Source organism: Rhinolophus sinicus, chromosome 15, assembly GCF_057876585.1.
Source record: "Rhinolophus sinicus isolate RSI-liver-muscle chromosome 15, RSI-T2T, whole genome shotgun sequence".
NCBI lineage: Eukaryota > Metazoa > Chordata > Mammalia > Chiroptera > Rhinolophidae > Rhinolophus > Rhinolophus sinicus.
The window spans coordinates 59,876,486-60,020,664 of record NC_142515.1 but is presented as its reverse complement, the minus strand read 5'-3'; the positions used below and the strand labels follow the sequence as shown (position 1 = coordinate 60,020,664).

General features: G+C 38.2%; 1 long non-coding RNA gene across 1 annotated transcript; it reads left to right on the top strand.

The window, feature by feature from the left end:
• The first annotated feature begins 43,923 nt into the window (after positions 1 to 43,923).
• LOC141572951 (uncharacterized) lies at positions 43,924 to 117,440 on the top strand. The gene is made up of 3 exons (XR_012498540.2): positions 43,924 to 44,193; positions 103,357 to 103,455; positions 104,727 to 117,440. It is a non-coding gene; the product is annotated as an uncharacterized LOC141572951 (long non-coding RNA).
• The last annotated feature ends 26,739 nt before the right edge of the window (positions 117,441 to 144,179 follow it).

The window sequence follows — 144,179 nt, the reverse complement described above, 5'->3', positions numbered from 1 at the left end:
TTCAAATTAGAAATTATTTGTTCATTCTCCTTCACCAAGAGTCTTGGTCACACAGCAGATCCCCAGACCCATTTGATTCTAGGACCCCTGGTTAAATGTGTGGCCAAACATCACCATTTTGCTACTAGCCCCTCTCTCACCCTGGTACTGCTGGCTCCAAAATCCTAGGTTCAGATAAGATCTTACCAGCTCAGAATAAAATTAGATCCTTTCCTCTCTAGCTCTATATCCTTTATTCTATTTTTGCTGCTTGCAATCAAATCAGTTATTAAGGATCTCCTCCAAACTTTTAACGTGTGATAAACTGTGATCAGCTTCAAGGTACTTCCCATAAAGAGCTGACAAGCAAGTTCTCTCACATTCTGTACTTGAACAATTGCCTGTTGTTGACATTTAACACTATAAAAATATTTACTGGATTTTTTTCAATTTGATTAACATTCAACCTCATTTAGTATCTTGCGTGAGAGGTACTCAAGTAGGCACTATTTTTTTCTGTGTATATATATATATTTTTTCACTCGAAACACTTTGAATTAAGTAATATACTTGTGACACAAACACGAAAATCAATTATAGTCATCTTTCTGCCATATCACTCTATAGCTTTTTCTATAGTCATGTAAGCGTGAACTCAACTCTCTGAAAACAGCACTGTACAAAGCAGCATATCATTGTTTCACTGGAAAATTCAGAGTTCCACAGAGGGCACTGAGCCTATATCCTTCAATCATATTTCCCGTATAACTGTGTGATGATTTTTTTTTTTAAGAATTTTTTTTAAATATAGCTAACATACAATACTATATTAGTTTCAGATATATACAATAGTTATTCAACATTTATACACCTAAAGAAGTGATCACCATGACAAATGCAGCAACCATCTGACACGGTACTATGCTATCACAATATTATTGACTATTAAGTTCTGACAATTAAGTTTGTGAACTTGTTGCAATGATGCTGTTAACATTTTTTGACAGATGGATTATTCATTATGAATTTGTACCAACTGGACAAACAGTTAACCAAGTTCACTATTTGGAAGTGCTGAAAAGGCTACATGAAAAAGGTAGATGACCTGAATTTTAAGTCAACAATTCATGGCTCTTGCATCATAACAATGCACCAGCTCACATGGCACTGTCTGTGAGGGAGTTTTTAGCCAGTAAACAAATAACTGTATTTGAACATCCTCCCTACTCACCTTATCTGGCCCCTAATGACTTCCTTCTTCGCCCAAAGATAAAGGAAACATTTAAAGGAAGACATTTTGATGACATTCAGGACATCAAGGGTAATGCGACAACAGCTCTGATGGCCATTCCAGAAAAAGAGTTCCAAAATTGCTTTGAAGGGTGGACTAGATGCTGGCATCAGTGCATAGCTTCCTAAGGGGAGTACTTCGAAGGTGACTGTAGTGATATTCAGCAACGAGGTATTAGCGCTTCTTCTAGAATGTGTTTGCAACCTTAATTGCCCGACCTTGTATATGGTCAAATAGTTTTCAACAAGAGTTCCAAAACCACTGAATAGGGAAAAGACAGTTTTTCAATAAATGGTCGTGAGAAAACTGTATATTTGCATGCAAAAAAATAAAGTTGGCTCCTTACCTTACCTCATACATAAAAATTAACTCACAATCAAAGACCTAAGCAAAAGAGTTAAAACTACAAAACTGTTAGAAGAAAATATAGGAGGAAAGTTTCATGACATTGGATTTGGCAATGATTGCTTAGATATTACACCAAAACCACAAGTAAGAAGAGAAAAAGTAAATTAATTGGACTTTATCAAAATTAAAAACTACTACACATCAAGACACTATCTATAGTTTGAAAAGGCAACCCATGGAATGGGAGAAATATTTGCAAATTCTATATCTAATAAGGGCTTGATATCCAGAATATATAAAGAAGTACTATAGCTCAACAACTGAAAACAAACAACTTAGTTTAAAAAAGGGCAAAGGACTTGATAAGCCATTTCTCCAAAGATATATAGATGGTGAATAAAAAGATATTTAACATCACTAATCATTAGGGAAATGCAAATCAAACCACAGTTATAGCATACATACTTAACATCCATTAGAATGGGTATTATTTTAAAAAAAAAAAAAACAGGAAATAACAAATGTTAGTGAGGATGTGTATAAATTGGAACCCTTGTGCACCGTGCAGAAATGGAAAATGGTATAGCCACTGTGGAAAACAATATGGCAGTTCCTCAAAAAATTAAATATAGAATTACCATATGACCCAGCAATTCTACTTCTAGGTATATACTCAAAAGAATTAAAGCAAGGACTTGGACAAATACTTGTACACTAATGTTCATATCAGCATTATTTACAATAGTCAAAAGGTGGAAACAACCTGAGTGTTCACTGACAAGTAAATGGATATAAAAAATGTAGTATATACATACAATGTAATATTATTCAGCCTTATAAAGGAAAAAACTGCTGACATATGTTACAACATTGATGAACTTTGAAGATATTATACTAAGTAAAATAAGCCAGTCACAAAAAGACAAATACTGCATGATTCCACTTATATGAGAAATCTGGAGTAATAAAAGTCATAGAAACAGACAGTAGAATGGTGGTTGCCAGGGACTAGAGAAAGGGGAACCAGGAAGCTTCTATTTAATGGGTATGGAGTTTCGATTTTGCAAGATCTGGAGATCAGTTGTATAACAGTGTGAATATACTTAACATTTCTAAACTATACACTTAAAATGGTTATGAAGGTAAATTTTATATTATGTGTATTAAAAAATATAAATGATTTCTTAAAATAACAAAATTCTGACACATGCTACAGCAAGGATGATGGAAAACATTGTACTAAGAGAAGTAAGTCAGACACAAAAGGACAAATATTGTATGATTCCACTTATATGAGGTTTGTAGAGCAGTCAAATTTAGAGAGGCAAAAAGTAGAATAGTGTATACCAGGGGCTATAGCGAAGGTGTAAATGGGGAGTTATTGTTTACTGGGTAGAGTTTCAAGTGGAGAATGAAACAGTTCTGGACATGGAAGGTGGTGATCATTGAACAATACTATGTATGTAATTAATGTCACTGAAGTGTACACTTGGAAATAGTTAAAATGGTAAATTTTATGTTAGATATATTTACCATAATAAAAAAAAGGGAAAAACGAAAAGAAAATTGAAAATATTCTTAACATTTAATAATCAAGAGATTTAACTTAAACCAAAGGAAGAGATTATCTGATAATAGTATGCCCATGTACAAATATGGTGACAATTGGAAATGTGTAATAGTTGCCAAACTTGGACAAGGATTATTAATTCTTCCACATCTTTAGCTCACTAGTGTTCTCATCTTCCCAACCCCTTCCATCACTCAGCATGTTGCTTGCTTGGACTCTGGAGCTATTTGACTTTATGGTCCCTAATATAGCAAGCAGTGAGGAGGAGGCAATAATTTTTGACTCTTAAGCCACATGGAGTCAGCCTCCTACAGGAAATCGAGAGTGACTAAGATGTTTTCAAGTTTTGTCAAACCCAGGATAAGAGTGCGAAGACAGACAGTGGAGGCACTATTAAAGAATCTTCTTATCTTTTTACCAAGCAGTCACATCCTGAGGCCAAAATTGAATAGGAGTTTTTAAAAATAGTTTTTGCTTTGGGGCTAGTGGAAATTCCCTTCAGATCCTGCCTTTCTGTTGGAAGTTGTCTTTGTGTGTATATATCTGTGAGTTTGTGTGCCTGCAATTGATATATTGAAAGTATTTTTTCTCACAAGTTTCAGTCTATTATTATTATCAATTGAGTCCATCTACATTCTACTTTTGTCACCCAAATATTTTATGGCACTCATAGTTTTATCCATAGGTAATATTTATAACTAGTTCTGTTAAATCTTTACTCAATTTTATTATAAAATATTGAATAGGACAGGATAGAGAGAGAAACCTTGGGCCAGTTTCTCAGAAGCTTCCCTCCATATTGATGTATATTATTTAATGAAGAGCCTTTGGATAGCACTGGGTCACCTGTTATAATGCAACTAACTATAGTCCTAACCCAGTTTCATTTCTCCAAATTGTCCATAAAGACCACGTCAGATGGTCCCATTTGTCTACTCTATGAGCATTTCTCTGATTTACCAGTATAGCATTCCTATCAAAGAAAGAGCTTTAAAAAAAGTAATATCTCACAGCACTCCTTGTGTACGCATGCCACAGGAATGGGAAGAAGTTGTGCATGGCTGCAGTACATGGAATTTAGAGAGAAGTATATAGAGTTTGGACAAAAGTTACAGGAAAGTCAGACAGAGTGTCAAGCCGGAGAATGCAGATGGTATCATTTATTCTCTTTCAGAGGTTAGAATTATGTCTAAGTAGTAATAAAGAAAATATTTTAAAAGCTTCTTTAACATTTTTTTTAAGTGTTAAAAAATCAGCAATTTTGAATGTATAAGCAACTATGAATAATGCTCTTAGCGGAAGCATTAGAGCCCCATCTGGGTGGGTGCAGATTTATTAAATAATAGCATCCTGTGGACCTCACAACCGCATATCTGGCCTCATTAGATACCACCATCTATTCAAGAGGCCAGGCTGAGAACCCCATGCTGACCGCTGCCATTCACTCACTGCTGCTGCCGGACAGCCCCAGGGGCTCTGCAGGCCTGACAACTGTGCAAGCAGCCAGCAAGTGAACAAAGCCCTTGCTCCCCATCCTGGCAGAGGAGCACAAAGAAAGGAAGTGCCGCTGGGGGGAGTGTGTCAGCTCAGAAAATGGCTGACATCTTATTCCTCATGTGTCAGAGACCCGCAGCGTATGTGTTGTCCCCAGGCCAAGGAAGCTGAAAGTACCAGCTCAGATTAGGACCTTGTGTCAAATAACAAAGTGAAGACGTAACTGGAAAGCAGAGTCACAGCTGTGCATGGAAGTGTCAAAGGCAGAGAGCCTCCTGGACCACAGTCAGGATGGCTGTTGGCTACAATGGACCACATGGGTACAAGTCAGTGGGGCAGTAGAGGACTCAGTGCTTCCCTCAGGGGAAATGGCAAAATCAAGCACCTCTCTCTCTCTCTCTCTCTCTCTCTCTCTCTCTCTCTCTCTCTCTTCAGAACAGAGTGTGGAATCAAATCTGAGACCATACTATTGGCTATTTAGAGAGACTGCAGCAGCGCATTCCTGGCAGAAACAGGTGGCACAAAACAATAATCTACAAAACAACAGAGGAGCTATTGACAAGGGTGTATGCAGGATCCAGGGAAATAATTAAAGAAAACACAGTATCTTGAGTGAGTGGATTTACTCCCATTAGGCCCGAAGCAGCAAGGGGAAGAAGGAGTTATAACAACACAAAGACAGAACAGACAGCATTTGGAGGTCCCATTGTCAGAGCTAAGATGTGTGGATGAGAGAGCAGGCCCAGCTGGCAGCCCTTCAGGGAGGGAGCTGAGGCATACATGCCCGCTGCACTCTGCCAGTGCTCCGTGTGGGCCCCAAGAGGGGACAAGGGGCCCAGTGGTGTGGCCCAGACACCATCCCTGGTCAAGAGCAAGATGGACAAGGGCAAAGAGAGCATCATGGGAAGCAAATATAGGTTAGTCAGCACAGAGGAGAACTTTTCCTTCCCAGTGAATACAAAGAAAAGCAAGCAAGTGGGGTAGTGTTGACAGAGTACTCCGAGACTCTAAACACTGTGAGATTAGTTTTACATAATTCCAAGAATTTTAACTCTATTTTTGCACCAGCCACTCTTTTAGATACTTTGCACATTTTATTTCTTTTAATCTTCACAATCCTGATATAAATATTTCTACTAGCATTTTACAAATGAGGAAACTGGAACTCAGAGGTGCCAAGAAAGCGAGTAGGGAAAACTGGACTTAAATCCAACTCTGTTGAATTCTGAGGTTTCTCTGCAAAACCATGTGGTAGGCCACCACAGGTAAAGAATAGAAATAATCAATATCAGAAATGACCATCAGCAATAGAGTCTATGTATTCTCTTTTAATAGATAAAGACCATGAACTCTATCCAGAGGCAGGGAGGCAACGTGGCTCCAATGAGCTGGTTCTCATCAGCAATTCTGGTTGGAGAAAGTGGCCAGCACAAGTTTGAAGATATAAATGTTTGGGTAGCTGGGAGGCTGGTGGTGGTGTTTTAGGATGCACTAATTATAGAACAACCTTTCTCAGCTACTTTCTAGGCATAAGAGAGATTCTATGCCACCTTTAGTTTATCTTTAGGCAATTGAACACATTGCCATATGTCATGAGATTGCCATCACATCTTGATCTACTTTTTACTAAATTCTCCCTGAACAATGAGCATGGAGATGATTGAAAGCTGGAGAGTGTTCATAGCTTTCGTTAATTCAACATATATTTATTAAACACATACTATTGCTAGACACTGTTACAAATCCTGGAGATACAGTGGTTTAAGGAGAGAGTCACCTCCTACACAAATGTTAGAATTTAGCTATTAAATCAGTCAAAAAAATCTCAAATATAAGAATTAATATGAAAGCAATAAACCGAAGTGAAGACAGTAGCTGGAAGACAAGGTTGCTACTTCACATAAACAATAAAGAAAGAACTCTGTGTAGCAATGATGTTTAAGCTAAGATATGAAAGGTGACCGGGGCCAGCCATGCGTGGAACCCCTGGCAGACCACCCTAAGCCAATGCAGCTAGAAACCAGCAAGCTAGGAAGAGAACCATGTGAAATGAGGGTGGAGAAGTATGGTCCAGGTCATGCAGGTTCTCAGGGGCCTTTTCAGGTCTGTTAATGGAAATCCTTGAAGGATTTTAAGTAGGGGAGTGACATAACATAATTTATATTTTTTAAATATCACTTAGGCTGCAGTATGAGGAGTCAATTAAGGAGGGATGGCCATTGAAAAGCTACCTCTGTGGTCCCTGTGAAAAGCAGTTCATGTCACAGTTGTGGCTGTGCATGTTGAGTGAAGGTCAGGATGTCTAAGTGTATTTTGGAGGTTAAACTTCAAGAATTTTGATGGGTTGGATATGGGGAGGGGGTGATATGAAGGAAGAAAGCAAAAATGATGTCTGGGTTTCTTGCTTAAACAACTGTTTGAATGGTGGGGATATTAACTGGGAAGAGGAGGACTGATGGGAAACAAGTTTGCAACAGCAAGAATTCTGTTTTGCAAGTATTGAATTTGCAATCGCTTTTTGAGCATCCAATTAGAGTTGTCAAATATATAGGTAATATGTGAAAGTCTGGAACTCAAGGGAAAGCTAGAGAAACAAATTTTGCAGTCTGGTTGTATCTGGTTTAGAAAGCATGAGACCAGATTAATATTCCATGTAGAGAGAAAAGCAATGGGCCAAGGACTAAGCTCTGAGGTTCTCTACTACTTGAAACCTAAAGACAGGCAAAGAGTGATAGTCATTAAGCTATGTTCTCACAGCTTCAAATTCGTTGTCTGATAGTCTACTTTGTGATGCTGGAAATAGAAACCAGGAAACAAAATTTCTCCTTGGACAACCAGTTTCCTTTTAGAGTCTGCCAATGGGATACACTAGAAGAAAACTAGGAGACCAGCTGAAAAACGAGACAGAATTGTTCCTTCCTGTTTCCTGTGTGTTTGCTCTTTCTGTCAGTGTTGCCTCAGCTGCAGCCCTTAAGGTTTCAAAGAGCAATAGATGGTTCCAGTCTCCAGGAGTGTTGGTCCTCTCTGTGGTATGAGCAGTAACCAGCAATACTCACTGAGCAGAGTTGGAGCCCAGCTCTGCCGGGCTCTCCTTTGAGCTTCTGATGTAGCATCCATCACCAGCTGGAGGATATCTAAGTTTCAGCCCAGCTCTGCAGGAACCTTCTCTGAGATTGCAGTTCTGGCAACCCCAACATCTCCCATGTGTTTACTAGCTCTTGGGACAGTAACTGCTTCCTGCAGGTCCTATTTCTCTAACACCAGTGTAAACTGTTCTCTATATTAAATTCTCTCTGCTGAAATACCTAATGTGGTTTCTGTTTTCCATGACAGATAAAGGGAGCCAGCAGTTTCCTGAAATGTTAAGGCAACAGAAAAACCAAGCAAGTATGGCTTAGAAGTCACAATAGAAAATGTCTCAGGAAATTAATTAGGAAGGAAAAATTCAGCTGAGAGTTTGGATAAGATGAAAAAAGATACCAATCTATTGGATGTAACTAAATGTAAGTTGTTCAAGGCCTTGACTACAGACGCTTAATGGATTTATGTTCGAGGTGAGGACAAGAACATTAGACTGACTCATTCTAGCTGCCTCAAGAATTAGGGTAACACAAAGTTTTGCCTTAGCTTTGGAGCAGCTGTTTGTGTTTTTTGTCTGTTTGTTTTTTAATACCTAAAAACATATTTGGTTGTCTCATTCGTTTCAAATATTTTATTATCATATATTTGATAATTTGATATATTTAATTAATGTATTATTTGTGAGATATACAATATACCACTTAAATACCTATGAATTCTTCATGCAATTTAAGATATGGAACTTTCCAAATGTTCTGTGTGAAAATCTGAAATTATGTCCTTCTTTCTCCCAACTAAAGGTAACCACATTCCTGAATTTTTGTCATTTCCTTCCTTTTCTATATAGCTCTAACATATGTGCATTTATCCTAATATTCTAATATTTTCTTTGCTCTTATTTATTGTTTTTTTTAATCTACGAAAGTTGTATTATTCAAAATGAGTTATTCTGAACCTCTTTTTTTCGTTTTTTGTGTTTTTGTTTTTGTTTTTTTTTGGAGATTCATCTATGTGATCTATTTACTTCTCACTGCTGTATTGTTATAGTATTGTAATATTTCTTTGTATGATTGTGACACTATCTTTCCATTTTCCTCTTAACTGACATGTGTTTACAGTTTCTGGAGATTATAAATAGCACGGCTATGCAGCATTCTTGTCCATGGCTCCTCTTACATGTGCCTGAGAGTGTCTCTGTGCTATAAAGAATGGCCAGGTCACCAAGAGGTGTTCATCTTCAGCTTCAATAGGTAATTCCAAACTATTTTCCAAAGCGGGTTTACCAAATCAACCTTCCTCCAACAGTTTATAAGAATTAGCATTGCTCCACATTCATACCACATCTTTGCATCATTTGACATTAACTTTTGCCATTCAGGGTGATATAAATTATCTTATATTGTATTTAATATGTATTTCCTTGATGTTAATGAGTTTGTGTATATTTTCATAGGTTTACTGCTGTTTTTATTTCCTCTTCTGTACTATTTGTGTCTCTTGTTCCTTGTTTTACTCTGTGTACTTCTTTGTCTAATTCCTATTGGGTTTAGGGAACTCTTTGTACATTTTGGATGCCAAAAGTTTGTTTGCCAAAGTCATATCAATGGAAAATAATTTCTCACAGTTTATAACTTTTCTCCCTCTTTATGGTCTGATGAGCAGGTCTCAATTTTATTGTAGTCAAGTTTACCTAGTTTACAGTTTGTGCTTCTTATGTGCTTGATTAAGAAATCCTTCTCTACCTCAAAGTCATAGAACTATTTTCTTATATTTCTCACTAAAAATTTTGTAAGTATTTCCTTTCTGATTAAAGTATTTAATCCACCAAAAATTGGTTTTTGTGAATTGTATAAGACATTAACCTAATTTCATTTTTCATATATATAATCGCCTACCCGAAAACAATTGTTCAGTTTTCTTTTATAAAAATCTGCAATGCTGGACTTCTGGAAAAATGGCGGCGTGAGGTGAGCCTCTGTAAAGCTCCTCTGGAATTTACAAAGATTCGAACAACAAAAACTCCACAAAGGACTCCCTGCACAGCAGACAGGCAAGACGAAGAGGCCCACTACTGACTGAAATCACCTACAGGTGGGAGATTCCCGCGAGTGGAGGGAGGAGGAAAGGGAGAAGTGCGCGGAGACGGAGCCGCGCGGGCGCAGGACGCAGACCCAGCTCAGTGCGCCGAGCTCGCTGCTTCCCGGAACTACCGCAGCTGCAGGAGAGGGAAGAACTCGGACTGCTAGGGCTCCGCTTGTGGCCCACAGGGCTGAGGGGACAGCATATAACACGGCTGAACCCAACGCTCACGGCAGAGACCTCGGAGAAAAGACTGAGGGAAAAAGGCTGAAAACGGTGGTTTGAGCCCTCACTGCCGAGCAGAGAACGGAGCCTTAGGCACTGAGACTAGCCGCCCCCTCCCTCCCTTCCCAGAGCTCGCCCCGCCCCCACCTGCCCGGTGCTAGAAGCGAAACAGTAGCAGTGTCAGATCAAAACAACAGAAAATTTGCTGTTTTGAGAATTGTGGACCGCAGACACAAATTCACAGCCCAACTAGTTCCAGCAAAGGGGAGAGAGCTGTGGAAGCAGGACCGGCTGTGGTGGTGGTCGCCGCCATTGCTCTGGGCCACCTCTCACAACTCACCCCGCCCCTGACCCCACCTATCTGGGCGGATCCCTGCAGGAGTAAACAGAACTGCTGAAATATACGGGCTCTGAATCAGCAGCTGGAAGAGCTTTGGAACATCGAAAGCTCTCCGAATACCCACCGGGACACTGCGCCCTGTGACCTAGACGAACTATTAACAGAGGAGAAGCCCGTCTCCCAGGGAATCCCCCCATTGTGTGAGAAGTTGGAATAGTGCAGAGAAAACATAGCACTACTGTGTGGGAGAAGGAAAATAAGTTGCAGTTGGAGAAATAATAAAACATTTTACCAACAAGTACTGGAAAACAAAAGAAAGACCGCTTTCTATCAACCTGTTGCAGAAGCCACTCCTGTAGATGTCTAGGAAGAGAAATAGTAAACCAGTAATCGCCATGAATAACCAAGGCAAGAAGATAGCTCAGAAAGAAAGTGAAAAATCTCCAGAGAAGGCACTTAAAGATACAGAAATATGTGACTTAAATGACAGAGAATTCAAGATTGCAGTTCTGAAAAAACTCAACGAGATACAAGAAAACACAGATAGGCAGTTAAAGGAACTCAGAAACTCAATCAAAGAACAGCATGAGCATTTTACGAAAGAGATTGAAATCTTAAAAAAGAACCAAATAGAATTTCTGGAGATTAAGAACTCAATAGAAGAAATTAAGAATGAAATAACCAGCTTAGGTAGTAGAGTTGACCAGATGGAGCAAAGAATCAGTGACATCGAAGATAGAAACCTGGAAATGACACACATAGAAGAAGAAAGAGACTTGAGACTTAAAAGAAATGAAAAAACTCTACAAGAACTTTCTGACTCCATCAGAAAGAGCAATATAAGAATAATGGGCATACCAGAAGGAGAAGAAAGAGAGAAGGGAACAGAGAATATATTCAAACAAATTGTCGATGAGAACTTCCCAAATTTGTGGACAGAACTGGACCCTCGAATCCAAGAAGCAAATAGAACACCTAGTTACCTCAATCCCAATAGACCTTCTCCAAGGCACATTGTATTGAAGCCCTCTAAAATCAACGACAAAGAAAGAATCCTCAAGGCAGCCAGGGAAAAGAAGACGGTAACTTACAAAGGAAAGCCCATTAGATTATCATCAGATTTTTCAGCAGAAATTCTACAAGCCAGGAGGGAGTGGAACCAAATATTCAAACTATTGAAAGAGAGAAACCATGAGCCAAGAATAATATATCCAGCAAAGATATCCTTTAGATATGAAGGAGGAATAAAGACCTTTCCAGACATACAGAAGCTGAGGGAATTTTCTAATACACGACCTGCACTACAAGAAATACTAAAGGAGGCTATTCGACCACCATCAACAGGGACAATTTGTGGCAATCACAACTCAAAAAGGGGGAGAGTAAAGGCCTGAACCGGAATATGGGAATGGAGAAAGTAAGCGTGCTGAAGAAAATGGAATACTCTAAATATCAAACTTTCTTTTACATAAACTTAAGGGTAACCACTCAAAATAAATCCAGAATTGAAATATATACTGAAATAAAAGAAGAAACAGAGGGAAACATCATAGAATACCACCACACAGAAGTAATAGACAACAACAAAAAGGCAAAGAAACAATGGAGACACAGCCTTACCAGAAAACTAAGGATAGAATGACAGGAAATCCTCACATATCAATAATCACCCTAAATGTAAATGGACTGAACTCACCAATAAAAAGGCACAGAGTAGCAGATTGGATCAAAAAACTAAACCCAACCATATGCTGTCTCCAAGAGACACATCTCAGCTACAAGGACAAGCATAGACTCAAAGTGAAAGGGTGGAAATTGACACTCCAAGCAAATGGTACCCAGAGAAAATCAGGTGTAGCCATAATGATATCAGATGAAACAGACTTCAAGGTGAAAAAGATAACAAGAGACAAAGATGGACATTTCATAATGGTGAACGGGACTATACAACAAGAAGACATAACAGTCATCAATATTTATGCCCCCAATCAGGGAGCGCCGAAATACACCAAGCAACTACTAACAGAACTAAAGGGAGAAATTGACCAAAACACAATTATACTAGGGGACTTAAATACATCATTGACAGCTATGGATAGATCATCCACACAGAAAATAAATAACGAAATAGTAGCCCTAAATGACACATTAGATGAAATGGACATAATTGACATTTATAGAGCACTTCATCCTAAAACATCAGACTATACATTCTTTTCTAGTGTACATGGAACATTCTCAAGGATAGACCATATATTGGGACATAAAATCAGTCTCAACAAATTTAAGAAGATTGAAATCATACCATGCATATTCTCTGATCACAAGGCTTTGAAATTGGATATCAACTATAAAAAGAAAGCGGGAAAAAACACAAATACATGGAGACTAAACAACATAATTTTAAAGAAGGACTCGGTCAAAGAAGAAATTAGAGGCGAGATCAAAAGATACATAGAAACAAATGACAATGAAAATACATCCTACCAAAATTTTTGGGATGCAGCGAAAGCAGTTTTAAGAGGGAAATTTATCTCATTACAGGCCTATCTCAAGAAACAAGAAAACTCCCAAATAAATAACCTCATGTTACACCTAAAAGAACTAGAAAAAGAAGAACAAGTAAAACCCAAGATCAGCAGAAGAAAGGAAATAACAAAAATTAGAGCAGAACTAAATGAAATAGAGAACAAAAAGACAATAGAAAAAATTAATGTGACAAAGAGCTGGTTCTTTGAAAAGATTAACAAAATAGACAAACCCTTGGCTAGACTTACTAAGATAAAAAGAGAGAAGACACTGATTAACAAAATCAGAAACGTAAAAGGGGAAGTTATCACGGACACCACAGAAATACAAAGGATCATCCAAGAATACTATGAAGGACTATATGCCACCAAATTCAACAACCTAGAAGAAATGGACAAGTTCTTAGAAACATATAGCCTTCCAAGGCTGAACCATGAAGAACTGGAAAATCTAAACAGACCGATCACCAGTAACGAAATTGAATCAGTCATCCAAAACCTTCCCAAAAGCAAAAGTCCGGGACCAGATGGCTTCACTAGTGAATTCTACCAAACCTTCAAAGAGGATCTAATACCAATTCTGCACAAACTCTTCCAAAAAATTGAAGAAGAGACAGTACTCCCTAACTCATTTTATGAGGCCAACATTACCCTGATACCAAAACCTGGTAAGGACAGCACAGAAAAAGAAAACTACAGACCAATATCTCTAATGAATACCGATGCAAAAATCCTAAATAAAATTCTTGCAAATCGAATACAACAATGCATTAAAAAGATTATTCATCACAACCAAGTGGGGTTCATCCCCGGGGCACAAGGATGGTTCAACATACGCAAATCCATCAATGTGATACATCACATAAACAAAATAAAGGACAAAAATCATATGATTATATCAATTGATGCAGAAAAAGCATTTGACAAGATACAACATCCATTTATGATTAAAACACTTAATAAAATGGGTATAGAAGGAAAATACCTTAACATAATAAAGGCCATATATGACAAGCCCTCTGCTAATCTCATAATTAATGGAGAAAAACTGAAGCCCTTTGCTCTACGTTCAGGAACATGACAGGGATGTCCCCTATCACCTCTGCTTTTCAACATAGTGTTGGAAGTCCTTGCCAGAGCAATCAGGCAAGAGAAAGAAATAAAAGGCATCCAAATTGGGAATGAAGAAGTTAAATTATCACTCTTTGCAGATGACATGATGCTATATATAGAAAACCCTAAAGACTCCACCAAAAAGCTATTAGAAACCATCAACAAATACAGTAAAGTTGCCAGCTACAAAATCAATGCACAAAAGTCCATTGCCTTCCCATATACTAACAATGAAATCTCAGAAAAAGAAATACAAAAAACAATTCCTTTTGCAATTGCAGCAAAAAGAATAAAATACCTAAGAATAAACTTAACCAAGGATGTGAAAGACCTATATGCTGAAAACTATAAGACATTTTTGAAAGAAATTGAAGAAGACACAAAGAAATGGAAAGACATTCCGTGCTCATGGATTGGAAGAATCAACATAGTTAAAATGGCCATATTACCCAAAGCAATATACAGATTCAATGCAATCCCCATCAAAATCCCAATGGCATATTTTAAAGAAATAGAACAAAAAATCATCAGATTTGTTTGGAACCACAAAAGATCCCGAATAGCCAAAGCAATCTTAAGGAAAAAGAACAATAATGGAGGTATCACACTTCCTGACTTTGGCTTGTACTACAGGGCTACAATAATCAAAACAGCACGGTATTGGCAGAAAAATAGACACATAGACCAATGGAATAGAATTGAGAACCCAGAAATAAAACCACATAAATATGGACAGATAATTTTTGACAAAGAAGCTAAAAACATACAATGGAGCAAAGACAGCCTCTTCAATAAATGGTGCTGGGAGAATTGGATAGCCACGTGCAAAAGAATGAAACTGGACTGCTATTTGTCACCATGTACCAAAGTTAATTCAAAATGGATCAAAGACTTAAGCATAAGACCTGACACAATAAACTGCATAGAAGAAAACATAGGTACTAAACTTATGGACCTAGGGTTCAAAGAGCATTTTATGAACTTGACTCCAAAGGCAATGGAAGTAAAAGCTAAAATAAACGAATGGGACTATATGAAACTTAAAAGCTTCTGCACAGCAAAAGAAACCATTGACAAAATAAAGAGGCCACCAACTGAATGGGAGAAGATTTTTGCAAACAGTGCCTCCGATAAAGGGCTAGTATCCAGAATATACAAGGAACTCATGCAACTCAACAACAAAAAAACAAACAACCCAATTGAAAAATGGGCAGAGGACTCCAAGAGACATTTCTCCAAAGAGGACATACAAATGGCAAATAGACATATGAAAAAATGCTCAACATCACTAATCATCAGAGAAATGCAAATCAAAACCACAATGAGATATCACCTCACCCCAGTCAGAATGGCGATCATCAACCAGACAAATAATAACAAATGTTGGAGAGGCTGTTGAGAAAAAGGAACCCTCATACACTGTTGGTGGGAATGCAGACTGGTACAGCCGTTATGGAAGGCAGTGTGGAGGTTTCTCAAAGAATTACGAATAGAATTGCCATATGACCCAGCAATCCCTCTTCTGGGTATCTACCCAAAAAATCTGAAAACATTTAGAGATAAAGACACGTGTGCTCCAATGTTCATTGCAGCTTTGTTTACGGTAGCCAAGACATGGAAACAACCAAAATGTCCTTCGATAGATGAATGGATAAAGAAGTTGTGGTATATATACACAATGGAATACTATTCGGCGGTAAGAAAAGATGATATAGGAACATTTGTGTCAACATGGATGGATCTTGAGAGAGTAATGCTGAGCAAAACAAGTCAGACAGAAAAAGCAGAGAACCATGTGATTTCACTGATATGTGGTATATAAACCAAAAACAACAAAAGAACAAGACAAACAAATGAGAAACAGAAACTCATAGACACAGACAATAGTTTAGTGGTTGCCAGAGGGTAAGGGGGGCGGGGGGTGGGGGGTGGGAGATGAGAGTAAGGGGGATTGAATATATGGTGATGGAAGGAGAACTGACTCTGTGTGATGAACACACAATGGGATTTATAGATGATGTAATACAGAATTGTACACCTGAAACCTATGTAATTTTACTAACAATTGTCACCCCAATAAATTTAATAAAATAAAATTTTAAAAAAAATGATATTAGGTAAGAGTAAAACTAAAAGGAAATCTGAATGAATCATGGACTTTAGTTAATAATAACCTATTAACATAGGTTTATTCATTCTGACAAATGTACCTTACTGATGTATAGGGTTAGTGATGGTAAACTGGCTGTGGGATATGTGGGAACTCTGTTTTACCTTCACATTTTTTCTGTAAGTCTCAAACTATTTTAACATTAAAAGAATAAAATATAATTGCCTAGAAAAAAAAAATCTGCAATGCTGGCTCCATCATAGTTCAAATTTTTCTGTTAATATTTCTGGACTCTAAGTCCTGTTTTATTATTTTAACTGTCAATCCCTTAACAAATATCCCTTATAGCTTTATAACAAGTTATGATATCCACTAGGGCATTTTTCATCAGCTTTTTGTTTCCTCTTGAAGAGTGTTTTGTTTTTACTTGACATTGTTCTCTTAATAAATTTAATAATCAGCTTATTAGTTTCCAAGAAAAACTCTGGTAGTATTATTATTCAAATAAAAAAGAATCTATGTGTCATTTGGGGGAGAACTGACATTTTAAAATTAATGAGTCTTCCTTTCCATGAACTCAGAATATCTCTCCATCAATTTAAATTTTACTTAAAAAAATAAAATTTTATAATTTTCTCAATAGAGATCTTGTGTACTTTTTGTTAAATATATTCTTTAGTCCATTGCATTTTTGGTTGCTTTTGCTAAATTCACCTTTTAAAATAATGACATTTTCTATTCTTTATTGCTGGTGTATAGAGATATAATTTATTTTTTTAATATAAAATTTACATCACAAAATTCCAAATCATTTTCATTATTTATAAATATTTGCCTATGGGATATTCAAGACTAGCTATATTTGCATTCATATCATACGTGACTTATAACAGTTTTCTTCTACTTTTATAATTTTCTGTTCTTTTCTTGGGCTAGGACCTCCAGAACAAGTCTAAAGCGACTTACATTGTTTCTGATTTTAAAGAGAATGGCTGTAGACTTTCACCACTGAAAACATTATATGCAGTAAATTGTTGATAGATACCCTTTATCAGATTCAGGAAGTTTCTTTATATTATAATATTACTATTACTTTCTACCATGCTAGGAATTTTTATTGTTAATACATATGGAATACTGTGGATGTCTGTATCTACTGATGTGCTTTTCTCCTTTAGTTCTTTAATGTGCTGAAATACAACAATAATGTTCTTTTTAAATATATTTTTAATTCTTCAATTACAGTTGACATATAATATTATCTTTTAGATGTACAAAATAGTGATTAGATATTTACATAACTTATGAGGTGATGATCACGATAAATCTAGTAACCATGTGACACCATACATAGTTATTACAATATTACTATCTTCCTTGTGCTGTACTTTATATCCCATTGTATTTTTGTAACTCCCAATTTGTACTTCTTAATCCCTTCCCCTTTTTCACTTACCCCCCGCCCAACCCCTCTCCCATCTGGCAATCATGAAAATGTTCTCTGTTTCTATGAGTTTGTTTTGTTTTGTTTGTTTATGTTGTTCTTTAGATTCCACATATAATTAAAATCATATGCATTTGTCTTTTTCTGTCTGACTTACTTTACTCAGCATAATACCCTCTAGGTCCATTCATATCGTTGCAGATGGCAAGATTTTATTCTTTTTATGGCTGTGTACTATTCCATTGTGTACCTGTACCACCTCCTCTTCATCCATTCATCCACTGTTGGACACCCAGACTGCCTACATTTCTTGGCTATTGTAAATAATGGTGCAATGAACATATGGATGCACATGTCCATGCAAAGTAGTGTTTTGGGTTTCTTTTGATAAATATCCAGAAGTTAAATTACTGGGTCCTCTTTGTCTCTTATTATAGGCTTTATTTTAAAGTCTATTTTGTCTGGTATAAGTACTGATACCCCAGCTTTTTTGTTTGTTTGTTTCCATTTTCATGAAATGTCTTTTTCCAAACCTTTTTTTTTTAGTACGTATGTGTATTTCAATCTGAAGTGAGTCTCTCGTAGGCAGCATACATAAGAGTTTTGTTTTCTTATACCTTCAGCCACCGTATGTCTTTTCATTGGAGCATGTAATCCATTTACATTTAAAGTAATTGTTGATAGATATGTAGTTATTGTCATTTTATTATTCTTTTTTTTTTTTCTTCTTTATCTTAAAGAAGTCCCTTTTAACATTTCTTGTAATACTGGTTTGGTGGAGATGAACTCCTTTACCTTTTTCTTCTCTGGGAAGATCTTTATCTGTCCTTCATTCCTAAATGATAACTTGGGTAAATCGGTCTTTGTTGTGGTTCCTAACTTTTCATCACTTTGAATATTTTGTGCCAATCCCTTCTGGCCTGAAAAATTTTGTTAAGAAACCAGCTGACAGTCTTATGGAAGCTCCCTTGTAGATAACTAACTGCTTTTCTCTTGATGCTTTAAAGATTCTGCCTTTGTCTTTAAACTTTGCCATTTTAATTATAGTTTGTCTTGATGTGAACCTCTTTGGGTTCATCTTATTTGGGTTTCTATTTCTTTGCCAGGTTAGGGAATTTTTCTGTCATTATTTCTTCAAATAGGTTTTCAATTCCTTGCTATCTTTCTTCTCCTTCTGGTACACCTATAATGTAAATGGTGGTACACTTGATAGTATCACAAAGGCTCCTTAAACTATCCTCATTTTGTTTTTTTGGAGTTTTTTTTCTTTTTCCTGTCCAACTGGGTATTTATTGCTACCTTATCTTCTAAATTGCTGATTTGATCCTCTGCTCTAAACAATCTATTATTGATTCCCTCTAACATAGTCCTCATTTTAGTTACTGTATTCTTCACTTCTGACTGGTCCTTTTTTATGTTTTCTATCTACATTTTTGTTTTCTATCTTTTTGTTGAAGTTCTCCCTGAGATCATTGAACATACTTAAAACCAGTGTTTTGAATCTTGCATCTGGTAGATTGCTTGTCCCCATTTTGTTTAGTTCTTTTTCTAGAGCTTTGTTCTGTTCTTTTATTTGGGACATGTTTCTTTGTCTCCCCATTTGGACTGCCTTCCTGTATTTATTTATATGTCTTAGGTACAGCTGATATGTCTCCCAGTTTTAGTAGAGTGGCCTTATATAATAGGTACCCTGTGGGGCCTAGTGACTGTCTCCCTAGTCACCTGAGCCAGGTGCTACAGGTGTGTCCCCTGTGTGGGTTGTGTGTGCCCTCCTGTCGTAGTTAATCTTTGGTTGCTATTTGCACATCAGTGAGAGGGATTGACCTTCTGGCTGATTGGTTGTGAGGACTGGTTGTGACTACAGTGGAGGAACTATTGTGCAGGAGCTGACCCTATGGAGCAAGATTTGCTTTAGCAGGGCTCTGGTGCTTGCCCAGACTGTACTTTGGCTTTGTTGTCCACAGAGACAGTTGGATGGTGCTCTGGCTTAGTCTGAAGTCAGCCACAGGCATGCCAGCCATGGGGTTTCTTGGGAGGGGCCCTACCTGAGGCCAAGTTTAGCTGCATTCTTTGTCCTTCTCTGGGTCACCTGGAATGAGCCACAAAGCAATCCGTAGATGGCTGCCACCCACACTGGTTACTGGGAGGGGTTGAGCTGTGAACTAAGACCGCTGCCCCTAGTGCCATGCTTGGGGCTGCTTAGCAAAAGTAAAGTGCAAATGATGCTTGCTTGGGTTTTGTTAACCTTTGAGAGATTTTAGGAAATTCTGAAGCATGAGCCAAGATAGGCTATTTGTATGGAAAAGTCACTGGAAGTGACTTGGGTGAGCCTGCATGTTAGATGGCGTAGAATCTCAGGGAATCACCAGGGTGGGGCGAATGGTGTCAACTAAGTTGATGGAGACTTACTTACTGTGGGCACCTGAGTCTGCATGCTTGGGGAAGGGAGGGCTCAATAAAGAAACAATGGCTTCTGCCAGCACTTCTTTCTGGAAGAAAGCTGCCACTTCAGCTCTCCCCCTGAAGCCAAACAACTCAGTTTCTCCCCATATGTCCCTGGCACCTTTCAGCTGCTATGCCAGCACTGGATCTCAGAATGAGTGATTCCATCAGTGAGTAAATCTGTGAGCAGACCCTTTAAGAGGAAAGCCTTTTTCTCACTCAGCCACAATCACTGCTGGTTTCCGTAGCCAGAAGTTGTGAGAGAAATCTCTTCCTGGCACTGGAACCCTGGGATGGGGAGCCTGGTTTGGGCTCCCCATCCTACCAGTCTCAAAGTGGCTTTTTCTGTGTATCCTTAGTTATAGTCTTTGGTTCAGCTGGATTTGAGGCAATTCTCAATGGCAGTTCTATAGTTTAGTTATTTTGATGTAGTCATGAGAAGAGACAAGCAAAGCATTTATCTATACCACCATCTTGACCAGAAATCCTGGTACTAACTTTCTAATGTTAAATTATCCATGCTTTCCTTGGATAATTCACATCAGACATGATATATTATATTTTTATGTACTATGGATTAACTTAACAAATATTTTAAGATTATTACATCTATGTTCATGAGTAACATTGACCTATACTGTTTTTTTCCTGTACTATCCTCATATAGTTTTGCTGTTATTCTTATAAAATAAGACTATATTTCCACCAATGGTGTACGGAGTTTCCTTTTTCTCCACAGCCCCTCCAACACTTGTTATTATTTGTCTTGTTGATGATAGCCATTCTAACCAGTGTTAGGTGATATCTCATTTTGGTTTTTATTTGCATTTCTCTGATGATTAGTGATGTTGAGCATTTTTCCATAGTCTATTGGTCATCTGTATGTCCTGTTTGGAGAAATATCTATTCAGGTCCTCTGCCCATTTTTTGATTGGATTGTTTGTTTCTCTGTTGTTGAATTCTATGGGTTCCTTATATATTTTGGATATTAGGCCTTTATTGGAGGCATTGTTTGCAAATGCATTCTCCCATTCGATTGGTAGCCTCTTTATTTTGTCAATGGTTTCTTTTGATGTACAGAAGCTTTTTAGTTCGATAAAGTCCCATTCATTTATTTTAGCTTTTACTTCCCTTGCCTTTGAGGTCAAAATCATAAAATCCTCTTTGAACCCAAGGTCCATAAGTTTAGTACCTGTTTTCTTATATGCAGTTCATTGTTTCAGGTCTTATATTTAGGCTTTGATCCATTTTGACTTAATTTTGGTACTATGGAATGCAGTGTGGATGTTCCTCAAAAAATTAAAAACAGAATTATCATATGACCCAGCAATCCTTCTCCTGGGTATATACCCAAAAAATCTGAAAACATTTATCCATAAAGATATCTGTACTCCCAAATAAATGGAAAGAAATTGCATATTCATGGATTGGAAGAATCAACATAGTTAAAATGGCCATATCACCCAAAGCGATATACAGATTTAATGCAATCTCCATCAAAATCCCAATGGCATTTTTTAAAGAAATATAACAAAAAATCATCAGAATTGTATGGAACCACAAAAGACCCCAAACAGCCAAAGCAATCCTAAGAAAAAAAAATGCTGTAGGTATCACAATCCCTGACTTCAGATTGTACTTCAGGGAAACAATAATCAAAATAGTATGGTATTGGCAGAAAAACAGACACACAGACCAATGGAATAGAATTGAGAACCCAGAAATAAACCCACATAAATAGGGAGAGATAATTTTCAACAAAGAAGCCAAAAACATACAATGGAGAAAAGACAGCCTCTTCAATAAATGGTGCTTGGAGAATTGGATAGCCACGTGCAAAAGAATGAAACTGGACTGCTGTCTCTGTGTACCAAAATTAACTCTAAATGGATCAAAGACCTAAACATAAGACCTGAAACAATGAACTGCATATAAGAAAACAGGTACTAAACTTATGGACCTTGGGTTCAAAGAGGACTTTATGAATTTGGCTTCAAAGGCAAGGGAAGTAAAAGCTAAAATAAATGAATGGGACTAAATCAAACTATAAAGCTTCTGCACAACAAAAGAAACCACTGACAAACGAAAGAGGCAACCAACCGAATGGGAGAAGATTTTTGCTAATAGTTCAAACCTTTATTTGTTTATGTGTTTGATTTTCACTGAGGCTGAGGCTATAAAAAGCAGAAAGGCAAATACCCCATGTGGTGTCTGTATTTGAAAGGGAAAGAGAAGCAAGTTAACTGATGAAGTTCATGGGTCAAGGAGAAAAATCACTTTTTGAGCCACTTCAGATCTTGGGAGGTGCCTAACCTCCTGGGACCTGATATTAAAGTCCTCCGAGTGTGAAACGTGTTCTAGTTGGCAGGGTAGATCAGCAAATGACCTTTTGGAGACTGGCCTAATCTGAGGAACAATTCACATTCCCCTGAAATTTGCCTTTTCCAAACATTGTTTAAGCTCAACTCAAGATGAAAAGTCCAACTGTGAAAATGTATTCGTTTAGAAATGAAGAGACCTCTAACGCAAACTGAATTAATTCCTCTGTACATTGAGTCACCTTTCTGAAATTCTCAACATGTCATCTAAAACCTCTTTTCCCTTTCAACACCTGCCCTCACATTCACCTACTCTGCTTCCTACCTGGCTTTCTATTGATTGACTCACTAGAATTAGTCACACATTTTGGTGCTATTTCTGCTCCATGGTTACCCACGTTAATATGTATGTAACTCTGGATTGCTTGTAGTTCGTGGGAGTTTGATAAATCAGAGGAAAAGGCAAAAGCCAAGAGGTAAGGGGGCCCTTCAGGAGATAGCAAGGTAATGTGACCACACAGCCAGGAGACTCATTTTACTGGGCAGTGGGCCTAGTTTCCTATGAAAATGGCAAGTTTCATGGAATCAGATTCATGAAGGATCTAAGGTAAAAGTGCTTCAAATTATACTTTTAAAGAAGTAAAAGACCAAGGGGAAAGCTGTGTGCAATCCTGGGTAAGGAAGGGTCATTGAAAGGTATGTGTGAAGGTGTCAGTGGGAGAATTATCACAGCCTAGGTATAAATTCCAATGATAAGCTCTACTGATCCACACTTCAGAAGGTAACCCAGGAAAAAGATTGGATGGTTAGATTTGGATTCAATAATCCCTGAACCAAATATAAAACAAACAAACAAACAAACAGAAACCCCAAATGCAGCTTTACCCCTTTCAAAAAGCAGAAATGAAGCAACCCAACCTTCTCAGAAGAGTATGTAGTCTCTTGAAGGCAAATTATCCTTAAAGGATACATAGTGGAGAGTTGCTATAACTCTATCTATAGTTATAGCCTGTACATCTGCTCCGAGCTAAGCAAACTGGAATGTGTTTCCCAATAAATGGTATAAATTTTATTTTAGAAGACTTTTTAAATTCTGATTCTGGAATATGAAGTAGACATGCATTTCTAAATTCCTCTCACCCTGTACAACTGAATTTTTTGGATATTACATATAAAACAAATTAAGAAGGTTCTGAAAGGTTGAGAGAAGAAGGAAAGCTAGATACAGATTTCAGGATCCATGAAATAACCCAGTGATCATAATAACCTGGTTTTATTATGACCTCATATATTCCAGTCGCTGAAGAAGCCAGCAACTCAGAAATGCCGACAAGTACAGACAAAATAAGCCACAACAGAAGCCTGTCCTCTCTATCCAAGGGACTAGGAAAGATCTGCCTAACAAAACAGAAAACTTTTAGAGAATAACTTTTCCATTCCAACCAAACACCCAGAAAAAAACTGGAATTGCATTCTCACGCATGCAGCAAAGGCCCAGTGGGGAACTGAGACTTCCACCCTGTGATACTGTAATGAGTCACCACAACGTTCCCACCAGGGTGGTATCAGGGAAGGCAAAGTAGGAAACTGAGACTTTCCTCTCCATTAGCCTTTAAAGGTGACCCCCATGATGTATACATGATGTTACTGAATGTACAAACTCAACCATAGCAACTTATTGCAGTAATAAGGCACCTCTACTCCAATCCACTGGGGAACTGTCAGAAGAGATCTAATAAAGCTTTGGGACTTCCACCGTTGCCCATTGATAATGAGGCCACCCTTATTGCAGTGTCAGTGAATACCATGTGAGGAGCCATGTCAGCAGGAATGAGAAGAAGCCTATGAAGCCAAATGGAGAACCTAACCTCTCTTCTCTCTGAACCAAGATAGAAGGATAATAAATCAAGAGTCTCATAAAGATAAAATAATAGTGTATAAGTTTCAATGAAAAATCACTCATATCAAGAACCAAGACGATCTCAAACTGAATGCAAAAAGATAATCAATAGATGACAACACAAGATGATACAGTCATTTGAATTATCTGAAAAAGATTTTTAAGTGGCCAAAATAAAAATTATTCAAGTAGAAATTATGAACATACTTGAATAATATGAATTAACAAAGTCTCTGTAAAAGTAAAAAAAAAAAGAAGTAAATGGAAAATTTAGAACTAAAAATTACAATAACTGAAATTAAAAATAGCAACTGAAAAAACTCAACTGATATAGTCTACATCAGAGTGGAACAGAGAGAGGAAAGATTCAGTGAACTTGAAGATAGAACAATACAGAAAATGCTCAATCCGAACAAGAGAGAGAAAATAACCTGGAAAAAAAAGATGAATCTGTCAGACAATAACAGTCTCTAATATTTGTGTCATTAAAGTCTCAGAAAGAGAAGAGTAAGAGTTAGGATTGAAGAAATATTAGAAGAAACAATGACTGAAAAGCTTCCGAAATTTGGCAAGAGGTGCGTTTTGTACCTCTTGCCAAAACTGACTTAAGAAGCTCTGCAAGCCCCAAATTGGGTAAACTCTCCCCCAAATCCATGCCAAACACATCATAACCAAACTTTTGAAGATTAAAAACAAAGAAAAAAAATCTTGAAAGCAGTCAGAAAAAAACACAACACCTTACTGTGGGGGAAAATACTTCAAATGACAGGATTTCTCATCAAAATTATGGAGGCTAGAAAAAAGAGGTAAGATATTTTTAATGTGTTGAGAGTAAAGAACACTCATCTCAGAATCCTATGCCCCAAAACACATATATTTTTAAGAATTAAAAACAAATAAAAATATTCTCAAATTAAGAAAAACTAAGAGAATTTGCCATTAAGAGATCTAATTTAAAAACAAGGCTAAAGGAAGTTCTTCAAACAGAAAGGAAATATTTTTTTAAAAAGACCTTAGAGAAAAAGGAACACTGTTGATGGGAATGCATATTGGTGTGGGTACTGTGGCAGGCAGAGTGGAGTTTCCTCAAAAAATTAAGAATAGAATTAACATATGATCCAGCAATCTCTCTCCTGGGTATCTACCAAAAAAATATGAAAACATTTATCCGTAAAGATATATGTGCTCTGATGTTCATTGCAGCTTTATTTATGCTGGCCAAGACATGGAAACAACCAAAGTGTCCTTCAATAGATGATTGAATAAAGAAGATACGGTATATATACACAATGGAATAATATTCTGCCATGAGATGAAATAGTACGATTTGCAACAACATGAATGGATCTTGAGATTATTATGCTGAGTGAAGTAAGTCAGACAGAAAAAGTTGAGAACCATATGATTTCACTGATATGTAATTATAAAACTGAAAACAACAAAGGAACAAGACAAACAAATGAAGAAACAAAAACTCATAGACACAGACAGTAGTTTAGTGGTTACCAGAGGGTAAGGGGGGAGGGAGGTGGTAAATGATGGTAAAAGGGATCAAATATATGGTGATGGAAGAAGAACTGACTCTGGGTGGTGAACACACACTGTGATATATAGATGATATATTACAGAATTGTGCACCTGAAACCTATGTAACTTACTAGCAATTGTCACCCCAATAAAGTTTAATTAAAAAAAAAAAAAAGATATATGTGTTCCGATGTTCATTGCAGCTTTATTTACGTGGCCAATATATGAAAACAACCAAAGTGCCTTTCAATAGATGATTGGATAAGGAAGATGTGGTATATATGCATAATGGAATACTACTTTGCCATAAGAAAAGATGAAATAGTGCCATTTGCAACAAAATGGATTGATCTTGAGATCATTATGCCATGAAAAATAAGTCACACAGAAAAAGTCAAGAGCCTAATGATTTCACTGACATGTAGGATATAAAACTGAAAGCAACAAAGGAACAAGACAAACAAATAAAGAAACAAAAACTCAAAGACACAGACAATTCTTTAGTGGTTACCAGAAGGTAAGGGGGGAGGGAGGTGGTAGATGAGGGTAAAAAGGGATCAAATATATAGTGGTAGAAGGAGAACTGACTCTGGGTGATGAACACACAATGTGACATATAGATGATGTATTACAGAATTGTACACTTGAAACCTATGTAATTTTACTAACCCAATAAATTTTAATTTAAAAAGGGGAAAAATGATTATATCATTTAATAGCATATACATACTGTTAGAACTGTCTGTTACTTGAGAGTTAGAATTAAAATGTAAAATGTCTTTGGTCTTTTTCTTGCTGTCATTATTGTTTTTTGTTTTTTCAGTGGAGAAAACTTTTATCAGTTGGTTTAATTTTGTTGACTTTTATTTCTTCTTGGTTCTGTTTATGTCAATTATATTTTCTTTTAATTTTGTTTTGATTTCTCAAATTTATAGATAAATCTCATTTATGTATTGCCTTATTAATTTTTATTTCTGTTCTACATTTGGGGATGACCTTTTTATTTTTAATATTGCCTCTTTTCCTTTCTGACTTTTTGAAGGCTCCTAATATTTTTCAAGTGATTTGTTAAAAGAACCAACTTTGCATTTGCATTATATTTCCTTTTTTCATTCTCTTTAATTTTTATTAAATTTATTGGGGTGATATTGGTTAGTAAAACTGTATGTTTCAAGTGTACATTTCTATAATACCATGTTTCCCCAAAAATAAAACCTAGCCAGACAATCAGCTCTAATGCTTCTTTTGGAGCAAAAATTAATATAAGACCCCGTCTTGTTTTACTATAATGTAAGACCAGGTCATTATATAATATAATAATATAATATAATATAATATAATATAATATAATATAATATAATATAATATAATATAATATAATACAGAGGTACCTCAGTTTTCAAACGTAATCCATTCCAGAAGACTGTTCGAGTTCTGAAACGTTCAAAAACTGAGGCATGGTTTCCCCATAGACAGTAATGCAAAATGGATTAATCCCTTCCAGACCTTCAAAATGAACCCCTAAAACTGCAATGAATTTAGCATGAATTTTATTATCTAATGATACCATAGATCCATAAAATTTACAGTGTTCATAAACAAAAATGTTCATCAAATGGAGACGTTCGAAAACTGAGGTACCACTGTACCCAGTCTTATACTAATTTTTGGTCCAAAAGACGCATTAGAGCTGATTGCCCGTTGAAATCTTATTTGGGGGGAAACACAGTATATCATCTATACATCACACTGTGCACACACCAATCAGAATTTGTTCTTCCATCACCATATATTAGATCCCCTTTTCTTTCTTCTACCCCTCCCCCTTACTCTCTGGTAACCACTAAACTGTTGTCTGTGTCTATGCATTTTTGTTTGTTTACTTGTTTGTCTTGTTCTTTTGTTGCTTTCAGTTTTATAGCCCACATATAGTGAAGTTACATGGTTCTTGATTTTTTCTATCTGACTTATTTCATGTAGGATGATAATCTCAAGATCCACCCATGTTGTCACAAATGGCAGTATTTCATCTTTTCTTATGGCCGAGTAATATTCCATTGTATATATGTACCACATCTTCTTTATCCAATCATCTATCAAAGGACCTTTTCATTGTTTCCATGTCTTGGTCACTGTGAATAATGCTGCAATGAACATAGGGGTACATATATCTTTATGGATAAATGTTTTCAGATTTTTTGGATACTCAGAAAAGGGATTGCTGGGTCATATGGTAATCCTATTCTTAATTTTTTGATACTGTTTTCCATAACGGCTGTACCAATTTACATTCCCACCAGCAGTGTAGGAGGGTTCCTTTTTCTCCGCAGCCTCTCCAACATTTGTTATTACTTATCTTGTTGATAGTCGTCATTCTTATAGGTTTGAGGTGGTACCTCATTGTGGTTTTGATTTGCATTTCCCTAATAACTAGTGAAGTTGAGCCATTTTTCATATATCTGTTGGCTGTTTGTATGTCTTCTTGGGAGAAGTGTCTGTTCAGGTCGCCTGCCTCTTTTATAATTGGATTGTTTGTTTTTTGTTGTTCAGTTGTATGAGTTCTTTATATATTTTGGATATTAACCCCTTATCAAAGGTATTGTTTGCAAATAGCTTCTCCCATTTGGTTGGTTGCCTCTTTGTTTTATTGATGGTTTCTTTTGCTGACCGGAAGCTTTTCAGTTTGATATAATCCTATTCATTTATTTTTGCTTTTACTTCCGTGGACTTTGAAGTCAAAGTCATAAAAATCCTCTCTGAATCCAATGTTATTCACTTTCACATTTCTAAAGTTGGATTCTTAGTTACAGATTTTCAGATTGTTTTCCTAATATGAGCTTGTATTACCAGTTCTCTTTATGTCACAAACTTAAGTATTTAGTGGTTTTATTGTTTTTACAATCTAAGCATTGTCTAATATTTATCATGATTTTATCTTTGACCAATGTATTGTTTGGAAGTGTGTTTTTAATTTCTGAACATGTAACAGGTTTTTCTCTTTTTTAGTAAAAATCGTTTTTGTTGTTAAAACCTAATATAATTATATTGTTCATAGAAAACATGATGTAAATACTAATCACTCTTTTACATTTGTTGAGACTTAATTAATATCCTAGTATATGTACAATTTGGTAGTTATTATATATGTGTTTGAAAAAGAATGTGTATTTTCCCAGCACTGAGTACACAGTTCTACATTTCTGCATTTAGATCAAGGGTGTCCAAACTTTTTTCAACATTTTTCAGGGCCATATGCGGTAAAATACACAAACAGCCAGGCCACTCACTCAAGGTGAAGTACGTATTGCCTCACCTGGTTTATTTAAGTAAACTAAATATATTTTTGGAATTTGCTGCGGGCCAATAAACAATGGGTCACGGGCTGCAGTTACCCGTGGGCCGCAGTTTGTACATCCCTGATTTAGACCAAGTTTGCTAATTGGGTTGTTTGAATCTTCAATATTCTTATTATTTTGTCCATTTTTTGTTTGTCTGGCTTTGTACAAGCAGGTCATAGCACTCTAGGAGAATCATTTGTATGGAGTAGTGTTCTCAAACTGGCTGTGCATTCAAATCACCCATGAAGTTTTTAAAAATACAGATACCTGCTGCCTGTCCTCATTGTGAGTCTTATCTCTGAGGTAAGGCCCAGGAAATTGCATTTTTAAAAGGTCCGTGTGATTATGATTCGCAATCAAGATCATGTAGGACTGTTTTCAGCTTGTTGAATTTTATTGTATTATATTGCTACTTATTTCTTGAAAAATAAATTCACCTATAGATTAAGAGCCAGCCCTTTCCTGGATTTATATAATGGGGAAGAGAGCACTAAAAACTTCAAGAAAAGTTTGAATAACTGTGATTCATGACTCTGAAATTTCCTGAAAAGACCAGAAAAGGGAAATTTGGTCTAGAAATAACCACTATAGACAAAACCTAGTCCTGGTCCTCAGGAGATTAGCAGAAGATTCTCCCCATTTGTGATGCCTTACCACTCCTGTTAGATATGTATGAGGAAACACAGGACACTAGTTTTCCAGGGGATATCAGAAAGGGTTCCTTCAACAAACCCCTTTCAGAAGGAAACTGAGTATAAGTGATCTAGTGTGGTAAGCCCAGAAGCATTGAAATCACTAGAGAGCTTGTTAGAAATGCAGAATCTCAGGCCCCACACCAAAGTTTTGAGACATATTTTCTACTTTTAATAGGATCTTTAGATAATCTCTATGTGTATTCCAGTTTGCGACACACTTTAAAAATGCAGACAGTTTCTGCATTTCTAAAAAGCTCTGCAAGGATGCCAGTATGGCTGGTAGCAGGCACACTTTGAATAGCAAGGGTTTATTTCACAGGGAGTATAAACAAAGGGAAGAAACCCTTAAAGCCATCCAGGGATGCCCGTCCCCTGCTACCGTCATCAAGGACTATGTGGGCTTAGGATCTTTATGAAACTCAAAGGATACATCCCCCATCCATTTTATCATAATATGGAAGGGCACAGAAAACTGTCTCTGTCAAGCAATGGAATCATTCATATTCTCAATGGAAGAGTGCTGAAAACAATTAGAATTTCTCACCTTCTTTACTGTTTCCTCAGTGCAAGACAATCTGGTCCAGTCTGTATGATTCAAATTCATAAATTCTCCTCTGCAGATTTTCATAGGCAGACTGCAGTCTCCTGCCCTTTTTAGCCTTTCATTTCTGTCATTTGGTTGTCTGCTATCTGAAACCACCACAACCGGGGAAGGAATCCATCGAGAACATATTGATATTTTCCTACTGAAATGAGCAATGCATTTTCAGTTTATTTGTTTGTTTGTTTGTTTGTTTGTTTGTTTGTTTTAAGATTTAGCAGGTCACACACAGGCTTCACTCACATAGAAAACATCTCAGTCTGGTTGATCTCGGGTCTGGCCACCGGGCTGCATTTCTGAAAGTCAAGCTAGCATGGAGGGCAGGCAGAGCAGAACCTGGACCTTCCCCAGGCAAGGGCCAAGTGGAAGTGGCTCAGTGGTCACTGTCCTCACTCGCCTTTTGCCAAAGCTCCCCAGTGGACGGGAAGCTCATCTCTCACAGATTCTTCAGGAAGGTCTCTGTGTAAATGGTCTCTGCATTTTTTTAATGTTTTACTTTTTTTTTTATAACTCTGATACATGGAAAACAGTTTGTCTGGGTGTTAAGTCCTTGGCTATCACTTCCTTTCCTTTCATTTCTTGAAAATGACACTCCCTTTGTTCTTGTTTGTAGGTTTCTGGAAAGAAGTTTGATGCCACCTTGATTCTCCTTACTTTTTCAGCTATGTGATCTTTTTCTTGCCTAGAGGCCCTGAGGATTTTTTTTTTTTTTATCTTTAAAGTTTAAAAGTTTCACCAAGATAACTCCCAGAGCTGATTGTTACTGATCAATTTTCCAAACACACAGTGTAACACTTTGATATATACAGATATTTTATATTTACAGATTTTTTTGGATTATAGTTTAAGTATTAGTTTCATTCCATTTTTCATTTTTCTTCTTCAGAGATTCCAATACATAATAGATATTTTGGAACTTCTTTGCATATCTTTTGAACTTTTTTTCCGATTCTTCTAACCTCTTCCTTAATTGTATTTACTTCTTTTTTTTTCTGTTTTATTATTTCAGTCCGTTAAACTTTAGGCAATTTTAATTTAGTCTTCATTTCTTACATTATTTGTCCTTTACCTTCAAATTCTTTCCTGACTTGTCATTTCTTTTTTTTCTTTTTTCTTTTTAAATGTTTTTGGTTCATTTCCTTTATTAGCATTCATTTTGAATAAAAGTTTTAAATATTGAATAAAGGTGTCCTTTAATGTCTGCAAATGTTTGTTTAATAGTACTTAATTCCCATTAGAGAAGGTTGTGTTACTGTTTTCCTGTTTTACTCTCATTTTAGGGAAATATTTTCATTAGCTTAATAATAGTGATTCTTACTTTCTATATTTTATTTAGAAATGTTTTGTATGAATGCTGTTTTTCATTTTCTTTCATTTTAAAATATCATCTATTTTTCTAGATCATCAATTGTCATCCTTCTATGTAGGGAAGTTAATACTTTTGGATAGTCTACTGGGTTTCCTAGATCAAAGAGCATCCTTCTCCCTTAGTGCAAAGAGTAAAATTTCTTTGGGCATAGAATCATAAACAGAGGTTAGAGTGTCTTCCAACTCATCGGTCCTCTCTTGTTTGTGTATGACTGTTTATTCCCTCTGCTTCTTTCCTTCTTCATCATTACTACCAGCCATTCAGAGATGCTGGTCCCTTTCAAGTCACCTGTAGATGCAGAACCTTCCCAGGAATTCTCTTCTGGTTTTGCACATTTTTGAGTCTGTTTTTTCAATTCTTCAGTGACCAGTATTCTAACTTATGAAGACTCAGACCTGTTTGTGTATTTTCTCACTTATGGTAAAACCCTTCTTCTGGAAATAATTTTCTCGGGGCTCACAACTACTGGGACCCACCGCACCCCAATCTTTCTGTTCAGTCTCTCCCTGACTGTCCACACTGACCAGTACTCCATCACAAGCCATACCGTGGGTGCTTATTTCCTCATTTACATTTACATTTAATTCTCTCTTAATTGTATTTCTAAATAATTCATGGGCTTGTCTACCTCCCCCCAAAAAATAATAATAATTCACAGGTCAAAAAAGAAATCAAAATTGAAATTTTGTATTTTTATTTGAATAATGATGAAAACACAGCATATCAAAAGTTGTGGAATGCAACTAAGTCAGTATTGAAGGAAGGTTTATACTCACTAACACTGATATTAAAAAATAAATAAAGAAAAAGAAAGCAAAAAGTTCTCAATTCAATGAACACAGCTTCCATGTTAACAAACTAGAGGGAAAAAAGAACAACTTAAAGACAAAGTAAGCAAAAGAGTAAAAATTAGATTGAAATTGATAATGGAAGAACAATAGAGAAAAATCAGAGAAACCACATCTAGAATATATGAAAAACTTTAAAACAGTAAAAGGAAATAAATAAAAAATTCAAAATGGGCCAAACATTTGACTGCCTATTTCACCAAAAAATGTTGATGGTAAATACGTGCATATATATTAGTCAACAGTTACTATCTCAACATCATTAGTCATTAGGGAATCGCAAATTAAAAACACAATAAGATTCTATTATACACTTATTACAAACTCAAAAATTAAAAGACTAACCATAACAACTGTTGTCAAGGATGTAGTAAAACTGGAACTTTCATTCACTGCTGGTAGGAATATAAAAGAATGCAAACATTTTGTAAAACAGATAGGCAGTTTCATAAAAGGTTAAACATTCATCTACCATACGATGCAGCCATTCCATTCGTAAGTATTTACACAAGAGAAATTAAAGCATATGCCCAAAGACTTGTACATTAATGTTAATAATTGACTTTTTTGTAGTAGTCAATTGGAAACAAATATCTGTCAAGAGGATAAAGAAATTGCTGTATGTCTATATGATGAAATGCTAATCAACAATAAAAATCAGGGGAAAGTTACAAATACACTTTAATTTTTAAAATGCAATGCACACAGCATGGATGAATCTCAAAATAATTATGGTGAATAAAAGAAGCCAGACAAAAAATAGCACATTCTATATCATTCCATTTATATTAAATTCCAGAAAATGCAAACTAATTTACAATAACAGAAAGCAGACCAGTGGTTGCCTGGGATAGGGAGTTTGAGAACTGGAAGGTGGAATTACAAATAGGCACATGGTAACTTTGGGAGGTGATGGATATGTTCATTATCTTGACTGGAAAATGGTTTCTTGATGGTTTCCTGGGTATATACAACTATGTATCATATCAAATTATACACTCTATATATGTGCTGTTTATTGTAAATCAAGTTACTTCAATAAAGCCACTGACGAGTTTGAAAATGTAATACTACTCACACTGATGTTGTAAATATAAATAAAAGAGGGGACTTAAAAGGGAACATAACTCTATGTGGTAGGACAAGTGAATCTGCACCCACAAGCACTTAGAAATATTCAAATATTGAGACAAGTTAGTTAGCATGTCACTAGGTAGACAGGGAGGTCCTTGGTAGAATAAACAAAAAGCAGTCATATCCTGAAACTCCAGGTTCTGGAATGTCTCGTTCACTCCAGGACAAAGATATGAGAACACACCTTGAGGTTAATAAATTATCTCAAATCCCTTCTGGCCGGACAAAGGAGCAGATCTGATAGATAGGAATGGGTTATTTCATTAATCCCTTCAGGACAGGCAAACAGGACAAACGTGATAGATAAATACCATTAGAAGGCTCCAGGCCCCTTTCCCAAGCAGACAAGGGAAGATATAAAAGTAAGTCTTTTGCCTTAGCGAGGGGGCTTCCCAGTTTCGGGTACCCCCTCCTGCTCCAGAGTTGCAACCTCTTCTCCTGCCTTTATTAAACTATCTTCCTTTACAACTCTCTGCCTCTCCCTGGTCTGTGTATCCATTCTTCGGCTTCACAAGACAGGATCCCAGCCCACACCCAGAAACTGCCGGCAGATTCTACATCATTACATCAATATGACCAGAAAATACAATGATAAATATCTGAAATTTGGATTGATTGAACCAAGCACTTTGTTAACTCCTAATCCTTAGTATGTTATTCCATTTCTGGACATAGGTTTTGAATTTGTGGGTAGAGAACACACATATGTACAGCCATACACCTATATAAATTCCTAACTTTTTTGACAAAAGATACAGACATTATCAGAAGCACGGTAGTGGCTCTGGACACAGACACAGCTCATTCTCAAGTCCTAAGTCGCCACTGACACTCACAAGTTGGGTAGGGCCCAGCCAGAAATACAAGGTGGCCAATTCTTGATTTTGTCCTTTTTTTTTTTGGACTTACATTACCACACTGGACAAATATACACTGAGAAACTTTTGAGAAACTGTTCCCCCTTTTTTTGTTTTTTAAAGTATATATTATAAATATGACACTCTCCTGAGCCAAATTAGGCAAAACTTGCAACTGTAAGGCTACATCCTCATTGATGGGTAGAAAGGAATCAGTGCCAGCCATCCCCAGGACTCTCCTTCCTCCAGCTCACAGGGACCCAGAGAAACCACACTGCTGCTGTGAGAAAACCTCAGCTAGTAGCATAACATCATCAGTGCTTGTGGTTTATTTGCAAAGGTGCAATGTCTTCTCTGGAACAATAAAAATAATGCTTAGTGTCCCAAAATTAACTTAGTCATATAAGTCATCTAAGAGACCAAAAGAGGCATTTTTTTAAAAACTCTCTTCCATATAAGGAAAAAAGTTACAAGCTACTTATTGATAAGACTCATGTGATTAACATAGAATTAATAACAAATATTGTATCATTAATTCATAGAGAATCAGAACAGGCTTTTGTTAAATTTTCTACAGCAAATAACACCACGTATAATAGTAGATCTGCTTCTTTACTATTAGATGAAACTGTTGACTTGCAAAGGATAAATTGGTTCTTGGTATATATGGGTAGTATTTATAATAGATAAATGCTTGACAAATATTTGTGCTCTCTTAGGAGAAATAGGTGTTTGAGTAAATGATTATTTTAAGAGATAATATGAAAAGGTGTTTCAGAATTAGTATTGTAGATTTAAAAATATGTCTTCCCTTCCTTAAAAAATAAGGAAATACAATTTAAAATCCCCTCTTTTAATCAAGAAAAATATGAAATAAAAAATAGTGAACTTCAGATGGCCACAGGGTTTTGAAAATCAATTTGGGGAATGTAATCAATAATGTTATAAAGATTTTGTAGGGTATCCGATGGACACTTGTCCCATTTGGGAGACCACCTCAGGGATGATGTAGATGCCTGATCACTGCACTGTACACCTGAAGCTGAAGCCGAACAATAATGAATGTCGACTACAAGTTTATATATATATATACATATATATATATATATATATATATATATATATATATATATACATATATATATATATATATATATATATATGTATGTATATATATATATGTATACATATGTATGTATATACTTACAAGAAGCGGAGTACAGCATTAGGAATAGAGACAGTGGAAATGTAATGGCTCTGTGCGATGTCAGAGGGATAGTGGATGGAGGGAGGGGGGTTCACACAGTGTGAGGGATATTAATGATAAACGTCTGAGTATTACTTTGTCTTGTGCACCTGAAACTAATAAAAAAAAATAGTGAATTTCCCTTTTAAGCAGAAAATTGCTTTTATAGTAAGGAAATTATAAAGACTCTAAAGTACTTTGTTTGTTCAAGCCCCATGTTAAAAATTGCTTTCCTTTGCTGATAAGAAAAGCTAAGAATTCAGAATATTCATGATTCAGGAAGCTAAACAAAAACCTCCTGTGAACTTATCAGGTTGAGACAAATACATAAGACTAAAATGTGATTCTGTTCAATCATAAGTGACAAATTCCCTAAATTGTGTTTTCCTGTCATTCAATATAAAGAGATAAGTATTTTCTTGTCAATTTTACTAATTAAGACTGTTACATCTACAATGCAATCTTTATCATCCAGTCTTTAGAGAACCGCTGGGAATCACAGAAACATTTTCATAGGAAAAAGCAGAATGTGAGTTCAGGAGGGCTTGTTGCTTTTTTACCTCCCCTTTCATTTATATTGCAAAGCCACTGCCAATGTATTTTTGTTTTCCTTTGCTCCAAAAGGGTATAAAAAGATAGAGTGGGTTCTGGTTTAGAGAGTAGCTCTCAGAATCAATCATTTTCCTATGGTCAAAGAGCTAACAATAATTAAAGACAGTCCTGAGAGCGTCAAAAACCTAAATATACTAGAAAGCATTGTGTATGTTTGAAATCCCCACTGGAGTGCCCCCTAGGTGTGCTGGATCATGCAAGAATTTGCACTTAAATATTAATCCTCATTTTGCTATTTGCTTAAAGAGTTGGGGTTAATATTATTTCTTGATCTTGATTCTTTATTGAAGAAAATATGTATTTGATCATTTCAGGCCCTGAGTGCATGACTTTCTAGTGTTCTACATGAAGAAATGAGCAAGATATATCATTCCATTTTCCAAGGAGAAAGATGCAGACATAAGTCTTCAAAATGAAAGGTGTGATAAAAGCAGTTTTTTGTCGCGCTGATAATGCCAGCGAAGATGATTGCTATGACTTCAGGTGGCTTACTCAACTGGCACAGCTGAATGATAAAGCCAGTTATCTCACATACCCTGACCAAGCACGTCAGGGCTGAAATAGCTTATGTTTAATGTGGAGAATAATATACCCAGGAATCCTAAGAAGATCAAAATGTAGTGCAACCCACTTGATTATGAGAAGTCTGACTCTCCCCAAATATTTGAGTATCTCTTTTTCTCAGAGGGGGGAGAAACTGATCATGTCCTTTTTATTACACCTAAATTCTGCAGTGGAATATGATGAAATATATCCCAGAACTGAATAAAAGCAACAAGTGGATTAAGAATCCATTGACCACTTCCTCCCAAGTTAAAACTCTGAATCTTCCAGTATTTGAAAGTGATATACTTATTGAGAAAGCATAGAATTGTTGGATGTATTGATTCAATAAACTTATTGAGTGTTTACCATTTAACAGACCCATTTCAATGCACTTGTGATACAACAGTAAACAAAACAATAAAAAACCCTACCCACATGAATCTTACATTCTAGTGTGGGGGAGGGAGGAGGATGGAGGGAAGATAAACAACATAGTAAATAGGTGAAAAAATAGTACTTTGAAAGGCTATGGCTAAAAAAACAAAAGTCAAGCAAGTTTACTAGGGACCAGGGATTCCTGCCAAAGGATGGTGGTGGGGAAGGGTGATGCAGGTTGCAATTTAAAATAGGGTAATCTGAGCAGGCCATATGGAGAAGGTGACAACTGAATAACAGTAGAAGGAGGTGAGGAAGGCAGATTGGAGGAAGGCAGAGGAGCAGCCCGTGTGCAGATGAGTGGGAGGCTATCTGGGTGCTGGAGGGGCCAGAGGGTTGGAGCGGAGCTACTGAACATAAGGCCTCAGGAGATGAGATCTTAGAAGTCATGGAGGCTGGACCCTGTGGATCCTCATAAGGACACTGGCTTTCACTGGGAATGAAATCAAGTCTTTGCAGTGCTTATAAAGAGTGTCATGATCTCATTTAGATATCATATGAATCATTTTGGCTATTGCATTAAAAATTGATCATGCAGGAGGGGCAGGGCGAGAAGCAGTTAGAAAGTCATTGTTGTCATCCAGGATGTTGATGAGATGTTGATGGCCCACCTCAGAGTAGTAGCAGAGGAGGCAGTGAACCCTGGATGTGTTCTGAAGGTAGAGCCAACGGCATTTCCTGACAGAATGGACGTCATGTGTGAGAGAAAGAGAGAAACCAAGAAAGCTCAAGTTTTCTTTCCCTGAGCAACTGGAAGACCAGGTTTGCCATCAACTGAGCTGTGGAAGATTGCAGAAAAAACATGTGGAAAGAGGAAGTACCGAGTTGGGCATGTTAACTTTGAAAGGCCAAATGGACGTGTTGAGTAAACTGCTGGATGGGTGAAGCTGCACTTTGGACTAGAGACCTCAGCTAGAAATGGGCATTTGAGCATTATTAGGATGTCAGTGCCATTTAATGCCAGGAAACTTGATAAAGAGGTGAGTGTTAATAGAGAGAGGATCAAGCCCTGAAACCAGAGGCATTCCACTACTAAGAGGTCAGGAAAGGAGGAGGAACTGATAGGATAGGTAGATAGATAGAAATGAGCAGGAGAAGGAGAAATTTAGCCCTGGTTAGAAAGCCCCTTGCTGCAGCTCCTACTTGGGTCAAGACCCCTGGCAGCTGCACAGCTGGATTCCAGGCTTACACATGCCTCTAAATCAATGAGATATGTTGTTAGAAGTCAGAGACGGGCGGCACCCATCCTGTTTATCAGGACCTCCAATACCTTACTAGCTCAACAGGATTCCAGGTTTCACTACCCCTAAGGGATGTGTTTACCAGTGCCTGTCTAAATCAAAGCAATACATTGTTAAATGCCAGAGAAGGGAGACCCAGTCACCTCAGGGGGAGAAAGAGAGACAGGAGAAGGAAGAGGGGGAAGCAATCCTACCCATAGAAATAAATAAAAACCTTCATACAGTGGAAGGCGGGGTTGCTTCCCTCTCTTGGGTCAGCCCCCTTCAGGTCTTGGAGTATACTCTCTTTTACTGATAAATTTCTGGCTGTTTTGTTCTGCACAAAAACTGTCTGTTGATTGAATTATTGCTTCAAAAAGATGAAGAGCCTAGGTACAAAATTTCCTGGTAACAGAACTGGTAAAGGGACTGGGAAGAGTAAGCTGTTAGGTAGAAAACAAAACAAAACAAACAAACAAAAAAAGAATTGTTTGATGACCCAGAAGCCAAGTGAATTAAGTATGAAAGAGAATGGAGGTGATTGGTACAATGTGAGAAATGAAACCATGTCTCAACCCTATTTCTGTGGCTAGAACTCTGACAGTCTGCTGAACTCACACTGGCCCTCATTTCAGGAATCAGTGTCTGACTTGCTTCCCCAGCCAGCAGCAAGGGCCATGTCTGCACGGACAAACCATGTAGCTCTAGGTACCCCATCCATACAACTTGGTTAGGCCTGGCCTAGAGTCACATTCCTTCAGATACGAAATACAACATATTGCAGTTGCTTTTTTGCAGTATATTCCAACGCCGGCCACCTGTTTAGAGAGGAAAATTCCAGAGATGGTTCATTTCTATAATCCCAGCCCTGACTCCCTCTCTTTCCCCACTGCCCATGTCACTAAGTCTAGCATGTCCCACATCAAATCCACTCAAATTATGACACCTCACAACCAGTGACTGTCTTATCTCCTCTTCATCTCACTACTCCGGGTACAGCAGACTCTCACTTAGTGTTTTGTCAAATTGCACTGAACTACTGGTACTTTGATTATCATATTTCCCTCTACTACTATGATGGAGGTAAAAAAATAAATAAATAAATAAAGTTGTACAGGAGAAACTACATTCCTTACGTTCCTTACGTGACCTTGAATGAAGAGAGTAAATTCTGCCCTCCTATTCTAGCCTGTGATCAGTGAGGTTTCCAATACAGAGGCAAACAATTCAGCAAAAGCAGAAATGCCCCTGAATCAGGCCAGCATCTTTGCATCCGGTGAGCTCATTCAGTGCCATGGGCTCCTTGACAATGGGGAATGTCAATTTCACCTGGAAACCTAATGGGAGATGGAGCATTTCTGAGAATGATGGCTTTCTCATATCTTGTACTACACTTCTGCTGAGTCACCACACCAGAGCCACAATGGGGCCATGTTCCTTAGGACCCAGGAGCTGGATTTACCCTGAATCCCAAAACTTACTCTCACTTTCATGGAGACAGCACAGGGACACCATGGACTGTGGTTGATCACAGAAGTATTGGCCTCTATAATTTGAGAGACATTTCAGGTCTCTGATTTAAAGACATTGTTGTAAATGTCATTTACATGGAACAGAAGAAAATGCCTTCATTTCATCTCTTGCAAACGTCAAGGAATAAAATTGGCTTATGAAAATTGTTGGTCAGAGGATGGCTGAATTTTGATTTAGTGAAAGGTATGTAATCCCTGAGTTCTAGCCAAGGCAAAGAGGAGACAGGGTCATAGTAAAGAAAAATATTACTCAGGTTACTCCCAGCTAATAGGATAATAGAAACATGAAATGGAGAATAAAAGTACTATGATGTTGATGGATTATGATGAGAATTGAGTTAAAGAAAATAAGTGCCTTAAATCATCCAATTCTCTAAATAACATTGGAAACCAGGGAACTGAATGTGTTCAAGCTTATCTGCACCAAATCTGAAAAATGTTGGCAAGATTACTAACTGCAGTTTCACGATGACAGGATAGGGCCTCAAAAGCAATTCTGAAGACAGTTTGTCTCTTCATAGAGATAGCAGACTCGGACATAATCCATGTTCCTTCAAAGGGTCAATTCAAGGGTCACAGCCAAGATCAAGTTTGTAATTGTTATAATTTTCCCTTCTGCTGGCAGAGAGCATCGCCTCAGAGGAGGTACTGCCCAGAGAGGAACAATTTTCTCTGTAAAATGATTGTCATTAACAGAACTTATAGAGAAGATGACCACCCCTCAGCTCTTTTCAAGGTTCTACTCTTGTGCTACCATCTCAAGTAGTAAACCAAAAAATTTCAGAGAATTGAAGCTACTACCATGCTGCCACATCTTCACAATCCTATGACTATCAACTGAAAGACCCACTCAGAGCAACCTACCTCTTCTTTTCATCTAAGAACACTTAAAGAGGGTGTTGGCGAGCGCCCTACCTGGACAACTTTTGCTGTTGGAGACAGAGAGATATTTAGACTCTTGCTGACGGTATGCAGAAGCAAGACAAACATTCTAGCCCTCAAATGTCCTCATGGTTAAGCTAAAGCAAAAGTCTTGCTTCTGTGGGAATGGGGTCTTCCCTGCCCATCTAGGAGGGAGATATTTGCTTAGTTCCCAAAGGTCACATGGTGGGCTTTGCACTTACAGAATCAAAAAAGGAATGCTGTGCTCAATTAGTTCAACTCTTTGATAATATCAGTGGTAAAACTGATAACCAGATAGGCGGAATGACTTTCCCGAGATTACACAGTGAATTAGTGGTACAGCCCATGTCAAGTCTTATGTCTTCACCATTTGGTCACACTTGCTACTTCACTACATTTAATGTGGGTAATCATTCAGCCAACCACCTATCTGTGGTGTTTGATATTAGAGGAGAGCGCTATGGGGACAGATATCTGACTCAGGCTTGCTGCTTCTATATTAGTACTGCTTCTTGCTGTACTAATTACCACACCAAGAAAGGGTTTCTTAGCGTAATCTTTATCTAGAGCTACATAATATATGTACTTTGGGGATATGTATAATTACTGCCCTCCCAATTCAATCCATGAAGCCAAGCAATATGTGTCTTTCCATATCAATATTGTTAGCCTCTTTGCCACAAGCAGAGATGGGATAATTACCAGAAGCAATCAGATGCAGAGCATAAAGTGCAATTTTCAAATATTGCTGCAAACCAAATGTAGTGAAGTTTGCTACATTCTTATGAAAGAACTTAACTGGAGAACTAACAACACTGGTTCCTGTTGACCTACTTATGATTTGACATTTAAAAGAAGAGTAAAAAGAGTAGGATGCCCTGAACTCAGAAGTCAAGGAGGCACCAGTCATTAATTCTCAAAGTGGGGAATTGGATTTTCAATTGTCATTTGGCTGCCTAATGGATTGAGCGAAGACAGACTTGATTAAATAGGTGCTTTCAGCTCTTTGTATGTGCCTGACATTGGTCATGACCAGCAGGACCTCAGTTCCCAGCCCAATTAAAAAATAAAAATAAATAAAAAAGTGTCTCTATCTTATTATTAGTTATACCCACAATAAGAAGTATAAGTGCTTGTCTGCAAATTGCAACTCAAAAATAGCATGTTTGGGTAAAAATAAGCAAATACACACATTTCATTGAAAACAAATAGTAATAGCCAATCTTGGAACCAGCTCTTCTTCTGACTGCAGCTTGTATACTGACTATTGATTTGCGTTCTCAGAAAGTCAGGTCCTAGGACTTGACCTCAAATGACAAGTCAGTCAAAGCAAAAACCATGATTCCTTCTTCCTCATCATCTGACATTTGAAGAAAATGATGTCTAATGAAGGTTTCTTTTCTGATCTGCCCCCATTAAAAGGACAGTACCTATCAGTCAGTCATTGTGGGTTCACAATACCAAAAGCTCTGGGGACCCAGCCTGAAAGGGGTAAATATGAAGAGGTGGCCCATAGTACCCCACCTCAAATACGATGTAGGACTGAGGAGGCTCCCCTCCAACAGCCTAGAATGAATCACTATAAGAGACTCTCCTAATTGTGTTTCTGCTCAACACTAGAAGGCCTTACTGTTTTCTTTTAATGTAGAGGGAGAGAAAAAAATCTGCCCTGTCAAAGCCACACAAGGGAATTCTCTTAATATAAACAGCTAAACTTAACCGCAGGCTTTTCTTTCCATGGGCAAATTTTAAATGTATATAATGGTAGATGACTACTGGAAAAATGACAAGTGTCTGTTTTTATTAGATTCCCCAAGTGCATGGATCTAATTGACAGCCTTTCCAAGGCATGGAGGAACTTCCAGCTTCAGGGTTTCCATAGCAACCTGTCCCACTGCTAGAGCTGCACTGCTGGAAAGAAGGAACCCACATTTTAGACACCCTGTTAAGTTACCCAGAAATTTCAACATCCCAAAGGTTAACAAATCCAGTTTCCCAAGCAGGTAAAATTTCCTGCTTTGAAGGCTAAGCTTGCACTTCAGATCTCCAAGAATTCTTTGTTCAATTTACATGCTGGTTTTTTTTCTTCCACTCCAGTTCTGTAGCGTACTGATTGTGTATTTTAAGTCTTAAATTGTCCTGGCTATTTCTCTTTCACCTCCCTCCAAAAGAGCAACATTGCACCCTCCTCCTCTTTGGGAAGTAATTCTTGCCATGCTCAGTCATCTAAGATGAGCCTGTCTATATCAATAAAATCCAGGTTCACAAGTCCCCGGTATAGTGGGAGGAGGGGAGAGTCAGGGAAGCCACAAAGGCACGTGGCCCATGCAGGGTCTGATGGGGGCTGCGGTCCAGCCCACTCTCCACTCACCATGCCAGTCTGATGGGCTGCACCACTCCAGAACCGTGTCCTTTTCTAATTCAAACAAAGACTAGGTGTGCAGACCTGACAATATGTAGCACGCTTAGCATACGTTATTTCATTTAATCTTCAGAGCCTGAAGACAGAGTTCTTATTAATCTTAAATTATGTTGAGCAAAACCAAGGTTAAGTACCATGCTCAGGGCTACACAGACTATAAATGGCAAAGCCAGGATTTCAAAGCAAGTCCTCCTACTGCTGCGGCCCTGTTCTCCCCACTGCGCTCGCCTGTCGAGGGAAATAAGCAGACTGTGAATGTCCCGACCTCCTCAAAGGGGAAGGCCTGCTGGACACAGAAAAGGTGCACTCTGTTCTTCAAACCATCCAATTAAAGGAACTGCTCACAAATTGCTACCTGCGCAGGGCCAGGGCCCACTGGCATTTAAAACTCAGACGTTCCTTAAATGTGGATGGCGCCACCTTCTGGACTGTGTCACACACAGAACCCTCATATTTCATCAACAGGAAATGACAGCCACACTGATAGTTATTTGTGCACAATGCTCTGTGTTCAACGAAATGGTTTGGATCCGTGCTAATAGATTCTTATCAGTTAATTGAAACAGTCACTGCTCATTTACCTGGGCACCTCTGACGGGATCTACAAACAGCCCTTCAGAATCAAGATCTTCCAGAAATTACATGGGTAAGTAGATGGCTTCCTTCACACTGTAATCTGCTCGCAGTGGGGAAAAAATGTGCAGTTCTCATATTCCTTTGTGGGGGGAAAAAGGTGTTTATCGAGTATAGGACAAATGTGGGTTTAGGACTTACTAATTTTCATTTCTCTTAATTGAGATACTGTGTCACAAGGGCTTTTTCTTCATCGTTGTTTTAATAAAGGAGGATTTTAATAGATAAGAGAAGTATATGAGTATGAAGGCAGTGAATGAGTGAATTGGTGGAGACTCACCAGTAATAACTGGTACTCAGAAATGATGACGTCTACTTCTGTGGTCCAGCAAATGGCTACTGATCACTATGGTGACAGCGCAGCACCTCCCTTTGTAATTCACACGTTACAGGCAGTGATGAGGTTAAAGGCAAAAGTGCTGTAGACACAGAGGTCAGTGTCCAATGCTTTGAGATCACTCAAATATATAGCAGACGAAAAGTTAGAGGAAGAAATAGGAGAAAAAGAATAAGACCATGAAGAAAAGAAACAAGCCAGAAGATTATTTCCCCTTCCTCATCTGGGAAAATAGCCACTCTTTCAAGAATCCTATATTTTTTTTTCACCTTCCTCACCAAATCAGAAAGTGAATAACATACTCTAAAATGGGCTCTTTCTAGTTGGAAATCCCAACCATCCAACTGCAACCAAACAGGAGGCACAGAAAGAGAAAGTACTGGCAGGCTTAGAGCAGGAAGGCAGATCAAATTTACTCATTTATTCATGTTTTCAACAAATATTTGTTTGGCTCGTCCTATGAGCCAGACACTGGGGAAAAAGTAATAAATAAAACATTCCCATGAAACATACACATTGGTAGAGGAAGATATAGTAAAAAGAAATATTTCGGTCAGATGGCATAAGGAGTGATGGAAAATAAAATAAGGTTATGAGAAAAGGTTTTTTTATTTTATATTAGGGAGGCCACAAAGGCCTGCTCAATGAGGTGGCATTTGACCAGAGGAAGTGAAAGCAAGCCATCAGGATTGAAAAAGGGAAGAGCAATAAGGCAGAAGAAAGAATCCATACAAAAGTCCTGAGGTACACTTGGGCTTGGCATTGTTCAAGCCAAGCAAGAGGATTGAGGATCTTGAAGGAAGTGGTAAACTATTGCAAATTGGGAAGCAGACTCTGAGGATGTGATGATTGTGCAGGAAGTATATTTAAGGACTATGCTTCGGATCAACATGTATACAAAGAAGCGGGAGAAAGCCGGATTGAACAAAGGAAAATGATGCTATCTTGACAGGGGACTAAGGCAGGCACTCAGAGCTCTCTATCTGGAATGGCCCTTCAGAGCTGCCAGACTCTATGTCATTTATCCACCAGTCATCTGCATGCCCCTCAAAAAGGGGCATAGCCTTGGTAAAAACAGCTTTCTCCATCAGTGGGCAATTTCCATGGGGGCCTGGAGGCTGCAGGAAATAATTCTTTCAGTCCTGAAGAGGAGACACATCAAAGCATCCACTACACCAAAGGAGAGGGTGCTCAGCCACAAGGACAAAAATACACCAGGAACAAGATTATTACAAAGCCATAAATAGAATTGGAGCTTACCATGAGTAGTCATTGGAGGATTTGAGGAGACGTATTTCTTTAATAAGTTTTATTAAATTTATTGGGGTGACATTGGCTAATAAAATTATGTAGGCTTAAAGTGTACCATCCTACAATACACATCTGTATATTGCATTGTATGTTTACCACCCAAAGGATCATTTTAGCTGTTGGTATAAGAATAGATTGTGGGGGTGGCAGACACAGGTAGGATGTTAAGAATAACGACATCATTGGTATAGATCTTAAAGGAAACAAAAATTCCAAAGGAGAAAGAAAACAAGTTTTTAGTAAGGGCAGCAAAGTCACTAAAAATCACCAGGTGTCGGTGAGCCCCTGCCAGCGGCGTAAGGTGGAAAGTAAAGCAGAGAGCAGATCTAGACAGATGACACAAGAACCAGGCTTGGCCATTCACATCTGGAAAAACATTGGACATTCTTTCATGTAGTTGAATCAGAGATGCAAACAAACTTTTTAGTATGTTTGGGGCCAGAAAATAAAAAGGATTAGAGTCTTTTTGAGAGTTCTCAGGAGAGCTTAGAAGGCAGGTCATGGTGGCGTTCAGGAAAGGTGAAATTCACCAGAGAGCTGTTAAAAAATGAATGGAGGGTCCCAATTTAGGGCAGTGGTTTTCAGAGTTGGGGTGTATCACAACCATCTAGAGAGCTAATAGAGAGAGTACAGTGGCCCAGGATAGGCTAGGTCCTGGGTCTTTGTATAGCTCCTATGTTTTCCAGGTGATGCTAATATTCACAAAAGTTAAAGAACCACTGATTTGGGCAACTTCTTTACAGTGTGACAGTATTTGGACAGCCTCCTGACCCTGGGAAAAAATAATAAAAGGACATCATTCTCCTTTGGCTCCCATGCAAAATCAGTATCCATTAACGTCCAAATATTATTGCAACATTTCTGTCCTCTGCCAGGAGGCAGATTCCTTACTTATTTGAAAGACTCAGAGCCTCCAAACTGGAGAGTCTCCTTGGTGACAAGAGAAGGTGAGAGCAGAGTTACCAATACTTTGCAGGTAAGTCTCTGTTGGCATAAACCAGGAACCCAGGGATTCCACTCAGAGAGGGGAACTGAGTGAAATACGTTCCAAACCTTTTGTAACACCTTCTTGGAGAAATAAAATAAATAAAATAAGCCACATATGTCCTTCAATCATGAAATTATTGTTGGGCTATGAAGTGAAAATTCCTCCTTTTTCTTTGACAGAAAAACAAAACTCGAGTAATCATGATTTGATTTCTAAGCAGAAGACCTTGGAGCAGACCCCACAGGCTCTCCTCCCATGTTACAATTATAGAAACAGACTTCAGAGAATCTGGCAAGAAACAATCATGATAGCCAACCAATCCATACCATTTCTATGAAAAGGTAACACTTACTGGTGATGTCATAGGTCTCAGGCTACATACTCGTAAAGGGATTTTCCTGAGCGGTTTCCAGTAACTGGAATGAAACTCTGTTTAATCAAAAACTGGTGGGGGAGACACAAAAATTCATGACAGCTGTAATTTCATTTTCAGAAAATTTGAAGGGGAAAGATGTGACCCAATGTTTACACTGCGTCAGTCAAGCTACCATTGATAAGTAAAGCTTGTAGCTAGATAAGCTTCTGCATTAAGACTCAGGAATATGTCAACCAACTGAAAGAAAAAAGCATTATCCAAAGTATTAAAAGCTGAATTAAAGCACTATTTCTTCTGAGACTATTTTGACAAGCAGGTAAAGAAACTATCCAATAGAGAACAAAATCAAGATGAACATAACCAGAGCGCAAGGACTTTTGCTAATAAATGTGCTATATGATACGATAATATACTATATTAATTTTTAAACAAAATCATCAAATAAAAAGTTGAACAACTTAAGTCCCAGATGAAATTAATAAAGAATGGAAAAGGAGAAGGACTTGTGGAAATAAGCTAAAGAGCAAGAACTTCTCATATTCCATAAAGAGTTTTAAATGATTGCATTTCACCACACCTGACTGATTACACAAGAATGTTCCTTTTTGTCTTCAAATAATCACTTTAAGTGTTTAGAAACTAGAATATTTATGTTCCAATCTATACTAAGAACAAAGAAAACATGGCACACACAACCAAAAGAGTAAGAAGAACATTGATCGATTTGCATGTGTTGTTGTGCCCCTGGAATGAACCCCACTTGATCATGATGTGTTATCTTTTTAATGTATTATTGAATTCGATTTGCTAATATTTTGTTTAGGATTTTTGCATCAGTATTCATCAGAGATATTGGGCTGTAGCTTTCTTGTTTTGTGTTATCCTTATCAGGTTTTGGTATCAGGATAAGGTTGGCCTCATAAAATGAGTTAGGACATATTTCCTCTTCTTTAATTTTTTGGAACAGTCTGAAAAGGGTAGGTATTAAATCTTCTTTGAATGTTTGGTAAAATGCACTAGTGAAGCCATCTGGCTCTGGACTTTTAGTTTTGGGGTGTTTTTTATGATTCTTTCAAATTCCTTCCTGTTGATCAGCCCATTTAGATTTTCTAGTTCTTTGTAATCAGTCTAGGAAGGTTATATATTCCTAAGAAAGTGCCCATTTCTTCTAAGTTATTGAATTTGGCGGCATATAGTCTTTCATATTATTCTTTTTTTTTTTTTAATTTAAGGTTATTGGGGTGACAATTGTTAGTAAAGTTACATAGATTTCAGGTGTACAATTATTTAATACATCATCTATATATGACATTGTGTGTTCACCACCCAAAATCAGTTCTCTTTCCATCACTGTATATTTGATCCCCTTTACCCTCATCTACCACCCCTCTCCCCCCTTACCCTCTGGCAACCACTAAACTTTTGCCTGTGTCTATGAGCTTTAAAAAAAAAAAAAAAAAAAAAAATGAAGAAACAAAACTCATTTCATAGTATTCTTGTATGGTCCTTTATATTTGTATGGTATCTGTTGTAAATTCTCTTTCATTTCTGATTTTCTTTGAGTCTTTACAATCTTTAGCAAGCCTAGCCAGAGGTTTCTCAATTTTATTAATTTTTTCAAAGAACCAGTTCTTTGTTGAGTTAATTTTTCTATTGTCTTTTTTGTTTTCTACTTCATTTAATTCTGCTCTAATTTTTATTATTTCCTTCCTTCTGCTGACTTTGGGCTTCATTTGTTCTTTTTCTAGTGCTTTAAGATGTAATATTAGTTTGTTTATTTTTCTTGTTTCTCGAATAGGTCTGTAATGATATAAACTTCCTTCTTATTACCACTTCGCTGTATCCCAAAAGTTTTGATATGTTTTATTGTCATTCTAATATTTCTCTATGTATCTTTTGATCTCTTCTTTTACTTCTTCTTTGACCTAGTTATTCTTTAGTAACATTTTCTTTAATCTCCACATATTTGTGGTTTTTCCCACTTTTTTTTTTCTTTTTTTGCAGTTGATTCCCAATTTCAAAGCATTCTGGTTGCAGAATATGCTCGGCATGATTTCAATCTTATTAAATTTGTTGAGGCTAGTTTTGTGTCCCAATATATGGTCTATCCTTGAGAATGTTCTATGTAAACAAGAGAAGAATGTATAATCTGGTGTTCTGGGATGAATGGTTCTGTAAAGGTCAATTATGTCCATTTCATCTAATGTGTGATATTTCCTTATTGATTTTTCTGTTTAGGTGATCTATCCGTATCTGTCATTGGTGTATTTAGGTACCCTGCTATAATTGTGCTTTGATTAAAACACTCAATAAAATGAGTATAGAAGGAAAGAACCTCAACATAATAAAAGCCATATATGACAAAACCTCAGCTAATATCACACTCAATGGAGAAAAACTGAAAGTTTTTCCTTTAAGATCAGAAATTAAACAAAGATGCCCACTCTCACCAGTGTTATTCAAAATAGTACTAGAAGTTCTAGCCAGAGCAATCAGGCAAGAGAAAGAAATAAAGGCATCCAAATTGGAAATGAAGAAATAAAATTGTTACTTTTTGCAGATGATATGATTCTTTACAGAGAAAAATCTAAAAGACCCCCACCAAAAAACTATTAGAAGCAATAAACAAATACAGTAAAGTTGCTGGCTATAAAATCAATGTACAAAAATCCATTACATTACTACCATGTTTTAGACAATCAGCTCTAATGCATCTTTTGGAGCAAAAATTAATATAAGATTCAGTATTATATTATATTATATCATATCACATCATATCATATCATGTTATATTATATTAAAGACCTGGTCTTATATTATAGCAAAATAATATGGGGTCTTATATTAATTTTTGCTCCAAAAACGAATTAGAGCTGATTGTCTGGCTAGGTCTTATTTTCAGGGAAACCCTGTATAGACTAACAATGAAATTTCAGAAAACAAAAATTTTAAAAAAATTCCTTCTGCAATTGCAACAAAAAGAATAACATACCTAGGAATAAACTTAACAAAGAATGTGAAGGACCTATATGCTGAAAACCACAAGACATATTAAAAGAAATTGAAGATACAAAAAAATAAAAAGACTTTCCATGTTCATAGATTGGATGAGTCAACATAGTTAAAATGTCCATATTACCCAAAGCAATATACAAATTTAATGTAATCCCCATCAAAATCCCAATGGCATTTTTAAAAAGAAATAGAACAAAAAAAATCATTAGATTTGTATGGAACCAACCACAAAAGGCCCTGAATAGCTAAAGCAATCCTGAAAAAAATGAACAAGGCTGGAGTTATCATATTCCTTGACTTCAAATTATACTACAAAATGACAGTAATCAAAATAGCATGGCATTGGCAGAAAAAGACACATAGACCAATGGAATAGAAATGAGAACCCAGAAAAAAACCCACATATATATGGGCAGATAATTTTTGACAAAGGAGCCAAAAACATACAAAGGAGAAAATAAATCCTCTTCAATAAATGGTGCTGGGAAAATTGGAAAGCCACGTCCAAAAAAAAAAAAAGAAAAGAAACTAGACTGCTATCTGTCACCATACACCAAAATTAACTCAAAATGGATCAAAGACCTAAATAAAAGACCTCAAAAAATAAATTGCATAGAAGAAAACATAGGTACTAAACTTATGGACCTTGGGTTCAGAGAGGATGTTATGAATTTGAACTCAAAGGCAAGTAAAGTAGAAGCAAAAATAAATAAGTGGGACTATATCAAACTAAAAAGCTGCTGCACAGCAAAAGAAACCATCAACAAAACAAAGAAGGCAACCAACCGAATGGGAGAAGATATTTCCAAACAATATCAATACCTGCAATGAGAGGCTAATATCCAAAATGTATGAAGAACTCATACAACTAAAAAGAGAGAGAGAGAGAGAGAGAGAGAGAGAGAGAGAGAGAGAGAGAAATGGTAAGAAGATGTGTGCTGCCTTATGAGGTGATTAATCCATACCACGTAAAGAAGAGGAATTGCATAGATTTGGGGAGGGTGGGCTCCATAGAGGAAGGCGTATGAACAAATAGGAAACTCAAAGAAAGAACCCAAGTCAGCAAGAACAGGAGCACACCCTAAATTACTTACAGTATGTAGGGCTGCAGCTACAATACACATCCTGAGATGCCTGCGCCTGTAGGCAATACACTCACTGTCCCAAGGAGTCAGAGATTCTTGAATATGCCTGAAGGAACTTTGCTATGAACACATCTAGAATGGTTAAACAAAACCTTTTATGTGTATTACCCACACAATCCTCACCACATATCTCTGAAGAAGCTCATATGTTGGTTAGGAATTGAGTTTCTAACCCAGCTAATTGTATGAAAAAGCCACAATTTTAACTTTCATGCTATACTGCATAATATAGATGAGGAAAGGAATGCAGAACATAATAACTGTAAAGTTAGAAAATAATTAAAATATTTCTTTTAAAATAGCAAAACTTATGGGATCCTGGAAAAGCTGACCTCATTTGTAAAATTAGAGCTATAGATGATTCTGTTACAATATAAAAGGAAAAATAATAGTGCTAAGCATTCACTTGGAAATCTTAGGGGAAAAGGAGGAAAATAACACAAACAAAAGTAGACATAAACAAATAGAAAAATAGTAAAATTAATATACATAAAACCTGGTTCCCTGGAAATACTAATAAAAGAAACAAACTCATGCTGGAACTAATTGAGAAAAAGAGAAAGGTATAAATTAACAAAATGTAAAGGAGGATGAAGATGTAGCTAACTATATACAAGAGATTATTTTAAATTATAAGTGAATACCCCGCACACTTATAAAATTATGCCATTGAAAAAACTCAGTGAAAGGGATAATTTCCCAGAAGACCATAAAATACAAAAATTGACACAATAAGTAGAAATCTGAGCAGGCTAAAAATGGATAGATAGATAAATAGAATTTTTTAAAAGAAATTACTTAGAGAAAGGCCTGTTTCCCTCTATTTTGCACACTGACTTCTTCTACATTTGACATTCCTCCGAGTGCCAGGCAAACAGGACATTTTCTGTGGAGGGAATACTAGGTCGGCTACACAACTGAAAGCTTATAGAGGTAAATGAGATCACAGGTTTTTCCAGCCCATAAATATACTATTAGCAAGCTAGGTACAGAATAAGGACTAAAGAGACACCGATAAACGGCAATAGGAAACTTGGGCACCCGTAGGAGTCAACCAGCTAATGATTAAAGGCTCATTTGGGAAATTCCTGCGATGGTTTCTCCTCGGCTCAGAGCTGTGATTGGCCCCAAAGCAGATGAAGAAGGTGGGACCAGAGCAAGTGAGTCACAAAAGCACTGTTCTTGTTCAACCTCTTAGAAAGAGATCATGGTAATTAATGTGGCTCAGTGGTCCCAAAAAAGCGAGATGGGGGATCATAGCGGGGTATAATCTGCTATTCTGCTCAGCCCTGGAACTCTAAAGTTTTCTTTGGATTTTGTTAAATATAGGAAACAAACTGCCAGGAAAGAGACACCAGCAGCTGGTGAGATGGCTCTGCCTGGGCTTTTTAGCACAGAGGCTTGAGCGTCACCTGGCTGGGGAGGTAGATACAGGCAAGACTGCTGGGCTCTGCTCCACCCCACAGCCTGCACAGAAGAAAGCCAGTGAAACAGCAGGAGGAGACATGAGCAGCAGATAATAATTTTTCTCAGGTATAACAAATTTTAGATAAATAAAGACCACAGCCCAAACCAGATTCTCAGTTGAGGTTCTGAACTGTTGACTTTGGGGAGTTTGTTCAGGAATTTTAGAAAAATCACATTCTCTGGAAAAGCAGAGGCAAGAGGCCTTACTGAGCTTTCATAAATATTGCCCAGAACCATTATGGTTCCCATTATGAAGTTGCTGCTGCATGAACCCACAACCACGTCGCCTCTGACTTTCGTGCCACTATTAAGTGGGCACCTCATATCCTGTCTGGGTCCCTAGTCTCCCATCTAACTGGTAGAATCTAAGTCACTTGTCTGTACCCTGGCAGCAAGGGAGGCTTGGAAATGTAGGGGTTTGGTGATTATTTTGTTGGAGAGGCAGGATTTACAAAATAGGTAATTGTCAAACTGTGAAGGGAGCACAACGGATTTAGAACATCCGTGAACTACCAATGTCAATCCCTGTGGCTATAAGCAAGTCTCCTCTCCCATGAAATGGAGTATATACTAATAATTTCTCTTTTATGTGATATGAGAATTAAATTAGAAAATGTATGCATGTTGCAGGGACTGACACGTTGTTCTCCATAAGTGTCAGTTCACAAAAGACACCTGCCCTAAATGTATATTTAAAACTGTTACTGGTTCTTCCTGAGTGTGTTCTCAGCATAAACACACTGACTTCAAAACTGCCTTTTCATATTCTGTCCGGATGTAGGACAAAACATTACCCAAAATATTCACAAAGAGTCTAGCTTTAAAGACAAAATATGCAACCAGTGACCCAAGGAAACAACCAGAGTGGAGTGAGAAGTCACATTGTTTCTCCTTTAAAGAACAAGAGCACAGTATACTGAGAAAGATGTTCCACTGTTAGCTTATGTCTGATCAGACCGCTGAACAATGATAAAGATCAAAAGTCGTCCCCAGACACCGAGCATGTCTACAGGCCAAGCACTGTGACGTGCCTTTTTCTTTTTAACATTATTACTTTCACTTACTGCACCATTCTTATGAGCTGGGCATTTGTTTGTTCCTTCTTTTATAAATAAAAAGCTGAGGCTGAGAACATTCAAGATTTACCTACAGTCAAAAAGACCTTAGAGTTTGAATCAACCTGTAGTCAGCCTGACACCAAGCTTTGCTCTATCTCCTTTACCAGAGCCTTCTGGCCCTGGGCCCCTGGCCAACTCCATGGCTTTCTGTGCTTTGGCTGTCCCCACGTCACTTTTGCACATTCTACCAGTGGCTTGACAGGACCTGTATGCCAGGTGATTTCCTCAGCTCCCACTTCTTCAAACCTCCACTGCCACTGTTCTCCCTAGTGTTCTAACTAGTGTTCTGTTCTTCTGTTTTCTAACCTCCGTGCCTGAGTGTGACACAGTGAGCCAGTCCCTTCCTTGCCATTGATCTCCGTGATCCTTTCAGAGTTCTGTCAGGGCTCTGCTGAACACTTTTGGCATGAACCCTGGGAAGCCCACAGCTGGGAGCTGACAATAAAAAGTGGGAGAAATAACCACAAAAGTGGCAAAGTTCACATTTGATCTCTTAATTTCAGGACATCCCTGTGTAAAACAGTTGAGGACACTAAACGGAACCGTTCAGCGCATTTCAAAGTTCAATCACTCTCCCACCAGGCAAATGTTCTATGCTTATTCTCCCTGTGATTTCCAGCTCATTAGGGCTGCTGGGACAGCAGTCTGTGCTTCAGATCACTAGCTACTTGAACCTTAAACGGAATCTACTAGCTAAATATAACCGAGAGCCTTTGGTAGTCTGCACTAATTGCGCTGAGTGGCTTTGTTAAGGTAAATAACAGAAGAAACTATCAGTGTTACATATGAAAGCCATAATTTTCCTGTTTGCCCCAGACAGGAAGCACTTTGGGCACTCTGTAACAGGCCTTTTGAGCTGTCAAATAAAGAGGTGATTGACCGTGAGGTCCTGCTCTAATGAGAATCTCACAGCTGGCAGCATTCAATCACACTTTCCTCTCCTACTGAAGGAAGAGGTGCTGGGATTCCTCAGCACATCAATTTCAAGTTAGGAATCCAGTCACATGTTTCTCTTGGGATGAAGCCATGCAATAGGAGACTCGTCTGCCTGTCACACTCTACCACATGTTTGGACAGCCCAGATATGTAGAGAGGAAAGGGACATATGGCCTCGTCCCTCAGCTACTCTGTGAAGGGAGGACTTCCTGACCCCTCTACAAAGAAGTCCAACAGTTGCCAACCAGACCAACGGTTTTCCAACCTCTTTCAGTGAAATCATGCAGTATCACGGAATCATAAATGGAAAAGGAAAATGTAAAGAGACACATTGTATGGGTTGAATTCTCCTTTATTTTGTCACTAAGTAGGTCCATAAGACTACCAAATTAAAACACTGCATTTGTTCCAATAGTTTGGGCAAAAAGAGAAGAGGCACTGTCAAGCTTGAAGAATGGTTTTCCATCGGTAGAAAATAAGTGAGAAAGACACAGCCCATCAACTGGAGGGCCACACTGTACCTGATTCTAAAATAGGAATTGCTGGGCCTTCGTAAGCTCCTCATTTTTGTCATATGACACCAACACAACATTGGTGTTTCTACCAGGTGTGATAATGATTTGTCATTATGGAAAAAAAGGTTTATGTTTTTTATGGATGTATACCAAAGAAAATAGGAATAAAATGGTATGGTGTCTGGAATATACTTTAAAATATTTCAGAGAGAGAGAGAAGCAAATGTGGTTAAATCTCGACAATTGTTGAACCTTGATGAAAAATTGTAGGGGTTCATTAAAATTTTTTTTAATTTGTTTTTTAAATTCAAAATGTATAAATCTTCTTTCAACCACTATATATTTCTATATATCTATATCTGTATCTATACGTATCAACAATCCTTGGAGAAATTAATCTCTTCTTTAGAAATAAAATGATCTAGAATGCACATGGCCAAAATACCTCCATGAAATGCTTGTGAAAATCTGAACATGCTGAAAACTCAGAGGTTTTTGAGGTGACTTTCATCTCAGGCAACGAATGTGCGGTGAAGAGATTAATGCTGTAAAATGGCATTTCCATAAAGCTCTTCTGCACAACACCAGGCTTGTGACAAACTAAGCAACAAACGGTTCCACTGTCCTGTACACTGAGGAAACAGCTGCACATGGGCTCCAGCTCAAGGAGGAATCACTTACATTAGCATTTTAAAGGCTCTACTGAATCCTACAAGAATAAAAGGAAAAACACCCTGTTGTTACCGTACCCTGTTCTTCTGAGAGAATGAGAGAGGACGCAGAGGTCTACACAGGGGAATGGGAAGGGAATCCATCTATCCATCCCTGAGCGCCTTCTACATAAACCAGGCACATGCTAAGTGACTGTCCTGATGTCTACAATAGGACCTCATAGCATGCGTTCTCACAGCATCCTGTACTTCCCTGACTGTAACATGCATAACATTTTAGAATGACTTCTGGTTCAATAATTTATCGTTCCTGTCATATTGTGAACTGCCCATGGGTAAAGTCTGTATCTGTGTTCATCACGGATAACAATCACTGATATCCTTTTCACTTAACATGATTCTTACCAAATTATGGATGCTCAATAAATATTTACTAGCTAAATAAATGTGCTATTTCGTTTAGTCCTCAGGACAGCACATCAGACATCACTCTCCTAGTTTTACAGAGGAGGGCCAGAGACACATGGAGATGAATTATTTTATTCAACTTTTTAAAAGTAAGAGGTGGTATATCTGGCATTCAAAATCAGCTTTCTTGACTTAAAGTTCCTGCATATGTTCACTAGTGAAGACTGTAAGACGAAATTGCAACAATTCTAAAAAATAGAGTAAAAAGGGGGGAAATTAGTAACTTTACTGTGGAGGGACTTGCAGACACTGTTACCCAAAGTTAATATTGCAATAACAGCACCCCATCACACGCTATCCTCTGATGTGATATGATAAGAAAAGGGTATATCATCTCTGTGGTATTCTTCCCCCAAATCCACACTTCCCACTCATCATGAGAAAACATCAGACAAACCTAAACTGATGGATGTTCTACTATTAATACCTGACAAGTACTTTTCACAAGTGTCAAGGTCATAAAAGCAAGGGACTGAGAAAATGTCACAGATTGGAGTAGACCAAGGAGAAATGACAACTAAATGCAATATGGACGGTATCCTGGATTGAATTATAGAACAGAAAAGAACATTAGTGGAAAATGGGGGAAATATGAATAAAGTCTGAAGTTAATGTATTGTACCAGTGTTTATTTCTTAGTTGTAATAATTGTACTTTGTCTATGTATAATTTTAACATTAGGGAAAGCTGAGTGAAAAATATCATTTTAGTTGCTTATTACTGCTATAACAAATTACCACAAACTTATGACTTAAACACTATAGACTGATTATCTGACAGTTCTAGAGGCCAGAAGTCTGAGCTAAAAATCAAGATTTGGGTGGGGCTGCATTCCTTCTGGAAGCTCTAGGGGATAATCTGTTTCTTTGCCTTTAAAAAATTGTGGTCAAACATACCTAACATAAAATTTACCACTTTACCCACTTTTAGATGCACAGTTCAATGACATTAAGTATATTCTTATTGTTGTACAAGTATCACCACCATCCAGTCCAGAACTTTTTAATCTTCCTAAACTGAAACTATGTGCCCATTACTCAGTATGTCCACTTGCCTTTCCCAGCTTCTAGAGGCTTCCCACATTCTTTGTTTCATGGCCCACTTCTATCTTCAAAGCCAGCAGAGTAACACCTTCAAATCTCTCTTTTTCTCTACAACCACCCTCTTTTCCTAATAAGGACTCCTGTACTTACAGTGGGCCCATCAGGACACTCCAGAATAATCTGCCCCCTCTATAGCTTTCATTATTGACAGGTTCAAAGTCCCTTTTGCCAAGTAAGGTGACAGGTTCACAGATTCAAGGGATTAGAAGATGGATATATTGGGGGAGGGGCATTATTCTTCCTTCACACTTATACAGGAATCCTCTGTTATCGTTAAATTTTTTTCTGTAAGTCTAAAATTATTTTGAAATAAAATATTGTTTAAATATAGCTGTGAATGTATGATAACCTATGATAGACATAGATTGCGTTAAAATCACAGATTTATCTATTCTCAAGGTTGAATAGGAACTTAAAGACATCCCTGTTATTGATAAAATTTTGGAGAAATTAGAAATCATAATCTGTAGAGTAATAGGTTAAGTTTGTCTAAAAACGACCTCTGGAGATCTTTCTAAAAATGCTTGACATTGAGGTAGCTGGGACCAAGAGCCCTTCCAACAATCCGATGGTAGTTAGGTCAGGGTTCTCTCAAAGTAATGGATTTAAAACCTGGATCTTACATTGCTGGAAAGAGAATTCTCTCCCACTACCCCCCTCAAAAACAGCTTCTGGAAGCAGAGGCCTTTGACATCAGGACAAAACTGAAGAAGCACTCTTTAAAAAAAGTATTGATGTCCCGGCATCACCTCTTACAATAAGTGTGGTGAGTTTGAAAAGAGAAGCTGGGCAGAGTGGAACCAACTCCAGAGCTCTCCAATAGACACTGAGAAAAGGGAGAAAAGAAAGGAAAAAACAGCTGAACAGCCACATGGAAGAAAGTTCACCTCCCAAGCAAAGACCCTCTTATCATTCTGGTAGTTGACATGTTATCTCCAGCCTGTCAGCCTACTCTGTTCCCACAAACCCAACAGATTAGCTGGCCTATCCAAATGCCTCTCCCACTTACACCAGAGCCACAACTAACCCTTTCATGAAAAGAAGATGCTTGTTAAAAAACAGACCCATCTTTACTCATAAATACACAACAATTTAGGTGTATGGTAATACAATTTATGAAGGTGAGGAAGATAAGGGGAATATTCATTTGGAAGATAAGGAGAAAACATCAAACATCAACTCTGGAAAAAGAAATGAACTGTTTTAAACACGTCTCTCAAAATCAAACTTTCTCAGATTGAGTCAAAAACAAAATAAAAATATGTGCTGCTTTTATAAGACACAAGCAAAGCCTAATGACACTGACAAATTAAAATGAAAATATTATTCAAGGTTACAGTGGTTGTCTACAAGTGAAAATAACCCAGAGGTAGTCATTTTAGTACTAAAGTAGAATTCAAGGCAAAATGCATTAAGTAGAGAAAAGGTTACTTTATACAGATAGAAAGTATGGCCTATAATGAAGACCCTAACAATCATGAACCTCTGGAAATGAATGAATTACACAGCATGAAAGTGTAGGGCAAAAAACATTCGGAATGCAGGAGAAAACTGACAGAAACTATTACAGTAGAAGGCTTTTAGTGGTACCAAATGTCAAAGACAGATTAAGCAGGCCAGAAATAAGTAAAGGAAGTAAATAAACAAATAATATGGACATGGGGGTTTTAAACTGTATAATGAATATATGTGGAGGATTTTTACAACATGCACTTTAAATAGTAATTTTAACCAAGTTTCTTCTCTTTTCTCCTATCTTGTTCACTCCCTACTGCCTTCTCCTTCTACTTCCATATTTCACTTACTTTTTTTTAAAGAAAGTGAAGAAATTGAAAAAAATATACCGGGGGTGCAAAAAAAATGTATACAAGTGGATACTTTGGTCAATGTTGCCCAAACAGTAGTTCACCGTAATCAGAAGTGTCTGGACGCTGATGGTAACCACTTTGAGCACCTCTTGTAATTGCAGAAGTCAAACGTGACTTGTATTTATCTTTTGTTATTGGTATATATTAAGTATTACAATTTTAATACAGTTTTCCTTTCTTCAAATGTGTATACTCATTTACATATATTTGCAATTATGTATATATATATATATATATAGAGAGAGAGAGATACATATAGATGTAGATATATATCTATATGTAATTTCAAATCACTTTAGAATGATGGAGAACATAAATAAACAAATAAGTAAGGAAAAAGGTGTTCTGAGGCTGTGGAAGAAGTCATTATATTATAGCTACAGATCCCAAGGGGCACCTTTGCCTTGCCAGAGCCAAAGCCAGAGCCCCAAGGTCCTGGATGATAGTTTTAGAACCTCTCTATGACCCCATTATTTCCATTCAAGAGGCACAACCTTGGTCACTACTGGGGCTTTGCAGCTCGACAGCCTTGACTCTAGCATGCAGGATGGGGCATTTATTTACTATTTTCAGCTTGTTTCACATTTCCCCCTCCTATTTGTGAATTTTGTGTATACCTTGTTTCCCCGAAAATAAGACGTAGCTGGACAATCAGCTCTAATGTGTCTTTGGACCAAAAATTAATATAAGACCCGGTATTATATTATATTATATTATATTATATTATATTATATTATATTATATTAGTATATTAGTATATTATATTATATTATATTATATTATATTATATTATATTATATTATACCCGGTCTTATAGTAAAATAAGCCAGGTCTTATATTAATTTGTGCTCCAAAAGACGCATTAGAGCTGATTGTCCGGCTACGTCTTGTTTTCAGGGAAACACGGTAGCTTATAGGGATTCTGGACAGTTCCTTTCAATCTAACATCTTCCAGATGAGACCTGGGAAGGTTTGTTTTTGGCATTTTGAAATTAGGCAACTGTGAAGTTTGAGGGAACAGTCCACAAGATCACCCTCTCTTCTGATACCAGTTGCAAGTTTGAGGGGTTCCCAAATCCACACTTATGTTTGATAACTTTCTAGAGGAACTTAGAGAACTCACTGATAGCTGTTGCAGTCATAGTTTGTTAAAGGAAAAGATACAGATTAAAATCCGCTGAGAAACAAAGCACATAGTACAGAGTCCGGGAGAAGAACCAAACACAGAGTTCCAGGTGTCTTCTCCCTGAAACCAGGACGCTGTTACTCTTCTGGTAATTATGTGTGACAATGTCCACAGAGTACTGCCAACCAGAAAAGCTTCCCCAAGCCTCCGTGTTCAGAGTTTTTACTGGAGTCCCACTGTGCAGACATGATTGATTGATTGCCCACATGGTTGATTTCAGTCCCCAGTTCCTATGGAGGTTGACTGATACTGAATGACCCAAAGCCCCTCACCCTATATTACACTGTTGGTCTTTCTAGCTTGGAAGTCCCCATCCTAAGACCACCTAGTGTAACCATCCCCCCCCCAAAGTCATATTATTGGACTACCTGGCATGACCTGAGGCCTCTAGGTAAACAAAGACACTCATATCTGCTATGAAACTCTCAAGGACAAAGGCCAGGTCTCTTTTGGGACACAGTGCTGGGCCTTCAGCTCAGGTGAAATGAAAAAAGTCAGATGATAATGAAGTGAATCTTAATAGCACTGGCTAGGACTTACTAAGCTTTCCTATGCGCCAGGTACTATGTGCTACACTTTCTACGGAGTCCCTCACTGAAGGGTCAGCCGCCTGATGGACAGGCGCTGACTTTCCCTCCAGGGTACAGAAGAGGGTCATGAGGCCATGTAATTAGTGCTCAGGAGTGCTGAGACTTGGCTCCTCCTTCTGCTGTCTCCAATTTTAAAGGGTGAAGACTGACTATGCTTTGTACCTCAAAGTGACTAAAATCACAGGCCAGCCTGAAATTTCCATTGTGGGTAACTTTGGGCAGCTGCCACTAGAATGAAGAAAATCCATAAAGGCAGAGAGTTCAATCTGTTATTCATTACGGTACCTTCAGCACTGAGAAGACTGCCTGGCACAAAGTAACACTCAATAAATATTTGTTGGATGAATAAAACTTATCTAAGCTAAGCCTCATTCCCTAGTGTTAAAAATAGTAGTGTTACAAGATATCTACCCCTGGCACCTAGCAAGTGTTCCGTAAAGATCATAATTACTGCCAGTACTATTATTATTATTGTTGTTATTATTATTACTATTATTAAGTTCAGCAAGGAAGCAGGCCTAGACACTTGATGAAGGCCCGTTTAAGGATGGAATGTGTATATGCTTGGAGTGGGTCCTTCTTTATGCCCCTCAGTATCTGCACCTGAATTTTGGCAAGGCCTGGGCAGAGTACCGCAGGACTGCAGAGGGGGAAAAAAACAACAACAACAACAAAAACAAAAAAATGCAAAACAGACTGTTCCTCCTTTGCAAACTGTGCTGCAAGAAGCTCCTACCAGTACTTATTTTCTATTTCATTCGTTTCTACAACGTCTTAATATTTCCTCCATTACGTTTTGATTTATCTTGTTCTTTGAATTTTTAAGATGCATAATAAGTTTATTTTTAGCTTTCCTTTTTTTAAAATATGATGCTAGTTAAGGCTATCATATTCTCTCAAAGTATAGCCTTAGCTGTCAAGCATAGGTTTTGTCATGACATGTTCTTATCATTGCTTTCTAGTCAGTTTGTAGCTGTATATTTTATTTCCCATAAAATCCTGTAATTGACTGTTAATTAATTTTTTAACTAAAATTTCGTATTCCTTGATGATGACACATTTGAAAGTATTGGTTGAGCTAGACTCCTGGTTAAAAAAAAAAAAAAAAAAAAAAATTAAGCCTTACAAGATTTAAAGGCCATGAATTAAGTTTAAAAAGAAATGGGACATGCAACATTCAGAGAGCACCATGTGATGAGATTGGCAGGCTATTTGTGTGGGACCCTCCTCTGAGGTCTTTCCTTCAATGGGCAGACAGCAGCCTCAGCACCTCGTCCCTACACTGAGTGTGAACTCCACACTGGGACTCAGAGACCGCTCAGCCCTCTGTGGTGCATCTGGCAGTATTTGCAGAGAACACAATTTGCCACTGGCTGTGAGAGTAGGAGAGACAACTGACAGCTACTCTTACTTCACCTAAAAAGAATTATTACTTTATGACTTTGCCACCATGAATTCACTTTTAAGTTGCAAAAAAAGTTAAATATTTATAGTTACTTATATTTTAAAATTGTAGGAAAGGTTCCACTGTTTCACCTCCTCCAAGATAACATTGCATTTCTAGGTTCATTGTAAAATAATTTATTCCCTCCTTCTCCAAGCTTCAACCGTGGTCCACACCAGTCCTGGGTGGGCATTAGCTGAATCTATTAAATGAAGAGCCAGTATTGCATGCACAAAGTCCAGTGCCCCACTCAGAAATCAGGCTCCAGTAAATGAGTAACACTCATCTCAGCAAGGTCTCTTAGTTTTCAAAGCCAGAGGACCCAGGGATGGAACCACAAATGTATCCCATCTTTCTCTCACGCCGAAACTATCCTTCACCTCCATGAAATCCACATTTACTTGCTGTGTGAACTTGGGCATGTCATTTAACCTCTCCACATCTCAGACTCCTCATCTATAAAAGGGTGTAATTCCAATCCCACTGAATTGCTGTGATGATTACATGAGAGAATGCATATAAAAACACCTAGCATGTTATGTTACATATAGTAAACAATAAATATTAGCTTTATTATTGTTGTTATTGTCGTGCTGGTGGTTAAACTCAGCTGAGGTTCCTAAACACTCCTTAATGCATTCTCAGCTACTAGGTATTTGCAACAGTCCTGATAAACATAATTTAATAGAAAAATGAAAAGCCTTAAGTAGTGTGTCTGGAGGAATAAGAAAAAGAAATATATACTATAATAAATACATATACCTATAATGATAATACAATTAAATTTTTGTTACCATATAGTTAAGATAGATATAAATCTTATTTATTTATCCTTTTCTGGTAAGATCTCTGTAAGGCCCCCAAGCTTAGTCTTAAAGGTGCTACTTCGGCTTCTTATCTATAAGCTCTATATCAGTGTGGTTATCTCAGCATGGGACTGGGAGTGATTTTTGTGTTCTTTAAACTGGCGTCACATGTAAGGTTCTGTCAGACCAGGAATTAATGTAGATGATGTCTGTCCATCTTGTGCCTGATCGTAAGGACACCAGATGTTTGCTGTACCTCTGTGGATGACAGGCCAGGGTCCTGAGAAGTCACACATTTCCTGCTTCAGCAGCGTTCTCTGCCAGACAAGGCTGCTCTGCCAGTGGGAGACGCGAAAACACATTTGGCTCGCAGGTGCATTTCAGCCTCAGAATGTGCTTGAAAAATATTTCACTTATTTGCCAACATAAAAATCAGATTTCATATAATTAGCAAAGCTGTGGTTGTGGTTATGGTGGTGGTTATTTACTGTAATCTACAAAATTTAGGAAAATGGATTCTGAAAATAATTTGGTTTTACGTGCACGCACAGATGCATGCACACACACACACACACACACACACACACACACACACACACCTGTCATCTCAACATTAGTCAGTATATTTATATACTATGACCTAGTAATTACACTTCTAACATTGTGGCCTCAGGAAATATTTTTAAATACAAAATAGCATTTATTTTCAGATGTTTATTATACTCTTACTTATTGATAACAATGAACATTGAAAAAAAAACCTAAATGTTCAATAATAGGTGAACTGCTAAGTAATTTATATAATCCCCACCTGTTGGAATAGTATGTGACCACGGAAGTTTATAATAGTAATAATACACAATGTGAAATAAAACATAGGTAAAACAATAATAACGATGAAAAAGTAACTAGGCAGGTATGAGCTGCAAGAAAACTTGTCTTTGGATAATAAGATTACAGGTAACATTCTTCTCCTTTTTGGTTTATTTTTTTGATAGTTTATAAAATAAAGACTTTTTAAATACAACAATAGCCTTTGTTGAAAGAAAGAAAGAAAGAAAGAAAGAAAGAAAGAAAGAAAGAAAGAAAGAAAGAAAGAAAGAAAGAAAGAAAGAAAGAAAGAAAGAAAGAAAGAAAGAAAGCCTAAGAGGAAAAGGAAGAAAACGCAGAAGAGGATGTTTGTTTTCTCCTCTCCCCTCTTCCTGACCCTTGAAGGGTCCCAACCCAAGGACATATCCTGAGGAAGGGGCGTATGCACTGTTGATTGATTTCCTGCCACCATGCAGAGTGTTCTTTTACATCTGGCTTACTGAACCCCTAGTATCTGGACAGCTGGGGTAGGATTACACCATTTCCCTGCCCCAGTGCTCAGACCAGGGTCTGAGTTCTTAATAAACACTGAATTAAACGGAGTGAGACTAAACCACCCAGGCCCATTCCCAATCATTCTTTCCAAAAGGACATTTAGTTTCAGTCTCCTTTGCACATCCCTGATGCAAGACAGGATTAAAATTTCTTACCCCCTGCCAGGCGTCAGTATTACTTACACAGAAACTCAAATGTTCAGTCTCAAATAGATCAAGACCCCCAAGACTGCAAACTTATCCAGTCAATCATTGCATATTGCCAAAAATACAAAGTATGATTTGAAGAGACTAAAGACAAACTCAGTAATTCCAGAATGGAGCAAATCAATATCTTTCAAGGGGACCCTATTGCTGTGCCACAAGATAATCTTAAGTTCCTTCCCTGCAAATCTAGTATCTATCACACATTCACCTTCAGTCCCTAAGTCAAAAGCATCCCTTGGACAGCTCACATTTCTGCAAATTGGTGTCTATTTGTAGCAATCTGGTTTATTATCATTGGTTCAGGGGTGGTTTAGATCAGACCTTGGCAAGCTCTTGTGATAGCAATCTTCCCCATTGTTCTCCTTGTGGAAGACACCTGCTTTGCCAGGAAAACGCACAAGTTGTGGATGACTGAGTAAGAACACAATTAAGCTGTCAGAGTTTCCAGTGGCTCCTGCTCGGCCTGGGCACAGTAACTCTCAGGGATGCCCATCTCTTGCATTGACCAAAAAACCTGTACAGTCAAAGGACCCTAGTGCTTCTCTTCCCATATTTGGTGTCAGAAAATGTCAATACAGACACGGGACCTTTAGCAAAGAGATCAGGACTCAAGAGCTCCATTGATAGTCTCTGAGATGATTATTTCACCCTCTATCCTTCCAGAATCATATACTTCTAACCCAAGATGACACTAGAATCAGTCTATAGGCCAAAAGAGCTCTCAGAAATCTCAACATTGACAGAACAGGTTGAGATGGCTTCATGGGGACCCAGCCTTGCTCCAACTTGGACCTTCCCCTATGACGGGCTTTCATTTACTGACGGACAAGATGATAAAAATAAATATATCACATATCCTTTCAGTAGAGGGTGACCGTCTCTGGAGATTGAGGGAGGCACATGTGAGATTTCCTAAACCAATAAATTATGTTTTTCTACCCACTGTGCCAGCCTTTCCCACCAAGAGCCATTTCAATTATGATCACAGAGAGCTTCAAGGGAAAAATAAAGAGGGGATAATTCTTGTCCTTGGTTTTGCCCTCCCTCACCAATTCCCAGACTACTCAAAGACTGCAGCTGCTGAGGCCCTGGCCTATAGGTTCCCTTTTATATGTGGCGTACTTTTGTGGAAAGGGCACAAGGTTTAGACCTGTACCCACATGGCCACAAATTTCGCTCTGACCCTTACAAGCTGTAAGACCTTGGGCAAGTTACTTAATCTCTGTATCAGGTACCACCTTACACCTTGTAAGGTTAGTTAAATAAAACTATATGCCCAAAGAACCTGGTAATGTCTTAATAGGTATTAGTTCCTTTCTTCATTATATACCTAGTCAATAAGGTCATTCAGATCACACCTTAGTGCCACCTTCTCAAAAGATCCTTACCTTATCACCCATTCTGAAACACTCCCCACCTTCAGTCATTTATGAGCACATCAGTTTTTAGGTTTTATTTCATTTACTCATTTGTCTATATGATGACTTGTTCATTTTCTGCTTTGCCAATTCCTACAAGCTCTATGAGGGCAGGGAGTTTGTCTGTTCTTGATGGCCACAGTATGCAGGACCTAGAGCAGTTCCTAGGATACCAAGAGAAATCATACACATTAGTTGAATGAATGCACCATAAGTATGGGCTCTACCTGGCAGGATCTCACAGTGTGGAGAGGGAGGCACTGACAGTGGGGCAGGGCTTCAGTAAAGCTTCACAGGCAGACCATGGCCTTCTGGACTTGTGGTGGTTAATTTCATGTGTCAATTTAAAACATGGCTTTTTCTGGGCTAAAGGATGTCCAGATAGCTGATTATTCCTGGGTGGGTCTTTGGGGGTCCTCCCAGAAGAGATTAGCATTTGAATTGGTAGACTGAGTAAAGATCGCTCTCATCCATATGGGTAGGCATTATCCAATCCAGTGAGGGCCTGAATAGAGCAAAAAGGTGAAGAAGAGTAAATGTGCTGTCTTTGCTTGAGCTGGGGCATCCATCTTCCCCTATCCTTGGACATTGGTGGTTCTGGATCTCGAGCCTTTGGATTTAGACTAAATTACACCAGAGACTTTCTTGGTTCTCTAGCTTGTAGATGGCTAATCCTGGGACTTCTTGGCCTCTATAATTGCATGAGACAATTTCAATACTCATATATATATTTCAGAGATTTGGCAGGTTCGGTTCCAAACCACTGCAATAAAGTCAATATCGTAATAACACGAGTCACACAAATTTGTTTAATTCCTAGTGTGTATGAAATTTATATTTCCACTATACTATAGTCTATTAAGCATGCAATAACATTGTGTCTAAAGAACAATGTACATACCTTAATTTAAAAACTCTTTATTGCTAAAAAAAAAAAAAAAATGTTAACCCTTATCTGTGCTTGTTGGAAAAATGGTGCCAACAGACTTGCTCAATGCAGGGTTGCCACAAAACTTCAATTTGTAAAAAATGCTATATCTACAAAGAACAATAAAGTGAAGCACAGCAAAATGAGATATGTCCATGTGTGTGTGTCTGTGTGTGTGTGTGTATGTGTGTGTGTGTGTGTGTGTGTGTGTGTGTGTGTTTCTGTTTCTCAGAAAAACCCCACACAGGAGGTCTCAGCAGGTGGCTCTCAGGAGTAAGAGCTTTCAGCACAGAATTCACCGTGATATGCCTGTATGATCTCTAAAAGTTTCTATTAAGCATTTGAAAAAGGGGGAAAGCTCTCATCAGATCATATCATCCTGAGAGCCTCTTGTTCTGGACCCTTTAGAGGACATCTCCAGTGCTTTACTGGCTAAGCCCAGAAATAAACAGAAGAGCAGAAGGAAACCTTCTTGGAAAAGGAGACTGGAAGCAAAAAGAGCCAATGACAAGTTTTCCCAGCCACAGAGACTGAAAGCACAAGTTCGGGCATGCGCCATAAAATACCGTCTGTCTAGTTAAGGAGCAAGATCTGGGCTTAGTTATCAACTTCTGCTTAACATTTCTTTGTTGGAAAAAAAGAAAAACAACAACAACAACAAAAATCAACAAAATATATATATCTGGTAAGAGTTTTTTGTTCTTTCAAGAAAACTGAAACAAATAAAGTGACATTTTAAAACACATAAATAATCTAAATAAATAAAATAATATTTTTCAAATAAAAATTGTAGAAAGGAATTGGAATGTTAGAAATACTTATATCAGGTATGCCATTTATGGTTGTGCATAACCCCAAGAGTCACAATTCCCCTTGCAAGAATTTCAGCATAGTTATTTAGACAATTTTCCCATAGATGGCCGTTGAGGGTCTGAAAGAAAGGTACTCTGATTTATCAGTTACTGGCAAGAGAAATTTACATACATGAACACAGGGTTCTCTTTCGTGAAATCTACACAAATGAAAGAAAACTTCCCAATGTGGAAATGTTTTATTTACAAAGATGTTCATCACAGTATTATTCAAAAATTGCAAACACCCTAAATGTCTAATAGTAGGGAAGTGATTAAATCAAATGTGGTATACACAATTGATATTTATGAACTGCCTATAATAACATGGAAAAAAGCTTCTGTTATGTTATCATCATAATTTTATACTTAGGAATACAAAATTGTGTGTACAGCATGATTACCACTATGTAAAGCAAACAAAAAAATTAAAAGCTATTCATAATGAAAGTGTAGAATGGTAATAAACCAAAATATTAGCAGCCGTTGTTTGGGGTGGGTAAGATTGCTAATGCTTAGTTTTGCCTCTCTATTTACTATGTTTTCCAAATATTTTAATGAGCATGAATTCATTTTATATTGAAATCTACTCCAATAAATTTTTAGAAGCATAGAATAGTTAGACATTAGAGGCAGAATTAAAACCTTTCAAAATTCAGTTGCTGAGACACGAAGACATTAAAATACCTGATGTGGTATTTCAGCTTTTATGGAAGATGTTTCAGTACCTGGGCTGAGGAAACGATTTTACACCACCTGCTCCAGAAATCCTCATTGAGAGCAGGAGCCGGCGACACAGGAAGCTCTAAAGAGGGAGAGAAAAGAATCCCTGTCACCAATAGTAAAGGAGTATTACTGATGCCCACAAAAATGCCTCAATACCAGGCTTCAGAACCCCCAACACCTCAGGGCACAGTCCCTGGGGGTGGCAGAAAAGGCTTCCTCCCAATCATCATGGGATGGTTATGTTAGAAATGCTCCCAAGTATCCTCACTTCACATGTATCAGGGACAGCAGGCATGAAGTTATCTTAAGTTTCTTTGAAATTATTGGTCTTCTCATGCCTTCTGTTGCTACATTTTCTACCCACGACACAAAGCAGATTTATAGTTATCTGGGCCAAATGACCTATTTTGTGTTTCCTAGGCCTCCCAGGGAGAAGTGTGACTTTGAGAAGGCTTAAAGGTTGGGAGAGTTTTCTTCCTAGTCCAACACTGACAACTACACACTTCAGGCTCCACCCTACCATTTCCTGAATTGGTCATGACCCAGCCAAGCAGAACATGTAGTCACAACCTACCCCAAACACGGGCACAAGGAAATCTGACCTAAATTAAGGGTCCACTGTGCTATAAACCAGACAGGCTTATTTCTACCACAATCCCTATTGTATTTTCTCAGTCTGGACTCTGACATCATTCAGATTTCTGCTTCGACCAGAGTCCAGGCCTGGATCCTATTCATTGGGTGATTCTTGGTTTTTCTAATATCCCTACGTGTTTGCTGACATTCAACTTCAAACAATACAAAGCATGCCACTCTACAATACTGTCGAGTGTCTGTCCTTCGGTCACCACCAGGAGGTTGCTACTACCATATGTCTCCTGCGAGATCCCCGATGCATTCTTTTGGCTAACATTTGTGAGCATGTACAAAATGTCAGGCATATACTCAGCTCTGCGGATTCCATGCTGACTTTCCTGTGAGAAGCCAAAGTCCCTGCCCTCACAGTGTTACATTCTAATTGAATAAGTAGAAAATCAACAAATTAGCAAATAAATAATTTAAGATAAAAATATTATAGACTAGGATAAATACTAGAAAGAAAATAATAAATGTGATGAGATAGAGTAGAAGAAACTACATCTGAACTGAAGGATGGGAATGAGCAGTCGTGGCAATTGCTGGACTAATTTAGAACTTTTCTAGATGAAGCTAGAGTTTCTCACACCCTATAGATGCAAGTTTGAACTCTATAGTCAGACTGTGTCTACAGACCTTGAATATGCCTCCTCCTGGCTTCCCCCACAGCTGGTGGGTCCCCCTTAAATTTCACAGCATGACTTGTAGCTATAAAAGTTATGGTTGTCATGAACACTGGTAGGAGGAATTCACTGAAGAGTTGAGGACAATCATTTAGATGAAACATTCTCCTATTCCCTGAGCAATAGTTCTCAAACTTTAGCAAGAATCATGTGAAAGGTTCTGATTCATCCCCATCCCCAGAGATTCTGATTCACTATTTCTGGGCAAGAAAAGCAAAAACAGTGGCATTACATCAAACTAAAAAGTTTCTGCACAGCAAAGAAAGCCATCAACAAAATTAAAAGGCAACATACAGAATAGGACAAAGTGTTTGTATGTCATACAACTGATAAGGGATTAATATCCAAAATATGTAAAGAACCCATACAACTCAATAACTAAAAATAGCCTGATTAAAAATAGACAGAGGATCTGAATACATATTTTTCCAAGGAAGACATAAAGATGGCCAACAAGTGCATGAAAAGATTATAAGGGAAATGCAAATCAAAACCACAATGAGATATCACATCATACCAGTTGGAATGAATATATATATATATATATATATATATATATATATATATATACACACATATACACACATATATATGTGTATATATATGTGTGTGTATATATATACACATATATATGTATATGTATGTATATGTATGTATGTATGTATATATATATATATATATATATATATATATATATATATATATATAATGGAATATTATTCAACCATTAGAAAAAGGAAATCCTTCCATTAGTAACAATGTGGCTGGACCTTAAGGGTATTATGCTAACTGAAATAAGTCAGACAGAGAAAGACAGATACCATATGATCTCATTTATGTGTGGAATCTAAAAACAAACAAATGTAAAAATCTTATATATACAAAGAACAAATTGGTGGTTGCCAGAGGTGCCAAGTAGGAGGTAGGTAAGATGGGTGAATGTGGGCAAAAGGTGGAAACTTTCAGTTACAAAATAAATAATAACTGGAGATATAATGTACAGCATGGTGACTATAGTTGATAATACTCTATTGTATATTTAGAAGTTGCTAAGAGAGCAGATCTTAAAAGTTCTCATCAGAAGAAAAAAATTGTAATTATGTTTTGTGAGAGACTTATTGTGGTGATCATTTCATAATACCAATTCATTATATTGTGTACCTGAAATTAATGTAATATTATATGTCAATTATATCTCAATTAAAAATGTTTCTGGATAGGGCTCAGGCAGAGTTTTTAACAACTAACCCCAAGTGATTTTGATATAGGTGGTGCTAGTACCATATGTTTATAAATAGTGCTCTAGAACAACAAAAAATAATCTTAATATTCAATATTTGATAAATTATTTAAATGCTTTTGGGTTGCAAAATAGCATAGTACAGCAGTTAAATGCATGGAATGTAGGGGATCCAACTCAAATCTTGGCTCTATTTGCTTTGATCTCAACCTCATTATTCTTAGTTATAAAGTAGAGGAAATAAAACCTTCCTCATAGAATTATTATGAAGATAACTTTTTTATATTGTGAAGATTATTGAAGACACTTAGGGCGTGGCACATGTTAAGTACTCATGAAATAGGTGTTTGATGATGATGAAGATGATGATGGTGGTGGTGGTGGTAGTGATGGTGATGGTGATGGTGGCGGTGCTGGTCCTTCTTCTGATGATGGTGATGGTGATGATGATGATCATTGATAATTCATAAGAAGCATTTGGAAACTTACGCTTGGTTTCAAACAAGTGTTGTTCATTCTAAATACATTGCATTTTCCCCAGATGAAGCACAGTCCTGTAGTTTCCAGCTTAAATAAAGGAAATAAGAAAGAACATAAAACAAAGACTTAGGCATTAAGTTGAGCCCAAATGACCCCCTAAATGTTGCAGAAGAAGACAAATTAGTGAGAGCTGGATAGAATCACACTGGTCATCTGTTGTTTTGTCTGCCAAGCACTAAGTCCCTTTTCTTTTGGTATCAGAGCATCGAGTTTTCTTTGAAAATTCTCCCTTTCCCCTACTCTTACTCTACAAGGGTTTCTGGGACTGAGCCCACACACTAGATTGAGCATGAGATAGGGTCAGAAGCTACTTCCTGCTTCAGCAGGTGGCTTGTAGGACGCAGTGGACATAAACGAGGGGCTTTGACTTCTTGTTTCTATTAATCAGTGTAGTCATGTGGGAACAGTAACAAATACAAAATCAGTTTGGTTCCACTGTAGTAACTATCACAACACTTTGGTTGTGCCTGTGTTCAGGGACATTACCTCCCTTCAGCCCCTCCCCTAGCACATCTTAATACTTGTAAAGACACATTGCTAACGGAAATGCCATAGAGATGAACCAACACTCCAGAATGTCTGTTCTGGTGTTGACTCAGTCTGAGAAACAAATTACCCTACATCTACCCTAAATCCTGCTCTTTACAGTTTAAGCGATAGCTTTTCTCCTTAATTCTGTGCACTTGAGTTCAACAAAACAGAATGGCTACAAAACCCTGTGTGACTCCTGCTCAGTGGTGTTGAAGATGTGAGCACCATGCATGTACATGAACCCTTGTCACAGCTGGGCTATGACAAATACGGAATACAGGCCTTGCAAGAACAGGGTGAACTGCCTCCCAGAAGGAACCAACCAGAGGTTTCTGCCCACACTGAGCCATTATTCACCAGCATAGGGGATGTCAGGAGGGGCCTTGAACTCATTTCTAGACCACGGTGGGAGGTGCTCTAAGGGCCTCTCACACATGCTGCAGGATCCCTGCTCTGCCTGGTATGAAACAACAGGCGGGTAATTACTTTTGTCTGCAAGGGATGGGAAATTAATGTGCACAATTCCAGTTTAGGGTGCTATTCCAAAACTTGTGACCAATGAACTAGTAGTAGTCATGGCCAAAAACAAAGAAGGAAGGCAAATAAGTTACTTTCCCCTGAACTTGACTATTGCTGTGCATGGGGCAGCCGTACCTTCCTCAGTGAGGTTGAGTGCTGAGAGCATGGACCAGGGATTGCTCTGTGATATCATCTCCTCTGACTGCGCCTTCTCAATCTTTCTTCTGCATATCATCAAGCAAGATGATTTTGACTGCTTTACTTTAGCTAATGGATATTATGAGAACATCAGGTATGTGAATACACTTTTACAAATTCTACAAATTGCCTGCCATTTAAGCTATTGCTATGCCTGCTTTGAGGGCCATTTGCTCCTCCAACAATTGAGAATAATGACACAAAATTTGAGGCATGCCTCCTCATAGTAGGTCATGGGAAAGGTATATAAAGTAACAGGAACTGAAATATTTGTTAATTGCCCTTTTTATGCCAAACACTATGCCAGATGCTTAATACTAATTATTGCATATAATCCTCACAAAGTTTCCTGTGAAATAGGATTAATTATTTCCATTTTCAGATGAGAAAACTGTGGCTGAAAGACCTAACAATGTTTGTTCAAAATTACAGAGCTAATAAAAGAAATATTCAACCCTCAAACCCATAGCCCTCCGATTTCCAAATGCCTACCAAGAGATTTCCAAATGCCTTTTACCCATATATGTGCGCACACACACTCACACACACATACACACACACACATTTGCTCACATGGTCACATGCAGGTACTCATTTAGATGTACACATGGAAGCAAAGACACAAAATGTCTATATAGTTTTGTGTGAACACACTTATCTGTGTACACATTCTCTCTAAACTGACTGATGGGAACATAGGACATCAAACTCTTCATCTCTTAAAGTATTTTTATATCATTAAATGGTTCCACACAGTTTACCCAATATCAGAAAATCAAGTGGAAGGTGAGCAAACCGGCCCTTCACTGGTACTTCTCTAGAAGACTCTTGGCTGACTGAGCTCACAATTAGCACATGGACCCCAAGAGCCCTTGAACAATTTATTCACCAGCTTGAAGGCAGCAGTTAGACCAATGGCCAATCAGAGACTTTTTCAGGGCTCTGGGTTTTTCATTTTCCAATGTCCTGTAACCCAATTCCTATCCTCAGTGGCAATATGCTTGACCTTCTGAGTTAGGGTAGGATTCTGGAATTGAAAACAAGAGCAGCATGTTGATCTTTAGGCACCTTTAGCCCTCACATAGACTGGGAACTCAGTAGGTGTTTGTTGACTAATTAACCAATTGACTAACCCACAAGGGAGACCAGAAGCTCCAGCCACAAACCCACTTCCCTGGGTAAAGATGGTCTATATACTTCAAACCTGTACCTCATCAGAAGAAAACATTTTCAACTAATTTATCCTTACACACGTCACCTCCCCCTTTTGATGGGAAGAAGACCTGGCTCAGCAGCCTGGATAGCTCTCCCACTTTCCAGATATCATGAGCATCCTTGAGCTAGATCCACCTGGTAAATTCCACAAACCCACACAGGTACCATTCCCCAGAAGCTAACTGCAAACACGAATGCCTACCCAAGGCAAGGGAGTGGTCTGCTCACCTCATGCTGCTCCTATTCCCCTCATCCTCAGACTTCTGACTCCTCTCTGTCATATCATTTCCAGACCTTTCCATTTGGCTACCCTTCTAATCTCCTTTAAGCATTGTGGATCTGGCTTCCTGTTCACATCTGACTGTTTCACCCCTTTGGTTTGATATTATTTGCAGCATCTGTTGAGAAATCATTAGTACAGCTGACTCCTCAAAATCTCACTGAAAAAAGGCTTTCCCTGTTCCCAACCAGAATCTCAGTCATCAGAATATGTTACCGGCTAAGGGATGAGTCTACACACAAACACCAAGAAAGAGGAGGAGGCAAGAGTCTTTCATATATGCCAATTGCAAAGCGGGAGCATAGTCTCCCATACCTTGGCAGCTTTACTCCACTGTGATGCCTCCAATTTAAATGTCAGTACAATTTGCCCTTATGAAAACACAGCTCTCTCTGCCTCCTCCCCCAGAAACTGCATCTGTAACCACGGTAACAAAATCCAAGTGCAGCAGCACAACCATCATTTCTAAGAGGATGGAGAGCACAGAAAGGGCACAAGAAAGGAGAGGTGCTGAAATGTTGACATGTAGCCTGGGCTCTGTCCAGGATCCACCTCTGTCCTCACTTAGTCCTGCCCAGGAGAGCCTAGGAACACTCACATCTACTCGACAAGGTTAAATGAACCTTTGCCGGCAGTAATGCTCTTCTACATATTCTTCCACCTACTGTCAAAACCTCTGCTCCATCCAGTTAATTTAGTGAAAAGAAATGGTCAATTTCAGGAACAAAATAGTTAAAGCCATTGGGTTACTTGCCTAACACCAGGGTGTCTTTCACTGGGCAACAGATCCCTATGTATTTGAGTTTGCTTTTCTAACTTAGTGAGATACTGCCTGTTCTTTTTTTCTCAATCTCTCTCTCTCTCTGTCTCTCTCTCTCTGTCTCTCTCTCTCTGTCTCTCTCTCTCTCTCTCTCTGTCTCTCTCTCTCTCTCTCTCTCTCTCTCTCTCTCTCTCTCTCTCACACACACACACACAGAAGGGAAGGGAAGAGGGAAAAGATAAAAGATACCAAGAACTCCCTTTCCTTGATCACTGGATATGGCATTAGTACTTTAAAAACAACTTATTTAATACTTGCATCATCTACACTCTCACATGCATACGCCAATATATGTATCTGTGTATACATGCACGTCTCTACGTGAGTATGCATATGTGTGTGTATCATAGAGGTCTAATTGCTTGCCTAAATTACAGTAACTGGCAGAGCTGGGCATGCTCCAGATTTATGGCTTTGAAGCTTTCTTTTCATTATACTATGTTGTCTCCCAAGTAGAATTTTAAGGGCTGCTCAGAGGCAATCAATCAATCAATCAATCAATCAATCAATCAATCAATTTCAATGAAATTTGGCTGGCATATAAGAGATATCCTTAGAAGAACAAACAGGAAGCTGCCTCTATTGAGTCTAGTGAGTCTACTGGCAGCAGTGCCAGACCCTATCCAATGTCAAACTGGCACAGTCCCTGAACAGTCTGTTTGCCCAAACATAAGTACCCTCCTCTTTCTGCAAGCACACAGGAAACTCAACTGTTAGAAGTCCTGGGTGCCTTTAAAGAAGTTGGATCCTCTTGAGGACAAAGTACAAATAAATAAAATAAGCCAGAAATAGGGTATCAGAAGAGAGTCTGCTCAACCCAGGGTATACTCCCAGAGAAAATCATTTGCTTTGACTCTGTTGTATCTCCTGATCTCCGCTTTAGCACGTACTCTCTTTATATCTGACACACTAACACCCACTCATTCTCATTTTTTGGCTTTCAACTTTACCTCTGCCACATTTACCACTCTGACCTTAACCCGTTCCATTTCTAATTCTACTATTAACCTATAATTGAAATTTCACTCTGCAGACATTGAAACCTAATCAGTCCGTATTTAGACATAGACATTTAAATCAATTCAATCATGCCTAGGTCTCATCCCCCACCACTGCTGTGGGCCACTTTCCCCTACTTTCCACAATGAATAGAAAAACTAGACAGGAAAATCAACAAGGAAATATAAGACTTGAACAACACTAAATATCAACTAGACCTAATAGATGTCTATAGAGTCTTCCATCCAATAATAGTGTAATACATATTCTTCTCAAGTACATATGTAAAAATCTTAAGAATAGACTATATGTTAGGTGACAAAACAAGTCTCAAATTTGAAAGTACTGAAATCATGCAAACCATGTTCTCCAAACAAAGTGGAATAAAATTAGAAATTGATGCAGATAGAAATTTGGGGGATTCACAAATATACATGTAAATTTTATAAATCACTTCTAAATAACTGATGGGACAAAGGAGAAATCAAAAGGGAAATTAGAAAATAGTTAGAGATAAATAAAAATGAAAACACAATATACCAAAATTAATGGGATGCAGCAAAAGCAGTGCTCAGAGGAAAATGTATAGCTTTAAGTGTATATATTTAAAAACAAGAAAACTATTAAATCAGTAAACTGAACTTCTACCTTGAAAAACTAGAGGAAGAGCAAAACCTAAAAAAGAAAGTTTACTAAACCTAAAGCAAGTATAATGAAGGAAAAATCAAAATTAGAGAAATAAATTAAACAGACTAGAAAAGACATTACAGAAAGCCAATGAAACTTAAAGTTAGTTTCTTGAAAAGATTTTTAAAAATTGACAAAATTTTAGCTAGAATGAACAAGAATAAAAGAGAGATTTAAATTGCTAAAATGAGAAATAGAAGAGGGACTATTGCTACAAACCCTACAGAAACTATAAGGATTAAAACAGAACACTAAAAAATTATATAACCTTTATGAAATGAATAGATTCTTAGAAAGATACAAATTACTGAAATTGATTAAAAAAAAAAAAACCACGAAATTTCAGTATACATATACCTCGTAAAAAGATTGAATTAGTAATCAAAAAATTTCCCATCAAGAAAAGCCCAGGACCAAATGGCTTCATTGCTGAATTCTCTCAAAAATTTAAAGGATAATTAAAATGAATCTTTTACAAACCCTTTTTAAAAATAGATGAGGAGGTAAAACTTTGCATCTTATTCCAGCAGTCCAGTAAAAGCCTAATATCAAAATCAGACAAATGCATCACAAGTAAAGAAAACTACTAATAAATATCCTTTATGAATACAGATGCAAAAATCTTCAACAAATAAACCTACCAAATTACATCCAATAGCACATTAAAAGGATTATACACCATAAACAACTGGGATTTAACCCAGGAATGCAAGATTGGATAACATGCAAAAATGAATCAATGTAATAAAATTATATTATTACATTAATGAAACAAGGACAAAAACCACAGATCATCTCTATAGACACCAAAAGAGCATTTGACAAAACTTAATACACTTTCATGATGAAAATACTCAACATACTATGAACAGAAGTGCATTCTTCAAACTAATAAAGGGCATATATTAAAAACCCACAGCTAACACCACACATAAAGGTGAAAGACTGAAAGCTTTGCTCCTAAAGTTCAGGATCAAGACAAGTATTTTTGCTCTCATCACTTCCATTCACCACTGTACTGGAGATTTTAGGCATGAAATTAGTCAAGCAAAAGAAATTAAAGGTAACCAGTTTAGAAAAAAAAAAAAAAAAAGTGAAATCATCTCTGTTTCCAGATGGCATGATCTTGCATATAGAAACTCCTAAAGTACCCAGAAAAAAACCTATTAAAACTACTAAATGAGTTCAGAAAGGTTGCAGGATAAACGATCAATATACAAAAATGCATTGTATTTCTATACACTAGCAATAAACATTCCAAAAATGAAATTAAGAAAACAATTCCATTTACAATAGTATAAAAATGAATAAAATACTTAGAATACATTTATCAAAAAAGGACAAGACTTGAAGCTTATTATCTATAAAACATGTTTGCAAAAAATTAAAGACCTGTAGAAACTAAAGGACATCTGTGTTCATGGATTGGAAAATTTAATATTATTAAGATGGCAGTACTCCACAAATTAATCTACAGATTCAATATAATTCCTGTCAGAATTCTAGTGATCTTTTCTTCAGAAATTAACATACTCACTAATCCTAAAATTCATATTGAAATTCAAGGGTCCCAGAATAGCAAAACAATTTTGAAAATGAAAAACAAAAATAGGGATTTGCATTTCTCAATTTCAAAATTTACTACAAAGTTACAGTAAAAATTATCATGTGGTACTGGCATAAGGATATAAATATATATATAGGGAATACAATTAAGAGTATTAAATAAACCTATACATTTATGGTCAATTGATTTTTGACAAATGTGTCAAGATAATTCAATGAGGAAAAAATAATCTTTGCAAAAAAAAAAAATTGGGCTGAGACAATTGGATATCCACATGTAAAAGAATGAAGTTGAACTCCTACCTCATACCACATACAAAATTTAACTCAAAATATATCAAAGATCTAAAAGATTTAAAACTATGAAACTCTTAGAAAAAAAAATAGAGGTACATCCTTGTAACTTTGGAATAGGCCATAGATACTTAAATATAACACCAAAAACACAAGCAACAAAACAAAAATTAGATAAGTTGGACTTCATCTAAATTAATAACTCACTTATAACTCAACAATAAAAAGATTAGTAATCCAGTTTAAAAATGGGCAAAAAAATTTAAACAGACATTGCTTCAAAGAAAATATGCAAGTGGACAATAAAAACACATGAAAAGACACAACATAATTAATCACTAGGGAAATGCAAATCAAAATCACAACGAGATGCCACTTAACACCCCCTAGGATGGATATAATCAGAAGGACAGACAATAGCAAGTGTTGACAAAGATGTGGAGAAATCAGAACCCTCGTTCATTGGTAGTTATGATATAAAATAGTGCAGACACTTTAGAAAGTAGTTTGAAAGTTCCTCAAAAAGTTAAACATAAAGTTACCTTATGACCCAACAATTCCACTCCTTGATATATACCTAAAATAAATAAAACATACATTCACACACATACACACACACAAAAAAAAAACTTGTACATGAACATTTATAACAATGTATTCATAATAACCAAAAAGTGGGAACGACTCAAATGCCCATCAACTTATGTATGGAAATAAATGTTGTATGTCCTTACAGTGGAATGTTATTAAGCCACAAAGTACTAATACATACTACAAGGATGAACATTGAACACATTATGCTAAATAAAAACAGCCAGGCCAAAAAATGGCCATATATTGTATGGTAACATTTATGTGAAATGTTCACAAACATAAACCAAAAGTCAATTAATGATTGCCAGTGGCTGGGGGGAGTGGGGAATGGGGAGTAACTGCTAATAAATGCAAAGTTTCTTTTGGGATTGATGTAAGTATTCTAGAATTAGATAGTGGAGATGGTTGCACAAGCTTGTGACTATACTAAAAAGTTCTCAATTGTACGCAGTATAAATTTTATGGTAACTGACCTTTATCTCAATTTTTAAAAAGAATGTATAACCTCACTCTAATCACAAGGAAATATTAGGTAAACACAAAACGAAAAATGTTTTATTTTTTAAAGGAAGGAAAGCATTCAAAAACTTCAATGTTATAAAATATGTGGGAGTGTTCTAGATTACAGGATGATGAAGAGGCAAACAACTAAATGCAATACCTTAGCATGATAACCCAGAGTCAGTTCTCCTTCCATCACCATGTATTTGACTCCTTTTACCCTCCTCTACAACCCTCTTCCCCCTTGTCCTCTGGTAACCACTAAAGTGATGTCTGTGTCTATGAGTTTTTGTTTGTTTGTCTTGTTCGTTTGTTGCTTTCAGGTTTATATCCCACATATGAGAGAAATCATTTTTTCTGCCTCACTTACTTCACTTAGCATGATAATTTAACACACAATGCAATAGATAGATGATGTATTACTATAGAATTGTATACTTGAAACCTATATAATTTTACTAACCAATGTCACTCCAATAAATTTAATAAAAATTTTAAAAAGAAGAAAATTAAAAAGTAAACATAAAAAAATGCAATATCTGATACTTGTCTGGATCCTGTACTCAAGGGGAAAATGCTTTAAAGTATCCTACGTCAACTGCTAAATTGGAATATGGGATGATAAATTAGAGGAAATGATTATATCAACTTAAATTTTTGAAGATGAGAACTGTGTTGTAGTTACGTAAGAGAACTCTTGGAAAATACTGAATTATTTAAGGAGAGAGAGAGAGATTTACTTATCTAACAATCTATGGAATGAGAACATGCAAATGATAAAGGGCACGGGGTAAAAAGGGGACCTTGAGATTATCATGCTAAATAAAATAAGTCAGAGAGAAAAAGTTGAGAACCGTATGACTTCACTCGTACCTGGGATTTAAAACCGAAAGCAAAAAACAAAGACAAACAAAGAAACAAAAATTCATAGACACAGACAATAGTTTAGTGGTTACCAGAGGGTAAGGGGGTGAGGGTGTTAAAATAGGGAAAAGGGGGTCAAATATATGGTGATGGTAGGAGAATTGACTTTGGGTTAATTCTCCTACCATCACCATATATTTATCACTATATATAAAGTCAATATATAAATTGACTCAATATATAAATTGACTCAATATATAAATTGACTTTATATATTGTACACAATGCAATTTATAGATGATGTATTATTATAGAATGGTACACTTGAAACCTATATAATTTTAATAACCAATGTCACTCCAATAAATTTAATACAAATATTTTTTTAAGTTGATAATAGGTGAATCAAGGTAAAGAATACACATGTGTCCTTTATATGACACTTATTCTAGCATTCTTTCTGTACTTTTGAAATTATTTCCAAATAAAAAGTTTTAAAGACAAATAGTGGAGAGAGATCAGAGGCTGTACTTTTGAGATGAGCAAATTATCATCTTATTCTCTATTTAGAGACTTTCTGGGATGCAGAAACATGGAGGCTTGAAAGTTCTTGCCTAGAAGGTTGTTGGAAGAACCTGACAGGTATGCCCTAAAGTGTGGGTTGCAAAGAGACAGTTTTATCAATTCTCACCTGGACAAGTCTGAACAATGGTTGGGCAAGAAAAGAGGACAACAGTGGGTCTCCACCATCTGCAGGAAAGGGATACAAGGGTTCCTGTGGACAAGCAGATGCTGTGGGAAGTGCAAAAAAAAAAAAAAAAAAAAAATCCTAGATGCACGGACCCAGGCGTATTTAGCCCCATAGGACCTGACAGGACCACAGAGAAGATGAGGTACATCAGAGGTCCTTGTGCAAGTGTTTCCAAGAACCCACAAAATTGTGTTTTGAGAAATCTTCATTCAGGATGCAGAATGAGGCTGAAATAAAACCAAGACGACTAGTTTTTGTTTAAATTCATGACCACTAACCCTAAGTTGGGCTGCTATACTCCTGCGATTGCATTTCCCTGGTCCTTTCTCCCCCTCCTCTCCTTCACATCTTCATCGTTTTCCTCACACCTTCGGTACCTATCTATTCCGGGCTCTGTCCAGATTCCTTCCTATTCCCTTACACTGAATTCTAGTGACAACTCCTAAATTTCATCTTTAGCCTAGATCCCTGAACTCCACTTTTCAGACTTAATGAGACCAAAAATCAAACTTTTGTTTTTCACCAACCCCCAAACGAGCCCTGTGTCTCCTGCAGCCTTTCCCATTTCAGTACATGACAGATCCATCAGTCCAGTTGTATTGAAGTCATCGGGAGTCCCTTGTTGCTTTTTCCTCAGAAATATTATGCAGAAACAAACCCTGTTGGATTTACCTTCAAAAGATTCAGAATACGACTCTTTCCTTCTATCTCCCTAGTCTCAGCCACCACCATCTGTCTCCTAGATTACAGCAGTCACCCACTAATTGGTCTCCCCACTTCTGACCTTGATTATCTACATTCTATTCACTCAGAAGCCAGAGAGATGATGTTGAAAAGCAAGTCAGATCGCATCCCTCATCCATACACACACTCTCCAATGTTTTCTCAGCCTCCCTGAACTAAAAGTGCAAATCCTGCCGTGACCTAGAACCCCAAAGTGACTGCCGCCACCCCCAACTGCCTCTCTACCCCAGCGTCTGCTACACTCTATCTCCCTCCTTCCACCAGCCACATGGGCTGTGTGGGTTCCTGGAATACTTGCTCTCCACCACTTTGATTTTCTCACCCAATCTCTCCACAGCTCACTCCCTTACTTCTCTTAGGTCTCATCTCAAATGTCACTTTACCGGAAAGTCCTTCATTGGACTTTCTATATAAAACAGCAAATCCCATTTCCAGAATTCCCTAGTCTCCTTTTCTGCTTTACTTCTCCCCGTAGCCTCTATTATCTTCAGATATGTTGTATGTATTAATATATGTTGCCTTGCATGTTTGAATATAAGTCCCATGAAGGCAGGGACATTGTTGTACTGAATTCTGGTCCATACCCAGAATTCAGAACAGGACATGGCACAGAGTAAGAACGCAGTGAATATGTGGTGAATGAATGACTGCTGCCCTCCTCCAGGCCTGAGTCCAGAAGGACCCAGAAACAGAGAATGGGGGGGGGGGGGGGGGGAAGGAGGTAGAGCAATGCCAGGGAAAGTTGAACAGACACAGCCCCTACTCCAGTGCTAATCAGTAAGCAGGGAGTGAGGCCTGAGCAGGGATGATAAGAGAGGCTTTAAACTGTGTATGGAGGAAGTTCTGATTTAAATTGTTCTCAAACTCTTAACATCTGAGGACAAGACCATTCTAATATGTGAAACAGATCAGAGAGGATGCAAGACCTCCCTAGACACAACCCTATGGCAGGGAAGGCAAAGGTGACAGAACAGATTGCAAGTCAGTGTGAGGGGATACGAAAATGACTGCATAGCTGCCCCTGCCTAGTTCAGTGAGTCTAACAAACCCTGTGGCCTTCCTCACGGAGAATGCAGGACACTGTGCAGAAGATGTGCTGTGACCAAATTGGAATGTAAGCCAGTCCTTGCCGGCAAGATCCCTTCCCTTAACAGGGTCAACAGCATCTTGCACAGCATGAAGTAAAGACATGTGTCACCTGTGTCCACAGGAACACACACCTTTCTGCATCCTGCTGTTGGAGGCAAAGCCAGGATTTGTCAACAAAGCCTGAGTCTATCGTGAGCCTCCATGAACTGTGGGCAGTTCTCTAGGCTTTGATTAAAGCATAATGGCCTTGAAACGGCCCTAGAGAGGAAGAAAAAGCATGCCATACATATGTGAGAAGGAATGGCATAAGGAAAGGGTGTAGAGGTGGGAATCTACAGTGTGTGCAAGAAAACCAAGCAGCATGGCATAGCAGTAAAAAACAACAACAAAAAAAACAAAAACAAAAAAACTTATCAGTTACAGTGAGACGAGCAAGAAAGGCTTGAGTTGAATAATACCTTTTGGGATCTGAATTCTTAATCCCACATATGTGACTGTACATCCCCACAAGCTCCAATGAGCATGCCTTTGTATCTTTGCCAAAGTCAGTGGAGAGCATGTTCTGCAGGATCTGTGGTCAGAGGAGGCATAAAGCCTCTGGAAACCCTTTTCCAAGTTGACCTTGATCAGTTAATATATACCATGTGGGTTGGACAGTCAACACGGTTCCCTTATAACCCGGACTCCAACTGGAATTTTCAGTCTTATCCACAGGAAAATCATGAGAGGTCCTATCAAAGGTCTTGTTTAAACCAAATAAAGTGTTTTTTGCTGAGTAGTGTACTTTTGAAAACCTACTCAGTGACAGAATCAAACTCTACGTCAGCACACGTGCAATGGCCATCCCCATACTTAGAGCAGCGTTCAGAGGGAGCAGCCCACACTTAAATAATGCAGGAGTCACATCCTCCGTAGTGCTCACAATATAACAACTGATCAGGCTGCATTCTAACAGCTTTACAATTCTTAAAATTATTTAATTCTCATAATATCTCTAAGGACAGAGTGGTTAAGTAACTTGGCCAAGGTTAAACAGCTAGTAAGCGGCAGAACTGGGCTTCAACCCTAGCAGTCTGGCTCCTGAGTTTATGCCCTTTAACGTTAATTAAGCCTGAGAGACAGAAACAAAGGCCTGATGATCCACCCCTTTGTTTTCCCTTCTGAGTTATGTCCCCTGAAGGCAACTCCAGTCTGACGCACATCCAAGTTCTCGTCAATCTGGGCATCACTTTGTCCCTCTTCACAAGCTGTATTTGTTTACCTTTATACATTCTGTGACAAGGATGCAACACCTGGCCATTCTTCTTATCCTCTTTTGCCAGATATATCTGTCACTCCCTTTCATCCAAGGTCAACGCCATGCTCTCTTTTCATTACTTCCCTATTAAAGGCTCTTGCATGTTTTATATCTTATTTAAAGACTTCTTGAAATGCTGAGAAAAAAGGCTAAACTGCGACCAAGTGAAACTATAGTCAGTCCCGACCTTATAACTAGATTCCTGGGATCCCTGGAGAGTTAAGTGCTGTATAACTATTCCCTGACCGTTTTAGGTTTATAGTGCCCCCATAAGACAGTTACACCCTGGTAACTAAAATTCCAAGGACATCTGAATGCCTCAGTATGAACGGCATCACCCATTTGAGAAGGCATATATCTATGGTCATTGTACAGACTGTTATGACAGCGTCTGTTATCCAGCAAAATGCTGGCCTCCACACAGTGATGGTCCTGAGACTGCATGTCAAAAGCCTGTACTGCTGACCCTCCAGACTGCAGCAGTTACTTCTGAATAACTTCTCCTGGAAGCCAAAAAAGAAGAGCTTACATGTCCACTCAATCTACAGCAAGAGTCCTGTGAAAATTAAGAAACACTAAAGTGGTTCACAAGAGTATAGCAAAGCATATTAAAATCAATAGAAAGTACCTTTATAAACTCTAACATTGAGGCTGGAGGACAGGTACTTGGTAGCTTCCATCCAGCCTCCTAGAATACTTGTCCTCGGCACTTATAAGGGAGCAAATCATCCCCACTTGAGGGATCAAGGAGTGATCTCTAGAGACAATCCATGAGGGCCAAGCTATCCTATGTCTCCCCTATTGTTGACAAAACTAAAATATACAGTAAAGATCATGAAAGGGTCTTCCTGACCCATTATGTAAAAGGTCCGGGACAGGCTCCCCTGTGAGCATCAGGTGGTCCCATCATTGTTTCTGTCTGAAATGCCAGTATAGCTGGTCTGAAAAGGAGACAAGTCACCTTCCCCCAAGGAGAAATGGCAAGGTTTGAAATGCCTGAAACCATATCTCTCACACTGTTAAGACAAAGGAAGAAAATGAGAATGAAGGTGAAGAGTCTAGAGAAGGACGAAAAGAAGGATGAGAGTAACGGGAAGGAAGAGACAAGAGAAAAAGGAGGAAGAGGGAGAAAGACTTTTTTTTTTTTTTTTTTTTTTTTTTTTGCTTAGGTCAAAATATAATTATAAACTATTGCCACAAGCTCACAATTTTCCCTTCTTATTTCCCCTTACTCATTTCACTGGCCTTCTTTGTTTTCTCTTTTTAACTGGGAATTGTTATTGACTTCTTCCCTTTGCTTTTTATGGCCTAAATCATTTCCCATTGAAAAGCCTTTGAACTGCAGCTTCCCGTTCTACATGTAAAGAGCTTGGAAGATTGGAAGATGTCACTCCTACCCTCACAAAAAAATAGATGAATAATTGAAAATCAACAACTCTTCTTAGATCCATCAGAGGATAGAGGGCATGGGATAACTCACTTGCCTAAAATTTGGATAGATAAGTAAACACAGAGAATGAGAGCTTACCAGGAACAGAAGCCACAGATACAGCCTGTTAGGAACATTTAAAGGGTGACTGACTCATTTCCAAGGCTTAGTGTGGACTAGGTTGAGAGAACAATCCTCCATGGGGCCCACCCTTTGGGAGTGGGGTAGTACCTTCATGAGTTTTAACTCCAGGAACCCCACCAGGTTTTAGTGAAAAGATGAGAGAAATATCTCCTCATGCTTCAGACAGGGAGAGAGCAAAAGTACCATTTTGAAATGTCAGACCCTAACCAACATGGGTTTTTCCCAAGCCTAACCAACAAGGAAGAAGGGCAATACCCAACGTCAGCCACCTCTAGCCTTCCTATGTCATACAAGGGGCATGTGGGGGAAGGAGGGAGCTGAGAAGCACTTGTAAAAGTCACAGCATAGGGACATGAGCCCATCAAAATACTGAGACCTGATCGATCATAAGAAAATAGAAGGCTTCCCTTCCTCCCACATTAACAGGGCTCTTATATAGTAACAGGAGATCACAGCTAAACAAAACTGCACTACTCCAAAAGGAGTCTCTAAGGAAACTCTAAGACAACAGGGAGGCACAAACAAAGACGCTGGAATAAAGTGTAGCCTCTAACACATAATACTATAGCAAATAGAAACAAACAGCCTAACTCCTAGACAGATAAGCCGAAAATCTCATACTAATGACCTATGTACCTCAGTTCTTTTTATCAAATATAAAATGTTCAGCTTTCAAAAAAAATTACAAGGCATACTAAAAGGCAAAAAAATAAAAAAATAAATAAAAGTCTGCATATACAAACCAACCATCAGAGCAGACTCAGGTATGGCAGATATTTTAGAATTATCAGATTTGCAATTTTAATAACTATGATTTAACAAGCTAAGGACTCTAATGGAAAAAATGGATAACATGCAAGAACATAAGGCTAGTGTAAGTAGAGAGATGAAAACTCTAAGAAAGAATCTAAAGGAAGTGCTACAACTCAAATACACTGTAACACAAATGAAGACTGCCTTTGATGGGCTCCTCAGTAGATTGGACACTGCACACCTCCAAGAGAAAAGTATCAATTACCGTGAAGATATATCAATAGAAACTTCCCAAACTGAAAAACTCAGAAACAGAGAGAGAGAGAGAGAGAGAGAGAGAGAGAGAGAGAGAGAGAGAAACAGGGAATGGAATACACAAATCACAGGACAATTATAAAAGGTATAATATATGCATAATGGAAATACCTGAAGGAAAAAAAGAGATAAAAGAACAGAAGAAATATTTGAAGATATAAATGCTGAGAATTTCCTAAAATGAATGACAGAAACCAAACCACAGATCTAGGTGTTCAGATACAACCAAGCATCATAAATCCAAAAAATAATAAATAAAAATCTACACCTCGGTATATCATAGCTAAACTGTGGAATATCAAAACCAAAGAAAACAATTTAAAAGTCAGTGGAGAAAAAACACCTTGCCTGTAAAGAAACAAGGATAAGAATTACATCGGCCTTCTCTTCACAAACCATGCAAACAAAAAGAGAGTAGAGTGAAATATTTACAATGTTGAAAGAAAAAATAAGTTAGATTCTGTATCCTTCAGTGAAATTATCTTTCAAAAGTAAAGGAGAAATAATTTCTCAGACAAACAAAAATGAGGGAATTTGTTACCAGTAAACTCGTTAAACACTAAAGGAAATGCTTCAGAAAAAAGGAAAATGATATAGTAGGCCCTTTCTCTGTGTAGATTTGAGCATTAGAAAAGGAATAAGTAAAAGTAAAATAAAACCCTTTTTTTTTTAATTTTCTTAGTTGATTTAACAGTTTGTTCAAAATAATAATAGCAACAATATATTGGGTGCTTATAACTTATGAATGTGTGAAATGAAGGACAGCAATTTTATAAGGGGCAAGAGAAAGGAATTTGGAAACCTCATATAAGGCACTTGCCCCTGTAAAGCAGTATAGTGTTATTTAAAAGTGCATTTACATTTGTTGTAAATGTATATTACACAGTCTAGGACAACTATGAAAAACAAAAACAAACAAACAAAAATATGAACAAGAAAACAAAACAACACAACATTACCAGCCAATTATTCACAGAAGTACTTTCCAGATAGCAACCCTTTCCCCCATCCTAGAGTTTATTTCTGTCTATTCTTTCAGAACCCTGGAATACATAATAAGAATAATGTGGAAATGGGTACTAGGACACAGGACCCGTACTGATGATTGGGTCCTGGGAGGAGCGGGCTGAGGTTGTGTTGGGTACAGAAAGAGACAACAGAGAAGAAGTCTTAGCAACCCCACCCACTGCTTTGGAAGCTTCTCAGATCAAATCTAGCCTGATTTCACGCTCATTGATAAAGTGCAGATTTTGCTAACTTCACACTTTCTGCACATTTCTCCCATACTTCCTAAATCCAACAGAAGCAATTAGAGGGCATCTTGAATAAACTCCAGTACCTCTATGCGCCGAGCAGAATCAGGGCGCAATACAAAGTCCTCCCTTCTCCACTGAACACAGTTCTAAATCTAGCGAGCGGCAACCTGTTGTACACTAGATTTCCCCTCTCTTCACCTACTCACACATGGAGCTCGGTAATTCTCCTCCTTCCTTTCTGCATCATCACTTCTTTTCTTGCTAATGAATTATTCACAAATGTGATGCTATTTCTTCCATATTAAAATAATAAATAACTCCCTTTACTCTGCTTCCCCTTCCAATTACTACCCTAGTGCTCTGCTTGTCCTTTTCAATAACACTAATGGAAAGAATTGTGTTTACTTACTGTTTTTAATTTCTCTCTCCGTTCTCTTCTGAACTCACTGCAGGCAGGTTTTTCACTCCCCACCACTCCTGTCAAAGTCGCCAGTGACTAAGAACAATGGTCAAGTCTCAGTCTTCATCGTACTTGACCTTCCTTTTTTACCTATACACTTCCTGTAGTGTCATAGATTTAGATACTACCATTACGCCTATGACACCCATGTTGACAGCCCCAGAATAGACTCTCTTTGATTTCCACATTTACCATTAGACCTAACTCGGAGGACACCTAGGAGGCAGCTCAAATTTAGGAAGTATAAAACCGAAGTCCTCACCTTCCCACCACAAGACTTCCCAGAGTCTTAACCCATGCAACTAATGGCAACTTCATCCTTCCAGTAGTTCAGGCCCAAAGCTTAACCACATCCTCTCTCACTTTCCACATCCAATCTGTCAGCAAATCCTGTTAACTTTACTTGAAAATATATCCGAAACCTGATATCTCCTCCCACATTTATTGTTTCTATGCTGATTCAAGTGATCATTTCTCACCTGGAATGTTTCAACAGTATCTTAATAGATCTTATTTCTTGCACTCTTGCTGGCCTACAATCTATTCTCAATATTTTAGTCAGAATGAGATTATTAAAACATGTTTCAACTGCTATTCCCTCTATCTGGACCATTCTTATACATCGCTTACGCTCTCACATCCTGAAATTGTTGCTGAAATGCTGTCTCTCAGAACAGCATTCACTGACACCCCACCTCCAGAATTCCTCATCCATCCTTCCAGCTTGCGTTTTCTCCATAGCCCTTATCTATACATTTTATGTTTCTCTTCCTTATAGTCTGTCTTTCTCCACGATAATGTAAGCTCCAAGAGGATAGGGTTTTTCTCTTTTGATTACTGCTTTGCCCTCAACTCCTAGACTGATGTTTGGTGCATGGATAAAAATTAGAGAAATTTAGAATATATGGTATCTTTTAATTAATACATCAGTCCTTTGTTACTTAATCCTATATGCCTAGCTTTCTATTGTTCAAACTTCTTTTATAAAATTCTCTTAACATTTTTTTTGGAGATTTCTGGCATCTTTTGAAATTCAAACTACTAAAAGTTGACAATTTCTTAGACTTCATTTATCAACCTCTACTCTTTACAGGAAACTAATCACAGATGTCAGTTATAATTTTAAATGAAAATTGGTTTCCTTCCAATAAGATGGTGCTGTTGACGTGGCATTCCAGGAGGATGCTGAAAGAGCCTGCTTATTTCTGCAGTTCTAGAAGCATTTCCAAATTTCATTGGCTTCAGACACGCCCCCAAATTATTTTAATTGGTTCCCAGTCATCTTTGGCACAACTCTGGAATCATTTCCAAATATAGCAAACACAAACATATACACACAGAGAAAATTACAGAATCAAAATGGCTTAGTACTTCTCAGTAAATTCTAACAGAGTCTAGTAACATGTGTTCCCAGGAAAGGGGAACACATCCCCTTTGCATCCATAGTTTTCAGTTCCATTGTGTCTTTACCCACATCCCACCAAAGAGTACATAAAATTTCACAATAATTGCTCATAAAAAATTTCCCCACCCAAATTAAGAACAAGTAAGACAATTGCGTAACTGAAGAATGTAATTTTATAATTAAAATTTTATTAATATGGCCCAATTTCCATTCCCAGATTGTCCTAAGTCATTTTATCATATGGTATTATTGTCCTTTCTTTTCCATTTTGTAAGCAAAGGAAATGCCAAGTTAAAACATATCCATTCATAGGGACACAAAACCCAGCTCTCATTTCCCGTGATGCACTCAGCTGCCACCAAAGTGTCACTGAGCACCCCTCTCCTGTGGTATTTTACTCTGCTGGATACAACAGGGACTTGTTCTGCCATTGGAACAAAAAAATAAGCCTCGTGGACCAGGTCCTAAAAGATGCCCCTCCCCTTAATGCAAAGACATTTCTAGAATGTGTTCTATTATGTGAATACAGAATTTCCCCCAGAGAAATCCTAAGAGCTCTAACTATGAGCAATCCAGTTGACTTTTCCACATGGCCAGGAACCCCAGTCACCATTTAGTCTGACTCACCCCACACCAAGGCTGAGGAATCTAATGCAGGTTGCAAAACCTTTAACCCTCCCCCCCTTCCAGAAATGTTATGTGTAGACAATTATCCTGAATTTAGGTAAGACATAAAAAGAATAAATTAAACACAAACGCTTAAAAAAAAGTTTTTAATAATTAAACAGGCTTCGAGACATTGCAATTTAAATTTCTGAACAAGTATGATTTTGTCACATTTCCTATAATAAAAGAATTGCAAATAGTTATCTTCACACATAGAAGGGACAATTGCCAGATCTTCATTGCCCTGCTCTCCTGACTGCCATACTATCCACCCATACCTTGTATTTCCAGCAAAGAGACCACCACCCCAGTGTTCACTGCCACGTACTGCCCATAGCCACAGCATCAGCTTGGAGCGAACAGCCTCTGTAACCACCCGAACTCATACTCAATGATCAATAAATGCTCGTAGGGCTTTGACCCTTGACTTTCTTGCTTTCCTTTTGCTTTCTTGATTTAATGGAACCTCTTACTTGTCCACTGTGCATGCTAAATATTCTGCAGCCCTCTCAGTGATGGCTACCTTGTAACCCACAGGCCTTGTACCACTGTGCCTGGAGGTGGGGTCTGCATCTTTCATTGTCCTCACTGAGGTACCTCCTTTCCTCCCACACAAACTCCAGCTCCTTTAAAGTCCAAGTCATCGGACTTTACCTGAGTGCCCTTCAGTGCTGTGATCATCAAGTGACCTCATGGTCACTTCTCCTCATTTATTATAGATTTTGGGCCCTAAATTACTGCCTTGTGTTTCAGTACTACTTACATAATTATTCTTGGAATACACAGAGCTGATGCAACCAACAATCTCTCTTCTCAGTTTCTTGGCATCCTTTGCTCCTAAACTCTTTCCTTCTGTACTATTACCCCCAGTAATTAACTACGCCTCTTCGGAACAATCTCAATTTCATACTCGTTCTCTATCTAGCCTCTACCTCCTAATTTTCTAGCTCACTGATTTTTCTATGGCCATTCCTGCCATTCTCTGATCTTACTGAGATCTGGAATTCTTGACCCTGCTTCTTTGGTATTATCCATCATTGTCCTCAAGTCCTCACTTCTCTCCTGGCCTGATTTAGAGCTCATATTACAACACATTTATCTAGATCATTTGTAAACACCCTTAATGTCCTGGTACCCCTATTACTCCATTGTGATCATTTGATTAAAAAATTAATATTTTTTTTAATTATACATATATATATATATACATATATATGTATATTTCTATTGATACCCATAGATCTTCTGCCTTCACATGTACACTCAAGCAGCTAAACCAAGGGTCACAAAACTACAATCCTTGCACCAAATGTGGACCACTACCCATGTTTATAAAGTTTTACTGGAATATAGCCATATTCATTAATTTATGTGTTGTCTTTATCTGCTTTCATGCTACAATGGTGGAGTTGCATAGTGTTACAGAAACTGTATGGTTCACAAAGCCAAAAATACTTTATTATCTGCCCCTTTACAGAAGAAATTTGCCAAACACTTCATTAAAGCATTCTTTTAAAAATGCACAATAATGTTTACTAGCCTCACTTTCGGTTTGTGTCCTCAAAACTCAAGTCAATGTTCAACATTAACAGTAATGGCTACTACATTCCCAAGTAAGATACATTTCCACTCTTATCTAATGGCTTCACCTCAAACCTTAAAATAAAGAAAGAAAATATATGTAATCAAATAAAAAATGATTTTACCTTGTAACATCAAATCCATATCTGTGTCTCCTACATCACCTCCCTCTCTATTCCACCTTCTCAGATCCTGCATTACTATTGCCTATTTTAAAAAATTATATAAAACCTCACTTGATCACACATTCCCACCCAGATCTTTCTAATGTAATACTCATGAAGAATACCATACTTGTATACACTTTATGCCTTCTGTTCTCCCACCACCACTGCACTAAAATGGATTTTATCAAGGTCATCTACAAAATTCATACTGTTAAACCCAATAGTTCATGCTCATTGTATGAGGATTCTCAGCCTCAATGGGTGAGGTTGACAGTGAAATCTTTCTTGAAACACCACCTTTTCCTGATTTCCAGGACTTTATATGTGACTGGATTTCTTCTTATATTAATTAACAGCTTCATCTCAGTCTCTTTACTCTCTCCTCATCCATTGATAGATCTCCAAATATCAGTGAACCCCAGAGTTTTGTCCTTGGCCTTCTTGGTTTCTGTTCTAGATGATATGAGCAAGTCTCATTAGTTTAAGTGCTAATCCTACACTATTAACTCCCAATATATCACTCCAGTCTTGATTTCCAGCTTGATCCAGACATCCAATTGTCAAATCAATACCTTCACTCAGATGTCCGCTAACCACATTAAACTTAGCCTAGTCAAACATTAACTTCCACACCCAACCTCTATAGTTGTTCCTCCCCTGTCTTTCCCTTTTAGAAAATGATATGACCTTCCACTTAGTTCCTCAGGCCAAATAGTTATCCCTGTTTCTTTCTCTCAAAAATTCACATCCAAACATCATATAAATCCAGTTGGTTCAACCTCTACAACACTGGAGGAATCATGTCACCATTAACCATCTCTGTTGCTACATCCTAATCTAAGCCACCAGTGTCTCTTATCTAGATTAATGCAGCAGCCTCCCGCTTCCAAATGTGCTCCTCTATGGTCTATCCTTCACACACACCCAGAAGGATCATCCTAAATTGCAAAGTAGGTAACACCATCTTCATACTGGAAACTCTCTAGTAGCTTCTCATTGCTATTAGAATAAAACCAAACTCATCACCATAGCTGAAATTATATTATATTACATCCCTGCCTACCTCTCCCAAATCATTCTCCTCCCCTTGCTCCTTTGCTCATTGTCCATCAGCTAGTAGCCTTCCTTTTGTCCTCCCAAGCTGCCCACTTTATCCCATCAAGATTTTTTTTTTAACTAAGGTTTATTGGGGTGACAATTGTTAGTAAAGTTACATAGGTTTCTGGTGTACAATTCTGTAGCATGTCATCTATATATCACATTGGGTGCTCATCATTCAATGGAAGTTCTCCTTCCATCACCATACATTTAATCCCCTTTACCCTCATCTACCACCCCTCTCCCCCCTTACCCTCTGGGAACCACTAAACTATTGTCTGTGTCTTTGAGTTTTTGTTTCTTCATTTGTTTGTCTTGTTCCTTTGTTGTTTTCAGTTTTATATACCACATATCAGTGAAATCATATGGTTCTCTGCTTTTTCTGTCTGACTTAATTTGCTTAGCACAATAATCTCAAGAAACTATTGAAAGAGGGAAACTATGAGCCAAGAATAATATATCCAGCAAAGATATCCTTTAGATATGAAGGAGAAATTAATACCTTTCCAGACATACAGAAGCTGAGGGAATTTTCTAACACACGACCTACACTACAAGAAATACTGCAGGAGACTATTCGACCTGAAACAAAAAGCAAAAGAGTACAAAACCATGAGTAGTATTATGGACAGACAGAAAGAAGCAGGAAATGGCAACCCCTACACCAAATAGTACACTATACACTTATAACATACAGGGTAAAGAAGAGAAAAAAAAAAAACACTTAAAAAAATAAGATAGGAAAAATACAACTTACTACTGCAGTGCAGAAATCGACTCACAGCATAAATAGGGATAATTTGTGACAACAAAAACATAAAAGAGAAGAGAGTAAAGGACTGAACCAGAATATGGGATTGGTGAAAGTAAGCGTGCTGAAGAAAATGGAATACTCTAAATATGAAAATTTATTTTGCATAAACTTAATGGTAACCACTCAAAAAAAAAAAAAAAAAAAATCCAGAACTGAAATATATAACATAAAAAAAGAAGAAACAGAGGGAAAAATCATTGAATACCACCACACTGAAATAACAGACAGCAACAAAAAGGCAAAGAAACAAGGGAGACACCATCCTACCAGAAAACCAGAGATAGAATGATAGGAAATCCTCACATATCAATAATCACCCTAAATGTGAATGGACTGAACTCTCCAAAAAAAGGCACAGAGTAGCAGATTGGATCAAAAAACTAAACCCACCCATATGTTGCCTCCAAGAGATATATCCCATAAAGATCTTGAAATGTTCCCCAGCTACGTCTCTAAGCAGCTGTTTTCTTTTCCAATATCACTCTTTAGAGAAACACTTCTTGATGGCCTGAGTTAAAACTGTCCCTTCCCCCAGCCAATTTCTGTTATATTATAAACTTTTATTTCCTTCTTACCACTTAATTTCTGCAAGTATCTGATTTATATGTATGTGTGTATATGTTTATATTTATCTGCATGTTTGTTTGCTCACCAAGTTATCCTATCGCTTCTTGAGGGCAGAGGTTTGGTGATTCTTCCACCATGTGCACAACATCTAAACCTGAAACAGAATAAGCCCTCAACAAACACTTCTTGTCTGACTGACTGACAAATAATAAAACAAAATGTAAAGTTGGTCATTTAATACCTTAATCCTAAGCAAATTACAATTTATAAGACTGTTTTGTATTCAAATGATGCTTGAATTTTCTAATTGCTATGGCCCATTGTTAGAAATAGTGCAGCCTTGAAAAGCACAGAATCATACACTCTCAGGTAGGTAAGATCTAGGAAGAAAATCACATTTTTAAAGTGAAATTTACCTCAGATGTATAGACATATTTAACACCTCTGACAGCTGATTTTCCCCTATAGGATCACAGTAACTATTTAACAGAAATACCAGTTCCTTAAACAAATAGACATATAATCACCGATAGGCTCAACACTGATCATTCTCGCGCCAGTGTGTTTCTCTAACCAAATATACTTCTCCATAGTTTTTTCTCCTACATTTAAAACAAACACACACAAAAAGTCATGTTTACAGAAATATAGTTAGCAATTTTAAAAGATTTTAACCCACCCATCTCCATGTTCCTGGAGCAAGGCTTGCTAAACCCGTACGGAGGAGGATCGGTGAGACAAAGAAGAAAAACTGTTACCTGAGCCTCTTTCCACCCAGGATAAACTTCATCAGGCTCATAAACACGTGTAAAACCTTGTAAACCTGTTCCTGGCACAGCATTTTGCCATGTGGGCTCCAGGGCCTGAGTCTCTCTGCCCCAGTGTCTGTGAAATGCCAAAATCCACCCTGGCTGTTGAATGGGTCCTCATGGCTTACTGTTTGCAGCACCTCTCAGCTCTAACTAATCTGCAGTACCACTTACTTTCTGGAAGGTAGAGATGTGCACACAGGTGATGTTCGACACAAATCCTTTAGGCCTTCCTCTGCCATCTCTCCCTCAGACCAGACCAGACTAAAGAACAATGCCACTAATTGCCCCTAAGGTGTAACTGGGCAGGAAGTAGCCAACAACTGGGTTACCTCTGTCACCCAAAGTTCCAATGCTCTTAAAACAAAAATGCGCTACATTTTCATGAACTTTCCCAACATCAGTTAATCACCTAACACAAGTAACAATCCACTCAAGACAGCAATCACATAGCCTGAGACTGAAACCTGGAAGACATTTCATAACCTCTTCTCTCCCTTGCACTCTCACTGACGGCCTCCATGGCAGACTGCTTTTCCAGCAATGACCACAACGCTGCCTTCCCTCCCGCTGCTCTTACAATGCGATTCTGACACCTCACCCATCAGAAACTGAGATCTAAATCCCCTCTCCTGGAACATGGACAGGCCTCTGCAACTGTCCCCCACAAACAGAATGTGGCAAAAATGATGATGGACGATGCTAGGTTCCTCAAAGCCAATGCAGATGTGTTTGATTCTCTGGGATGCTCACTCGGGGAGCCCAGCCACCACACTGTGAAAAAACCCAAGCAGCCTCTGGGGGGACCCACGAAGAGGCCTGTTGTGGGGGCGGAGCCCCAGAGAGTAGTTTCCAGGCTCTCGGCCTCACATAGACAGGTGCTGGCTCAGGTAGTAAATGGCCAACTGTGATTGCATGGCCATCAGCTGTGGCTAGTTGGCCGTCAGCTGTAACCAGTGAGCCATTGGCCACAATATAACTGCTGTGGCTAAGGGAGAGAGAAAAGGAAAAGAGAAGGAGGATGGGGCTAGCAAGAAGATGGCGGCTGGGCTGGCAAGCGTGGATGGCGGTTTGCGGACAGTGTGTATCCAGCCTCCAGTGAGAGTATAGTGCCGCCAGAGAGAATAAAGTGGTATGACTCCCCTACCTATGGCTCCGTGGGTGTTCCTTTTTGGCCTCACCATATCCTGCGTTCTTGTATGGGGAGCGGGACCAGAGACCCTGCAGGCCGTCCCGCACGACAAATGGCGCAGCGAGCAGGGTCTCCCGCACGACACATGGCGTAGTCAGCAGGATATGGTGCCGGCCAAAGCTCTCCGAAGTGCGGTGGAGCAGTTTCTGCGTGAGTCTGAGGAAGACCAGGAGGAGCAGCTGCCGGAGAGCTGGACCCCCGTGGAGGGGTGGGAGGACGTGGACGGTTCTCCCACCAGCACAGGAAAAGCCATGCAGCTGCTGCAGAGATGGAGCCCCGTGGAGAGGTGGAAAGATGTGGACGGTTCCCCAACCAGCACAGGCCGGAGAAAGCGAAGGTCGTTGCAGCCCTGTGGGCCGGGGAAGTTCCTGCTCAGGCAGCCTGGATGCAGGACTTATAGTCCCAGGAGGTAACGCTTGCTGAGTCCTCCGTGGGAGATGAGGGTGAGGTCAAGGTCGTCCCTCACCCCCAGGACAGCCCTGGCGAATGACTATGGACTATGGGGAATTGCCTTCCATCCCTAATTTAATGGACCGCTTGACTGTTTGTTTGGGAATTGTTGTTAGTGGAACTGGGGGATATTTGCTTTTGTCTCTTGACTGGCCGCCATTGAGAATATGTAAGCACCTTGATTGTGAGTCGCTGTTGTTCCAGCAGGGTACCCCGAGAGGCACAGAGAGAGTGGCAGTGCGCTGAGAGGTCTGGCTGAGCCCTGAAGATACCCTGGCTGTGCCCAGGAAGTCGGGCTGTTCCCAGAGAGAGTAGTAGAGCCCTGAAGGTACCCTGGCTGTGCCCAGGAAGTCGGGCTATTCCCAGAGAGAGTGGCGGTGCCCTGAGAGCCCTGGCTGTGTCCAGGAAGTGTGGCTGTGCCCACAGAGAGTGGTGGTGCCCTGAGAAGCCCTGGCTGTGTCCAGGAAGTGTGGTTGTTCCCAGAGAAAGTGGCAGTGCCCTGAGAAATCCTAGCTGTGCCCGGGGAAACTAGTGGTACCCTAAGAAGTCCAGGAAGTCTGGCAGTGCCCAGGAGTACTGGTGGTGCCCTGAGAAACCCTGGCTGTGTCCGGGAAGACAGGTGGTACCCTAAGAAGTCCAGGAAGTCTGGCAGTGCCCAGGAGTACTGGTGGTGCCCTGAGAAACCCTGGCTGTGTCCGGGAAGACAGGTGGTACCCTAAGAAGTCCAGGAAGTCTGGCTGTGCCCAGGAGTACTGGTGGTGCCCTGAGAAACCCTGGCTGTGTCCGGGAAGACAGGTGGTACCCTAAGAAGTCCAGGAAGTCTGGCTGTGCCCAGGAGTACTGGTGGTGCCCTGAGAAACCCTGGCTGTGTCCGGGAAGACAGGTGGTACCCTAAGAAGTCCAGGAAGTCTGGCAGTGCCCAGGAGTACTGGTGGTGCCCTGAGAAACCCTGGCTGTGTCCGGGAAGACAGGTGGTACCCTAAGAAGTCCAGGAAGTCTGGCTGTGCCCAGGAGTACTGGTGGTGCCCTGAGAAACCCTGGCTGTGTCCGGGAAGACAGGTGGTACCCTAAGAAGTCCAGGAAGTCTGGCCGTGCCCAGAAGCACTGGTGGTGCCCTGAGAAACCCTGGCTGTGCCCAGAGAGCCTGGCTGTGTCCAGGATATTGCATTCACCCCCAGGCTCCTCGCACAGGTCCCCTCGCGGAAGACGCTTGTTGCGTAGATTGTGAGGCGAGAGCCTGTAGGGGTGGAGTGTGGGGGCGGAGCCCCAGAGAGTAGTTTCCAGGCTCTCGGCCTCACATAGACAGGTGCTGGCTCAGGTAGTAAATGGCCAACTGTGATTGCATGGCCATCAGCTGTGGCTAGTTGGCCGTCAGCTGTAACCAGTGAGCCATTGGCCACAATATAACTGCTGTGGCTAAGGGAGAGAGAAAAGGAAAAGAGAAGGAGGATGGGGCTAGCAAGAAGATGGCGGCTGGGCTGGCAAGCGTGGATGGCGGTTTGCGGACAGTGTGTATCCAGCCTCCAGTGAGAGTATAGTGCCGCCAGAGAGAATAAAGTGGTATGACTCCCCTACCTATGGCTCCGTGGGTGTTCCTTTTTGGCCTCACCATATCCTGCGTTCTTGTATGGGGAGCGGGACCAGAGACCCTGCAGGCCGTCCCGCACGACAAATGGCGCAGCGAGCAGGGTCTCCCGCACGACACCTGTGTAGGAAGGAACTGAGACCTCTCAGCCGTGAGCTCCACTGCATTACCAGACAACAGCCAGCACCAACTTGCCAGCCATGTGAGTGAGCCATCTCAGAAGTGGAACCCTAGCCCTGGTCAAGCCACTCCAACTGATAGTGATTTGACAGCAACAGGCCTCCGCTACTAAACCCTACTCAACCTGCAGATTCTTGAGCTAAATCATTATTGTTGAGACTCTGTCTTTAGAGCTGCTTTGTTACACAGTGATATGAGATAACCAACACAGCTGCTGTCTCTTCCCCTCCACGCACATGTTCCCTATCACGTTTGTGCTTTCAGTGCATGAACCTCAGCTCTGCCTGCCTCTTCATTTCCACACCTGCCTGCATTGCTTTAGATGCAAGCCTAGTTCCACTTCCTCTTCAGGAAACTACACTTGTCTACTCATCTGTCCAAGGCAATTGTTAGGTTGTATAACTTGAAACTCAGGCCATCCTCAGGAGAGACTAGAAGACAGAGGGGTCTTCAAAATATGAGGGTCTCTATGACAGTTATAAGTGCAGGAACAAACTGTGACACAGAGCTAGTCATCCAGTAATGTATCCAAAGTGGGAGCTCTGTGTGATGCTAATGGGAGCCTCTCAAAATGTGAGAACCTATGCAGAGTAAGAAGCAGGGGTCTAAGGTCAAATGAAGTGAGAAAAAGCTTGCAAAGGATGAGGAATCTGAGCCATACCCTATAGGTAACCAGTCCGTGAGAAGTGGTGTGCAGTCGCAGTTCCTATTCCCGGCAACAATTATTAAGGTCATTCTTCACAACTTGTTATATCTAGTAACCTTATCAAGAAAAGCAATGCAGCTAATTAGAAATTTGTTTTCATTAAACACATCTGTGTCCAAGTAATCACACGCTTTCTCTACAGATACTCATAGGCCATTATTTGGTGTGTGTGTGTGTGTGTGTGTGTGTGTGTGACAAAGCACAACCTATGTTAAGTGTCACAATATGTCAAAACCATGTATAAAACAAAACATTGACCTACCATCTCCAAATCATACGCCATGATGTCAGATCTAGGTTCCACCACTAACCAGCCGTGTGACCTTGAGCTAGTTTCTTTCTGAGCACCTGTATCTTAATTTATAAAATGGGAATGATAATAATAGTAGCCATTCTCAAAGGGTTTTTATGACTAAATAAAATAACATCATTAAAATATCAAGCACTTTTAGTGTGTGATTCATAAATTTTGAATTCTGTCCATCTTTCCATGTATAAAATGTGGCAAGACAGCCCAGGATGCTGAACCAAGCCATTTGTCCTCATGCATTATTCAGAGCTTAACCCAGGCATGTCCTGACTCTGGGGTTGACCCAATTAGTCACTTACAGGTTGTAGCTTCAGGGGTCTAGACACCATGCTAAAAACTCTCATCAGAAATTCTCTCCTTTCCTATTTTTGCTGATAACTATAATCTCATTTTATCACCAAACAAAACCACATTCTCCCTTTCAGTCATGTCTAAAGCAACTGGTTTGCCACAGTCTCTCAGAATGTATCCTTGTAAAGCAATCCCACCTGAGTCAGCACCTGATTCAACTTGGTGAACATGACATCCTTGATAAAAAGTCAGGCAACAAGGCCTTCAGAGAGTCCATCCAGTGGAAGCACAGCAGGAAGCAGGTTGGGGTAATCCTCTATGTGGCTTCTGATTTTCCAAGCTTTACAGCGTAGCAGAGCTGACAACAGTCAATTTTTCTCCTATTTTCCCATAGGTATACTCTTTAAACCAGCTCCTTTCCTTAAATATCTCATTTTTAGGGACATACACAGTAGGTAAGCCAGGGGACCTGGGACGATCTTGATCTCTGTCTTTTGAGGCCTGCAGCCATATTCCGCAGGTGTTGGGGTGGGATCACCCTGCGGCAGTTTTCCCTTTCAGACAAAGTACAAATATGTCTTCAAGAAAATATCGTAGACAACTGAGAAGAGAAACGTGCTTTGTCTCTGGCAGTGTGCAGGACTCAAGCCTGCATCTTAATAAAGATTTTTAAGGCGTGCCTCACATAGGAGTGGGAACCCATGTTCAGCCCAGGTGGAACTGTGCATTCAGAGAAACACTCCACAATGGGAGAAGCTGTCTTTCTGGAGTAATGACAACAGCCTGTGCTCCACCGGGCAATGGTGAGACCTCCCAATAGGGAAGCTGTATAGGGCCATGAAGACATCTGCCCTTTGATGTGAGGTCCACCTGGATTGAAACCCCAACTCCTCCACTGACTACCTATGTGACCTTTGAAACTCAACACTGACATCAACAGATGGACAGGACATGAGCTGGGCTCTGAGTTCTAAGGGAGGAATTGAGACTCCAAACCACTAAAGAGGCATAATGCTTATGAAGTTCCCCTCAGAAGCAGAGTCAGAGAATGAAAAAAGAAATCAAGAAAAACAAGGGCCATGAGTGGTTGGGTCTGCAACAGGAAGGTGGTTGGTCTGGAAGCCCAGGGGCAATTTCACTTATCTTCCCAGTGAAGGTTTGATTTGGGAAAGAGAGAAGGACATGGGATTGTTTAAAGAAATTGGATTTGGATTTCTGGAGCAAAATTTAAGATAACAAAATTGTGAGCTCTTAGCTAAAGTGATACTTAACTCCTAAGCCTGTGTCCAGAGACCAGTTGGTCTCAGCAAGAGAACTTTTAAGCTGAAAAAGAACAGAAATGGCTGCAGTGAGCAGATAATCTTGTCGTGTACACACACCACACCATGACACAGGGCGGATCTTTTCTCTTACAACACAGCTGTGGTCACCTCACCATTGCTGTTGCTGAACATGATAGCTTCAGCCCGTCTTCTAGAGTATTTTTCCAAAGCCCTCAAACCTTAAATTCTAACAAAACCTTCATAAAACTCCAATAATAAACTTTAATAAAAAAAACTCCAGGGGCCGGCCGGTGTTTCAGGCGGTTAGAGCTCCGTGCTCCTAACTCCAAAGGCTGCCGGTTCGATTCCCACATGAGCCAGTGGGCTCTCAACCAGAAGTTTGCCAGTTCAATTCCTCGAGTCCCGCAAGGGATGGTGCCCCCTGCAACTAAGATTGAACACGGCACCTTGAGCTGAGCTGCCACTGAGCTCCCGGATGGCTCAGTGGGTTGGAATGTGTCCTCTCAACCACAAGGTTGCTGGTTCGACTCCCACAGGTGATGGTGGGCTGCGCCCCCTGCAACTAGCAACGGCAACTGGACCTGGAGCTGAGCTGCACCCTCCACAACTAAGACTGAAAGGACAACAACTTGAAGCTGAGCGGCACCCTCCACAACTAAGATTGACAGGACAACAACTTGACTTGGAAAAAAGTCCTGGAAGTACACGCTGTTCCCCAATAAAGTCCTGTTCCCCTTCCCCAATAAAATCTTAAAAAAAAAAAAAAAAAAAAAAAAAAAAACTCCAATAGTTACATGTCTTTTTCCTCTTTCTCTATGTCAATGTCTAGAAAAATTGATATGAAGAATAAACATTGTGACAACAACTTGAACTCCCATCTAGAGACCAGACATCTTGCAGGAACCCATCTTCAACTTGAAGAAGGAAGGTAAGGATCATCTATCTGTATAGCCTTAATGCTCAGCTAGTGTCAGGTAACCCTTTGTTAATCTTTGAATTGTTTTAGTTACAGACAGTTGGAATTGTTGTTTTCATAATCCCACAGAGGAAAAATTCACCCCAAAAATCCTAGGACAGGGTGGGGAAATAGTGTTTTAAATGGTTTTGGTCTAGGACAAAGAGAGAAATGCCTAAATAAACCCATGAAGCAATTTCCTATAAAAAGGGAGCAGCTATGACTTTTAAATAATTACAGTAGTCATGATTTACTCAAAGAAATACTTACTCAGGTAATAACAATGTTTAATGCTTTTGACATCCATCAAACAAAACACATAATGTATTAAGATAAATTAAAATAGAATGGGAAACATGCTAATATGGCATCATCAAGTCTTAACAGGAAGAACATCAAGTGGGAAAATACAGATGGAGGACTTCGTCCTACTCAAAAGATACTGAATTGGAGAGAGAGAGGTGGCAGGTGATGAAGGAAATGATCAGAACTGTCACCTTAGACTTTTTTCTGAGCACCAAGAAAAAAATGGTTAATGAAATGGAATTTATAGAAACTTGAAGGAAAATTAGTATATCTTCATGAGAGCAAAGAAGGAAACGATTGGGTAAAGTTGAATGTATGTACTAGATTTTGGAAGGCGGATTTCATAAATTTAACAGAAAAGGTAGGTAGCATTATAAGTCATGATACCTTAGGAAGCAAGGCAATTCTCAAAAATATGATTCCACTTTGCACTTGTAAATGACCCTGCTGAGAAAGAAGAATGCTCAATTCAACAATCATGTTTGAGGTGCCCACCTGGCAAAACCAAACAATATAATGGCTAAGAGCCTGGCTCTGGTGATTGGCCAGTGGCTTTGAACCCCAGCCTCATGACTTTATAGGAGGGATCTTGGGCCTGTTAACTAACCTCTCTATATTACAGTTGTCTCATTCATAAACATGGAGATGTGATAGCATTTTTTCCATGTGATTATTGTGACGACTGAATAAGATAATATATTTAAAATGTCTGGCACCTAGTAAAGCACAATAGATGGCAGCTATTATTATCTTTAAGTGCCATTCTAGGCAAAAGAGACATAAAAAAAAAATGAAGCTTGTTTCCTGCCTTCAAGCAACTGTCTGCTATTTTAAATAACTGAAATGCAATGGGTAATGATTAGTACAATATAGCTATAGCTGCCTCAAACTCTCCCAGGAATTAGATGTGGAATAAGTTAATCTTTTTTTTTTTTCAGTCAACTATTCAAACTGTTATTTGAAGAAACCATTGGATCTACCCACTGAGCTGTAACTAATTCAGAGTATAAAAGAACACATTCGAAAGACGGAAAGGAGGAACATGGACTGAAACATGAAAAACAGGGACCAGGGTAAGCTGTAGTTTGGAAAATGCTACGGCTCTCATCAAGGCTTTCTCAGTTATTCTGAGAGCCTGGAAAAGTCCAAGGAAGGGATAAACTTGGGATCAATTGTGGAATACGGATGGATGAAGGAAAGTGAATTTGCTGACAATCCACTTGCTTCTCTCTGCTTGAAGAGCGTGGTTTTTAGACTAAGAAGAATAGGATTTAAGCACTATGAGAAAATTAAAGCCTTAAATTCATTAGGAGATTATAAAGGTACCCATGTTCTCTTCGTGTTTTCAAGTCTTTTGGCCAACACAATAGAACTCAAATTATAAACAGAATGTTCAAATGAAATCAACAAACTTCTGTCAGTGAACTTTGAGAAACTAATGTAAAATGGAAAGTTTCTGAAAGACTGAAAGGGGAAAAATGCTATTCCAATTTTCAAGTAGCAGAATTATGCAAATAATAGATAGCGGCTTTGCAAAGACAGGGTGCTATCACAAAAATCACTAAAGAAAGGAAACTCTGCCTAAAGGCAAGGGATAAATCAATGTCCAGTGTAAGACTATGAGAAACTATTGTTCATATTCCATGTCAAGTACTCTTTTAGCACTTTTATGTAAATGATCTTATTAGGTTTGCCAACAGTCATAGGTATCATTATGTCCACTTTTTATAGATGGTGAAACTGGCATACAGAGAGAAGGATTCAATAAACCTATTACTGGAATGAGGTGCATATATCTTATCAATTTAGTGTTTTGTACTCTTTGGATAAATACCCAGAAGTGGAATAGCTGGATCATATAGTAGTACTATTCTTAATTTTATGAAGAATCTCCATACTCTTTTGCCTAGTGGCTGTACCAACTTACTTTGCCACCAACAATGTACAAGAGTTTGCTTTTCTCTGCATCCCCTCCAACACTTCTTATTTCTTGGCATTTTGATGATAACCATTCTAAGGTGTGAGGTAATATCTCATTGTGGTTTTGATTTGCATTTCCCTTATAATTACAGATGTTGAACATCTTTTCATGTGCCTGTTGGCAATCTGTATTTGTTCAATGCAAAAATGTCTATTTAGATCCCCTGGCCATTTTTTAATTGGGTTGTTTGTTGTTTTGTTGTCATTATCGTTGAGTTGTATGAGTTCTTTATATATTCTTGATATTAAACCCTTATTGGATGTATGACTGCCAAATATTTTTCCCATTCAGTAGGTTGCCTTTTTATTTTGTTGATGATTTCCTTTGCTGTGCAGAAGATTTTTATTTTGATGTAGTCCCATTTGTTTATTTTTGCTTTTGTTTCCCTTGCTTTTGGAGTCAAATCCACAAAAATATTACTAAGATCAATGTAAGGAGATTACAGCCTGTGTTTTCTTCTGTGTATTTATGGTTTCAGGTCTTAACATTCAAGTCTTTCATTCATATTGAGTTAATTTTTGTGTATGGTGTAAGATAGTGTTATAGTTTCATTCATTTGCATAAACAAATCAATTTATTGAAGAGATTTTCTTTCTTCATTATATGTTCTGGCTCCTTTGCCATAAATTAGTTGTCCTTATATGTGTGTGTTTATTTCTGGGCTCTCATTTCTGTTCTATTGATCTATGTGTCTTTTTTTTCTGCTAGCCATAACGTTTTGCTTACTAAAGGTTTGTAGTATGGTTTGAAATCAGGGAGTGTGATACCACAGGCTTTGTTTTTCTTTTCTTTTCTTTTGTGTTTTGTTTTGTTTTGTTTTGTTTTTCAGGGTTGCTTTGGCTATTCAGGGTATTTTGTGGTTCCATATAAATTTTAGTATTTTTTTGGTTCTATTTCTGTGAAAAATGCCATTGGCATTTCGATAGGAATTGCATTAAATCTATAAATTGCTTTAGGTAATATGGAAATTTTAGCAATGCTAATTCTTCTACTCCATGAGCACAGAGTATCGTTCCATTTCTTTGTGTCTTCTTCAATTTCTTTCAACAATGCCTTATACTTTTCAGTGTACAGGTCTTTCATATCCTTGATTAAATTTATTCCTAGACATTTTATTCTTTTGTTATGATTGTAAATGGTATTGTTCTCTAAATTTCTCTTTCTGATAGTTCATTATTAGTATGTAGAAACACAACAGACTTTCATATATTGATTTTGTACCCTGCAACTTTACAATATTCATTCAACAACAGCAGAATACACATTCTTTTCCCAACTTCACATGAAACATTCACCAAAATAGACTATATCCTAGATCATAAAAAATATTAACAAATTTAAAAGAATTAAAATCACATAAGTATATTTTCTAACCATAATACAATAGAAGTAGATATCATTAACAAAGAGGTAATGGGGAAATTGCTAAATACTTAGAAATTAACAGCACATTTATTAAATAGGGCAAGCAACAAAAGAGTAAGAAGCAATGGAAGCTTATTAAAAGGGTAGGATAGAGAACATAGAGATCGCCTCTGTGTTCAGATGCACAGGGAAGCCCTAAAGCTGAAGGCAAAGCAGGAACGATAACAAACTGCTCTAGCACCTTAGTCCCCACTCTCTGCACACAATACATTAGACAAATTTGAAGACAGTGGAACACTGAAGGTAACCAGAGCAACAATGAAACCCAAACAATTTCTGATATTAACTATCTATACTTACATGAAGATACTAATCAAAAGAAACTTAGACACACTATATTAATATCAGATAAAGTAGACTTCAGAACAATAAATATTAAAAGGAATAAATAGGAGCACTGTGTAATGATCAATTCACAAAGACATAACCCTAACTGTGTATGCAGCTAAAAACAGAGCATCATAATAAATGAAGCAAGAGCTGATAGGACTAAAAAGCTTAACTAAAAAACCCCAAATTTTAGTTGGAGACATTAAACTTCTCTCAGTAATTGATAAAACAAATAGACTGAAAATGCAAAGATACAGAAGACCTAAAAACATTATCAACTGATTGACCTAATTTGGAAAACACTTCCACCGAAACTGCAGGATACGTGTGTGTGTGTGTGTGTGTGTTCCAAGCACACGTAAAGCACTTGCCATGACAGGCCATACCTCAACCAGTTTAAAATAATTAATATTATACAAAGTATGCTCTCTATAACAACAGGATTAAAACATAAATCAATACCAGAAAGACAACGAGAAAATATCCAAATATTGAGAAATTAAAAAACACATTTTTAAATAAACCATGGGTGAAAGTCATAAGAGAAATTTGGAGCTATTATGATTGAATAAAAATGAAAACACATCATATTAAAATTTGTGGGGTACAATACTTGTAAATAAATTTTAGTATTCAATACTTATAGTAGAAAAGAGGTGTGGTAGTTATCAACTGACTGCATCTCATCTCCAAATTTACCCTTTAATGTATGTTCTATGACAATTAAAAGAAATTCATTTAAGCATTTTTCCTTAAAAGTGAACATTCTGTGATGCTTTCTCAGTAGAGGGCACTGGAGGGGATTTGCAATAGGACTGGGCTTTCCTTAGGTTTCCAGCTGCTACACAGGAGAGGGGAAGGGAGTGTGTCAAGGGTGGGAGTGTGAGTATACCCAATGGAGCTCTATTGTAGCCACGGGTTCAGAATGTGTGCTCACTCTTGGTGACCTTGTAGTCTGGCTATTACATTTCCACTGTCCTCTTGACACAAAAATTGGTGCCATGTAGGTTTCCTGCCTGCACCCACACCTGAAGGCCTACCAGCAGCAGGTGCCTCCTGCCTATACCAATGCCTGAAGGCCTCTCACCCAAACAGCACCTGAAGGCTTCCTGTCCAAAGGCCTTCCACCAGCCCCCTGTGGCCCATCTCTGCCCCAGGAGATTCCCACTGAGCCAGCACCCTCTGCAGGCCTGACATAGTGCATCTTTGCCCTGGAAAGTTCCTACCCACACTTCACACCTATTGGTTGCTGATTGCCTGCAAACCGCCTGCATTGCTGAGGCTTGCCCTCTGCTTTCCCAGTGAATTGCAGACCATTTTCTGCCTGACTAAGCCTCTAAACCTTTTTTCTTTCCACTGAGCTGAACAATACCTTCTCCAATGAGGTCTGAGTACCTTCCAAGTTTGTCCTTCCATGGTGTAGTGCATTTCATGTGGCAGTAGCATACAATGAGCGTTAGTTGTGCAGTCTTCATACAGGTTTCATACAAGGGGAAGCCTCTCCTTCCATGGAAAGGAAAGAGAGCAAGGGAACTCACAGGGGCGAGGGAAAGCAGAGGGGTGACTTATGTGTCCAGGTGACATCACTAACAGCAAGATGGGTAGTCTCTGGATCAGAGAGGTGCAAAGGACAGCTTGGAGACTTTTGCAGCCTCAGGTTTTTTCATATTGCTAGGCAGCATACGTTGGGTGCAGTTTGTAGGACAGGTAAAGCAGGTTGTCTCTAAATAACTGAAAATGTGCTTTTTTTTGGGGGGGGTTAAATTTAAAGCAAGTAGATGTGTAAAATGTTGAGTAAGGTGCTAGTGGGCTCTTGAGCTAATAGGCCTGCTGCGAAGAAGTAAACCACATGGGGCTTTGACTCATTTATGTACCACGTGGGTACTGTCCTTCAGCCTCAGTGCACCATATAGAATTTCTTCGTATCTTATAGTTACTTTTCTATTGTAGACTAATAATTTCATATTCCCTGTTTAACCCATTATATGGATTCTATTTCCTGACTGAACACAAACTGATACAAGAGCAAAGTTCTCAAATCAATAACTAAACTTTGATTTTAATTAATGAGGGGAAAAAGAGCAAACTAAGCCCACAGCATGCAGAAGTAAAGAAATAATAATAACGATAAGAGCTGAAACCAACAAAATTAAAAACAGAAAATTATTGAAACCAAAACTGGCTCTTTGATAAGTTCAATAAAATTGATAAACTTCTAGCAAGACTCATCAAGAAATTAAAATAAGAAAAAAACAGAAACTATCAGTGTCAGGAATGAAAGAGGGGGACATCACTACAGATCTTATAGACATTATGAAAGAGTAAGAAAATATAAATAATTTCATGCCAATAAATTCAATAACTTAATGAAATGGAAAAAAATATCTAAATACTAAAGCCCACTTAAAAAGAAATAGATAAAAATAGTCCTGTGTCTCCTAAAGAAATTAAATCCATAATTATAATCCACTGGTAAATTTTATATATATATTTTAAGGAAGAAATACTACATAAATACATCCAGAAAATGGAAGAGGGTGAAACAGTAATGTGACCAGTATTACCCTAATACCAAAATCAAAAAATATATATATTTCCAGAAAATAAAACTGTAGATTAATATCCCTCATAAAATAGACTTCAAAATCCTCAGAGTATTAACAAAAGAACTTAGCAATAGCAATATATAAAAGTATCATAACCAAGAGGGGTTTATCTTGCAAATGCAAAGTTGGCTTAATATTAGAAAATCAATTATTGTGATTCACTATGTCAAAGCATAAATCATAGAAATTGAAAGCAGAAAACAAAGTAGGAACTGAATAAAACCAAATTTGGTCTTTGAAAATAACAATAAAATTAATCAAACTTCAGCCAAGTTAACCAAGAAATAAAAGAGAGAGAAGATATAAATTACTAATATAAATTAAAGAGATGCCAACACTACTGATTTCAATGAGAATAAAAGAATAATAAAGATATTATATGAATAATTCTATCCTCACAATTTTATATCTTTGATAAAATGGACAGTCCTTGAAAGACACAGTCTACAAAACTCACATAAGGAGAAATAGACAATCTGAATAGGTCCATATCTATTAAATAAACTGAGTCAATAATCAATAATGTCCTAAACATTATTGTTCTAAGCTCCAGGCCCAGATTGTTTCACTGGTGAATTTTACCAAACATTTAAGAGGAAATTATACCAATTCTCTATGTCTCTTTCAGAAAAACACTTCCAAACTTATTCTATGAGACCATCATCATCTTAATACAAAAACTAGATAAAGACACTACAAGAAAAGTAAACTACAGGCAATAACTCTCATAAACATAGATGCAAAAATTCTCAACAAAATATTAGCAAATTGAATCCAACAATGTATAAAAAGAATATATCACACCAAGTGTGACTTAGCCCAGAGTATGTACAGCTCATTCAATGTTTGAAAATTAATTAAAGAAATCCATCACATAAACAGTCTAAAAAAGAAAAATCACATGACCACATCAAGAGATGCAGAAACATTTGACAACATTTTGCAGTCATTCATGATAAAAATTCAGAATTGTACACCTGAAATCTATGTAATTTTACTAACAATTGTCACCCCAATAAATTTAATTTAAAAAAAAATTCTCAGTAAACCAGAAATAGAAAGGTATTTCCTCAATGTAATAAAGACCATCTACAATAAAAATCTACAGCTAACATCATACGTTTTTCTTGTTTTTAATTTTTCAATTACAGTTGGTATACAATATTATATTAGTTTCAGGTATACAACGTAGTGACTAGACACTTCTATAACTTATGAAGTGGTCACCATCTGATACATAGTTATTACAGTATTACTGACTAGAATCCTTATGCTGTACTTTACAACTCTGTGACTGTTTCTGTAACTGGTAATTTTTACTTCTTAATCCCTTCATTTTTTCATCCCAGTTAGTATCACACTTAATGATGAGAAACTAGTTTCTCAGTAAGATAAGGTACAGGCCAAAGATGTCCCCTCTCACCACTTCTGTTCAACATCATACTAAAGTCTTAACTAATGCAATAAGACAAGAAAGGAAAATTAAAATTCCACAGCTTGGGGAGGAAAAATATAATAAAAATTGTCTTTTTGCAGATGACATGGCTGTCTACGTAGAAAATCTCAAAGAATCAACAAAAAACTCCTGGAAACAATAAGTTATTATAGCAAGGTTTCAGGACACACGGTTAATCAGTCAATGGCTTTCTATATAAGAGCAATGAACATTTGGAATTTGAAAATAAAAATATAATGCCACATACATTAGTACCAAAAAAAAAAAATGAAGCTTCCAAGAAATGTACAAAATCAATATAAAATGTACAAATGTACAAGAACTACAAAACTCTGATGAAAAATAAAAGATTTAAATAAATGAAATATATTCTATGTTCATAAATAGAAAGATTCAATATTGCGAAGAAGTCAGTTCTTCCCAACCTGATCTATAGATTTAATGCAATGTCAAACAAAATTCCAGCCAGTTATTTTGTGAATATTAACAAGTGATTCTAAAGTTTACATGACATGGCAAAAGACTCAGAATAGCCAACACTACCCAACTTCCAGACTTACTATAAACCTACAGTAGTCAAGACAATGCACTCTTTGTGAAAGATTAAACAAACAGATCAGTGGAACAGAACAACAGAATAGAGCCCAGAAAATACAAACACACACACAAGTACACACACACACATACACACACACACACACACACACACACACACACACATACACAAGTCAACTAATCTTTGACATGGGAGCAAAGACAATACAATGGGGGAAAGATAGCCTTTTCAACAAATGGTGCTGGAGCAACTAGACACACATATGCAAAACAAAAAAACAAACAAACAAACAAAAAAAACCTAAAACTGACCTTACGCTTTTCATATAAATTAACTCAAAATTGATCATAGATCTAAATGTAAATCACAAAACTATAAATCTTCTAGAAAATAACAGGAGAAAATCCAGGTGACCTTAGGTTTGGTGATGACTTTTTATTTAAAACACTCAGAGCACAATTCATGAAAGAAAAAAATTATCAGTTGAAGTGCATTAAAACCACTTCTGCTCTACAAAAGACATAGTTAAAGGAGAGAAGAAACATGGCACAGATTAGGAGAAAGTATTTGCAAAAATATCTGATAAAGGATTTACATCTAAAATATGCAAAGAACTCTTAAAAACTCAACAATAAGAAAAATACCTAATTTTAAAAAAAGATAAAAGATATGAAAAGACACATCAGCAAAGAAGATATATACATGGCAAATAAGCATTAAAAAAAGATGTTTAACATCCTATATCATTAGGCAACTGAAAATTAAAACAACAATGAGATGCTACTACACATGTTAGAATGGCTAAACTATACACACACACAAAAAGACAATACCACACAGGTGATGCTGCAGAGCAACAGGAACTCGCATTCATTATGATGGGAATGTAAAATACTATAATGGTGAATACATGACATTATGCATTTGTCAAAACCTATAGACTGTACAACACAGAGTGAATCTTATATAACCTATGGGCTTTATTTAATAATAATGTATCAATATAGGTTCATCAATTTTAACACGTGTTTTAACTAATGCAAGATGTTAGTAATGAGAAACTGTGTGATAGGGAAGGGGTATATGGGAATTCTCTGCACTATCTGTTCATTCTTTTTCTGTAAACTTAAAACTGCTTTGAAAAATAAATTGTTACTTTAAAAAAAAAAAAAAAGCCACTGCTGTGAGAAAACATTTGCAAGTCTCATATTTGACAAAGAAATTAAATCCAGAAAATATAAAAGAACTCTCAAAGCTCAACAAGGAAACCAAAGGCATAATAAATAGGAAGAAATATTTAAACAGACAACTCACTAAAATAGATGTTCAAATAGATATAGATAAACATGAAAAGATGCTCAACATTGTTCATCATTAGGGAAATTTGAATTAAAGCAACAATGAAATACTACTATATACATATTAAGGTGGCTAATATTTACCCCACAAACAGACACACACACACGACAATACAAAATTCTGAAGAGAATGTAAAGCAACTAGAATAATTCATACACTGCTAGTGGGAATCCAAATGGTACAGCAACTTCAGAAAATGGTTTGATGATTTATTTAAAAGTGAAACATACATTTGTCATACAACCTTGAAGTTCCTTTCCTACATATTTACCCAACTGAAACCAAAATCTATACTCAAAGAAAAACTGGGGAAAATATTTAAAGTGGCTTTCTCATAATCACCAATACCAAGCAACACTCAAATGTCTTTCAACAGACAAATGGATAAACAAGCTGTGGTTCATTAAACAATGGAATACCACTCAGCAATCTCAGCAATAAAAGGGAAAAACTACTGATAATCACAACATGGATAAATCTCAAATGTATTATACTAAGTGATAAAAGTCAGACTCAAAATGTTACATGCTGTATGATTCCATTTATATGACTCTTCTTAAAAGTCATAAATATAAGGACAGAAAACAGGTTAGTGGCTTTCAAGATAGGGAAGTATAGGAGAAGGTGACTACAAAGATACTGAAATATCTTTTCTGAATGATGGAAATGTTCTCTATCTTGATTTTATTCATGTATACATGGCTATCTGCATTCATCAAAACTCATAGAAGTTTGATGTACTAAAGCATTTGAATTTAATGTACAGACATACCTCAATAAATTTGACTTTTAAAAGTATGCTCAGGCAGAGAGATCCAAGATGGCAAAGTAGATAAACACTGTGCCTGCTTCCTTTCATGAAAACATTAAAATTACAACTAAATTACACTACAATCAAACTGGAGAACCACCTGAAGTCTGGCTGAACAGATGTCAAGACTGGTAGGAGGGGTGGAGATGTGAAGCAGGCTGGCCGCAAACCTCCATATGGTGGTTGAGAATAAGGAGGAATATCTCAGCCATGAAAGTTCTCCCCAGAGAAGCAAGAGACCCTGGCCCCACACCAGCCTCCCCAGTCCAGAGTACTGGTTCTAGGAAGAGGAGCCTCCACAACATCTGGCTGTGAAAAACAGTGGGGATTCCAACCATTGGGTGGGATGGAAGGCTGCAGGAAACCCAGACATCCTCTTAAACCACACATGCACAGACTCTCTCACTTCAGGCACTCACGTCATGCTCCGGCAGAGTGACAGTAACTTGGGGGGTCTCAGATGCATACACGGTGGGCAGACTGAGGTGTGTAGCTTTGGAGGTGAGAGCAGAAAGACAGTCGGCATTTTCCCTATGAGAGGTCCTCATCCCACCCAGATGGCAGGCTAGCGCCATCTTTCCCATGTTGAGCCCGCCCTACGTTTATGGCCAAATCTGAATCTGATTGGCCGGATGAGTTCCGGGTGCTCCACCCTGCTGACTCAGCTGGCACCCCACCCGACCCAACTCCAGCACAGCTGGAGGCACTTTCTTGTGAGCAGCCAGCCCCTCCTGCATTGCACTCTTTTTTGGAAAACTGTCAGAGTCTAACAGACCTCAGGAGGGTGGCAACTGGCCTGGGTGTGCTCTGAGACTTTTGCTGAGTGGCTTCCAGCTCAGCACTAGCACCAAACCAGAGTTTACATTAATCTGGCGACCACAATTCTTCCCACTCTAGTGACTCACTGAGACCCTTCCTCACCCAACTTGCATACCACACAAGACATTATCAGTGACTGAACCTTAAGGGATCTGGCAGATGGCAGCAGGTCTTTGCACGTTCTGGCATTTTGTGGAGCTACCTCAGGCCTGGTACTGGTGGAAGACATCCTCAGCTGGCAGCATGGCTTCTCCCATGCACCTCTAGGGTTAGCAGAGGCAGTGAACAACCATGGAGCACTTTGTAGCTCTTACCAGGTACTCTACAGCCAGTTACAAGCAGTGGGTAACCTGGAGTTTCACTGTAGCCCCTCCCAAGAGGCCTCAGAACCAATATTCTTGGAGGTTGGCTTAAGACCACAGCAGAGCACCGCAAAGAACACCATCTCAACATGCACCAGAATCCTACTCAGTGGGATAAGCCTCCACACAGTAGCCCATAAGGTGTGGACATGGCAAAATCCCACAGTCAGTCAGCCTATGGGTCAATCTCATGCAAATATATGCTAGTAGCAACCAAGGCTCAACTATAGCCAGAGGGCAAACACCACAAGGGACACTCCTGGAATACCCAGTGTATGTGACTAGGGAGACTGTGCCACTGGGCCTCATAGGGCACCTACTACATAAGGCCACCTGGCCAAGACTGGGGGACATAGTAGATCTACATAATACATACAAACAAACAGAGATGCAGACAAATGAGGAAATAAAGAAATAGGTCCCAAATGAAAGAATAGCAGAAAACTCCAGAAAAAGAACAAAATAAAATGGAGGCAGCAACCTACAAGATACAGAGTTCAAAACAATGGTTATAAGGATACTCAAGGAACTTCATGAGAACTTCAACAAAGAGATAGCAAGCATTAAAAAAAAAAGGACATAGGAACCATAAAAAAGAACTAGTCAGAAGTGAAAAGTACAATAACTAAAATGAAGAATGCACTCGAAGGACTCACCAGCAAACTAGATGAAGCAGAGGATCAAATCAGCAATTTGGAAAATAAAGTAAGAGAAAACATCCAATAGGAAAAGAAAAAAGAATCCAAAACAATGATGATAGTTTACGAGACCTCTGGGACAACATTAAGCATAACAACATTCTCTTCATAGGGGTACCAGAAGGAGAAGAGAGAAAGCAAGGGATTGAGAAGCTATTTGAAGAAATAATGACTGAAAACTTTCCTAACCTGATGAAGAAAATAGACATAGAAGTCCAGGTAGCTCAGAGTCCCAAACAACATGAATCCAAACAGGCCCACACCATGACACATTATATTTAGAATGGCAAAGGTTAAAGACAAAGAGAGAATCAAAAGAGCAGCAAGAGAAGGCAACTAGTAACTTATAAGGGAGCCCCCATAAGTTGTTAGCCGATTTCTCAACAGAAACTTTGCAGGCCAGAAAAGATTGGCACAAAATGTTTAAGGACCCAAGCAAGAACCCAAAACCAAGATTATTCTATCCAGCAAAGCTATCATTTAAAATCAAAGGACAGATAAAGCGCTTCCCAGACAAGAAAAAGCTAAAGGAGTTCATCACCACCAAATCAGTATCACAAGGAATGTTAGAGGGACTTCTTTAAAATGGGGGAGGGGAGAGATCAAAATTATGAATAATAAAATGGCAATAGCTATATATCTCTCAACAATTACTTTCAATATAAATGGATTAAACACTCCCCTCAAAAGACATAGGAGGGCTGAATGGATAAGAAAAAAAACCCTTACATATGCTGCCTACAAGAGAGTCACTTCAGACTGAAAGACACACAGACTGAAAGAGATAGAAAAGATAATTCATGAAAATAGAAATTAAAAAACTAAAAAAGATGGGGTAGCAATACTTATGCCAGACAAAATAGACTTTAAAACAAAGACCATAACAAGAGACAAAGAAGGATCCAGTAATCCCACTTCAGGGTATTTGTCTGAAAAAACCCAAAATGTCACTTCAAGGGGACATGTGCATCCATGTATTCATTGCAGCATTGTTTACAGTGGCCAAGATGTGGAGGCAGCCTGGGTGTCTGTCGATGGAAGAATTGATAAAGAGAAGGTGGTACATATATACAATTGAATATTGCTTGGCCAGGGAAGGGAATGGATTCTTGCCATCTGCACTGGCATAGATGTACCTGGATGGTACTGTGCTGAGTGGAGTGTAAGACAAAGACAGATGCAATGAGATTTTGCTTATATGTGGAATATAAGAAACAAAATAAACAAACAAAACAGAAACAAATTCATAGATGCAGAGAACATATTGATGGTTGCCATTTGGGTGGGGGGTGGGGGGATTAACAAGTACAAATTGGTTTTGCACAGTAAAACCATACCCTACATGGGGATGTAGGGTACAGCATAAGGGATATAGTCAATAATATTGTAATACTATGTATGGTGTCATATTGGTACTAGATTTGTTGGGGTGATAGATGGGAGGAAGGTTGGGAGACTGCGTGAAAAAGGTAAAGGAATTAAGAGGTACCAATTGGTAGTTACAAAATAGTCATAGGGATGTAAAGTAAAGAATAGAGAATATAGTCAATAATGTGTTAATAACTGTATAGTGCCCGGTGAATAGTAGACTAGTCAGGGGGATCATTTCTTAAATTATCCAAATGTCTAACCACTATGCTGTACACTTGAAATTAATATAATATTGAATGTAAATTGTAATTGAAAATTTTAAAAGGTGGGGGGAAATGTGAAGGGGAATAAAAGGTTCATATTTCCAGGTATAAAATAAATAAGTCATGGGGATGTAATGAGCAGCATAGGGAATATAGTCAATAATATTGGAATATCACAATAATATTGTGATAGCTGGTACACTGTCAGATGGTTGCTGGACTTGTCACGGTGATCACTTCTTTAGGTATATAAATGTTGAATAACTATGGTGTATGCCTGAAACTAATATAATTTTGTATGTTAGCTATATTTTAATAAATATCTTAAAGTAAAAATAAATAAAAATAAGCTCAGGAAAATTTTGAAGGAGACCACAATCTTCTGAGCTATACAGCAAGCGCTCTCTCTCTCTCTCTCTCTCTCTCTCTCTCTCTCTCTCTCTCTCTCTCTCTCTCTCTCTTTACAGGAACTGTAAGTGACACAATTCTATGTTTACTACTGTCTACCCCTTGTGCCAGCAGATTGACTTTTCCATACGTGTTCAGGGAGCACTTCCTCCAGGGCTCTGGTGAACCTCTCTTCCTAAGGGAGGTTGGTGGGATAAACTACAAATAAACCATTGCCAGAGCTAGTCATAGGGTTGTAATTGATACTCATCAGCTCCCATGTCTAATATCCATTCTAAATTATTTTTGTCTTCAGGTGACACCTCTATTGAATAACAGAAGCTTTAACTGTTCTTGCTGATCAGGGTCAATTGTGAGAGTATGACTTCCCTTCTTGCCTGCCAATTTATGGACTTAAGGAACCCAGAGGGTTTTAACAGCATCCTTAGCTTTTAGTTTATCTGGACCCTTGCTAATGAACATGTACTCCTTCTGGGGACCAAGCCCTCTAATGCTACAGATTTCAGAGCTGCATGTGAAAAGCACAGATTATTCCTCCTGTGGGTCACTGGCAATGAAATTAAGTAGGGCCATGACTCTTTTTACCCCCTTGTTTCCCATTTATATATCCTTCCTATTAAGGATACAGAATCACATAGAAGTCTCTGCTTCAATGCATGTGACACTTTCTGAATAATGGTGCACCATTTGTGCAGAGTATTGTCTCAAATTGGTGCTTCAGCTGTTCTTTCAGCAGACCATGCCAAAAGTCTATCAGGCTAGCAGCTTCTGGGTGATGAGGTATGTAATACAACTGATGAATTCCATGGTCATAGGTCTACTTTCACACCTCCTTCGCTCTAAGGTTGGTTCCTTGTGAAGATGCTATGGTGTATGGGATTCCATGGCTAATAGTTCTGGCTAAAGTCCATGGTTGGAAATGTAAGCCCATAGCCAAAATAAGTATCCTTTCCTGAAGGAATAAAATTCTGGACCTTCTAGAATAGAAGGGACTAATAAAGTCAACTTACCACCAAGCAACTCATCTCCTCAAGGAATAGTGTTACCCCAGGTACAGACCATAGGTCTCTATTACTGGCATACTGGACACTCAGAGAAGGCAATAGCTAGACTGGCCATGTTGAGTCTGACTCCATGATGCTGGGACATTGTATAGCTTCCATCTCTCTGTCACTGTCGCCACCTCATTTGTGTGTACATTGTGCAAGCACTGTGGTGGCCACACAAAAAAAAGAAAGAAAGAAAGAAAGAAAGAAAGAAAGAAAGAAAGAAAGAAAGAAAGAAAGAAAGAAAGAAAGAAAGAAAGAAAGAAAGAAAGAAAGAAAGAAAGAAAGAAAGAAAGAAAGAAAGAAAGAAAGAAAGAAAGAAAGAAAGAAAGAAAGAAAGAAAGAAAGAAAGAAAGAAAAAAAAACATCTAGCATTGGCTGCCTGAGTAATTTTATCTAATTGGTAAAATTAGATACAATTTTATCTAATAAAATTAGTGCCCCTTCAATGGTGAATGCTCCTATTCTAAGGGGGCTATGATGAAGTTTTGGGTCTTGAAGTATCAACATCAACTCAGACTCTTTCTCAAAGTTCCCCAAAATGCTTGGGTATTTTCCTTTCCTTGGTGTATAGTCACTTGAGCAAATGGCCATAAACCTACTGGGTTTAAACTGATTAAAACACCTACTTGTAGTGTTGCACTGCCTTTCCCCTGGTGGTCTGACAACCTCTTCAATAAAGAGATCCATCCCAAGTCTAAAATTTGACACAGGTCAAGAAACTGAGAAGAGATTGGAGCTTTTTTTATTTCAGTGAGCATTCTCAGGCTCCTGCTTCTCCATTCTTGTTTTCTTCAGATTATAGAGGTTAAGCAGCAACTATTTTGGCTGCTCGACTATTTTAACCCTAGAGATGTCATATTCTATTAACCATATCCACATCTTTGTACAAGCCAAGTCCTCTTAGCTGCCCCTCTAATCTTGTCAACCATATGCTAATTGCAGCTCCCCACCCCACCCCACAGACCCACTTCTGATAGTTAAGCACCACCACCTGGCCTCTGTGCTTTTGTCGGGAGGGGAAGGGTCTTCATCCTCATGGCTATTAGTGAGCGGAAATCTGTGACAGTTTCTCCAACTATTAGCCTCAGCCAGCAGAAGACAGCTATATCTAAACTGCTTAGTAAGTGCATTCCTGGTGACTTTAGTGAGTATGTGTCCCCAAGGCCTTCTGATAGAACATAATCCTCTGGTGGTCTTTTAGCCTCAGATAATATATCCATTCCAGCATGCCCATGTCCTGATCTTTTTAATCCCTTCCTATACCATCTGCCATAGAAATTCAGGCATGTCAATGTCACTCAGTGTAGGCCATAGATTTTTCCAGACTTTTAAGAATCACCTATCAGCCAATTTGCACCAACCCTTCCATCCCTTCCAGGGTATTAAACACCATATCGCTTATCCAATCTTAAGATATGACCCCTTTGACTGAGCATGTTAAGAACTCAGTCTCACAGATACTCCTCTAGCCCATAGCTAGGTCAATGATTCCCTTAGGCATAGATGCTTTCCTTCTTTCTGAGCCTCAGTATATCCCCTGCTGGATTATGGTTTATTTCAATGCTCACTATAACCCTGCAGGTCATCTCCTGCAGGTAGTAGCTCTTAATAGAGTATCAGGGAACTTCTACAAGCTCAGAAGATTTATAAAAGTCTGGGAAGCAAACTCTTTAGGGGAATCTATCTAGATTGTCTCCATCCTATGTGTAAGAGTCCTAGGTTTTCCCAGTCAATGACCTGACATCAGCATAAAAGATCTGCCTTGGTTGAGCATTCAACCATCTTTAAGTGTAATCACTCTGTTAGATCTTGGATTGATAGTCAGAATTTTTTTTGTTCACTGCATGCGATAAGGCTTTTCTATTAGCAACCAAAGAGAGTGTCTGACTCTAATACTCAATATTCGATTGCTAGTTATTTGCTCTCAACTTTTCATTATTTATCTATAAGGTGTCAATGAAATTTAGAAACTACCACTCAGTTCCAGTATCCTAATATTTATCATCCCCCATGTATTCCAGACACCTGGATCGTTCTATTGATCAATGCATTCTCCTACACTGAGGTATTCTTGCAAGTTACTACATTAACTTTTGACAATTGGGCCACCACTTTGTGCCAGAGTCTGTCCATACTCCCTTGATCACCTGGGATGAAGTGTCATTGCCAGCTGGGTAGTGATCCAGTAGCAAAACTCTACCTTACTGGTTGTTCTCTTGGAACCACAGGGCCAGTCTGAGCTCTCTAGGAAGCAGACACCAAATCGGACATAGAAGTTCAAAAGATGTCTTGGAGAGTAACACTTATGGAAAAAGCAAAGAGAATAAGCAGAATTGGGCTAGGGGAACAGTCAGGTGGTAATGCCAATATGAGAAATTCTTGGCCAGCTCAACAGGGAACTCTCGAGCAAAGATCATGCTTTGGAGGATTGTTACATTGGACAGAAATTTCTAGACCCTTGTACAACTGCTTTGCTCAGTCATTGGCTGAAGCCTAGCCCAAGAAGAGCATGACCTCAGCTACTACTGCCTTCTTCAGTCATTAGCTGGGGCTACCCTGAGAAGAGTGTGACCTCTGTTCAGAAGATGAGGTGGACAGTGGAGGAGCTAATAGCTGGAGGCTGTACACTAATCACACTCTTAACAGCTAGGCAGTGCATAATTTTACGTTTTTTGTTTTTAACTGGGGAGTACTGGGGAACAGTGTATTTTTCCAGGACACATCAGCTCCATGTCAAGTTGTTGTTTTCAATCTAGTTGTGGGGGGCACAGCCCAGCCCCAAGTCAAGTTGTTGCTCTCAATCTAGTTGTGGAGGGTGCAGCTCAGCTCCAGGTCAAGTCATTGATTTCAATCTAGTTGTGGAGGGTGCAGCACACTGGCCCATGTGGGAATCAAACTGGTGACCTTGGTGTTATGAGCACTGCACTCTAACCACTGAACAAACTGCCAGCACACCAGTGAATCAGCTCCAAGCTCAATAGGCAGAGAATCTTTAAGAGGATCTGAGCATCAAATCTCTGTTCATCATAGCCAAGAATATCCCAAAAAACTGTGAAGAAGATGAATAAAGTTGGAGGACTTCGAACACTGAATATCTTATAACGTAAACTTATTGTAATGCCATAAAATAAGAGAATGTGATATAGAAGTAATAATAGGTAAATACATCAATGGGACAAAATATAATTCAGAGGTAGAATCATACTTATACTCTCAATTATATTTGGAAAAAACAACACCAGTGTATTGCAAAGAAGAAAATCTTTTCAACAAATGTTGAAATTCATTTAGAAGAAAATAAACCTTACTCTCCACCTCATAGCATACACAAAAATTATTTTGAAATATATCAAAAGCCTAAACTGAACATCCAAAACCATAAAGCTTCTGGAAAGAAAAACAATGGAAGAATGTTTCTGCAACTTGGGAAAAGACAAATATGTCTCAGGACCTAGGAAGAAATAAACACAAAAGGAAAATTGATAAATTAGACTATGCCAAAATTTAAAGCTTCTGCTCATCAAAAAACACTGCAAAGAAACTAAATGGGAAACCAATAGTCTGGGGGGAAATATTGTAAGATATATAGGTAATAAATAACTTATAGACAGTATGTGTATGTATATGTATATATTTATATATTATGTATGTTATGTATACAAATAGATATTTGTTTTATTTTATGTATATAATATATATCCATTTTATTTTACATAAAACAAAATAAATATATACTAGTTAACATAATATGTATAATAAATAAATATATATATATATATATATATATATATATATATATATATATATATTTATATTTATATATCTCAAAAAAAGAAAAAACAACAATATACATCATCAAAATGGCGGTGTGAGGTGAGCCTCTGTAAAGCTCCCCTGGAATTTACAACTAATCGAACAACAATAACTCCACAAAGGACTCCCTGCACAGCAGACAAGCAAGACGAAGAAGCCCACTACTGAATTCACCTAAAGGTGGGCGAATCGCACAAGCAATGGAGGAGAGAAGGGAGAAGTGCGGTGATGGAGCCGCGCGGGTGCAGAACGGAGACCTAGCTCAGTGCTCCGAGCTCGCTGCATCCCGGAACTACCACAGCTGCGGGAGAGGGAAGAATTCGGACTGCTAGGGCACCGCTTATGGCCCACACGGCTGAGGGGGCAGCATATAACAAGGCTGAACCCAACGCTCATGGCAGAGACCTCGGAGAAAAGACTGAGGGAAGAAGGCTGAAAACGGTGGTTTAAACCCTCACTGCTGAGCAGAGAACGGAAGTCTTAGGAACTGAGACTAGCCGCCCCCTCCATACCCTCCCAGAGCTCGCCCAGACCCCACCTGCCAGGTGCTAGAAACGGAACAGTAGCAGTGTCAGATCAAAAGAACAGAATATTTGCTGTTCTGAGAACTGTGGACCACAGACAGATTCTCAGCCCAACTAGTTCCGGCAAAAGAGGAGGGAGCTGTGGAAGCAAAACCGGCTATGGTCGCTGCAATTGCTCTGGGCCACCTCTCACAACTCCCCCCTTCCCTGGCCCCACCTATCTGGGTGGATCCCTGCAGGAGTAAACAGAACTGCTGAAACATATGGGCTCTGAATCTGGTGCAGTAAGAGCTTTGGAACTCCAAAAGCTCTCCGCATACCCACACGGACACTGTGCACTGTAACCCAGATGAACTATTAACAGAGGAGAAGCCCGTCTCCCAGGGAATCCTCCCATTGTGTGAGAAGCTGGAATAGTGCAGAGAAAACATAGCACTACCATGTGAGAGAGAAAAAAAGGCTGCAGTTGGAGAGAAAATAAAACAGTCTAACAACAAGAACTGGAATACGAAAGAAAGACCTCTTCTTATCAGCCTGTTGCAGAAGCAACTCCTATAGATATCTAGGGAGAGAAACAATAAATCAGTAATTGCCATGAATAACCAAGGCAACAAGACAGCTCAGAAAGAAAGTGAAAAGTCTCCAGAAAAGGAACTTAAAGATATGGAAATATGTGACTTTAATGACAGAGAATTCAAGATTGCAGTTCTGAAAAAACTCAATGAGATGCAAGAAAACACAGAAAGGCAGTTTAATGAACTCAGAAACACAATCAAAGAACAGCATGAGCATTTTACGAAAGAGATTGAAATTTCAAAAAAGAACTAAATAGAATTTCTGGAGATTAAGAACTCAATAGAAGAAATTAAGAACAAAATAGCCAGCTTAGGTAGTAGAGTTGACCAGATGGAGGAAAGAATCAGTGACATCGAAGATAAAAACCTGGAAATGACACAGATAGAAGAAGAAAGAGACTTGAGACTTAAAAGAAATGAAAGAACTCTACAAGAACTTTCTGACTCCATGAGAAAGAGCAATATAAGAATAATGGGCATACCAGGAGGAGAAGAAAGAAAGAAGGGAACAGAGAATATATTCAAACACATTGTCAATGAGAACTTCCCAAACTTGTGGACAGAACTGGATCCTCGAATCCAAAAAGCAAATAGAACACCTAATTACCTCAATCCCAACAGGCCTTCTCCAAGGCACATTGTATTGAAGCTGTCTAAAATTAACGACAAAGAAAGAATCCTTAAGGCAGCCAGGGAAAAGAAGACGGTAACCTACAAAGGAAAGCACATTAGATCATCAGATTTTTCAGCAGAAACTCTACAAGCCAGGAGGGAGTGCAACCAAATATTCAAACTATTGAAGGAGAAATTATGAGCCAAGAATAATATATCTGGCAAAGATATCCTTTAGATATCAAGGAGGAATAAAGACCTTTCCAGACATACAGAAGCTGAGGGAATTTTCTAATACACGACCTGCACTACAAGAAATACTAAAGGAGGCTATTCGACCACCATCAACAGGGACAATTTGTGGCAACCAAAACTCAAAAAGGGGGAGAGTAAAGGTCTGAACCGGAATACGGGAATGGAGAAAGCAAGCGTGCTGAAGAAAATGGAATACTCTAAATATCAAACTTTCTTTTACATAAACTTAAGGGTAACCACTCAAAAAAAAAAAATCCAGAACTGAAATATATATTGTGATAAAAGAAGAAACAGAGGGAAACATCATAGAATACCACCACACAGAAATAATTGACAACAACAAAAAGGCAAAGAAACAATGGAGACACAGCCTTACCAGAAAACTAAAGATAGAATGAAGGAAATCCTCACATATCAATAATCACCCTAAATGTAAATGGACTGAACTCACCAATAAAAAGGCACAGAATAGCAGATTGGATCAAAAAACTAAACCCAACCATATGCTGTCTCCAAGAGACACATCTCAGATACAAGGACAAGCATAGACTCAAAGTGAAAGGGTGGCAACTGACACTCCAAGCAAATGGTATCCAGAGAAAATCAGGTGTAGCCATAATGATATCAGATGAAACAGACTTCAAGGTGAAAAAGATAACAAGAGACAAGGATGGACATTTCATAATGCTGAAGGGGACTGTACAAGAAGACATAACAGTCATCAATATTTATGCCCCCAATCAGGGAACACCAAAATATACCAAGCAACTACTAACAGAACTAAAGGGAGAAATTGACCAAAACACAATTATACTAGGGGACTTAAATACATCATTGACAGCTATGGATAGATCACCCAAACAGAAAATAAATAACGAAATAGCAGCCCTAAATGACACATTAGATGAAATGGACATAATTGACATTTATAGAGCATTTTATCCTAAAACATCAGACTATACATTCTTTTCTAGTGTACATGGAACATTCTCAAGGATAGACCATATATTGGGACATATAATCAGTGTCAGGAAATTTAAGAAGATTGAAATCATACCAAGCATATTCTCTGATCACAAGGCTTTGAAATTGGATATCAACTGCAAAAAGAAAGCGGGAAAAAACACAAATACATGGAGATTAAACAACATACTTTTAAAGAATGACTGGGTCAAAGAAGAAGTTAGAGGAGAGATCAAAAGATACATAGAAACAAATGACAATGAAAATACATCCTACCAAAATTTTGGGGATGCAGCGAAAGCAGTTTTAAGAGGGAAATTTATCTCATTACAGGCCTATCTCAAGAAACAAGAAAACTCCCAAATAAATAACCTCATGTTACACCTTAAAGAACCAGAAAAAGAAGAACAAGTAAAACCCAAGATCAGCAGAAGAAAGGAAATAACAAAAATCAGAGTAGAACTAAATGAAATAGAGAACAAAAAGACAATAAAAAATATTAATGTGACAAACAGCTGGTTCTTTGAAAAGATTAACAAAATTGACAAACCCTTGGCTAGACTCACTAAGATAAAAAGAGAGAAGACACTAATTAACAGAATCAGAAATGAAAAATGGGAAGTTATCACAGACACCACAGAAATACAAAGGATCATCCAAGAATACTATGAAGGACTATATGCTACCAAATTCAATAACCTAGAAGAAATGGACAGGTTCTTAGAAACATATAGCCTTCCAAGGCTGAACCATGAAGAACTGGAAAATCTAAACAGACCGATCACCAGTAACAAAATTGAATCAGTCATCCAAAACCTTCCCAAAAGCAAAAGTCCGGGACCAGATGGCTTTACTAGTGAATTCTACCAAATCTTCAAAGAGGATCTAATACCAATCCTGCTCAAACTCTTCCAAAAAATCGAAGAAGAGACAGTACTCCCTAACTCATTTTATGAGGCCAATATTACCCTGATACCAAAACCTGGTAAGGACAGCACAAGAAAAGAAAACTACAGACCAATATCTCTGATGAATACCCATGCAAAAATCCTAAATAAAATTCTAGCAAACCGAATACAACAATGCATTAAAAAGATTATTCATCACGACCAAGTGGGGTTCATCCCCGGGGCACAAGGATGGTTCAACGTCCCCAAATCCATCAGTGTGATACATCACATAAACAAAATAAAGGACAAAAATCATATGATTATATCAATTGATGCAGAAAAAGCATTTGACAAGATACAACATCCATTTATGATTAAAACACTTAATAAAATGGGCATAGAAGGAAAATACCTTAACATAATATAGGCCATATATGACAAGCCCTCTGCTAATCTCATAATTAACGGAGAAAAACTGAAGCCCTTTGCTCTACGTTCAGGAACACGACAGGGATGTCCCCTATCACCTCTGCTTTTCAACATAGTGTTGGAAGTCCTTGCCAGAGCAATCAGGCAAGAGAAAGAAATAAAAGGCATCCAAATTGGGAATGAAGAAGTCAAATTATCACTCTTTGCAGATGACATGATGCTATATATATAAAACCCTAAAGACTCCACCAAAAAGCTGTTAGAAACAATCAACAAATACAGTAAAGTTGCTGGCTACAAAATCAACGCACAAAAGTCCATTGCTTTCCTATATACTAACAATGAAATCTCAGAAAAAGAAATACAAAAAACAATTCCTTTTGCAATTGCAGCAAAAAGAATAAAATATCTGGAATAAACTTAACCAAGGATGTGAAAGACCTATATGCTGAAAACTATAAGACATTTTTGAAAGAAATTGAAGAAGACACAAAGAAATGGAAAGACATTCCGTGCTCATGGATTGGAAGAATCAAGATAGTTAAAATGGCCATATTACCCAAAGCAATATACAGATTCAATGCAATCCTCATCAAAATCCCAATGGCATATTTTAAAGAAATAGAACAAAAAATCATCAGATTTGTTTGGAACCACAAAAGACCCCGAATAGCCAAAGCAATCTTAAGAAAAAAGAACAATAATGGAAGTATCACACTTCCTGACTTTGGCTTGTACTACAGGGCTACAATAATCAAAACAGCATGGTACTGGCAGAAAAACAGACACATAGACCAATGGAATAGAATTGAGAACCCAGAAATAAAACCACATAAATATGGACAGATAATTTTTGACAAAGAAGCAAAAAACATACAATGGAGAAAAGACAGCCTCTTCAATAAATGGTGCTGGGACAATTGGATAACCATGTGCAAAAGAATGAAACTGGACTGCTCTCTGTCACCATGTACCAAAATTAATTTAAAATGGATCAAAGACTTAAGCATAAGACCTGACACAATAAACTGCATAGAAGGAAACATAGGTACTAAACTTGTGGACCTTGGGTTCAAAGAGCATTTTATGAATTTGACGCCAAAGGCAATGGAAGTAAAAGCTAAAATAAACAAATGGGACTATATGAAACTTAAAAGCTTCTGCACAGCAAAAGAAACCATCAACAAAATAAAGAGGCAATCAAATGAATAGTAGAATATTTTTGCAAACAGTGCCTCTGATAAGAGGCTAATATATAAAATATACAAGGAACCCATGCAACTCAACAAAAAAACAAACAACCCAATTGAAAAATGGGCAGACGACCTGAAGAGACATTTCTCCAAAGAGGACATACAAATGGCAAATAGACATATGAAAAAATGCTCAACATCACTAATCATCAGAGAAATGCAAAAGAAAACCACAACGAGCTATCACCTCACCCCAGTCAGAATGGCTATCATCAACAAGACAAATACTAACAAGTGTTGGAGAGGCTGTGGAGAAAAAGGAACCCTCATACATTGTTGGTGGTAATGCAGACTTCTGCAGCCGTTATGGAAGGCAGTGTGGTGGTTCCTCAAAAAAATTACGAACAGAATTACCATATGACCCAACAATACCTCTCCTGGGTATCTACCCAAAAAATCTGAAAACATTTATACATAAACACACGTATGCTCCAATGTTCATTGCAGCTTTGTTTACGGTGGCCAAGACATGGAAACAACCAAAATGTCCTTTTATAGATGAATGGATAAAGAAGTGATGGTATATATACAAAATGGAATACTATTCAGAGGTAAGAAAAGATGATATAGGAACATTTGTGACAACATGTATGGATCTTGAGAGTATGATGCTGAGTGAAATAAGTCAGACAGAAAAAGCAGAGAACCATGTGATTTCACTGATATGTGGTATATAAACCAAAAACAACAAAAGAACAAGACAAACAAATGAGAAACAGAAACTCATAGACACAGACAATAGTTTAGTGGTTACCAGAGGGTAAAGGGGGTGGGGGGCGGGAGATGAGGGTAAGGGGGTCAAATATATGGTGACAGAAGGAGAACTGACTCTGGGTGGTGAACACACAATGGGATTTATAGATGATGTAATACAGAATTGTACACCTGAAATCTATGTAATTTCACTAACAATTGTCACCCAATAAATTTTTTTAAAAAAGAAAAAACAACATTAAAATGTGTGAAAATCTTGCACACTTCTTGATGGAATATATGTAAATAGCCAATAAGAACAATAAAAAGTTTTCAACGTCATTAATTATTAGAGAAGATGCAAATAAAAATCACAATGAGATACTATTCCACCATTTAAAATGCTAATTTTTTTTTTTCAATGACAACACTGAATGTTGCCAAGGATGTGGCGCAACCAGAATTCTCATACATTGCTGGAGGGAGTGTAATGTGGTAGAGCCACCTCGTAAACCAGCTTGGCAGTTTCTTTCAAAGTTAAACATACACATACTCTATGACCCAACTATTTGACTGCTAAGTATGTTTATTCAAGAAAAATGAAAACATATGTTCATAGGCAGACTTGTACAAGAATGTATTTAATTGCAGCTTTATTCATAATAGCTAAGTACTGGAAAGTATCCAAATGTCCGTCAAAATTAGAATGGATAATCAAGGTGGGCTTATTCATACCACGAAAAGGAACACACTATTTTCATATGCAACAATGTGGATGGACCTCCAAAACATTACGCTGACCAAAAGACTCCAGACTCAAAGAGTACATATTGTATAATTTCATTACCATGAAGTTTCAGAACAGGCAAAACTATTCTATTGTGAAAGAAATCGGAGAGATGCTTGCCTCTGGGTTAGAGGGCAGGTATTGACTCTGAAGGGACAAGAGAGAACTTTCTGGGATGATCTAAATATTATATATCTTAATAGGTGTGTGGCCCATGCGTCATGCATTTGCTAGAGCTCATCCAACTATACCCTTCAGATCGGTGCATTTTACTTATACCACAATTTTTCAAAAGGAAAGAAAATCACAGTCACACACGCAATACCATGACAATTCACGAGAATAGCTAAATGAGAAAGATAGACATTACCAAGAGTTATTGTGGCTATGAAGCAATCAGAACTCTTATACACTGCTGGTGGGGGGTAAATTGGGACAAACAACCTTTAGAAAACGGTATCACAGCTGGACATGTACACACCCAGTGGCACAGCTATTCCAATTCTAGGAATAGTGCCAATAGAAATGTGTGTGTGAAGGGGTGGGTACATGAGTATATATGGTGCTGCTGTCAGCGTTCTAGTCCACTAACGGTTACGTACTAGAACGTTGATAACAGAACTACTCAATGGGCCATCAACAGCAGAACGTATACATGGAATACTACACAGCGGTGAGAATGAGCATCTACAACTAAAGGGAAGAGTGTGCATCACTGTCACTCAAGTAACACTAAACCACAAAACCAGGCATACGTATTCAGGATTTCTATTCATATAAGTCCAATAATGAGCAACATAATGCATAACGTGGGGCATCAGAATATGGGAGCTGTGACTAGAACAGAGAACAAGAGCGTTTCTTGGGTTTTAGTAAGTTTCCTTTTTTTATATCTTAGTTCTGGTAACATACATGTTGAGTTTGTGAAAATTCATCAAATTACACATTTCCTATGTATGCATTTTTGTATATATGTTACATTCCACTACAATTTAGAAAAAGAGGGTTAGATTGCCTAGTCTTATGAAAATATTCAAGGGTATTTCTGGCTTCAAGAGCAGCTAATTCCAAAAACTTAAACAGTGGCATTAGGAAAAGGTCTCTTGTCCGCCTTTCCTCTCCCACTCCCTTCCCCAGCCTTAACCTTCTCCCTGTCCTCCTCTCCTCTCCTCTCCTCTCCTCTCCTCTCCCCTCCCCTCCCCTCCCCTCCCCTCCCCTCCCCTCTCCTCTCCCTTCTCCTTCTTCTCCTCTCCTCTCCCTTCTCCTTCTTCTCCTCTCTTCTTCTTCTTCTTCTTCTTCTTCTTCTTCTTCTTCTTCTTCTTCTTCTTCTTCTTCTTCTTCTTCTTCTTCTTCTTCTTCTTCTTCCTTCTCTCTCTCTCTCTCTCTCTCTCTCTCTCTCTCTCTCTCTCTCTACACACACACACACACACACACACACACACACACACACACACACACACCTCTTCCCATGTCTCAGCTTTCTTAGCTTTGCCTCCTCCTGTGTGAGACTCTCTCTCAGGAAGCCCCCACTGGCAGGTGATAGGACGCCACCCCGGCAGAAACAAAATTTCTTTCTTAGTAGTTCTCATAAACATACTGGGATCAAAACTCTGAACCAGCCTGGATCCCCTGCCTATTCCAGAGCCAAGCACTGTAGCCAGGAAGAAAGAATATGCTGTTGGCAAGGCCTCTACCATGTGTTTCCCCTTAGACTCAGTCTCACCCACAGCCATGGGCTGAGAGTGGAGGCAGGATAGTTCTTCTAAGGAAAACAGAGGAACTATTACCAAATGAAAGAAGAATGGATCATCCAGTCTGTGGAGTCCATTATATTCAGATGAGCCTGGATCTGATGGCCTTCAAGAGCTAGTTACACTGTCTTACTATCATTCAGTTTTAGAGTGGCTCTTTTTTGCTAATGAATACATTTGCACCTGTTTCTCAGGATGCTTGGATACCTTTTTCTTCAGTGATTAACATGTTATACTCTCAATCTACTATATTTCTTGTTATTTCTTATCCAAATTGTAACTATCGTACATTTTTTGAGCCCTTTCTCAAACAGAAAGCCCCCAAGAGACCCTTCCCTGCCCATCCATTTAACAGCGAAATTCACAGGGTAATTCAGGACTTACTGCTTTCCACCATCCTGGTTTTTCTTCTCTATTAAACAGACTGACCAATAATTACCTTGTTCTCAGAATATGGAGAAATGCTTTCTTGTCTCATTTTTTTTTTTTTTTTTTTACATTTCCCTCAAGAGGTATATAGTACCCATATAAATTTGGAGAATTTATCTCTCTACTGATCTTGGATACAGGGGAGGAATAAAAGTGCTAACATATTGGGTGGAATGTCGTAAGATACAGAGGTCTCACCAGGAGAAAAGAGGAGACATCTCTGGACAAAAGTCTCTGATTTACAGGCAAAGATCCCAGCACCACTGGTTATCCTGGTGAGAGAGGCAGCTGGCACTTGGAGGTGTCTATTGAGAATCTGGCACTCCAATGGGGTCAACAATGTTCCTTCAAATCCCCATGCCCTCCCCTCCAGGCCCTCCCAGGGAGCAGGCTCAGAAGTCCTCCTTGTTCTCCCTTAGGCTCTCTGGCTGCTCCACAAGACCTGGCCCCTCTTCAGAAGTCTAAACCAAGACAGAACCCACCCACAGAATTGGGGTCAACTGGGGCTGGAGGCGACTCATGAATCAAAACTTCTCCTTCTCCAGGAAACACTGGTGCTAGAAGGTCAGGACAGTGACCCTCAAACATTAATGCTGGGTCCACTGGCTCCTAAGGCTTAACACTGACTCCTGGAGAGTTTCCTTAAGAAAGTGTTGACAACAATATGGATGGACCCAGAGAACATTATGCTAAGGGAAAAAAGTCAGTCGGAGAAAGACAAATACCATATTATCTCACTTATATGTGGAATCTAAAGAACTGAACAAATGAGCAAAGTAAACAGAAGTAGTCTCAGAGACATAGAGGAAAAACTGATGGCTGTTAGATGGAAGGGGGTGGGGATGAGGGAGAATGTGAGGGGATTAGACAGCATAAATTGGTAATTACAATATGGCTATGGGGATATGAAAGACAGTTTGGGGAATATAATCAATAATGTTGTAAAGATTTTGTAGGATGTCAGATGGGCACATGTCTTATTAGGGAGACCCGTTCATGGACGGTGTAGATGCCTGACCACTTCACTGTACACCTGAAGCTGAAGCTGAATAATAATGAATGTCAACTATAATTTAATATATACATATAATCACGGGATGTGGAATACAGCACAAGGAAAAGAGTCAGTGGAATTGTAACAGCTATACACAACGTCAGAGGGGCAATAGACTGGGGGAGGGGGGTTGTTACTCTGTGAGGGGTGAAATATCTAACTAGTACATTGTTTTGTACACCTGAAACTAATAAAAAGAAAGTGTTGGCACTGGTGGCTTTCCCCCCTCCGCCTGCTACACATTGTACAGGAAACACCCTCCTTTTCCATAAGATACTTCCAGCTTAATAGCTTCATTCAGGAAAGAGAGGAAACAGTCCTCTATGGTCCAGAGTTCTGGGCATACTTTGTCTAGAATATTGATTTTTGTTTCCTCTGAGGCTACAGGGTCCTGGCACTAACATCCCTGATGAGAGAGCCTCTGAGTCCCCAGTTCAGAAAGGATGGAGGAGGAAAGGGTCTTGTGTGCATCAGAGACTACACTGAGCAGGTCACAAACATTTTCCCATTTAATGATCAAATGACTCTGTGAGGCAGATGAGCCCTAATGTATAAATAAACAAAGGCTCAGAGTAACGATCCTAAATGCACACATGGGTGTCAGAGCTGCAGAGTAGGCCCAGGCACACCTAACACTAAAGCCCAGGCCTTTGCATTCATCACCCAGCAAGCACTGATATACTCCTTTCTAAAGGCCAGACACTGTTAGGATACAGTAAGAAACCACAAACGTAGTGTCCGCACTGGGCTCATGCAGTCCGCTGGGGAAGGTAGGGGGAAAGAGCCAAAATTTAGATATGGGAACAGATGGGGTTCAGAGATGTCTGCTCTAAAGTAGCAATAAAATAAAAAAAAAGAAAACAGAAAGAGAAACCTTTATTGAGGTACAATTGACATACCAATCTGCACATGTGCAAAGCGTACAATTTGACAAGAGGCAAGAGAGGGGTGAAGCAGAAGAGGAAGCAGAGGAGCTCTGAAGTGGTGCACACGAGTTCTAATTCCAGGGAACACAGAGTGCTGCGTTTCCCAAAGCTGCTTGGCAATGCAGTGGTCTTTTCCACAAGAATCCAGCTGACATGTCAAGAGCACCTGCATTTCTCACAGTGGTCTTAGACTTACCAGGTTATACTGCTGTCTGTACTTCCACATCGCCCACACAGCCTGCAGCCCGAAGCCTTTCCTTCTCATCCCCAAACCAGCACTGACCCCTCCTGAATGCCTTCCAAAGCAGTAATCTCTTCTCACCATTAACCTCCCATTCAGAGATGCAACTGAGCACTGAGAAAAGGGCACAGACACGCAACTTGGGATCAGACCCAGGTTTGAAACCCATCCTCTACTCACCAGGTGGAAAGCTCTATCAGGTTACTCACCTGTGATGAGCTCCAGTTTCCTCAGCTCTAGAAAGGGGCTGACAGCACAGGGTGACATGAGCAATTCTGAGGTAACTCATGGAAAAGGTTCTGCCCACAGTAGTTGCACAATACATTGCAGCTTTACCTTTTTATTATTATTAGTGCATCATTTAAAATTGTTGGCCTTGCTTCCCCCCATGATCTCCTCTCTTCCCTGTTTCCCTGTTGCCCCTCCCCCCACCGCCAGTTCCCCTTCTCTCTTTTTTCCATCTTTTCAAGTCACTGTCTACTATGGACTAAATTGTGTCCCCCACCCAAATAAGTCACATGTTGAAGCTTTAGTCCCCAATCTGACTGTATTAGAGATAAGGCCTTCTTGGAGGTAAAGTTCAATGAGCTCGTATGATGGGACCCTAACCCAATAGGGTTAGTATCCTTATAAGAAAAGACCCAGAGCCCTCTCTCGCTGAGGAAAGGCCATGTGAGGACATAGCAAGAAGGAGGCCATCTGTAAGCCAGGGTTCTCACCAGAAACCAACCCTACCAAACACTGATCTTGGACTTCCAGCATCCAATACTGGAAAAAAATGTCTGTTGTTTAAGCCACCCAGTCTGGTACTTGGTTATGGAAGCCCAAGCACACTAATATACCTTCCCTGCCTACTTTTCCTGCTTTGAGATGCAGGAGCTCCTCCAGGAAATAATGCCTCAGTTCTCCCCGTACTCCCCCTTCCCCTCCCCCAATTCTAATCTCGTTCTCTCTCTTGACTTACCTGTGACTCACAAATCCATTTCTCTAATTCTGACCTCTCCACTGAGCATTTAGAACCAAATTTTGAAATCTCTGTTTGACATCTCCATTTGGGTGTCCCACTGGCAGAACAAACTCATGTCTAAAATTGAATTCATCAGACTCTCCCTGAGAGCTCTTCAATTATCTTTTGCTTTCTGCTGAATACTGTGTAGAACAAGGGAGGACATAAAGTGAAGCAGATAGTTGTACAGAAAGATGGAAACATCGGCAGGTAGATAAAATTAGGGCTAACATTTGAGGACTTATTCTATGTGCCATTTACAAGCAAAATTATTTACATATATCAACTGCTTAGATTTGGGTAATTATTCCCATTTTACAGATAAAGAAACTGAGGAAAGATAAAACAACTTGCCTGGGATCACAGAGTCAATAAATGATAAAACCAGGTAATAGAACTCTAGAGCAAGGCTTCAGCCAATACACTGGACATTGCTCGCCAACCTTCTCACCTCTATCTGGATAACCCCATGCCCACCCATGTCCTACCTATGCTCCTGACAGACAGGAAAACAGCAACATTGGTTCACACTGTTTTCTGCCTGTTTTCCTCCTCCTTCTACTTCTCCCCTTCACCCCCATCACCACACACTTTACCACCATTATTTCCATAGCCTGAAACAGTCATACTTTCTCCTGAAAACTGATGTGTGCGTCACAGTGCATGTGAAACTTTCCCTCATCCCTCCAGGCAAAATTCATCACTCCTTCTCTATGCTTCCTCCCAGCACATTTTATTTTTACTGCTATCAAAGCCCATATTTCTCAGTATGATAGTGAGTTCTATTTGTTTGCCCTGTTGGATCACTAGCTTTGGGACACCAGAGACCTGACTAGTTCATCTCTGTGTGTTGCATGCATAACAGAGCACGTGCCACAGAGTAGACGGCGACAGAATAATGGCCGTAACTGAGGCTGGATCAGGCACAAACCTACCAAGGCTCTGGCCACTAAAACCAGTGGGGTGAAAAGGAGCTGGGAACACGAAAACACCTGTGATTGTGACTGGAAAACAAAAGGGTACACATGGGAAATTTCCACAAGAGGGGAAACTTTTTAAAATAGAAAAAAATCATACCCCACCTAACCTCACAGACTCATGAAAACAAGCATGCCAGTGGAAGAAGGGTCCCGGCTTCCTGGCCCTGACTCCTCACTAAAGGCAAAGGGGATTTTGTCGGGGAGGAAGCTGGCCCGGCAGAGGTCAATGTCCTTCACATGATCAGGTGGCTCAGTGGTAGGAGGGTGGGGTGGGATAAGGCCACTTTCTGCTTAAGAAATGTCCCCAAAAGGCCCACATCACAGAGAAACGCATGAGAATTCCTTGAAGGCTTAAGAATATGTGTACAGTAGAACACATGAACATGGAATAAGTTCTATCCACCAATGGTAGGTCATCATCATTTTTCTATAACCTATAAATCTGCACAATACATTGTAACTTTTAAATCTGTGTGCCCACCTGGGTGGTGGAAATTTCCATCTCAAGAACTCCAGTTACAGATGTCAGATAGAGAGAACATCTGTATCTAAAGGCCCCTCTTCCCCCAAGCCCACTAAAATTGCAGCAAAAAGATTTTGTTTAAAGAGAATAAACTCGAAAGGACCAAGAGAAGAGGAGACAAGACAACATCCACCTAATTTTGGAAGCTGCAAAGCAGACAGTTGAGTGGTAACCAACTTGGCCATTATAAGTCAACAGTGAGAAAAGGCCAAGAAATAATCCAAAGACAACCATAGAATCCTCAAATGGCTAAGAAATTGGCAGCACCAGGTATCATCTCTGGAGGTGAGGTAGAATGGTGGGGATGGCTAAGAAAAGGGGAATCATATGAAAGCTGTGTAACTGTCAGATCCCGAGCAGACAGGCAATATCATCAAGATGACACATTAAAGAACCCAACAGCCTGGTTGCAAGTCCCAGCTGGTAGGTAACTTACTGGCTGTGAAGTCTTAGGTAGTTTACTTCAACACCACTTAAGAGCTTACTACCATGCTATGAAATATGTGCTTTGATAGCCAAAAGAAGTCTCAGGCAACTTAGCTATACCACATCATAAATTTTGCTTTAGTTCCTGCATCTGAAAAATGGGGTTTTAACATTTTTTTTCTCTGTTTATGAGCTAAGATTTGTAAAGTACATATAGTGTACCTGGCACATAGTAAATTCTAAAAAGTAAATAACTAAATCAATCCCACTCTCATTGTACAGCACTGGGCAATTGCCTCTTCTCCACCTCAGTTGGTCTAGAGAATTTTTCTTTGGAGAGAATAAAACAGACTTTCTGTGAATAGAAGAATGCCATGCACAGTTAGGGCAGAGTGACAATTAGAAAACAGGGGGATTAGAGAATCTCACATACAAACACTGACCACCCTCTTTCGCCGTGGCTCCCAAAACAATGGCAACCAGGCCACAGCTTCCCAGCAGGAGTTTGGAATAGCCTTTTCCAGAGAATCTGGCCAGCTCAAGAGGAAAGAACTAATGGCAATGGTGTCAGAGGTTTCCCAGTAAATGTTTTAGGCTGACCATATTACAGTCAACGTCATAGTCCAGAAGCCACCCCGAAGTATTCAGAGCTTGTGATCATCTTTTAAGCCATTTGACTCTCAAACTTGAGCGAAAAGCCAGACATGGGAGGACAGCCTCTAACGTGGAATACAGAGAACTGGACACCAACCAAGAGAAACGAACAACCAATGGGAAAGGATAAGACATTTTCTTCATCAAAGAAAAATTATAGGACATGATAAAAGAAAAAAATTAGAAAGCAAAATGAAGTTTTGAAAGTTGAAAACATGATAGCCGAAGCAAAGAACTCAATAGAAAATCAGGAAGATAAAGTTTTAAAATATCATTGAGAATGAGCAGAAAGAAAAGGATGGAAAATATTTGTTTTAAAGATACAATTATTAGATCAGAAGATCCAACATCCAAATAATATGATTTCCAAGAAAACAAATGCAAGAAAATGATCAGCATAATAATTCAAGCAACTAAAAGACATGAGTTTCAGATTAAAAGAGCATGCCAAATGCCCAGAAAAGTACATAAAAATAGACACCCCCAGATTCAGTATAATAAAATTTTAGAAAAGTGAGAACCAAGAGAAGATTCTATAAGTTTTCAGAAAGAAATAGCAGGTCACATACAAGGGATGAAAAATCAGATGAATTTGGAATTCTTAACAGCAACACTAGAAGCTAGAAGCAATAGAATGATGCTTTTAGATTCTAAAAGAAAATTTTTTTCCAATTCATACTAGAATTCATATCCAGAAAAACTATCAACCAAATAAAACAGTAAGAAAAAAGACTTTTTTAAAACATTTTTTATTAGTTTCCAGTGCACAAAACAATGTAATAGTTAGACATTTATCATTTATATCCTTCACACAGTGATAACCCCTTCCCCCATCCACTACCCCTCTGACATCACACACAGCCATTACATTACCACTGTCTCTATTCCTAATGCTGTACTCTGCTTCATATATATATATATATATATATAGTTGTAATTGACATTCATTATTCATCAGCTTCAGCTTCAGGTGTACAGTGCAGTGATCAGGCATCTACATCATCCCTGAGGTGGTCTCCCTAATGAGACAAGTGTCCATCGGATACCCTACAAAATCTTTACAACATTATTAATTACATTCCCCAAATTGACTTTCATATCCCGTGGTAATCTTTCTAAAGATGTATAGATTCTTAAATATTTACCTTCTTTGTAAACGACTGGAGGATGTACTCCACCACCAAAATAAGGAAGTCATCTACTTTTATATTCACGGGACATCAGTAGAGCATGCAGAAGGTTTTGCCTCAGTAGTGGGGGAAATTAGCCCTAGAAAAAATGTTTACCTATCTGGTCCTGCCTCACAAAGAATAAAGCAAGAACCAAAAGTTTCAAACTGTTTCCAAGTAATTTAACTGCTTCACGAAACAAAGATTAAGAACACTGATACATATGCAAAAATATACAGCAATCTGCGGACAAAATTCACAATGCCTGACACCTAATAAAAAATCAGCAAGCATGTAAAGAAGCAGGAAAATATGACCCAAAATGAGGAGAAAAATTGAAAATGAAAAATCAAATCGAAATCAAAATGAAAAATCAATCGAAAATACAAACTGAGAAACGACAGAGAATTAGATAGAATTCTGGTTACTTTATGAATTATGTCCCCTTGATTTATTCTTATCATTACTAGTCTTTATAATTCTGCTAAAGGTTTACCCATCTAATAACAGAACTTAATAATAAATGCAGAGAATTAGATAGAATTAGTAGTCAATGACATGAAAACAAGTATTATTATTATTATAACAAATAGGTTCAATAAGCTAGAAAAAAGATTGTCCATGCTAAATAGAAATACATAAAAAAGCCAAATCAGATTTTTATAATGAACACTAAAATGTCTGAGTTAAAAAAATATCTATTAAGTGGCTTTAACAGCAGATTAGCCACTGGGGGTGGGACAAGATTAATAGTTTCAAAACATATCAATAGTAAATGTCCAAACTAAACCCCAAAGGGAAAAAGTACTGGAAAACAATGAATGACAGAGCATCTGTTACTTATGTGACAATTTCACACAGGCTACCACTCATGTAATTGGAGTCCTCAAAGAAGAGGATACAAATGGGTACACAAAAAAATATTTGAAGAAATAATGGTCAAAATTGTTCCAAATTGATAAAATTATAAATATACAAATCCAGTAAGCTCAAGAAACTCTAAGCACAAGAAACATGTACAAAACTATACCATAGCACTACTGAAAACCAATGATAAACACAAAATCTTAAAATAAAGACACAACATAAAGAGAAACAAATATAAGGTGGCAGTGGATTTCTAGGTCAGAACAACACAGGAAGACAGTGGAACAATATCTGTTCAGTGCTGAAAGAAAAACAAAATGGCAACCTAAAATTCTATAACCAGTGAAATTATCCCTCAAAAAGAACGCAAAAATAAATAAATGTTACACATGCAGAAGCTTAAATAATCCATTATCAGCAGACTTGCACTACAACAAATATTAAAGACATTTTTCAAACCAAAGAAATATAATTCCAGATATAAATCTAGATCTACACAAAGAACTGAAGAACACTAGAAATATTAATTATGTAAGGAAATATTTTTTTTAATTCTTAATATTAAATCTGTATAACAGATTAGTAATGTTTAAAGAAAAAATAGTAACAATATATTAGGTGATTTATAACATATGTAAAATGAACGCTTGGCAACAAAGTGCAAAGGCTGAGAGGAGAAATGGAAGTATAGTGTTGTAATGTTCTTATACTATACATGAAATGGTATAATATTCTACTTGAAGGTAGAATGTTATAAGTTATAAATGTATACTATAAATACTAAAGTAACCAGTAAAATAACACAGTAAAGTTAATAAGATAACAGAGGAGATAAAAATGGAATAAAATATACTAAATTTTTAAAAGGAAGGAAAGGAGAATAGAGAAACAAAGAAGAGATGAGAAAAATTGAAATCAAATAGCAAATTGGTAAATTTAAACCCAGTCATATTGCTAACCACACTAAATGTAAATGGTCTATGAACATGCCAATAAAAGGCAGAATTTGTCACGTTGGATTTTTAAAAAGCAAGGCCAAATATATGCTGCTTAAGAGAAATCCACTTAAAATATAAAGACATAAAAAGGTTAAGCATGAAAGGATCAAAAAAATATATATCATGCAAAAACTGTTCAAAAGCATTTAAAGGCAAAGAATATTACCAAGGGTAAAGAAAGACTAATAATGATAAGAAGTAATCAAGGGGACATAATTCTGCTAAAGGTTTACCCATCTAATAACAGAACTTAATAATAAATGCAGCAAAAATTGATAGAACTGCAAGGAAAAATTAACAAATCCATAGTTTTAGTCAGAGATTTCAACACATCTATTTCAATAATTGATAGAACAAGAAGACAGAAAATCAGTAAGGATATAGTAAACTGAACAACACCAGCAACCAATTTGTCCCAAATGACATTTATCATATAGTCCCCAAAATAACTGTAGATTACACATTCTTTTCAAGTAAGTGCAAAGCATTTACTAAGATAGGCTTTATTCTGAGAAATAAAACCAGTTTTTAAATTTTAAAGGATTTAATTTATACAAAATATGTTCTCTAATTATAATGCATTAAATTAGCAATTGATAACAGAAAGATATCTGTAAAATCACTAAATATTTGGAAATAAAGCAACACATTTCTAAATAAACCAAGAGTCACAGAATAAATCAGTGGAAAATTAGAATATCTTTGGAACTGAATAAAACTGAAAATACAACAAACCAAGAGTGGTGGAAGGTACCTAAAGCTACCAAATGAGACAGCCATTCCTCTCCTAGGTATTTATCGAAGAGAACTGAAGTCAGTCTGTATCTGTATAAAGGGTTGTATATACAGTCTGATTTTATTTATATAAAATTCTAGAAAATTAAAACTACCCTGCAGTGATTGTGAATGGATCAGTAATTGTATGGAGAGTGTGGCAGTTGGGAGAAAACAGAAAGAAGGATTACAAAGTAACACAAAGAAACTTCTTCTGGGAGTAATGGATATGTTCATTATCGTGATTGTAACAATAGTTTCATGGGTAAATTTGGGTACATGGGTACTTATGTTGTCCAGTTAGCAAACTGTCTTTTCTTATTAAGGTCCAGAAAGCATCTCTTCATGTTCTTTATTGCCAAATGGACGGTTGCTAGTTAATTTCATATCTCCTGCCTCACACAAATAAAAAAGATAGCAACACAGTTATTCAGAAGGCCATGGCCATGGTTCTTTGCAACCTGATTATATTGAAATAACATAGATATCTTTGCTCCTAGTTTCCTAATTCCACTTCTTTAATCTTGGTTACATCTTTGCTCATGCTGTTACATCATCTAACATGCCATCCATGAATACTGGCTTCCATGACTTTTTACAAGTCATTACTATGTTTCATTGATGTTGACCACAAATGCAAATTTTCACCAGAGTACACAGGAAAATGTGAGAGATAATTCAGTTTCTGATAAAATTCACCATTTGGTATTTTATAGCATTAAAGTAGAACTCTACTTTTTCCAACCAGGTCTTCTCTTGAATTTCTTAGGCCACAATCACTGCATTCCTAAAGTGGGATCTCCATCACGGTTGACTACACACCTGCTTTCCATACAATACCTCCAGCAAGGAGGTAGGCCAGAGGCCAGTGGATAGAGACAAAAGAGTCATCTCATTTATGCAAGGAATTTCTGTCCCATGACTTGCAGTGATTTCAAAACATATGGGAGAAGACATCACCACATGGAATAACAGTAAGAAAGGGCATTGACAAAATGGGTTTATTGCATTGCATAACAATAGTCTTTTATTAAGGTTTTTATAACACTATAACTTACATATAATATTATATTAGTTTCAGGTGTACACCATAGTTATTCAAACTATGTATACCTAAAGAAGAGATCACCATAAGTCCAGCAACCATCTGACACCATACCAAACTATCACAATATTATTGACTATATCCCTATACTGTACGTTACATCCCCTTGACTTGCGTTATACCTGGAAATTTGAACATATTATTCCCTTTCAAATTTCCGCACCCCTTTTTAAAATTTTCAATTACAATTGACATTTAATATTATTTTATATTAATTTCAGCGTACAGCATAGTGGTTAGACATTTATATAATTTAAGTAGTGATCACCCTCAATAGCCTAGCACCCATCTGGCATTTACCAAGGCTACTTCTGGATCATCAAATCAAAACAAGGCTGAAGACGGAGCTCTGAAAGCATTCTCTGTTCCATTGGCATTTTCTGAAGCTCACGTCAATGAACAATCTGGACTCTAGGAAACATTGAAGTTAATGGCTAAGATTCTGACATGATTATCAAGTTTGTGTCAGTGGATCCTTTGTCAGCCCTACTTGTGTTTCCTTTTACTTAAATTTGAGAATGGGGTTATGATTTTACCTGGACATTTTTATTTATTTATTTTTAAAGATTTTACTTTGATCTTTTAATTTTTTTTTTATTTTTTTAAATTTTATTAGTTTCAGGTGCACAAGACAAAGCAATACTTAGATGTTTATCATTTATATCCCTCACACTGTGTGAACCCCCCTCTCCCATCCACTATCCCTCTGACATCGCACACAGCCATTACATTTCCACTGTCTCTATTCCTAATGCCGTACTCCGCTTCCTGTAACCATATACATACACACACACACACACACATATACATGCATATATATATATATATATATATATATATATATATATATATATATATGTGTGTGTGTGTGTGTGTGTGTGTGTGTGTGTATATATATATATATAATTATAGTTGGCATTCAGTATTGTTCAGCTTCAGGTGTACAGTGCAGAGATCCGGCATCTACATCACCCCTGAGGTGGTCTCCCAAATGGGACACGTGTCCATCGGATACCATACAAAATCTTTACATTGTTGATTACGTTCCCCAAATTAATTTTCAAAACTCCGTGGCAATCTTGTGGTTACCGACTATTTTCTAAACCCCTCACCTTCCCTCTTATCCCCACCCCCCACCCATCTAGCAACCCTCAGTTTTTCCTCTATGTCTCCAAAACTGTTTCTGATTAGTTCATTCAC